This window comes from Syngnathus typhle, linkage group LG19 (genome assembly GCF_033458585.1).
Source record: "Syngnathus typhle isolate RoL2023-S1 ecotype Sweden linkage group LG19, RoL_Styp_1.0, whole genome shotgun sequence".
NCBI lineage: Eukaryota > Metazoa > Chordata > Actinopteri > Syngnathiformes > Syngnathidae > Syngnathus > Syngnathus typhle.
Genome location: NC_083756.1, coordinates 1,296,392 through 1,440,570, shown reverse-complemented (window position 1 = coordinate 1,440,570; position 144,179 = coordinate 1,296,392). Strand labels below are relative to the sequence as shown.

The window sequence follows — 144,179 nt, the reverse complement described above, 5'->3', positions numbered from 1 at the left end:
CAGATACCCCTCACCGTGTTGCTGTTTTGATTACTTTATTTGGATGTATGCTTTCACCGATTCTCCAAGATGATATATTTGGTCAGAATGTTTGCCGTTTGATGTGATCTCATAAGATAAACATGTTTCATTAATCTGACCTGCAGGCACTGAAGTGATGGAGATTGTTATTCATAATAACAGTGTCGTATTTTACGAGAATCACTGATAGCAGTTTTTTAGTGAATTATTATTTTTTTAATGCTGTTAATAAATGCATTTGTTTTCAAAAAACTTGTTTGGAATATCCATGCTTTACTACCTACTAAAGGCCAAGATCTTTTATGCAATGACCTTTACAGGTCGCTTATATGACTTCACACAACGCCTACGTCCATCTGCTCCTGGTCCGGCCCTCCGGTCCAAATTTAGAACCCAGTTCGGCCCGCGAGTCAAAAAGTTTGCCCACCCCTGTCCTAGAGTAACTGCCTGCCTCCTGGAATCTCCTACATGCTCTGGAGATTGTACTGGGAGACACATCAAATCTTCTTGCAACAGCACGCATGGATGTGCCATCCTGGAGGAGTTGGACAATCTGCTCAACTTCAGGAGGGTTAAGAAATCGCCTCATGCTCCTAGTCGTGATAATGACTCTAGCTAAAGCCAACACTTGTGGAAAACCAGTTAAAAAAGATCAAGAGGGAAGAACTTGAAATGGCCTCCACCTGCAAAACCTCTCCTGTTTTGGGGACCATCTCGTTGTTGCCCCTCTAGTGCACCTGTCGTTAATCCCATCAACACCAATGCATCTGAAATTGATTAACAACCCCCTCTGCCGCGTACCTGACCAAAACCTTATCAGAAAAGTGTAATTGAATTCATGCCATACCCTGATAAAAAAATGTTCCTTTAATTTTTCTGAGCAGTGTACAAATAAACTTGACTAGCCTGAAATATGCTAACATGCAGCAATGTTAGCAGATGTGCTCGTAATGCTTCTCCAGCAAAAAGTGTCCAGGACTCATTTCCAGAATGTCCTTAGGGATCAATAAAGTACAAACCTTGCTAACGTGACGCGTGGCATTACTGAAGGACTAGAAATTCTATAGAATTAAAAAAATAAATCTTTTGTGAATGAGTGGTTAGCTATGTTTCGCTACAAAACGCTATCGCCAACTACTGGCCTGGCCTGCACATTACAGCCTGTTTTTTTTTTTTGCCCTCTTAGGTCACTCAAATTTTTTTTAATTTGGTTGAGGTCTGGGGACTGAGATGGCCAATGGAAGATCTTGATTCAGTATCTAGTCAACCAGTTCTACAATTTTTAGTCAAAGTCAAAGTCTGCTTTATTGTCAATTTCTTCACATGCCAAGACACACAAAGAGATTGAAATTACGTTCCCACCATCCCACGGTGACAAGACAATATACGTACATACAAGTAAGCAACACAAAAAATAAATATTCCACGTTAAATGATGAATGTGAAGTGATGTGCTCGTGTCTGAGCGTCCAGATAGACTCCGCCCATGCAGTTTCCCCGACCGACTCACCATCCACTCCCAAAGACACAACAATGAGCCACGCATGAAAACTTGTAGTCATCCCTTGAAAATATTAACAATTAGCTCTCTGTCTCACAGAGCATCCAGACATTGGGATTATCGCTTCCGCTTTCAAGGCTAATTATAGCAACACATGTGCAGCAATGTTGTTTGGCTACACGCATCCCCTGCTGTGAGTTCTCCACATTGGTTTGTTTATTGAGGTGTCTTTGGCCAAGCCCTCCTCAGATAAATACGGAAAACAGAATTTGAGTCCCGTCTCATGTTGGCCTCTGAGGTTGCCTGTCGTGGCTGTCAGCGCCTCCTTTTTTTTTTCTCTTTCTTTATGATTAACAAGGAAGACGTTCCAGGGAACACAATGACTGAACCTTCCTTATAGCATTTCTGAGAAAAGAAACTGTGCGTCAGCTGGCTGGATGTTGACAGGGGAGGGGGATGGGCTGCAACCGAGACAAACTCGCATATGTTAAGAGCCCCTTCTCTTTTAAAAAGTGTACCAAAGAGTTCACGGTGGAGGACGACCTCCAGCCCCCTCCGAGGAACACAATAATGGTCTTCAATGCTTTCCATCTGCAGCTATTGAATGCACGCGTCACGCCGCGGTCGTGTTATCATTTTACGGCCTCGTAAAACTCTTCCTAATGTGAGTGCTGGTGCGCTCAAGTAGAAGAAAACGGGTGAAATTTGACAATTTCTCCAGTTTCACACCAGCAAGGGCATTTTCCAAAAGCCTTTGTTACTATCCTGGTAGTAGAAAGTCATAATTACACAAAACAATTGTGTGAAAAGTCTTCTGCATGAGCTTTGTTTTTCAGTTTTTTCTTTGCCTTGTTCAGAGGTTTCCAACATCATGTAGCCCCCTCATTAAAGCTTAAAATTCATGACATCTGTGTCGGTAGGTAGAAGTCGAGAACAGCCCCCCCCCCCCCCCCCCCCCCCCCCACTGCCTGGAGGAGTGACGTGGGACCAGATGAGGCAGCCTGATTTTGTTGCGGTCAGAGCGGCCAGACGGACACGACTCGTTTCAAGGATAGTGGAATGGAGGAGGAGGGAGGGCGTGATTGATGGCTGCAGCTGTCCCGGAGGAAAGTGCAACACAGGCGGACAGCTGGTCACCTGTAGCTCCAGACGTGACTGTGATGGAGGGAGGGCCATGGCATTGTGTTTCAATGCGGACTTCATCCTGCTTGACTTTGGGAGTCGAGCGCTCAGACAGAAGAAATACGATTCGCCATGGGTATCAAAACATGAAGATGGACAGCAAAAGTGGAGATGAAAATATCTATGCTAGCCCAAACAGCAACTCCGCCTGTAGTTCCGCAGCGGCCAAGTCCAGATATCATGGCTGGCCTCGGCGTCAGGTGCGACTCATAAATCGTCCGACTTGCCGTTGTCGCCATTCCTTGGAGAGCAGAAATGCACAAAGCTCCCATTCATGGGCTAACAAACAAGCACTATGTCCGAGTCGCCCTCTCTGCTCGCCGCAAACTCTACGTGTGTTTTCTCCACTTTGTGCTTTTGGCTTTAAGGCCCCGACACGCTGCCAGTGTATTTTTTTTTCGGGGTTGTTTTTTTGGACTGGGATGTCTGCGCTAATGCATGCTGGATTGTCTCTCCCAAGACATTTGCTGGATGTTTTATTCATAGGACGTGATGCGCTATAGACTTCCCTCTGACACAATATTATTGATTGCTTAATTGACCATCAAAAAGAACGACCGCACTCAGGGCATCAAGAGCTAAAGGCACCTTTATGCTTACAAATGAAATGACTGCAAAATGGCGCCGTGGCTAATTACCATCACATTTTGGGGGAATATGTTTTCATGTCGCTCACATAACAACCGAAACATCTTTTTTTTTTTTTTTTTTTACAACTAGTGCATTGACTTCCTGCCCGCGTGCGATTGATTAATCGATTGACTAGATGCAAAATTGATTTAGCCGTAGCAGGCACAAAGCATGTAAACATTATTCCTATAGAGAGAAAATATATACATGTCTATTATGAATATTGATGGGAACATACTTCCGGGAGATGCTGAAGAAGAAGCAGCGTATTAACGGACCTCAAAGCCAATCCAGAATAAAGAGAAATCAACATTTGATTATATTCGCATGTTCCATTTATTGTTTTTAGTGTTTTCTTTGACCCGCCATAAAATTGTAGGAATTCTATTGTCAGCTCTCCGGCGTCTCTCTCGTAATATTTATAGCTCTTGATGGTTTCTTGCTATGTTCGGAAATCAATACAACAGCAAGGACGTCCTTTATGGCGACATTGGGCTCCGTAGCGGATAGCAACGAGCACCCCGCCGAGTGTCAGACAACCAAAGTTATTTTTTTTTTCGACCTCCCCTTCCTTGTACTTCCTGCTTGAGATGTTTACATGCCCCACACGTGCTTTCAAAGAAATACGAGAGGCCAGTGAAACACGGGAAGTGCTTGGCTGTGGGTGACTGCTGCGCCCAGTACTGATAACGAAAGTTTTATTTACTCTCAGCAAAAACTGTCGCAAAACTACTACCAGTAGTATAAATTATTCATTTATTAATAAGAATAGAATCATCTGTATTTATTTTATATAATTTGTATTTATTTGTACAGAAGCAAATTATTCTAATAAACTAGCCAGGTGAATGTGTACCTAATGTTGTCGTGACAACGCAGCGGGCTTGTTGGAAGTCCCACTCCGCGTCACAGGAGGAAACCAACCAGTCGCGATATTTCCGTGAACTTCCTCTTTTTTTTCTCATCAAAGCATCAGTGTTGAAACAGAAACTGCCGGGAACGAAACGAGTTTACGAGGAAACACAGCGTCCAGTCAGAGGACGAATATTGATACGAAATGATATCTTTCCAGGAACTCTACGAGGGTCACATGGGGGTCTTGAGATGAACTTTACTGGATGTGTGAGACGCCGAGTGTGTCGGCGGTGACGGCAAATCATCCCTCAACTGCTTCCACACACCAGTGTGTCTGACTTGATTTATGTAATCTGATTATTTGTGCTCACCAACAAGACAGTTTAAAAATCAACATATGTTGAATGTGATTTAAATAACTTGGCGGCTGTGTTTCTGCAATAATATATTATTTTGCCTCAGTAATATATTCCCATTACAGAGACTCTTGTTTTCGGGCTGGCCGGCAAAAAAAAAAAATGGCCTGAGAATATGAGAAAGGAGACGAGTCGGAGTGTTTTCCGAGCACCAGTGTCCACACATCCGTTCCCACAATGGCCCCTTTGGGCGAACCCCAGGTTAAGGCCCATTTAAAAAGACTTGTTTAACATAGAGGTGAAAAGAGGGGCATACCCAAAGCGCAGGGAGGTGGAGCGGCTGATTTACGGCTGGCATCCGCAACCTGCCTACCCCCCCCCCCCCCCACTGCCTTCTTCTACACTTGCTGCTGACTAGTGTTTTTGCGTCGTCACCCCCCCCCTCCAGTTAAACGTGTCTGCAAAAGTGAGAGTGGGCGGGGATACGGGTTGGCTGAGCACAGGGGGGCCAACGGAAACGAGATGGATGGGCAGAAGGAAAGGCCCCTCCATCCCCGCCCATCCAAGCCCACCCCCATCACTTGCCTTTTCTCCTTCTCCTCATGTGAAGGACAAGCCCGGCGGAGCTGCGTTCCGGCCCTGGCTGTTAGGGTTCCCTAACACTGGCCGATTGCGTACGCCGCCTCACACAAGAAGCACCCCCCCATTAATCACCCATACAGGTCTCCCTCTCCCTGCCTGGTGAACATAAAGACCCCACACGCTGATTTCCACTCGCACAACACAACCAACAGCGGCGCAACGGGTGAGGAAATTCCTATGCACACTCTCCCAAATCCACATGATTTTTTGTTTGGCCTTTGAGGAAAGAATGTTGAGTTGGAGTCGGTCCATGCGAGCAACCTCCAGTTCCTCTTGGCGCCCACCAAGTTAATTTGTTGCTTCAATGCGGAGATTCAAACATGGAGAACTGGTGTAAAGACAGATTTTGATATTATTGACATTGTAGGATAGCAGAAGATAAAAACAAAACAAAATAGTCATCTGATATTTTCTGCAAACACTGTTTTTATCATTTTGTTTCCCTGGTCTCATAAACACGATATTCCTCACACAAGTCAAGCAGCTGATGTTTTCCAGGTCATTTGGTGGAGGAATCCCTGCAGCAATTCTATTTCTATCGGCTGCTTCCGGCGCACCGAGTCCATGTGTGCACAGTGCGTTTTTAGTCGGAGCCTGGAAAGGACACGACTGAGGTCATCCCCTATTTTCAAACTGACGGAACCCACCACAACCACCACCACTACGCTTTCTGTGGAACATGACGAATAATATTAAGGTGTTTTTACATGAAGGAAAAGATAAAACATAAATAAAAAAGAAAGGGTACATAAGGTACATCCTTGGGGTACTTTCACAAGTCCGACAAGTTATTAAGATGCCTTAAATCTGTGAAAAATATGCACATTAGACCATCTGCTTTAAGAGAACAAATGAAAAGAACTGAGCTAAGTTGTTGTTGACCGTCATGAAGACTTTTTTGTTTTTCAAAAGTAGCGCTTGTTTTTCTAGCCAGTGATCAGCGCTGCCAGATGCACCGCTGTTTTATCTTTCACACCATAACAGACGAGTCGCGCCATCCCAAACACCCTCGACACAGATGCACCAGCTCATGCCTCATCTGTGGAATGGGACCCCGACAAAGAACCCCCCTCCCCTAATTGATGGGGCTTCAGGAATGCGGCGACAGCGCAACCTGTTTCCTGATGATTAAGGGTGGCGTGACGAGCGCCATCGATGACCTGTCCGCTCACCATTCTCGGTGGCGTTAATCATCTTAACAATACGCCGAGACTCGCCACTAACCCTGTGGCAATGCACAAAGTTTGCAACAAATACTTCAAGATGGCGGCCCGTGCACACACAGCGACCTCTCTCTGTCCCGCCCGAACGGTGTTTTGTCCGTTTAATGAGTGTTTGTCTGACATTTTTATGTGTTCGTCTCGTCGTACTACGTCGTGCTACAAGTACAGCAGGCAGGTTCTGCTCGACATCGGCGAAAGCGGGTTTTGCGGCGTTCTGAACTTTGAAGCGGAGACATTAAAGGAGGTCGGACTGCTCCGTCCTGAAACAACGTCGGACTCGCCTGCTACTCCTCCCCCGGATAGAAAGCGTCGGAAGCGGTGTGCGAGGAGGCAGAAGAGGGGCAAGCGCGGAGGCGTCCGGGCCAGGCTGGCGGCAAACCCAGCTCGCCCGGCCGTGCCTTGGACTTTCTGACCATATCACTGTTGTGCTTTTGCCCGCATACAGACAAATGGTGAAAGCATCCAGGCCGGTTCGCAAGCGGGTAAGAGTGTGGCCTGAGGGTGCCTCTGATGCGCTTCGAGACTGCTTTGGCACTACTGACTCAGAAATGTTTAAGCAGGCGGCCACTTGCAACAATCGGACGGACATACGTAGAGGAGTATACTGACTCTGTTTCCTCTTACATCACAAAAGGCATTGATGATGTGACACACAAAATTCATCGTCACTCGGGCTAACTGGAAGCCATGGCTGACAGGGGCTGTCCTCAGGCTGCTGAGGGCCAGGGACAAAGCCTTCAGAGCGGGGGATGAGGCTGGCTTGAGAACAGCGAGGGCCGACCTGTCCCGGGGCATCAAGGAAGTGAAAAGGGCATTCTCTTGCAAGATTACCGCCCACTTCAAGGATAGCAAGGACGCACGGGGCAGGGCATTCAGACCATCACGGACTACAAGCCCGCGCCGCAGAGCTGTGATCCGTCTGCTCAACGATCTGAACCGCTTCTTTGCTCGATTTGACGCTCAGAACAGCACTTGCCCGCTGAAGACCCCTCCCCCTCGACACGAGCAGCCCCTGTGCCTCTCTGCCGATAGCGTGAGGAGGGCGCTTGCCGCTATCAACACCCGTAAGGCGGCGGGCCCTGACAACATCCCAGGTCGAGCGCTGAAGGACTGCGCTGGGGAGCTGATGGGTGTCTTCACGGATATCTTTAACATTTCCCTGCAGCAGGCCATCGTCCCTTCCTGTTTCCAGACTGCCACCATCGTACCTGTGCCGAAGAAACCTGCTCCGTCCTGCTTCAATGACTACCGCCCCGTGGCACTGACGCACATCATCATGAAGTGCTTTGAGCGGCTTGTCATGGAGCACATCAGATCCATTCTCCCTCCCACCACAGACCCCTTCCAGTTTGCGTACCGAGCCAAACGGTCCTCTGAGGATGCCATCTTCTCTGCCCTCCACTCAGCCCTCACCCACCTGGAGAGGAGGGACTCGTATGTGAGATTGCTCTTTGTGGACTTCAGTTCTGCATTCAACACCATTGTGCCACAACGATTCATCTGCAAACTCGACAAGCTGGGCCTCAGTACTACCTACCTCCGCAACTGGCTACTAGACTTCCTCTGTCAGAGGCCTCAGGTGGTACGTGTTGGCGACAAAGTCTCCGCCAGCATCACGCTGAGCACGGGGGCCCCTAAAGCTGCGTGCTCAGTCCGCTGCTCTTCTGATGCATGACTGCACTGCAACTTCCAGTAGGAACCGCGTGCTGAAATATGCCAACGACATGACTCTTGTGGGTCTCATCTCCGGGGTCGACGAGACTCAGTACAGGTCGGAGGTCGACCTGGCCACATCGTGTAGGGACAACAACCTCCAGCTGAACGTCAACAAGACCAAGGAGATTGTTGTTGACTTCCGGAAGGGTCACACCCAACACCTGCCACTGACCATAGACGGTGCTGTAGTGGAGAGAGTGAACAGCACCAGATTCCTGGGGGTGCACATCAGTGAGGACCTCTCATGGTCCACCAACACCGCATTACTGGTGAAGAAAGCTCAGCGCCGCCTGTACTTCCTGCGGAAACTCAGGCAAGCAAGTGCTCCTCCGGCCGTCATGACTTCATTCTACCGTGGCACTATTGAGAGCGTCCTCTCCAGTTGTATCGCTGTTTGGGGTGGTAGCTGCACTGAATACAACATGAAGGCCCTGCAGCGCATAGTGAACACGGCTGGTAAGATTATTGGTGCTTCACTCCCCTCCCTGAAGGACATTTACACCTCCCATCTCACCCGCAAGCCGACCACGATTGTGAGTGATGTGTGTCACCCCGCTCACTCTTTGTTTGCTCTTCTGCCCTCTGGGAAGAGGTACAGGAGCCTGCGCTCCTGCACCACCAGACTCACCAACAGCTTCATACTCCAGGCTGTTAGGATCCTGAACTTTCTCCCCCCTTCTGCGTAGCGTCCTATACTTCTGCGCTATATTCTGACTGTCTGCTGTATGCACACTTGCTCCATTTTTGCTCCTCTTATTTATTATGTTATTTGTTTATTCATTATTTATTCATCACTCTTAGGATAGTGGGAACTAGGGGTGTAAATCGCGGGTTTTGTCACGATACGATATAATATCGATGCAAAGAACTACGATACGATATTTGCCGATATCTTAAAGCCTGCTGCGATTCATTCACGATATATCGCGATATAGTGCTCTACGATCGATTTTTTTTTTAAATAAAAAATATAGAAGAATATCCTGATTTATAACAATTCATACGCAAAATCAACAAGGTACTGCAAACTCTTTATTTAGGAAATTACAAGAGTATTGCAGTATACAAAGTGCTTATTTTAACACTGAACTTTGATGTCGTGTTCTTTCTTTAAATGTGCGGCGAGATTTGTGCTCCCTGAATATTTGATCACCGCATGGCAGGATTTACAAACTGCACGTGTCTTGTCCGTTGAGCCATCTTTTCTTTGGAATCCAAAGTGCTTCCAAACGAATGACTTGAAGCCTAAAGGGGAGCAAATTTCCTCGTCTTTTTAGACACTAGCCATAGCACCAGCCCAGGAGCCGCGTACTAGTTGTTGACTCCACTTTCACGTGCCTGCTCTGCTCACAACACAACAACGCCGGGCGCACTGCTCCCGGAAAGAGGAAGCAAGCAACAATGAACTGGATTTCAAAATAAAGTCGCGTCTAATGTCCGAGGTCAAACACGGCGATATAAATCGATGTTTACGTTTAGCATCGATGCCAATAAATCGTAGAGCATTATATCGATTAATCGATGTGTATCGATGTATCGTTACACCCCTAGTGGGAACGTAATTTCGATCTCTTTGTGTGTCTTGGCATGTGAAGAAATTGACAATAAAGCAGACTTTGACTGACTTTTTGCAATTCTTAATGATGTCATTATGTTTTACGTGTGATACCAACCATCTTAAAATTGTGTTTACATACCTCGGGTCAAAAGTTTCCAACGTGTCTAATTGTTGGGGGATTAAATTCTGAGCAATCGTGGAATGAGCATTTGGAAAAGTGATTACCGTAAATTTTGGACTATAAGCCGCTACTGTTTTCTCAAATTTTGGACCCTGCAGCTTATAGTCCGGTGCGTCTTATATAGTTTTTTTTCTGTGATTTTTCTCATGACTAATACACTTATACACTCATAAAAAGACTGGACAGCTGTTGTGCTGTTATGTTAATAAAAGTTATGCGTCCCTAAATAATCATCTCTTTCCTGACAATCATCTTTGTGTATATTCTCTTACAAATGGTAATTAATAGGGGTGTAACGATTCATCGATACACATCGATTAATCGATATAATGCTCTACGATTTATTGGCATCGATGCTAAACGTAAACATCGATTTATATCGCCGTGTTTGACCTCGGACATTAGATGCGACTTTATTTTGAAATCCAGTTCATTGTTGCTTGCTTCCTCTTTCCGGGAGCAGTGAGCGGCGTGTTGTGTTGTGAGCAGAGCAGGCACGTGAAAGGGGAGTCGACAACTAGTACGTGGCTCCTGGGCTGGTGCTATGGCTAGTGTCCAAAAAGACGAGGAAATTTGCTCCCCTTTAGGATTCAAGTCATTCGTTTGGAAGCACTTTGGATTCCAAAGAAAAGATGGCTCAACGGGCAAGACACGTGCAGTTTGTAAATCCTGCCATGCGGTGATCAAATATTCAGGGACCACAAATCTCTATATTTATATTTAAAAAAAAAACACAACATCAAAGTTCAGTGTTAAAATAAGCACTTTGTATACTACAATACTCTTGTAATTCCCTAAATAAAGAGTTTGCAGTACCTTGTTGATCTTGCGTATGAATTGTTATAAATTAGGATATTGTTCTATATTTTTTATTTAAAAAAAAAAAATCGATCGTAGAGCACTATATCGCGATGTATCGTGAATGAATCACAGCAGGCTTTAAGATATCGGCAAATATCGTATCGTGGTTCTTTGTATCGATATGATATTGTATTGTGACAAAACCCGCGATTTACACCCCTAGTAATTAAACATTAAAAACCTTACGCGATCATGCGGCGACTTTACATGCATTTTTTTCTAACGGCCATCAGGGGGGGGCTCAAGCAGAGAAGGTAAGAGTGAGAGAGGTGGGATATATGCGTCGAGGAAGACAGTAGTGGCACGTTGTGCACGAGGAAAGTTAGCGTAAACAGAGCCCAATGATGGAAGACACTGGAAGGCGTGCATATGACGCAGCTTTCAAGTTAACCCCCATTGAGCTGGCTGATAAAGAAGGGAACAGAGTGGTTGCACATAAACTCGGAATAAATGAATTGATTCAAAGTGGCCCTCCAACTTGAATGGGAGGCTTGGATGACTAGCAGCGAGAAATAGTTTACAAAAACTGGACGCATGCGAAGAGCAACTTTCGCACAAGTCTGCCAGTGGATCCTGACAACGTGGAGCAGTGTGAAAAAATCCACCATCGCTAACGGGTCACGAAAAGCCGGTCTGCTGCGTGACGGAGAGAGCACTAGCTCAGGAATGAATTTGCCTCAGGACGAGAGTGATGATGAAAGCGACAACGAAAGAGAGAATGAGAAAGAGTGTTGCGATGTACATCTGGCGCTATTCCAATCGGACACTGAGGAGGAAGATTTTGCTGGTTTCAGTGGACAGGAGGAAGACAAAAGGCTCTCAGTGACTTTGTTGACTGGTATGTTTTTTTTTTTACCCGCCTAGATAGTGCTGTTACTTCCGTGTTTACAACAAAATGTTAATGTTATTAAAACATTAGCCCGGCTAGTGCTGTTACTTCCGTCTTTACACTGAAATGTTAATGCTATTAAAACTTTAGCCCAGCTAGTGCTGTTACTTCTGTGTTTACAATGAAATATTAATTCGATTAAAACTTTAAAAAGGCTTACTGTGTATTGTCTTTCTTTGTAAATAACTCGTGCACACGTGCGGCTTATAGTCCTGTGCGGCTTATATAAGTATAAAACTAAAAAAATCACAAATTTTAGTTGGTGCGGTTTACAGTCCGGTGCGGTTTATAGCCCGAAATTTACGGTAAATAAAGAGGCCAAATCTCCAAGTTGGCAATACTGACTCTCTTGGTAAACTAGGTCCTCCTCCTTCAAATAAGCCGTGATGGACAAAATGGACGCCGAGTCACGTATCACTAAGTCTTTGTTTGGCAACGATTTGGGCAATGATCCGGAAACGCACATGTATGCTAATAATGCGGTCTCATTCATCAAAATAAAAAATGCCGCTTATGGATTCAGGAGGTGTGCTTGATGGAGATATGATCAGGCGACGAGATATCACGTCAAAGTGTCCTTGAGCAGGAAACTGAACTTAATTTTGCTCCCACTAGGGTAGGGGTGGGCAATACCAGTCCTCGAGGGCCGGTGTCCTGTATGTTTTCTATGTCACCCTGTTGCAACACACCTGATTCAAATGGTCAGATAATTAGCAAGGTCTGCAGAAGCTGGATAACAATCCTGATCATTTGAATCAGGTGTGTTGCAGCACGGAGACCTATAAACATGCAGGACACCGGCCCTCGAGGACCGGAATTGCCCACCCCTGCAGTAGGGCCTGGTTCATGCGTTTATCAAATTAGGAGCGGGAAACCCTTTACAAAGCCATTTTAAATCCAGATTTATCATTATTAGGAGCAATTCAAGTACAGTACATTTCCTACGCTGTTGATTTTTGCCAGCAGTAATCATGGTTTGGTTCAAACAGAACAAAAACAAAACAACAAACATTGTGTTTTGAGAAAAAAAAGGGACACTAAATTCATCAACAGCTTTGATTCAGGTGTGTGTGTTTGGTATTAGAGAAATAACATGTTTCCTTTCTGTCTGATTAATGCACGGGTGGCAGATGCTGAGGGGATTAGGTGTAGATTAGTATCCTTTCTACTGACTGTTTTTCTGTCGCCACGCTGCCTTTGCAGTGGTCCCCTTTGAAGAAACAAACAAGATCAGCTTCCCCTGCGTTGTTTTTGTCTTGGACTCAATCGTACAACTTGTTTTCAACTAGCGATTGTCTGCGTTACGTCGCGAGACAACGCTAAAGCGGGATTTATGTTTTGTTTGCTCTCCGAATGACAGATGCGTCACGATGGCATAATTCCAAACACACAGTTAGTAACTAAAATTGAAAAGAATTATTAGAGGACATTTTCTGGTCACTGAAAATTGAGTGGCAAACGCCTTGTTCTCACTTTGGAACATGACTCAGCCTTTTTCTCCGCCATTAAACTGTCATATTTGCCGCCCGAATGGCAGCAGCACAGGAAGTTGTATTATTATTTTTGTTCCCGAGCGTGGCTTCTCGGGCACAATTAGGCGCCTACTAAGCCGCCGCCGAGATAAAGCTATCAGTGACTGAGCGGCTGTTGTCGAAGAACACCGAAGTCTGAGAAGGAGTGTCCCTGACCCTCTTAACCCAAAGAGGCCTTGTTTTCCTCCCCCTGAGAGCGCAGCCGGCAGCAGATGTGCGCTGGCTGCGACTGTCAGATAATGACAAAGGATTATGTTGCCTGATTCCCACACCGGCAGCCCACTGTGTTTGCTTCTCCTCTTTAGCCACAATTTATGGGCTCTGCAGAGCCGAGATAGATCCACTATGAGCATAAACCCTCAGAGGAATAAAGAGCAGCTTTTATCCAAGTGGGGTGTGGGAGGGGAGGGGGGACAGGGGGGATTAATCCCAATTCATGGCGCTGATTTGGGATTAATACAAATGAAAAAAATTGAGATGTGATGGAATTATTTATTCTAACTTTAGGAGTTTGTGCTAATCATTTCAGATGAAAACGCTCCATTTTCATTTCCAGTTGCTGTTCTGTCTATCTCATTGCTAGATGCAACAAGAATGGACAAAACTCCAGGTGAGTTTCAGGAAGTCAAATGTTTCCATACAGTCTGGGCCTGAGTTGAAGAGGATTTGCCATCCAGATAGGATTAGGCGGCGTCTCTTTACACAACAATGATGTGGATAAGGACTTGGGCGGGGCTTCTCGGCTGAAGAGACCTTGCAGATGAGTACCTGAGACAACTCAGCTTACTGGACCAAGTGATTACCACCCCATCAACAGACACGATATAAAAAGTCTTCTATGACTCAACGACCGGACTAGATTTCTTTGAACGACAGTGAATCTGCAAGCTCAACGTGGTGGCGGCAGCCATCTTGGGACAGGCTGCATCAGTGAAGTTTTCCCAGTGCCCCTGCGAGGGTTCAAGGAGCCCTAATCACATTAAGGCAAACCACTTGCCGCTGAGTCCAATCTAACCGCAAAAGCTCCCTGAGCTCAGATCAGGCTGCTCCGACCATTTAGACAAGACGACATGGGCTGTTTGCTTTGGTGTTGCCCTGATCAACATTTCCTTCATTTGCACCCCCCTGTGGAGAGGATTGAGCTCAATCGGGCCATCACAACGCAAACTGATGGATGAGGAAACTGGCAGACTAAAACAAAGGTAGGAACTTTGGTATGAGAAGACAACTGGCAACAGAAATGAACCAAGTCAGCAAAAACAACACAAAACTAAATATGACAGAAGTCATAAAAGAGGCGAATGAGCCAAGTCGTCGAACACGGATGTCATTCCGTGCGGACTCCAGCCCGGATTGAAAATAACCATTTGATTACATTCCTTTTGCGTGAATACTTTAAATAGTGTGTAATTATTGCAAGCCGCTTCCCCGGCTGCCCGGAATCCGATCAATAAGGTTCAATTTCCACGCCGTTTAATTCCGATATTTCACGCGGCCAAATTACTAGCCGGTCGCGGGGGTTGCTGATGCGTGGCATTTGCTTTCAATCCGCTCGAGTGGAGGATTGACATGCCGTTAGCTGGTCGGATCCCACTCGCCTCAGTCAAGTCAAGTCAAGTCAAGTCAAGTCAAGTCAAGTTTATTTGTATAGCCCTAAATCACAAGCAGTCTCAAAGGGCTTCACATAGACAGAAATTGACAATCATTCTCAAAGCATCCCCTGATCTTAAGCTCCCAAAAGGGCAAGGAAAAACTTAAAAACCCCTACTGGGGGAAAATAAGAAACCTTGAGAAGGGACCAGAGATGGAAGGATCCCCCTTTCAGGATCACTAGGTTGGAATGGATGCAGAGAGGGCACAAATGATACAACATGAACATCAATGAAATAAAAAGTGGATGTCCATGTCAGAGCAGAGGGCTGCCGAAGGAGCCCTCAATTGTCCTGACAGTGGTTACGAGGAGGTTGAGCTGCAGTTCCCCCATCCTGAATTGACCCACGAGAATCCAGATAGCCGCTGTCAGCATGGGTGCCACTCAGATGACCTCTCCTAAATCTTTCCCTGGTCTTTAAGATTAGGGGTAAATAGTCCGGCACCACTAGGAGGATGTTCTTTTGAGCACCGTTTGCAGCAAGAGGATTCTCCAAAAAGTCTGTCAAGATATTGCTTGATGAGCCAAAACATTTCAGTGGGATAAATAATCAGGAAGGGGAACTATTGGAAGTATTCACAGTGCTGGTATCCTCTAAGAGCTTTAATTGTTTTTATTGGCTGATTCAAGGCCAGAAAAAGCACGGCGACCACACACGGAATTGACCCTGAAATGGAATCCATTTCTAGGTGATGTCCGCTCTTGAAGACAATGTCGCTCGGTCGGCGCAAACAATCGTCGCTCGGTCCTTGCGTAAGGTCCCCGTTGTGCGATGATTTACGCATAAACTGTGAGGTGCAATTGTTGGAGGGGAAGCAGATTTTTCTCTGACTAGCTGCCAGAATTGCAGGCAGGAAATTAAGAGCAGAGTTTGTGCCAGAGGGTGTGTACGCGCTTGGTGGTGTTTTGTGTGAAGACAGCAAGTTGTATTGCGGAACCCATCCCCCGCTCGGCGCCATGAAGCTCACGCACGCATGCACAGGAAGTTTTCCTGCTAAATACAAGCCACCCCCTCCTCCACTCACTCCCCTGTTCGTCTCTAGGTCGGCGAACTGAACAGAAAGTGAAGTTAGCGTCCTGTTAACGAAGAAAAAACAACAGAACCACTCCCACTCAGCTGCCGCCCATCTTGTCATTTTATGTTGATCTGTAAATCCGCGTGACCGCAGCGTTACCTGAACTTCTCACCAGAGACCAAGCTGACCCGACACTGTAACACACGACACATTGTCTCTGCGCTCGGGAAAAGACAATCTTTACGACCTTCTTTCATGTCTCACAAAGGCGCTGAAACAAGACAAAATGGCTCCCGGGTGTCTTTCATAACATGCCCGTGACACACTTTGGACAAAATACTCCAAAGGCCAAGACACTTTTACATATGCTATTTTAGATCAAGAGTGTTGTTTCGCTGCCTCAAAAATATTTCTATTAACGAAAAACGTTGACCATTGCACCACTCTAACCTGAAAACCAAATAAACATAGCCTTAGCTAACACGCTGTTAGCATGCTGTAGAATAAGCAGGGTGCTTTTTTTTCGTACTCCGGTACCAAGTCGCCTCCTAACTCACAATCCTAGATCCCGAGGATGCTCAAAATTACAGACGGCATGAATCGCATCCCACGAGGACACCGGATCATCAGGCCGGAGCCGACGTTATTGTTGTCGCCAAGGCTGGCGAGACCAGCGCAGGGAGGAAGTCCTAAATCAATCTCGCTCGGGACCAGGCTGCCGACGACGTGTCGCAATCTATTACAAAAACCGCGGGGGAAATTGGACCTAATGGAAATTTGATGACTGGCTTTGTCTGCTTTTGTTGTCATCATTTAACGCGCTGAGAAACACTTCCTGAAAGGAGTTAGCGCCAGTCTATTTTAAAAAGCAAGCTCAAATGACAACAAAATCATCCCGATACAATCGATTTGAAAGGGACATTTTGGCTACTGTGTTTTTCCATGCATAATGTGCCCCCGTGCATAATACGCACCCTAAAAATGGCATGTCGATGCTGGAAAAAAGCCTGTACCCATGTATAATACGCACCCAAATTTTGACTTTTACTTAAGTCCGTAAACGTAAAATTATTTCAGAAAAAATATCATCTTTGGGAACAACCGCTTATTCTGCCGGTCAGTATCACTGCGCATGCGGTAGCAAACTCGATAGCGAAGAAATGTTTCGGATTTGTGTAGGGTACATTGTGACAGCAAACGAGCAGGTGATCGAGCAAGCGTCTGATACGAGAGCATTGTGTTCGTATGGAGCGTGTTTGAAGTGAACAGCAGAGAAGAAAGGAACAAGGCAAAGTGTTGTGAAATAAAATATTACCTGTAATACGCATTTAGGTAGAGAACTGAACTCTCACTCTTTATATAGCTGACATGTCTTGCGCATCCGTTCTGCGCATCTGTAATGGGGGCCTCCGTATGATATCCGGTTTGCGATGGAGATTAAAAAACAAACAATATTTGACAATAACACACCATCAAGGATTGCACCATCGCATCAAACAATGTGTCGTCAATTATGAATTTTACTGACTAAGTGTGTTGGGCAGGATGGCTGATTGCGCGATTGACAACAAACAAGAAGAAAGGTGTGATTTCAAGTTTTATTTCGAGGGAGATTTTCTTCAAAAATTGTTGTACCCATGCATGATGAGCACCCCAGATTTTAGGACAATAAATTAGTCAAATTTTGCGCATTATGCATGGTAACACGGTAGTTTTAACACACGCATTTATGGTGTTAATGCGCAGATGAATCAAAATAAGTCTTATGAAAACATATTTTGGGGCAGCTTTACATTAAGCAGCTCTCATTAGGGGAAAAAGCCCAACATTTTTCATTAGCGCCCTGTTGCTAGCTATTGCCACTATCTGCCGGTGTGTTAGATATGATCTCAGATGTAATCAATTGCAAGCTGTCAGCCCGAGTCCACGTGCAAATGCCTCAGGGAGGACAAAAAAAAGCCAGCGAGACCAACAGTGATCAAAATGAAACAAATAAGTCAAAAGCAATCAAGCATATCATGGTTTTTCCAATTGCGATGATGATGGCGGTGGATTCTGAATTGGCTCATTTAGGAGAACCGGTGTCATCAAACTTGGGGCTGATTTGTTGCCACTTAATTGAATCACAACACCCCAATTTGCAATTGAACCTTTGCACTTGTACTTGTCAAAATGGTAATTAGCATTCTCCCCCACCCCCTGTTTGCGTATTTAATTACAAATATTTACTTAATGGTGCTTAATTGAAGGACGACGGAGTAGGGACGTCGAAAGCCTGCAGAGGAATCGAGTAGGTTTGATCAAGGCCAAGTGCAAGAACGTTACACACTGCGTATCGATCGGCGTGCAAAAGCTCCAATGCTCTCTGCAAATGTGGGTCAATGAGGCGGCGCTCTCGCTCAAGTGCAGCTTGCTGTCAGATATTTAGGTCACATCCCAATTACGGCGAGGCACAGACAAGCTCTGCAGGGGCAAACAAATATATTTGGAAGAAATTTATTTCAATGGGGCATTGTTGTTTCATCAAGCTCAATTATAATATTTAATTGGTCGTTAAATCGGTGGTCATCTGATGAGTTTGAATGGGATTGATTCAATCTGAATAGAGCCGCATCCTTAGTTGTCAGTGGGTGTGCACGCTTTTGCAACCACATGAAAAAAACTTAATTGAATTAAAAAAACAACAAGCACTTTTGGATTTGCAATTTCAAAATTGAATGGATGTCGGTCGTACGTGCTGGAAGCGACAAGAAAGATGACAGCTCGGGTGATTGGGTTTGAAAGCGGACCTGTCTGGCCTCTATGCTAATGCTCAGCCTGCGAGACGGTCCTCCTTTATGGTTCTCACTCCACTCAGCCTTTTTCTTCTTTTTTCTATGTGCACATGACATCACCGCCATGCCATCAACGGGTCAGGAAAAGCTGTCAATAGAAAAGGAAGGAAGGCTGCTTTTTCTTTCTAGACGCAGATCTGGCTCGTCATGCCAAAACTCACTGTGAGCTTGGTGCGACAAAGCGCCGCCATCTTTATTTTATCTCTCCTGCGAGACTGAATGCAAAAGTCAATAACGTCACGCACAAGCATGGCATGCGGTCCGCATCAGATCGAGGCCCCGCAAGCGACGCTCAGCGAGGGGGGGGGCAATACGCTCAAAAAGGTCTTTGAACGATTAACACGCTACTGTAAAGCAGACTTGCTTTCTTCGCATGCATCTGTGTGTGTGTGTGTGTGTGTGTGTGTGTGTGTGTGTGTGCGTGTGTGTGTGTGAAAAGTAGAAATGTTGCAAGGAGGCAGTATTGTTCCTTATTCACGCGACTTTTGAGTGACAGATTTGGTGCACGGTGGAAAAAAAAAATGTCTATGCCTGCTGAACTAGCATTTTAAATGAGCTAAAGCTAAATTCTCGTCTTCACCTGGCCATGCTATCATGTCAAAGCTAAAAGGTAAGAAGAGCTGCATTGAGTTTTGCACCGCATGTGTGAAAATTACAACTATTTTTTCTGTTCTTGCTAATCCTTTAGCTCCGCCTCCTTTTGACATGGTAACAAAATTTGAGTTTGAACTCATTTGCATGAAAGAGAGAGGGTTTCTAAAACAGGCAAGAGAAGAAGACTTCCATCTCCTTTCAAAAGAGCTGAATGCAATTCGGTCATCATTGCTTTTATTACTTTTCCTACTGTGACATATCAAAATGTCACCCATGAAGAATCGTCCTCAAGAAATTGATTTCCTACGGAAGGGTGTTACGGAGGAGAGAATGAAACCATTATATCTGAAATGTTTGCTGATTAAAGAAAGTTTTAAAAATAAGTCAACTTTCTATCCATCGTCATGAGGCATAGTTGCTTCCCCCCTCTCATCTCCAAAATTCGACGAGAACCATTCCAACAGCTAGCTTGTTGCGTCTTTCCTCGGATGGCGTTCCCGGTTGTTATCCTCTCAATCTTCTGCAAGTTATTGCTGGCATCCGTTGGGCTGTTACAGCTTGCAGTATCAAAGCAACGTGGCGGACAAGCGGGAACGCAATGTTCCAGGAAGAAATATAAAAATCATGAAAGAAAAAAGAGAATCGAGAAAAGAAAATAGCAGAATACATCATCGGATTCCATTGGCAGCTGCGGGTCAAATGTGGAAATCTGGGATGAATCATGTGATGACGTCCGACTCGCTGCCTGCATGGCAGATGAAACGACGTTGCATTACATCATGCGCATGCCACGGCGTCTGCTGCAGGAGGTGATTTTTGCAAACGGAATGCATGATGTCATCACCCCCTGAAAAACAAGCTATTATAGAGTGAGACGGGGAATGATAAGGAAAGATTTCTACTGATGGCGGGGAGAGTTCAAAGGAAAGCAAAGCAAGCGACGTCTCGTGTTTCCCGACGATTGCTACTTAGCTAGCGCCACGGTTTATAAACATGGGAAATTCAAGATCCTGACAACAATTTCTACTTTCCTAATATCCAGGCGTTTGCTGGCTTCTTGTAATATCTTAGGTTGTTACAAAAAGAGCTGGAAAACGCCACTGGAAATAATCGTCACTGGTATTTTTTAATCAAAGTCACATGTAAGATAATTAGTCAAAGATTACTTTCCATAAAAAGTTATTTTCCTTTCATCTGGCTCCAACTAAGAATCAAAAATATTGCATTATATTTAATATATTTTTATTTAATTTTATTTTCTATTCATATAGTTTGGTTAAGCTTGTAGTTTTTTCCTAGTTCAAACGTCATGAAATTATAATTGCCGTATTTTTCGGACTAAAAGTCGCCCAGGAATATAGGTCGCATTAGCCATAAAATGCACAATAACGTGAAAAAAACATATATAAGTCGCTCCGGAGTATAAGTCGCATTTTGGGGGAAATTTATTTGACAAAATCCAACACCAAGAACAGACATGAACAACAGGCTAAACGATAGGTATGCTAACGTGACATAAACACAAACAAAGAGCTGAGAACGGGCTTGACGTAACATTCAGAGTTATTTAAATAACTGTAAAATAAATAACACGTTTATAAAACCATCTGTGTCACTCCAATTCATTAAATCCATCGATCGTCCTTTATGTCAACAATGGGTGCGTGCCGCTGACGGCGCTTGCACTTCAAAATATTCCACAGGCCCATATAACAATATATAAATTATTAGGGGTGTAAATCGCGGGTTTTGTCACGATACGATATAATATCGATATAAAGAACTACGATACGATATTTGCCGATATCTTAAAGCCTGCTGCGATTCATTCACGATATATCGCGATATAGTGCTCTACGATCGATATATATATTTTTTAATAAAAAATATAGAACAATATCCTGATTTATAACAATTCATACGCAAAATCAACAAGGTACTGCAAACTCTTTATTTAGGAAATTACAAGAGTATTGTAGTATACAAATTGCTTACTTTAACACTGAACTTTGATGTCGTGTTTTTTTCTTTAAATGTGCGGCGAGATTTGTGCTCCCTGAATATTTGATCACCGCATGGTAGGATTTACAAACTGCACGTGTCTTGTCCGTTGAGCCATCTTTTCTTTGGAATCCAAGGTGCTTCCAAACGAATGACTTGAAGCCTAAAGGGGAGCCAATTTTCTCGTCTTTTTGGACACTAGCCATAGCACCAGCCCAGGAGCCGCGTACTAGTTGTCGACTCCCCTTTCACGTGCAGCAACGCCGCGCACTGCTCCCTGCTCCCTGCTCCCAGAAAGAGGAAGCAAGCAACAATGAACTGGATTTCAAAATAAAGTCGCGTCTAATGTCCGAGGTCAAACACGGCGATATAAATCGATGTTTACCTTTAGCATCGATGCCAATAAATCGTAGAGCATTATATCGATTAATCGATGTGTATCGATGTATCGTTACACCCCTATAAATTATATATCAAATAACTATTACATAAGCAATGATATTATCAAACCATCTGTGTCACTCCATATCATTAAATCCATCGATCAAATTCCTCGTCCTCCGTGTCACTTAGAAACAAAGCCGCTAATGATGTCGGTAGTACGTGGGGCCCTTCGTCATCTTCGTCATCCCGTGATCGAATCTTTGTCCTTTATGTAAACAACTGTCCGGCCGCGCCGCGCTGCTGACGTCACTTGAAATTCAAATTACAGTAATCCCTTGCTACATCGCGGTTTCCCTTTTTTTTTAAATTTTGAAAATTTGTGAAAAAATTTACATATAAGTCGCTCCTCTGTATAAGTCGCCCCCGCACCCAAACTATGAAGAAAAACGCGATTTATAGTCCGAAAATTACGGTACAGTAAGTAAATGAAGCATGCCGAAGATTTGTAGGCCGTAATTATGAAGGTAAATGAAAAAACACGGTGTGCTGTCGGCCTGCAGCTGTCAACATTTCTTCTTTCAACATTTCTTGCAATGACTTTTGGTCGTCACACGTGCTGTCATTGCAACAAATCGGCTAATTCCCTCTCTAATGAAACGCCGGCTTGCTTTTTATTTTCCAGAGTTAACGTTTTACCTGGAGGGTAAAAATGAGGGTTACATGCTGCACTTCAAGCTGTACAGGATGCCTCGCTGAGTCACCAAAGTTTATTAAAGTGCACGTTGCCTCGGAGGCTACCGTGGCGCTACCGATTCTGGCAGCCAGATGTTTTTTTACCTCAAACGAAGCACGTCGGTGTTACGCCCTTTTACCGTTTTTTTCCGTGTATAGTGCGCCCCCATGTATAATACGCACCCTAAAAATGGCATGCTGATGCTGGAAAAAAGCCTGTACCCATGTATAATACGCACCCAATTTTTATGAATTCTTTTTTTTTTTTTTTTTTTTTTTTTTTTTTTTTTTAAGTCCCAATGATCGTCACACACGCAGGGAGGCAATGGGTCCCATTTTTATAGTCTTTGGTATGGTCTTAACTAGGCTGGATGTAATTTTTTTTGTTGGCGTTGATTTCTCCAACTGCCCGTAAACGCACCACCGCGCTCCGTGCGCGCACGGGAAAGAGGCGGCTCTGTATGGGAGAGACGTTGAAGAGGAATAAAAACACCCTTGGAAACCAAAACATGCCCCTCCTCGTGACTCGGAGCCGCAACAAATGTTTCGGATTTGTGTAGGGTACATTGTGACAGACAGCAAACGAGCAGGTGATCGAGCAAGCGTCTGATACGAGAGCATTGCGGTCGCATGGAGCGTGTTTGAAGTGAACAGCAGAGAAGAAAGGAACAAGGCAAAGTGTTGTGAAATTAAATGCACAGAACGGATGCGCAAGACACGTCAGCTATATAAAGAGCGAGAGTTGTTTTCTTCCTATTAGTTTCAATTCTCAGTTTAATTAGCAGTTTCAATCAGCAAATAACAAAATGCGTATTACAGGTAATATTTTATTTCACAACACTTTGCCTTGTTCCTTTGGTCTCTGCTGTTCATCCTAAAACACAAAGGTGCTCTTTAAGCAATGCGACAGTGAGCGCCCGGCGCGCTGCGGTTGAGCGACCGCACCAAATTAAGCTCCTTGCGCAGTGCGCACTGAGGTCCACTTAAATTTTAGAAAGTACATCAGGACTTTAAAAATATCTTCTAAATTTCAGCGACGGCTCTGTCACAATAATGCGACCAGCGTGGTGCAGTTGGGCGGTCGGCGGCGCGCTATGGTTGAGCGTTCTCTCTCGCACTCTCTCTCTCTCGCGCTCTCTCGCTCTCGCACACACGCGCACACACGTAAACCGGATATCATACGGAGGCCGCCATTACAGATGCGCAGAACGGATGCGCAAGACACGTCAGCTATATAAAGAGCGAGAGTTCAGTTCTCTACCTAAATCCGTATTACAGGTAATATTTTATTTCACAACACTTTGCCTTGTTCCTTTCGTCTCTGCTGTTCACTTCAAACACGCTCCATACGAGCGCAATGCTCTCGTATCAGACAAGGCTTGCTCCATCACCTGCTCGTTTGCTGTCTGTCACAATGTACCCTACACAAATCCGAAACATTTGTTGCGGCTCCGAGTCACGACGAGGGGCAAGTTTTGGTTTCCAAGGGTGTTTTTAATTCCTCTTCAACGTCTCGGTGGTGCGTTTACGGGCAGAAATCAACGCCAAAAAAAAAAATTACATCCAGCCTAGTTAAGACCATACCAAAGACTATAAAAATGGGACCCATTGCCTCCCTGCGTGTGTGACGATCATTGGGACTTAAAAAAAAAAAAAAAAAAAAATTTTGTCCCAGATTTTAGGACAATAAATTAGTTAAATTTTGCGCACTATACACGGAAAAAAACGGTATTTGCTTTCTGTCATCTGTCATTATACTTGGGGCCCGTTTCAAAACGAGGCTATGGACCAAATTTGACCTTCCAGGAAAATCACGCCAAGAGCCTACCGTGACACAGCCGAGTTTTTACTGATATTCATCGAGCGCTCCCGTACGTCTTATTTTACCCCCTCTATAATTTAAAACAGACCCCATTGTGTGTTGGTACCATGTGACACGTGTTTGTCAAAATGCCTCAAGGGTGGAGAATTACAGAACTTTACACAGGCCATTTCTCGGCAATTGGACAGATTTCTATAGGTTAGCTTGGTTTCATTCCAATGAGCATATGTATGACTCATCCAATATATCACTGGGCCAATGGGGACTATAGATTCCGTTACCATGACAACCAGGGCAAATAGGGGGGAAAAAACATCTATAAAGTCAATAAAACCTTTTTTTCCCTCTGTGGCGGCAGCTCTGCTTACCTTGTGGCGGGATTGTGACATCACAGTTGTGAAGAGCTCGCCCACGAACACATTTCAAAAATGGATTCATTTCCAAAAACATTCATTTGTGGGGACTATTTTTAGATAAGACATTAAAAATCAGATTTCCATGCTATGCCCCAACTATCCTTTGAAGTGGACAGGCTGGAGCAATGGCTCCGCAGTGATTCTTTCCCTTCTTTGAGCTATCTATATGCCGCTCAGACGAGACAACTGTTGAACAGTAAAAGAGCACAAGGAGAACGAAAGAAAGCCAGCCTTGAATAACTTGGAGATGGCCAAAGGTCGATAGACTGCGTGGCTACGCCTCCCCTGCCATTATGAAAAGGGGAAAAACAAATTCAATTGTTTTTATTGTAAAGTAATTTTCCTTCTACCGTTTTTTCCATGTATAATGCACCCCCATGTATAATACGCACCCTAAAAATGGCACGTTGATGCTGGAAAAAAGCCTGTACCCATGTATAATACGCACCCAAATTTTGACTCCTACTTAAGTCCGTAAACGTAAAATTATTTCAGAAAAAATATCATCTTTGGGAACAACCGGATGTTATTCTGCCGGTCAGTATCACTGCGCATGCGCGAGCATACTCGATAGCAAAGAAATGTTTCGGATTTGTGTAGGGTACATTGTGACAGCAAACGAGCAGGTGATCGAGCAAGCGTCTGATACGAGAGCATTGTATTCGTATGGAGCGTGTTTGAAGTGAACAGCAGAGAAGAAAGCGCATCTGTAATGGCGGCCTTCGTATCATATCCGGAATAAAAAAAAATGTTTTTTTTTGTACCCATTTATAATGCGCACCCCAGATGTCAGGGCTGTGGACTCGGTTCGGACTCGGGGACTCGGACTCGGTCGGACTCGGTGCTGATTTTGACCGAGTCCACCGAGTCCGACAATAAAAAAAAAAGAGGCAAGACGCAGCCAGAGAGTGTCAGGTTACAGTCAGCGCGGTAGGAGTTGGAAGAAGCAGTAAAAACTCCACCAAACTCCTCGTGATATATGTTATATCCTTACTATTTTCCAGGTTCTTAGATAGCAAGAATAGGTCGGACAACAACGTGAATGATAACTGCTTTATTCCTTACTCACAGTGCGTTCACAGGGCGTACCACAACAACACAGAATGCGCCCATCCCACTTCCGGCGTTTTTCTACTACGGAATTTGAGTTACCGTTTTTTTCCGTGTATAATGCGCGAAATTTAGCTAATTTATTGTCCTAAAATCTGGGGTGCGCATTATACATGGGTACAATTTTTCTAAAAAAAATTTTTTAAAGTTTTTTTTTTTTTTTTAAGAAAATCATGGTACAACAAAACCAACAACAGGACTGACTGACAAAGACGTGGAACAAAAAGATGCTCTCGTATCAGACGCTTGCTCGATCACCTGCTCGTTTGCTGTCACAATGTACCCTACACAAATCCGAAACATTTGTTGCGGCTCCGAGTCACGACGAGGGGCAAGTTTTGGTTTCCAAGGGTGTTTTTATTCCTCTTCAACGTCTCTCCCATACAGAGCCGCCTTTTTCACGTCCGCACTGATCGCGGTGGTGCCTTTACGGGCAGTCGGAGAAATCCTCGCCAACAAAAAAAATTACATCCAGCCTAGTTAAGACCATACCAAAGACTATAAAAATGGGACCCATTGCCTCCCTGCGTGTGTGACGATCATTGGGACTTAAAAAAGAAAGAAAAAAAAAAAGAAAATTGGGTGCGTATTATACATGGGTACAGGCTTTTTTCCAGCATCAACATGCCATTTGTAGGGTGCGTATTATACATGGGGGCGCATTATACACGGAAAAAAACGGTAGCCCAAAATACACAACATCTCTTCCCCTTTTACAATGAATGTGCTATATGCACCTATAACTTGACATTTTCAAGATCTATCAATAACTACTAGGGGTGTAAATCGCGGGTTTTGTCACGATACGATATAATATCGATATAAAGAACTACGATACGATATTTGCCGATATCTTAAAGCCTGCTGCGATTCATTCACGATATATCGCGATATAGTGCTCTACGATCGATTTTTTTTTTTTTTAATAAAAAATATAGAACAATATCCTGATTTACAACAATTCATACGCAAAATCAACAAGGTACTGCAAACTCTTTATTTAGGAAATTACAAGAGTATTGTAGTATACAAATTGCTTACTTTAACACTGAACTTTGATGTCGTGTTTTTTCTTTAAATGTGCGGCGAGATTTGTGCTCCCTGAATATTTGATCACCGCATGGCAGGATTTACAAACTGCACGTGTCTTGTCCGTTGAGCCATCTTTTCTTTGGAATCCAAAGTGCTTCCAAACGAATGACTTGAAGCCTAAAGGGGAGCAAATTTCCTCGTCTTTTTGGACACTAGCCATAGCACCAGCCCAGGAGCCGCGTACTAGTTGTCGACTCCCCTTTCACGTGCAGCAATGCCGCGCACTGCTCCCTGCTCCCGGAAAGAGGAAGCAAGCAACAATGAACTGGATTTCAAAATAAAGTCGCGTCCAATGTCCGAGGTCAAACACGGCGATATAAATCGATGTTTACCTTTAGCATCGATGCCAATAAATCGTAGAGCATTATATCGATTAATCGATGTGTATCGATGTATCGTTACACCCCTAATAACTACCATTAAACAATTATCATATATGGTCATTTTACCGCGGCACCATTGAGAGCGTCCTCTCCAGCTGTATTGCTGTTTGGGGTGGCGGCTCCACTGACTACAACTTGAAGGCCCTGCAGCGCATAGTGAACACGGCTGGTAAGATTATTGGTGCTTCGCTCCCCTCCTTGAAGGACATTTACACCTCCCATCTCACCCGCAAGGCGACCACGATTGTGAGTGATGTGAGTCACCCCGCTCACTCTTTGTTCGAGCTTCTGCCCTCTGGGAAGAGGTACAGAAGCCTGCGCTCCCGCACCACCAGACTCTCAAACAGCTTCATACTCCAGGCTGTCAGGATCCTGAACTCGCTTCCCCGTTCTGCGTAGCGTCCTGTACTTTTACTGTCTGTATGCACACTGGCTCTCATTTGTTGTGTTATCTGTTTATTTATTATTTATTATTACTCTTATTATTTATTGTTTGTGCCTTCTTGTTTTTTATATTGCGTCGTTTACTTGTATGTCTATTGTGTAATATGTCTTGTCACCGTGGGATAGGGAAAACGTAATTTCGATCTCTTTGTGTGTCTCGGCATGTGAAGACGTTGACAATAAAGCAGACTTTGACTTTTTTGACAATTATGACAATAATATTCCCATGAAACCTTAACTTTGGGTGAGCGTGGACTACGTCGAATTATACCGAATTATAGCGAAAAACCGATGTCGTACGGCATCGTACGGCGTCAGCACTATGTTGTTTTGCGCATTATACATGGAAAAAAACGGTAATTTCGATTATTTTGTATCATTTTGAACAAAAATCGCAGAATTTTTATTTATATTTTTAAAACTGAAGACGATTCGCTTGGAGGAGCCAACGTCCTGTCTAGCCTCCTCTGAGGATTGCGTAATCACACGGCTGCCTATGTTGACAGGCTATGCAGTTAGACTGAACTCCTCTCTGTCTTTATGTCGCTGTTTAAGTGTTCAAACACTGTGGCTATATTAATTAATTCCCGTAGTTAAGATGGTGTATATAATATCTTGTGTTTTTTGTCATCTGTCTGTAACGTCGTGTTTCTTTAGATCAGGGGTGTCAAACTCACTTTTTTCACGGGCCGCATTGTAGTCATAGCTTTTTTGGGGGACGTCATGCCTCCCCAGTCATGAACCTCACCGCACGTCACTGCTCAGGGGGCATTTGGGGATTTTTTTTTGCTGGTATTTTCTATTGCGTGCATAATCAGTGCTTTTATCTGACTGTTCACGGAAAGATGTGTGTGGGTAGCATTTAAAAAGAAAAACAAGTGGAAAAATGTTTACGTCATTTTGTTACAAGCAAATATGACATCAGAGTGGTGCTCAGGTCACAACCAATCACAACTCAACTGTTTTCACCGTTTGGTCATGTGACCTTCGCAAGCCATGGCAACTTTTGACTATGATTTCACGAGAATCCAAATCCAGACAGGAGAAACATGGGACATCACGGATTTGATTAGGGAAGCAAATATTTGGCATTTTGGACAGAGTTTCTACATTTAAAGTTTCTCCGATTTGATGTCTGCCATGTCAGATTGTCTTTGGCTTTGTGGTCACAAGTGGTCCTCAAAACAAAACAGAATGGTGGAGAACTTCGTCCCTTGTCATATCTTCTTTGGCATTTCCTTCACCACAAGTGACATTTTTACTCCCTCCTGTTTTGGGAGGACCGACTACCTGACACCCCTGCGACATTCCACTCGGAGGTTAGCGCAGGGTCTGTTCTTTCCTATTGATGTTTGGGAGATTCAAAGAAATTTTATTGTGCTTTGTTGCTCTTCCTGTCCTCGGGAAGTCATGGAAGACAATGTTAAAAGCCACCAAAAGGGTCACTCCTTCCAAATTCAGACCATCTTTGTGTCGCGAACAAAAGTTAGTTGCAGACTGTCAAAATTGCATCTATATTTTACTCCGAGATGTGTTATTTCCCTCAAACGATTGACGGCGTCCTCCCTTTGTTTTGCGGCACGAGGGCAGGAGGAGCCCCTCTCGGCACCGGGGAAGGATGATTTTCCAAGCAGCCTGTCGACTTTGCTCCTTAATGCGCTCTTTGCCTGCCCCACTGACTGAAATTTTAATAAGTGATGACATGCGCTATGAATAAACCACAAGGCAGCACAAGTGCCAAAAGGGAGAGAGAGCTCGCCAACGCCAGATCGCGCAAGGTAACACAAAAGTGATGAATAAGTCAACAAAGACTCATTTGCAGTGCTTTGCCTCTCATCGCTATCAGCCCGGTGAGCGCTACGCTAAAGGGGATTTGAACTCAACAAAGCAGGCATCTGCAAACGCGTCGCCTACGTTTTGCAAGCAGATTGCGCTACGTGGCTAAATATCCATTGCAAATTATTCATGTTAGACCCAAATTATTAACTTCTTTTGTAACGCGAACCCGCAAAATCCAATGAGACGCTAATATCCTTGGGAAGACTTCACTGATAGTTCTGAGATTCAAAATAAATATTTAATATAGAAATTAATCATACTCAAATAAAAACATCTTGGGCTGTTTTGCTAATAAGCTAACGATTTTGGGGGGGTAAATTCCGAGATAACAAATATGAACGTGTTGACACAAACACAAAAAGTCCATCTTCCAGTTATTCATATGAACATCAACAAGTCTTTGAAAAATAAATTTCCTCGGAACGCTCGTTCTCGTCGATTTGGGGCGAGGACCTGCGACACAGACGCTCCAATCGTGTACTAAATGACTAGACGCATCAAGACCCGGAATTAGTACCCCATGGGGATGGAAGCAAGACTGATTAAAGGGGGGTGAAAAGCTGTTTCAAATGTCCTCTATTTCAGACTGCAGTCGGTGGGAGGCCTTGAATAAAAAGGTTCTTCTGGCGCTTATATTGGCTCTTAAAAACCCAACACAAGACAGACTAGGGGGAGGCGAGGGGAGGGGAAGGGAGGGGGGGAAGTGCGCTCATTAAAACGGGAAAATACAATAATTTAATCGTATTTTGCTTTAATGGCTCGCCGCGTTTACGCCGTCTTTAAAATTCAAAAGATTCTTTTTGTCATTATTCTGAATAAATGGCGAGGGCAAAGAACGGCGCTGCATTGGCTCATCTGGTTAAATTTTGGTGGTCAGGTTGAGTTCGTCCGTGGTCTAATTCCAAACGCCAGCCCGCCATTCTCACAACAATCAGCTTGTTAGTGGCTTGATGTTGGTGTCGCTCTTTGCCATGTGCGTGTCTGCCTCATCTGCTAGTGACAGATTCACATCGCTAATCCCGCTAACACTGCCACGTCCTTTTTTTTCTAAAGTCTGTTCATACAACAGAGGGTTGCCGGCGAGCAAACAGGTCGCTCGCTCGTTCGTTGTCTTGACGTTCCCCGGAAGGGAGGGGGGTGGGGAGTTGCACCTGCCCTACGCCTTATCAGAGAATTGAGATTAACAAAACAAATACCGTAATTTTCGGACTATAAATCGCGTTTTTTTTTCATAGTTTGGGCGATTTACATATGTTTTTTTTTTTCAAAAACTTTCAAAAAAAAAAAAGGTGAAACCGCCATAAACGAACCACAATGTAGCAAGGGATTACTGTAATTTGAATTTCAAGTGACGACAGCAGCGCAACGTCACGTCAGCAGCAGCTCGTCGAGTCAATCTTTGTCCTTTATGTAAACAACCGCCGCGCTGCTGACGCAGCGTCGCAACAACACGTGAGCAACAACAGGCTAAACGATAGGTATGCTAACGTGACATAAACACAAACTAAGAGCTGAGAACGGCCCTGACGTAAAATTCAGAGTTATTAAAAAAACTATTACATAAATAACACGTTAATAAAACCATCTGCGTCACTCCAATTCATTAAATCCATCAATCGTCCTTTGTCAACAATGCGTGCGCGCCGCTGACGGCTCTTGCACTTCAAAATATTCCACAGGCCCATATAACGATATATAATTTATATATCAAATAACTATTATACAAGCAATAATGTTATCAAACCATCTGTGCACTCTAAATCATTAAATTCATCGATCAAATTCCTCGTCCTTTGTCAACATCGCCGCACGTGCGCCCTGATGTCAGCCTCGTTGTTATTCCACAGATCTACTATATAACTATATTGTAGCGTTAACAAAGTTCAAGGAAAGACGGGGGTTTGGTAAACGGCTCTTTATTTAACAAAACAAACTTACAGGCGTGTGGTGAAAGACAGCTCGGTAGAGTAGGACCGGGCGTGCGTAAAAGCATTGTCCGAGCCTCATCCACCGCCCCTGGACGAGTCGATCTTTGTCCTTTATGTAAACAACCGCCGAGCTGCTGACGCAACGTTGCGCTGCTGACGCGCGACCGCGACGTCGCGTCGCGCTGCTGACGGCAGCATGCCCATTTCCCGTGACTCACTCAAGATGGTGGACAGGTCTGCACGTCGTCAACCAGCTAAAGCGATCATCTAGTGTTTCTATGTATCTCTATGAAGCCAAATCCCAAAGCAGTAGTAGAAGAAGAAGGCGAGGCTGACGTCAGGGCGCACGCGCGGCGATGTTGACAAAGGATGAGGAATTTGATCGATGGATTTAATGATTTAGAGTGCACAGATGGTTTTATAACATTATTGCTTATATAATAGTTATTTGATATATAATTTATATATCGTTATATGGGCCTGTGGAATATTTTGAAGTGCAAGAGCCGTCAGCGGCGCGCACGCATTGTTGACAAAGGACGATTGATGGATTTAATGAATTGGAGTGACGCAGATGGTTTTATTAACGTGTTATTTATGTAATAGTTTTTAGAATAACTTTGAATTTTACGTCAGGGCCGTTCTCAGCTCTTAGTTTGTGTTTATGTCCCGTTAGCATAGCTATCATTTAGCCTGTTGTTGCTCGTTCATGACTGTTCTTGGTGTTGGATTTTGTCGAATAAATTGCCCCCCAAAATGCGACTTATACTCCGGAGCGACTTATTGATTGATTGATTGAATATTTATTGATCCCCAAGGGTGGGGAAATTCAGGCCCCAGCATTATCCATACCACAGCGTGGGTATACAAAAGACACACAGATGGCATGAGCGCAACTCAATAGGCTCTCATAAGGCTGCCACACAACGGCGCCACAAAGAAAGTCAGAAAGTGCTCAAGATAAAAGCCATCAAAGCAAATCAAAGCTAAAAGACAAAGGGAAAAAGTAACAGCGGCCAATCAGCACCCCCAATACAAGAGAACACCCCAAAACACACAAAATAGCCTCCACGGGGTCCATCGACAGGTGTAAGGGAAGTCCAGTTCAACGGCGTCCAATGCACCGTGGTCGTGAATCGGTGAAAACATCACAAAGCAGGCAAACGTGTGAGCAGCGTCCCGGGCACCCAGTCGGGGCACGAGCAGATGGTCACCACGGGGCTAGCATGGCGAAAGTCGTTGGTTCCGACGAGCACGAGGGAGCGGACTCCCCAAAGGGGTTGCGGCTGCAAGGCCAAGGCGAGGGACCCGGTCATCACTGGCCGGATAAGCAGGAAGCCGACGTAGAGTTATGCCGGTCTCGACCGATGATCCGGGTCCCAGGAAGAAAAATAAATAAATAAAATAAAATATCCGATCGGAAGAGATACCGAGGTGCGGTAGAAGGCACCAGCATCGCCGAATGGACAAAAAGACAGAAAGAAAAAGGAGAAAAGAAGGAAATAAAGCGGAAAAGAGAGAACACTGCTGGGAAGCAGCCACTCACGGCGCCATACCAAGAAAAAAAAAATATATATATATATATATATATATATATATATATATATATATATATATATATATATATGGTTTTTTTTTCGCTTTTTTGGGCATTTTATGGCTGGTGCGATTTATACTCCGGTGCGACTTTTAGTCCGAAAATTACGGTACAACAAATGCGTTGTGTGGCATTGTTGGATCTCTGGGGTGGATCGATACAGTATCAACAAAATGGTCCATTCTGCATCGGTGTGATTCATCCACTGGAACACAGATTTCTTAAACTCGGCGAAAAAGTGCTGTTAGAGGATTAGAACAACCTCTAAATGCAAATGAAATGTAGCAGGCTGCCTTCCAAAGATTGACAGAACGTTTTTTCTCTGCTGGAAAGGGATTACAGAGATGGTTGATAAAGACATTTTCTGATGATGTAAAAAAAAATGAGAGAAAAAAGGAAGGACTGAAATGATTACCGTAATCTTCGGACTATAAATCGCGGGTTTTTTCATAGTTTGGGTGGGAGAGCGACTTATAATGAGGAGAAAATAAAAAAAATAAAAAAAGTGAAACCGCGATAAATGAACCGCGATGTAGCAAGGGATTACTGTAATTTGAATTTCAAGTGACGTCAGCAGCGCAGCGCGGCGGTTGTTTACAAAAAGGACAAAGATTGATCACGGGATGACGAAGATGACGACCGTGATCATTAGCGGCTTTTTTCTAAGTGACACGGAGGATGAAGAGTTTGAAGGATTTAGGATTGATTTGGAGTGACACAGAAGTTTTGAAAAACTATTATGGCTTTTACGCACGCCCGGTCCTACTCTACGGAGCTCTCTTTCACCTCCGTGGTTAGAAGTCGGAGGCCGGCGCTCGGTCGGGTGGATGTCTGGGGACGGTGGATGGGGCTCGGTCATGGCTTTTACGCACGCCCGGTCGTATTCTATGGATCTCTCTCCCACCTCCGTGGCTGGAAGTCCACGCCGCCACACGCCTGGAAATTTGTTTTGTTAAATAAAGAGCCGTTTACTAAACCCACGTCTTTCCTTGTACTTTGTTAATGCAACAATATAGTTATATACTAGGGGTGTAAATCGCGGGTTTTGCCACGATACGATATAATATCGATATAAAGAACGACGATACGATATTTGCCGATATCTTAAAGCCTGCTGCGATTCATTCACGATATATCGCGATATAGTGCTCTACGATCGATCTTTTTTTTTTTTAATAAAAAATAGAGAACAATATCCTGATTTATAACAATTCATACGCAAAATCAACAAGGTACTGCAAACTCTTTATTTAGGAAATTACAAGAGTATTGTAGTATACAAATTGCTTACTTTAACACTGAACTTTGATGTCGTGTTTTTTCTTTAAATGTGCGGCGAGATTTGTGGTCCCTGAATATTTGATCACCGCATGGCAGGATTTACAAACTGCACGTGTCTTGTCGGTTGAGCCATCTTTTCTTTGGAATCCAAAGTGCTTCCAAACGAATGACTTGAAGCCTAGAGGGGAGCAAATTTCCTCGTCTTTTTGGACACTAGCCATAGCACCAGTCCAGGAGCCGCGTACTAGTTGTCGCCTCTCCTTTCACGTGCGTGCTCTGCTCACAACACAACGCCGCGCACTGCTCCATGCTTCCGGAAAGAGGAAGCAAGCAACAATGAACTGGATTTCAAAATAAAGTCGCGTCTAATGTCCGAGTTCAAACACGGCGATATAAATCGATGTTTACCTTTAGCATCGATGCCAATAAATCGTAGAGCATTATATCGATTAATCGATGTGTATCGATGTATCGTTACACCCCTACTATATACTAGATCTGTGGAATAACGACGAGGCTGACGTCAGGGCGCACACGCGGCGTTGTTGACAAAGGACGAGGAATTTGATCGATGGATTTAATGATTTAGAGTGCACAGATGGTTTGATAATATTATTGCTTGTATAATACTTATTTGATATCTAATTTATATATCGTTATATGGGCCTGTGGAATATTTTGAAGTGCAAGCGCCGTTAGCGGCGCGCACCCATTGTTGACAAAGGACGATCGATGGATTTAATGAATTGGAGTGACACAGATGGTTTTATAAACGTGTTATTTATGTACCGTATTTTCCGCCCTAAAAGGCGCACCTAAAAACCTAAATTTTTATCAAAAGTCAACAGTGCGCCTTATAGCCCGGTGCGCCTTATATATGGATCAAGTGATGAATTTGTTGATCCATACTGGTTGTACACAGTGCTCTGCCAAAATGTTTTAGTACGTTTTAGTACGACTAGTAAATTACAAGGTCGCATCGCTTCCCAGCATTACGGTAGCTGTAGTCAGGGGGCGTCACCGAATAGCTGTTGTACCCGCGAGGCTATTTCATTTCGAAATAGGCTGCTCCGTTAATGTTTCGAGTAAATCTACGGATCGATATGGAAGGGAAACATAGGTAAGTAGTACCAATGCGTTAGATCGAACTTTAGTCAGTTCTGATCATTTTATAGGAGCTCGTTTGAGAGACGCGATTGTTTGTTTACACTTTGCTGAGGCTCATGGGAGATTGCGAGCTGAGGGTCATGGGTTTTTGCGGATGGCTAATGCTATAACGATAGCTGCTATACGCGCGAGGCTATTTCATGTCAAAATAGGCTGCTCTGTTAATGTTTCGAGTAAATCTACGGATCGATATGGAAGGGAAACATAGGTAAGTAGTACTAATGCGTTAGATCGAACTTTAGTCAGTTTTGATCATTTTATAGGAGCTTGTTTGAGAGACGCGATTGTTTGTTTACACCTTGCTGAGGCTCATGGGAGATTGCGAGCTGAGGGTCATGGGTTTTTGCGGATGGCTAATGCTATAACGATAGCTGCTATACACGCGAGGCTATTTCATGTCAAAATAGGCTGCTCTGTTAATGTTTCGAGCAATTCTACGGATCGATATGGAAGGGAAACATAGGTAAGTAGTACCAATGCGTTAGATCGAACTTTGGTCAGTTCTGATCATTTTATAGGAGCTCGTTTGAGAGACGTGATTATTTGTTTACACTTTGCTGAGGCTCATGGGAGATTGCGAGCTGAGGGTCATGGGTTTTTGCGGATGGCTAATGCTATAACGATAGCTGCTATACGCGCGAGGGTATTTCATGTCGAAATAGGCTGCTCTGTTAATGTTTTGAGTAAATCTACGGATCGATATGGAAGGGAAACATAATTAAGTACCGTTTCTTTCCGTGTATAGTGCGCAAAATTTAACAAATTTATTGTCCTAAAATCTGGGGTGCGCATTATACATGGGTACAGAAAAAATTAAAAAAAAAAAAAAAAAAATTATTTTTTTTTTTTTTAGAAAACAAAACCAACAACAGGACTGACCGACAAAGTCGTGGAACAAAAAGACAGGGTGACATTACCAAAGACAGGAACAGAAAGCAAACCATGACAGTAACACATGCAATGATCCGACGGTGAGCGAGGGGCAGACAGGACTTAAATACAAAACACGTTACATCGATTGAGGTGACACAGGAAGAGAGGGGCGACGCAAACAGAAACTATGGCAACCTAGACAAATAGCAAAACTGGGCACGAGACATGACAAATCTCCCCCGAAATAAAACTTGTAATCACCTTTCTTCTTGTTTGTTGTCAATCGCACATCGCATTCAGCCATCCTGTCCCAACACAGTCAAAAAAATCCATAATTGACGACACATCGTTTGATGCGATGGTGCAATCCTTGATGGTGTGTTATTGTCAAATATTGTTTGTTTTTTAATCTCCATCGCGGACCGGACGTCATACGGAGGCCGCCATTACAGATGCGCAGAACGGATGCGCAAGACACGTCAGCTATATAAAGAGCGAGAGTTCAGTTCTCCTGTGGTGTGCAAAGACTAGAGTTGGAGGCGGAGTGACAAATGACGGTGCCAACGGCAGTTGTTTTAATGACATTTATAATTATCTTCATTCAACCACGGGCCGACTCTTTTCCCCTCGAGATCCTAACACCAACTAAACCAAACAGGAAACTCCCACACCTCTAAACCATCCCACCGGAACTCGGCAACGTGAACTTAGGTTCCGGGTGAATTATGCCAACCAACTACACTCCACCTATTAATTTCAATTCACAGTTTAATTTGCAGTTTCAATCAGCAAATAACAAAATGCGTATTACAGGTCGGTCATATTTTATTTCACAACACTTTGCCTTGTTCCTTTCGTCTCTGCTGTTCACTTCAAACACGCTCTATACGAGCGAAATGCTCTCGTATTAGACAAGGCTTGCTCGATCACCTGCTCGTTTGCTGTCTGTCACAATGTACCCTACACAAATCCGAAACATTTGTTGCAGCTCCGAGTCACGACGAGGGGCAAGTTTTGGTTTCCAAGGGTGTTTTTATTCCTCTTCAACGTCTCTCCCATACAGAGCCGCCTTTTTCACGTCCGCACGCCTCTTTCCTGTGCGCGCACGGAGCGCGGTGGTGCGTTTACGGGCAGTCGGAGAAATCAACGCCAACAAAAAAAATTACATCCAGCCTAGTTAAGACATTACCAAAGACTATAAAAATGGGACCCATTGCCTCCCTGCGTGTGTGACGATCATTGGGACTTAAAAAAAAAAAAGAAAAAGAAAAAATATTTCATAAAACAAAATTCATAAAAATTGGGTGCATGGTACAGGCTTTTTTCCAGCATCAGCATGCCATTTAGGGTGCGTATTATACATGGGGGCGCACTATACACGGAAAAAAACGGTAGTACTAATGCGTTAGATCGAACTTTAGTCAGTTCTGATCATTTTATAGGAGCTCGTTTGAGAGACGCGATTGTTTGTTTACACTTTGCTTAGGCTCATGGGAGATTGCGAGCTGAGGGTCATGGGTTTTTGCGGATGGCTAATGCTATAACAATAGCTGCTATACGCGCGAGGCTATTTCATTTCAAAATAGGCTGCTCTGTTAATGTTTCGAGTAATTCTACGGATCGATATGGAAGGGAAACATAGGTAAGTAGTACCAATGCGTTAGATCGAACTTTGGTCAGTTGTGATCATTTTATAGGAGCTCGTTTGAGAGACGCGATTGTTTGTTTACACTTTGCTGAGGCTCATGGGAGATTGCAAGCTGAGGGTCATGGGTTTTTGCGGATGGCTAATGCTATAACGATAGCTGCTATACGCGCGAGGCTATTTCATGTCAAAATAGGCTGCTCTGTTAATGTTTCGAGTAAATCAACGGATCGATATGGAAGGGAAACATAGGTAAGTAGTACCAATGCGTTAGATCGAACATTAGTCAGTTCTGATCATTTTATAGGAGCTCGTTTGAGAGACGCGATTGTTTGTTTACACTTTGCTAAGGCTCATGGGAGATTGCGAGCTGAGGGTCATGGGTTTTTGCGGATGGCTAATGCTATAACGATAGCTGCTATACGCGCGAAGCTATTTCATGTCAAAATAGGCTGCTCTGTTCATGTTTCGAGTAAATCTACGGATTGATATGGAAGGGAAACATAGGTAAGTAGTACCAATGCGTTAGATTGAACTTTAGTCAGTTCCAATCATTTTATAGGAGATCGTTTGAGAAACGCGATTGTTTACAGAGGGCTCGTTGGTTATTGGCTAGTGGGTGCATACCGCAACCCTAGTCAACCTCAGTTTGTTGCAGTAAAGCTTCTATTTTATGCGCCTTATAGGCCGGTGCGCCTTATATATGGACAACGTTTTAAAATGGGCCGTTCATTGAAGGTGCGCCTTATACCCCGGTGCACCTAATAGGGCGGAAAATACGGTAATAGTTTTTTTTAATAACTCTGAATGTTACATCAGGCCCGTTCTCAGCTCTTCGTTTGTGTTTATGTCACGTTAGCATACCTATCGTTTAGCCCAGGGGTGGGCAAACTACGGCCCGCGGGCCACATCCGGCTCCACGGCATGATCATGTGGCTCCACTCAGCGCCATCGCAAACGTCGGGAGGGATTCTAGTCTTTAAATCACACCCAATTAACTCATTCACTGCTGGCTCAGGGAAAATTGATTTTTGACGTCTATATCCGTCAATAGTAGTGAAAGGCAATGTCACAAATGTAAGCATAACACATGATGTCATTAGTTGAAAAATTACTAGTCCAGGATGTACCCTGCATCTCGGATCTAGCTCGGGTTATCCGTGACCCTAATGAGGACAAGCGGTTTGGAAAACAGATGGCTTTTTCCTCGCCAGCTTAAAAGTGCATTCACACCGCATCCCTCCCTCCGCAGTTCTCTCATGACTGATGATGTTGCAAACTCCTAAAGAGAAAGCGACTAAATTGCCGGGCTCAGCGCCACGTGCGGGGTCACGCTGGCTTTTTTTTCTCATTGTTGCTGTGATATATGACTTAAAGACAGGAATTAAGACTTCATATACATGCACACAATGCATAAAATGAGTTTCATTAAAAAGGGTCCGTTCTGATGAATTCTCTGTCCTCTCATTAAAAGCAGCTTATACGGGAAAAAGAAAAGAGGATGCAGCACACAAACCTGTTGCGAATATACACTTCATATTTAAAAAAAAAATCCATTAGCCATTATATTATATGGTTTTAGAATAATGAAAAAGAAGGCTCTTAATATCTCATCTCTCCTCCGTTTTCCCCGCAGAGAGCCCGGGCATTGTCTAGAGAGCGGGTTGCAGAGATCTTCTGCCGAGCTTATTAATTCGCTGCTCTCATCTCCCGAGCTGGCTATCATTATGGCCCTATATATAGCGCCACGTGGGGAATGCTGAGGGATGCGAGCACGCACACGCATACACACACATGGATTAACATCAATGACTTTAGGCTCGACTGGTGTGCGCTTTGCAATACAAAATAAACGATTCCTTTGTTTACAAACAAAATGGACGCTCTCAAAACGAGCACTCGCAAGCGAACGCTTTTACAGGAAATCCAAATGTTGGCTCTTTGGTAGACACCCCCACTGAGTGCGCTAATGAACAATCATCTGCACCTCCTCCGCTGCTTGCATTTTGTTAAAAGCGGGATTAGATTGTGTCAGGCTGTGCCGTCGCTCCATCCCAAACGTCAGCGGGAGTCTGAATAGGCCATTACATTCCCCGCGTTGTGTTAATCGGGATCTAATGTCCGACAGCATTAACGTACATGGGGGATTTGGGTGTAAAAAAAAAATCTTGTTTCGTGAGATACATTTGAGGGGGTGCACATTACGACCCGCCCCCATCTGCCCTCATCCTGGGTTACTGCGTGGTGGAAAAGCAGATGGTGCTACGGGGAAGGGAAGGTTCTTCTACCTGAGCCTTGGTGGGGGTCATCGCAGCACATCAGACCTGGTCGGCTTGCAGAATGTGACCCCGCTCTCTCTTGCAATGCCCCGCGGGGCTTGAACACGGTCAGCCACGCAGAAAGCAAAGGCAAAGCCAAGTGCGTCCGCAAACACTGGCGAGCGACGTTAAGCCGCCCGGCCCATTTTGAAGGCTTCTAGGACGCGTCGATTCCCAGCAACCCCCCCCCCCCCCCCCCACACACACACACCTCTTACAACAACGGGGATCCATTAAGTGTCCTGTGCATGCATGTTACATTAACTGACAGCGGCTTTGCTACTGTCAGAGATGGATGGCGTCAATAGGGCTTTTGTCCTTTTCTGATGAATCAGCCAATTTTCCAATTTAAACAAATCTATTCCAGACAAAGACACGGCAGAAGGAACTGGTGAGAAATTGTTGAACAGGCAAGAGACAGCCAGCACATTGCTTAAATCAGGACGGGGTTGTTGAAGACACCACCACCCAACCCCCAGGCCACCCAGTATTAAGGCCCCAAACTGGGAATAGAAAATCAAAATATATTATTATTTGCACAAACTTTTAACTGGAGAGATTCCTCAATCCATTATTTATTTACTGGAATTATAACAGCCTAGAGATATAAATAATATTGTGGGCATGGGGATAGTTAAATGACAACATGGTAAACAAATATCACTAGCTAGCACAGGGGTGGGCAAACCTTTTGACTTGCGGGCCGAACTTGGTTCTAAATTTGGACCGGAGGGCCGAACCAAGAGCAGATGGATGTAGTGTTTGTTTGAAGTAATATAAACGACCTGTAAAGGTCATTGCATAAAAGGTTTTGGCCTTTAGTAGGTAGTAAAGCATGGATATTCCAAAAAGTTTTTTGAAAACAAATGCATTTATTAACAGCATTAAAAAAAAAAAAAACACTAAAAAACTGCTATCAGTGATTCTCATAAAATACGACAGTATTATTATTATTATAACAGTCTCCATCACTTCAGTGCCTGCAGGTCAGATTAATGAAAGATGTTTATCTTATGAGATCACATCAAACGGCAAACATTCTGACCAAATATGTCATCTTGAAGAATGTCCTTGAGCATCCTACATTGTTTGAAAATGAGAATGGTCGCTAGTTTCAATAACTGCTATTTGTACAAATCATATTCAAAATGCATTTTTATACAACAAATTTGAGAGCCTGTGACGGGTTGATGTTGATGTTCATGTGGCTGAACGTCACGTCAAGCCAAATTGGTCACTCTTTTTTAAATACTCGGCACTCAGTGTCCACCTTGCTTTTCCTTGGGAGACTCATTTTAATGGAAGGATTCCAGAGTAAGGTTTGTGGGTGGCTTTAGCGTAAAACTGTATCTGAAAGTTCAGCGCGCGAATTACAAGAATGCTGTCGTCACAGCCCACGCTCTAAATTCGGCACTGCTACAAATAGAGCGCGAGTGCGCCATGTCCGTACTACTGAGTACGCACTTGTGAGTGTGCACCGAGCTTTCTGACACGGCTTCCGGTAGTAAATGCGCAGGCAAGCGGTTCCCCATCTACTGGGGAAACGCAGTCATTGCAGGAAAAATGACCAAAAGAAAATGATTAATAATACAATTTATTCAGGGTTGGCGGGCCGGATTAAACGGTCCCGTGGGCCGGATGTGGCCCGCGGGCCGTAGTTTGCCCATCCCTGAGCTAGCATGAATCTTGCTGAATATTACATACGAAAAATGTCCCCTGTTCTCAAAAGGTTTGAGAATCCCTGACTTAAACCACAACATTTCCCCGTGTTGATTAAATTAAATTAAACTATGACTCTTCAGCGGGCCTAGCGTATTAGATTAGCCACCATGCCGCTACACCGAGTGCGAAATAAGCACAATAGGCTGACTTTGTTATTTCCTGGAGCATTCATGACTGGGGAGGCAATGACGACACTACACCCCCCCCTCCCCCCCCCCCGGTAAAATTTGTTGAAAAAGCCCCGTCATCAAATAGCTCCAGAACTCCAGAGCAGAACTCGTCCAGATAAAGCTTTTCTGGTATAAAATTGCAAAAGTCCAGTCATCTGTATGGTCCAGGTAATTCCTTAAATGAACCCGAGATTAGCGAGTGCATGGTGATTAAGCTCATTTGAAGTATTGAGAATCCCTCTGGGCATTGGCAAGAGCCACACTTTAATTAATCTGGTAATGGATGAGAAAAATAAGCACTCTTCGGCTCATACCAGCATTTTCCTGAAGCGGATAGGATGGGTAGGGGGGGGGGGGGGGTCTGCACCTTTGGAATTCACAAGACGTTATATGGAGTCTTTTCTCTGTTTGGTGGTCAGGAATGTCGCCAAGGACCATCCTAGGAGTGGGTTACTTGGCCTAATTAGGCTTTAGGCTCTTAACATTTAATAACAGCCAGCTGGATCTTCATCTGAATACTTTATCCAAGTAGATATTGAAGGATTTCCGTAAAGATTAGCAGAGATTAGCAGACAAAAGACTCCCTAGCAATATTTGACAAAATATAATATTTAGTTAAAAACTGGATCATATTCACATTGGGCTCCTTGGCTATAGGCATTGTCTACTAATGAGACAGATGCAAGGAGCGGCGGGATGTGTGCCAACGGAGCTAGCGCGTACGGAATAATAAACAGTAATGGAGAGATCTTCTCCTAAAAGGCCCATACGGATATTGGGAGGTCGGCGGCGCATCTGTTGACTATCAGCTGCCTCGGAGCGCTTTGAAGGCATTCCCAGGATGAACACATGTAAAAACAGCAAGCTGGTTAGCATGAGTTAAATAATACGGACAGCTCAGATGTGGAATATTTGCTTGGTTGGCTATTAGCAAGCACGGATATGGATAAAACTAAATTTCGTAAACCTGTCTCCATTAAAAAAAAATCAATTTAACACCTCTGACATCCCCGGCGGACTTACAGCCCTTTCGTCTTTGCTCCAAAGGCACTCGCTGGCACGGGAAAACACATATAATGCCGGCGCGGCCTACTTATTTCCCCTCACGGAGTGTGTAATAAGGAGTGATGGCATGTTCTCTTGAGGGAATGCGAAGCCCCCCCCCCCCCAGAGAGGAAGGGTCATTCAGGACTCCAACGCTCACATTTCATCAAAAGGGAAGAAATGCGGTGACTAGACGCCGGGACTCGATTGTTACGATCAAAACACAAGTCTGAAAAGTTGTCTCGTTGGACGTCGCGTCTTCCAAGTATCAACGCTCATTTAAACGAAAGTATGCCAGGTCAGCACTAGCACAGAGTCTCCTCGTTGCTAAGTCAATCAAATGGCTCCGGATCACACAGCGGATTAGGTGTGCTGACCCACACTGCCTCGGCCACTTACATCTACACAACCAAAGCATGTTACAAAACCACAAAACGCCGCACGTAAGCTGAAGTACTCCTCCTTGGCATGACCCTGAATTCTAACCACAAGAGAGAGACGGATGTGGATGTCATCCAGCATCTCAATTGGCTCCGCGAGTCTAATCATCCGGCCATATGTCCTCCCGTCGCCTGGCTGATTACTCTCCTTGTCTGTGATTGCCGCACACTTTTGATATATCATATCCGCAGTGGGGGAGAAACGCAAAAAGAATGCCCGTGCACGCTCACGGCGAATCTTGACCTCTGATAGATTAAAAGGGAAAAAAAATAAACTAGCAGCCTCAGGCGGTTCCGAGAAAACCGGCAGATCTCCATTTTGCCCTCCTCCTCCCACACGGTCCATCTGTGTTGTCACAGGAAATGCATCCCTCAATCGCTTTGTAGATCACAAGCGTGCTGACATTTTTTTTTAAGCACATATCAGATAAATGGTTGTCCAGGTCAGCGGTAGCTTGGCGCTAAATCGTCCCGTTACACTTTTAGATATTCGGGTCATTGTCCAGACGCATATCGGTCATAACAGGTAAATAAATCAAATTAAAAGATAATATTTTCCTAGGTGGCAATTGGGACTTAAGAAGTGTTTGGTTGTTTTTCTCATTCGTGAGTACTTTTTTGCAACACGTGGGCGCCCATGGAGAGGCGGAGGCGGACATTCTTTATTCACACATTCCGCAAAGCATAAGGAGAGCTTTCCCCCCTCCAGACGCCGCAAGGGAGGTTGCCGACGCCGTCTGGGCTCTGTGACAAGCCGCAAAACCAGACAAGATGCTGCTATTCGTATAAAAATGTCTTCTTTGGCCCATGTCCCGACCCCTTTCCAAAGGTTTTCAAAAATGACAAAATAATTCCCCCGCCCACATGGTTTATTAAACGGATCCCGGGTGAGGTAGGTGAACTTTTGCCTCACCAGGAGCCTGATGTCTGACCTCTGACCCGGTTTTCGATATCAGCTAATTGAGAGGGCGTCATTCGGTGAGCACTCCATTGCAGGTGGCACCAACCACACCATTGGTCAATAAAACATGCAAAATAACATTCATAGAGTCGGGAATAGATTTCACCGGCAGTTATGAATAATACACATGAAGTATATTTGACAAGCCCGTCGAGGAGAGACTATAAACCTATTTTATGCAGGCAAAGAGGATGCTCTTCATAAAATAAAAAATGGCACCCTCGCTCTTCATAAGTGTATATTTCAATGGGTAAGGGCTTGCTAATATTTTAGAGTACCGTTTTTTTCCGTGTATAGTGCGCCCCCATGTATAATACGCACCCTAAAAATGGCATGCTGATGCTGGAAAAAAGCCTGTACCCATATATAATACGCACCCAATTTCTATGAATTTTTTTTTATGAATTTTTTTTTTTTTTTTTAAGTCCCAATGATCGTCACACACGCAGGGAGGCAATGGGTCCCATTTTTATAGTCTTTGGTATGGTCTTAACTAGGCTGGATGTAATTTTTTTTGTTGGCGTTGATTTCTCCGACTGCCCATAAACGCACCACCGAGGCGTGCAGACGTGAAAAAGGCGGCTCTGTATGAGAGAGACGTTGAAGAGGAATAAAAACACCCTTGGAAACTGAAACTTGGTGATTTCAAGTTTCATTTCGAGGGACATTTGTCACGTCTCGTCCCCAGTTTTGCTATGTGTCTAGGTTGCCATAGTTTCTGTTCGCGTCGCCCCTCTCTTCCTGTGTCACCTCAATCGATGTAACGTGTTTTGTATTTAAGTCCTGTCTGCCCCTCGCTCACCGTCGGATAATTGCATGTTTTACTGTCATGATGTCTGTTTGCTTTCTGTTCCTGTCTTTGGTAATGTCACCCTGTCTTTTTGTTCCACGACTTTGTCGGTCAGTCCTGTTGTTGGTTTTGTTTTCTTAAAAAAAAAAAAAAAAAAAAAAATTAAAAAAAAAAAAAAAAAAAAAAAGAAGTTAAAACATTTTTGTACCCATGTAGAATGCGCACCCCAGATTTTAGGACAATAAATTCGTTAAATTTTGCGCACTATACACGGAAAAAAACGGTAGCTGATTTGCAGCCGCGGGGAATCTTACGCAATCGAAAGTCGCAGCCTCCAGCCTCGCAGTTATAGCAACGGTGATTATGAAAACCTGGGCCACGTGCTTGTGAGTTGTTTTTAGCACAATGACACACAAATCCTGGCAACTCCGACCATGAAGACTCATTTTCGCCAGGATTTTACTCAACTCCAAGCAAGCCCAACCATCACGTCATCACGACTTTATTTTAGGAAAATCATTTATGAATCATTCACACGCCTGATAAAACAAGAGCACTCTAAGTCCCGTGAAAAGGTTACACTGTTTTAGTAGTTGCCGGGCAATCCTCATAAACGCATCAAAGTCGGTCGGAGGAACAAATGAGTCAAACGCAACAGCCAGCAGAAAAAAAAACTTTGTGTGTATTTACTTACACAGGCACCAAGATACAGAAACAAACGGACAATAATTGACTGGCCCCTGCTGCTTTTGTATGTTTGCCCATCTATACTTGTTTACTGCTTACTGTGCTTACTATCTGTCCCAAAAAAAAAAGTTGAGGAACTCAAATCAGTGGTTGACAAGTGAACAGCCAGGTATGAGAGGAATGACGTAGCAAAAAAAACGTTCCGTCATTGTTCACAATGCCTTGTTTGTACCTTATATGCACAAAAAGGTTTCATCTAACAACTCTCCCTGAAGAACAGTACGTTCGGGCACATGCAGAAGTGATGACAAAAGCACAAAACGAAGGAGGAGGAGGCATGCGCCGCACCGCGCCGCAAGGCTGACTCACCGAGTCGCCGGCCGCCAATCGGCAAGTCATGAATCGGTCCGAGTTTGGGCATTGTGGGGAGGCACATGTGAGTCATTGCTGAGAGTTCAGATGAGGATTGACGCGGTTAGCGCCAGAGACAACAACAGTACAAGTGGGCTTGGCTCAGGTCTACCTGAGTTTTGCTCTGTTTTTGAAACTCCATTTTATAATCCGGAATACTTTATAGTCTGAAGAATACTTTTATGATACCTTTCTAAAAATTATTTTAGATTGGCAGAGATGAAAGCATGCGGCTTCCATGGAAACCGAATCCATGCAGGACGCTAGGTGGTTAATTTATTTATTTTTGTCCCTAAAGTGTTTTGTCCCTAATGCGCACAGGGCTTCCCGGAGTCTCCCCTATGGTGTCATGGTAACCAGCAGGGCAGTTGGCAGAATAATAACGAGAAGGTGAGAGCGACGTGCCGCCTTCTGTTCCCGAGACATCCCACAGCGGAGCGGATCCCAAAAGAGCTATCGTGTTGCAGAGCATAAACAAGCAGGCCAAAGTGACATGTTTGCTAACGGCTATGTGGCAGAAGGTCCACTTTTACTTGTTTTGTTTAAGAATCTAAGACATTCGGGAACTATGGGTAATATTTCAATATTCTTTTGGAACTGCTTTTATTTTGACAATAGCCAGTGGCTAGTTTCAAAAATAGTTATCCCGAAAAAGTTTAAATCTATTTCATCATTAAGGGTACGCTGTTTGCGGAGGCTAAAAAGGCCACTGAGGCTGGCGCTGATATGCAAGGGCCCCTGTGCACACGCTATTAATAGACTCGCCCCGAGTCATAAGGATGACATAAGCGCTTCCATCTTCCATTGAGAGCTTCCTTTTTTAAACTTCTCACTTTGGGCATCTGTTGCTCAATACGGTCAAGCACATGATGCCACTTGCCCGTCAGGATCGGACAGATGTTCAAGCCGAAGGCTCAAAAGTGGGATACAAATTTGTTCCGTTTCTGGCAAAAGCTCTTGAGATTTGTTTTGTATGGAGAAACTTAACTGGCAGAATAGAAAATAAATAAAAACAAATATAAACTCTATGATTGAAAATTATACATAGATATTTAATTATATATATTTATTTAATTTTGGGCGGCTCGGTGGCGCACTTGGGTAGCACGTCCGCCTCACAGTTAGGAGGGTGCGGGTTCGATTCCACCTCCGGCCCTCCCTGTGTGGAGTTTGCATGTTCTCCCCGGGCCCGCGTGGGTTTTCTCCGGGCACTCCGGTTTCCTCCCACATCCCAAAGACATGCTTGGTAGGCCGATTGAACACTCCAAATTGTCCCTAGGTGTGAGTGCGAGTGCAAATGGTTGTTTGTCTCTGTGTGCCCTGCGATTGGCTGGCAACCGGTTCAGGGTGTCCCCCGCCTACTGCCCGATGACGGCTGGGATAGGCTCCAGCACGCCCGCGACCCCAGTGGGGACTAAGCGGTACAGAAAATGGATGGATGGATGGATATTTAATTTTGTATTTCTTCCCACATTTATTTTGCTAATTTAAAAAAAATAAAATGAATATCAAAAACTGAAATGAAAGTTTTGGAAATAAAGACAATAAAACATATGTACTGCAAAATAAAAGTTAAAAAGAAAGGCGACAAAATAAATTTATAGATAAACACAAAATATAGAAATAATTAAATATCAATTTATCTTTAATTTATTTTTCATTTTATTATATTTATTTTTACTTTTATTTGTTTTTTTTTGGTAGTTTAGGTCCTCCATAGTTTTGCGCTTTGTGTTATGCTCATCATAACGACTGCTATGACTAACCCTGTAATCACGTCTCCATTCATAAAATGCTCCATTTCTGACTCAAGTGCTCTCTGACAGAATCACATCAGCTGTTCATCTATTGTTAAAGCAGGGGTCTCAAACTCCAGTCCTCGGGGGCCGCATACCTAGATGTTTTCCAAGTTTCCCTCATTAAACACATCTGATTCAAATGATCAGTTCATCCTCACGTTCTGCAGGAGCCTGATAATTGAATCAGGTGTGTTTAACGAGGGAAACTTGGAAAACATGTAGGAATGCGGCCCCCGAGGACTGGAGTTTGAGACCGAGGGTCTGAGTCTGAGTCATACTTGCAACTTGATACGTCTGCACACAGGTTACATACGGAAACAGAACTGCTAAAGAAAGGCAACTCAACAATGCTCATTGAAATAACTTTATAAAATGTCCCACTGTGCTTCACAATAGGTGCACTGTTGTTTGTCTACTGAAAGTGTCAAATCTAAGTCTCGTACCATTACGCAACATGGCTCTAGTCATCCTCGACTATGTGACTATCATGGGATGCAAGGCCACGGCTCTAAGACTTGTCTGGAGTGTGTCTCTCGCTCTATCAGAAGCTTGTATTTGCATTTACGTAACAGGTTACACAATGTTCGCAATTCATTAACAGGATCAGAATAGATACATCGGCAAATGGAGCAAAACATTTTTATCTGTGGTGTAAAAGTGGAGCAGTTTGATGCAATGATCCCGAGATCATTTTATTTATCTTCACTTTATTTGAAACTGCAAAATTAATTGAGTCATTTGGTCCCCCAACTCATGAGACCTTGGTGGTCAACCCCCGTGACAGCCTCGAGTCAGAGTAGCCGAGTAAGTGTCCCCCCACCTCCCACTTTTCGCTTTTAAGAGTTTTTCATGCATCACAATGTCTGCACCAATGTCACAGTTGCTACGGCAACCGTATGACCGAGACGCCATAACTCTTCACCACTGTTAACAATCTATGAGACTTTTTCACCAGCCAGCAGCACCAGCAGCACCAACAACACATTGGGCCTTCTTTTTTTTAAAAATATTGTTCTTATCGGTAAGAAATTGAATTTGAGATAATGACGCTGTTAAGGTGTGTGTGTGTGGGGGGGGGTTAAGGCATAATGTCCCTTTTGAAAAAAAAAAGGAATAAAAAATATTGTTTTATATTGCGTTTTAAAAGAATAATTAACTTTATTCATTTTTTTATGTGCTTGTGGGTACTCACTGACAAGTGAATGAATGGGGCTTGCTTTGCCAGTAGATTTTTAAATGATCTCTCCTTTATTTTCTAGGGTGATCTGTGTTCCTTCTTTACAACTGCACCATGTTTTTAGTGCAATCAAAATATACAATTTAATAATTCACACCTCAGAAAGTGGTTCGTTTACCGCTCTCAACACCAGGGTTTTTCAGTTGCGAACAGAAGTGTCGCGGGGAGACGCCGACTGTAATTGCTTTACGATTTTTCAGTCGCGGTGCTCGGTGCGCTGCCGCCCTTCAAGACACGGTGACTTTACGTTTGTGACTTTCCAGTGTACTTAAAATTCCACAAGGAGAACGTGGGACAAGATTTACAGCAACATTATTTCTCTCTCCACTTTGTGTCAACGCCTGGCCCATTACCGACTTTATGTCTCATACGTTGCACTTCTCACTTTATTACGCGGTCAAAAGCTTGTTTCCATCCAAGACAGTGACTTTCTCATTTTCTACCCTCCGTGTTGCCTTGCACTTCCTTTGAAATGGGGCAACCTCCAAAAACGACTGTACCGCACTCACAGCTGCCATTAAACAGCTTTACGACAACTCGATTCACATTCCGAAGCAAAAGCTGCTCGTGATGCACTGAATTTTGTTTGAAAGGAGAAATCTGACCTCTTGACTTAAGGTGCTGAGGTAGCGACAGCTTTCTTATGAACTGCAAATACTCGCTTATAATGGCTGCTACAATCCAAGTGTGTTTTCCCAGGCCAATGGTGGTAAATGAAGGCAGGAGGGGGGTGCGGTGAGAAAAAAAATGCTGACAATGTTCTCGAGCCACTATGAACTGTTGAGATAGAAAGAAAAGGCTGGCCATGCTTAAGCTGCTTTAATTCCCATATTCTCATCAAATATTCATAGTCACGTTCCGGCAATTTACGTCAGACAATCAGAAATTAGATTATCAGTCCGATTGCATCGGATGGCTGTCATTTTTTCCCCCAGTGACATCTCCTTTTCGGAGAGCATCCTCGCTGCTGTATTCCACTGCTAATCATCCACACAAATCAAGAGACTGTTGTAAGGTTCCCTGGAGGGAGTCAGAATGCTGATGGTGGGAACGCTTATGTGATAATCTGTCTCGATCTCTTCCCTCGACAAAGATAATCCGTCTAGTTTGCCGTATTTGCCCGGGCGGGAGTGCCTCGCTGGGCTAGTGGCAAAGCCCGCTGGAGCGTGGCTAGCGGGGTTAGCGGGGAGCGGCCGTTGGGAAGGAGCGCTCCCGAATGCGCATCTGTGCCAAGGGCGTCCTGCCGACTGGGAAGCACGCCCAGAATGTGTGTACAGACCCAAAACAATCCCGGGGATCTTTCTCTCGCAGGCAGAATAGCTGACTGTCCGTCTGAATAGGTAATGGGAAGCGGCGCAGCAGTTTCTTTTTTTCACCCCTCTTGGAAGAACAGTGGATTAATTCACTCTTGATGTCAATTAGACCTACTTATGGAGAAAGAACAGTGAAGTGTTGGCTCATGCTACTGGCTAGCTGCCAAAGTCCCTACAGAAGTATAACATGACGAGCCCAAAGACGGCCAGCAACTAGTGAGCCAACAGAAATGTGTCTTACAGCCGCATTCACACTTGCAGGTCTCGTTAGCACTAGGGCTGTGGACTCGGTTCGGACTCGGGGACTCGGGGACTCGGTTGGACTCGGTCGTTTTTGCCGGACTCAGACTCTGTGCTGATTTTGACCGAGTCCACCGAGTCCGACAATAAAAAAAAGAGGCAAGACGCAGCCAGAGAGTGTCAGGTTTCAGTCAGCGCGGTAGGAGTTGGAAGAAGCAGTAAAAACTCCACCAAACTCGCCGTAATGACCCGCGATATATGTTATATCCTTACTATTTTCCAGGTTCTTAGATAGCAAGAATAGGTCGGACAACGACGAATGATAACTGCTTTATTCCTTACTCACAGTGCGTTCACAGAGCGTACACAGAATGCCCATCCCACTTCCGGGGTTTTTCTACTACGGAATTTGAGTTAGTCCAAAATACACATCTCTTCCCCTCTTACAATGAACGTGCTATATGCATGAACAACATAGTCTTATGCACCTATAACTTGACATCTTCAAGATCTATCAATAACTACTAGGGGTGTAAATCGCGGGTTTTGTCACGATACGATATCATATCGATACAAAGAACTACGATACGATATTTGCCGATATCTTAAAGCCTGCTGCGATTCATTCACGATATATCACGATATAGTGCTCTACGATCGATATATTTTTTTTTAAAATAAAAAATATAGAACAATATCCTGATTTATAACAATTCATACGCAAAATCAACAAGGTACTGCAAACTCTTTATTTAGGAAATTACAAGAGTATTGTAGTATACAAAGTGCTTATTTTAACACTGAACTTTGATGTCGTGTTTTTTCTTTAAATGTGCGGCGAGATTTGTGCTCCCTGAATATTTGATCACCGCATGGCAGGATTTACAAACTGCACGTGTCTTGTCCGTTGAGCCATCTTTTCTTTGGAATCCAGAGTGCTTCCAAACGAATGACTTGAAGCCTAAAGGGGAGCAAATTTCCTCGTCTTTTTGGACACTAGCCATAGCACCAGCCCAGGCGCCGCGTACTACTAGTTGTCGACTCCCCTTTCACGTGCCTGCTCTGCTCACAACACAACAACGCCGTGCGCACTGCTCCCGGAAAGAGGAAGCAAGCAACAATTAACTGGATTTCAAAATAAAGTCGCGTCTAATGTCCGAGGTCAAACACGGCGATATAAATCGATGTTTACGTTTAGCATCGATGCCAATAAATCGTAGAGCATTATATCGACTAATCGATGTGTATCGATGAATCGTTACACCCCTAATAACTACTATTAAACAATTATCATATATGGTCCAGACAATTATGACAATAATATTCCCATGAAACCTTAATTTTGGGTGAGGGTGGACTACCTCGAATTATACCGAATTATAGCGAAAATCCGATGTCGTACGCCGTCGTACGGCGTCAGCACTATGTTGTTTTCAATAAAAACATGAAGAACTCCCGTTTGCGTCAGTCAATTTTAATTTTTATAAAGGATTATTCTCATTTGATGTCTTTAAATTCATCCGCGTTCTGCCATTGAAGCGGGGTGCATTCAAAGACCAGTCGTACAGACGGAAACATTTTGTGATCAAATCTTTCATAACTAGAATGATTTGAGTGAATTGATTTGAATGAATAATTGAGAAGAAATTTCAGTTGTGAAGGCTCCTTTTGTCCCAAGCAAAGTGACAGATGGTGGGGAGGGGGGGATACAAATTGTAAAATCAATTCACTCAAATCATTCTCGTTATGAAATATTTGATCACAAAACGTGTGGCTTTTTCTTAGATGAACACGTTTGACATTGCTATCGTGTCAGCTTTTAATTATATTGCGCTGTCATGTTAAAGCAAATTAATAAATGCAACAATATTAATTTGCTTTGAAAATACCTGAGTAATAAAATAAAATGGATGGATGGATGAATGATGATCACAATTAAGTATAAAGTCTCCTTTGTAATATATACTCCTTGTAGCCTGTACCCAAAAAGAGGAGTTTTTTTGCATCGAGGTTTATGCAAAGAGCTCACGTAATTATATTGTTGCGTTTTGGTGAAGCCAAATCCGACCGAGTCCACAGCCCTGGTTAGCACTGTGTGTTAGCCATTAAGCTAGCTAGTAAACACACAACGTGGCATTCCCTGTCCCTTTGTTTTGCAGTCAACTTTAACCAGGAGAGAAAACAAGTGTCTTTAAGCAAGAATTGGCCTATCTTTTGGAGAAGTGTTCACTATCTAATCACGAGTGTTGCCGACAAGTGTTTTTCACACAACTATTTACAACTGGCATTACAGGTTATGACCGGCATGCGTGACCATGTTTGCTCATTTCACGCACAGTTCGTAACCTTGAAATACCTTGCGTCAGGACTGTTGGTAAACCAAGGACTAACCAAATCTTATCGACTCAACAATGGCTTGTAAAAGCTGCATATCCCTAACCAACTTTTACATTCTTGACATACTACATTCTTTGCTTGCTTGTGCTCATGTTCCAAGCAGAGTGGTTTTCCCTGCAGGCGGGAGAGGGGAACGTCCTAGAGGAAACACTGGAGTCTGGCACGGACACAATGCCGTGAGCGTGCCGTCACGTGGGTGGCCCTTTTCCTGTGCAGTCAGCACTTTCTGAACTCCCTGACCCTCCCTATCCTGGTGTCGCCCTCGCAGCTGAACATCACGATGACCTCCAGCCATCCCAACACAGGTCAGGGGAGAGAGAGCAAGTAATAAGGGCGACTTAATGGGAAGGGCAAGCGGCTGTGTTTCGGAGGACACGCTGGCCGGCCGGCCGGCCGGAATGTTTGTGTGGCTGTCTGGCACAGTGCGAGACAAAGCAGTGGGAAGGAGAGTCACAGTGTCGCTCACATGCTCCCCCATGTGAGAGTGTGGCGAGAGCTGTTTTATGTAAGAGTATCTCCACCGGGGGGATGCCTCGCTCGTGCTTTTTGCGCATGTGGTCATCCCATACAGTAAAACGGTTGCTACCACGCTGTATCAATCTGATCTCCTTTGTTTGAGTCTCTGTTAGCTAAAAAAACCCTCCCTTCCTCTTCCATCCCACTTTGCATTCCTGCTGCCGCCGCTTCGGCCAAGGCTGTCGGCGGCTCGGAGCTGTGATGGGGGAGGAATACAGCCAGGCAAATAAAAGGCTGAGAAAAAGCACCACCCAAACTATTACCGTTTTTTTCCGTGTATAGTGCGCCCCCATGTATAGTACGCACCCTAAGAATGGCATGCTGATGCTGGAAAAAAGCTTGTACCCATGTATAATACGCACCCAATTTTTATGAAATTATTATTATATATATATTTTTTTTTTAAGTCCCAATGATCGTCACACACGCAGGGAGGCAATGGGTCCCATTTTTATAGTCTTTGGTATGGTCTTAACTAGGCTGGATGTAATTTTTTTTGTTGCCGTTGATTTCTCCGACTGCCCGTAAACGCACCACCGTGCTCCGTGCGCGCACGGGAAAGAGGCGGCTCTGTATGGGAGAGACGTTGAAGAGGAATAAAAACACCCTTGGAAACCAAAACTTGCCCCTCGTCGTGACTCGGAGCCGCAACAAATGTTTCGGATTTGTGTAGGGTACATTGTGACAGACAGCAAACTAGCAGGTGATCGAGCGAGCGTCTGATACAAGAGCATTGCGGTCGTATGGAGCGTGTTTGAAATGAACAGCAGAGACGAAAGGAACAAGGCAAAGTGTTGTGAAATAAAATATTACCTGTAATACGCATTTTGTTATTTGCTGATTGAAACTGCTAATTAAACTGTGAATTGAAACTAATAGGAAGAAAACATATCTCGCTCTTAATATAGCTGACGTGTCTTGCGCATACGTTCTGCGCATCTGTAATGGCGGCCTCCGTATGACGTCCGGTCCGCGATGGAGATTAAAAACAAACAATATTTGACAATAACACACCATCAAGGATTGCACCATCGCATCAAACGATGTGTCGTCAATTATGGATTTTTTTGACTAAGTGTGTTGGGCACGATGGCTGAATGCGATGCGCGATTGACAACAAACAAGAAGAAAGGTGAGTTTTATTTCGGGGGAGATTTGTCATGTCTCGTCCCCAGTTTTGCTATGTGTCTAGGTTGCCATAGTTTCTGTTCGCGTCGCCCCTCTCTTCCTGTGTCACCTCAATCGATGTAACGTGTTTTGTATTTAAGTCCTGTCTGCCCCTCGCTCACCGTTGGATCATTGCATGTGTTACTGTCATTCTGTTCCTGTCTTTGGTCACCCTGTCTTTTTGTTCCACGACTTTGTCGGTCAGTCCTGTTGTTGGTTTTGTTGTACCATGACTTTCTTTAAAAAAAAAATAAAAAATAAATAAAAAAATTAATTTTTTTTTTTTTTTTGTACCCATGTATAATACGCACCCCAGATTTTAGGACAATAAATTAGTTAAATTTTGCGCACTATACATGGAAAAAAACGGTAAGTGGACATCCGGGTCAAGGTTTTTGAAACAACTGAAAAAAACCTCGATTTTAGCAGTCCCTGGGGGACCTGCACTGTCTGAGGCATTGTCATGCAAAACAAGTGACAGCACCCATGGGTACCACACCCCCAGTTTATCATGTCAAAACCAAAAGGTAAGCAGAGCTGCAATGAGATGCATGGATTAGCATTAGATTACAATGTTAGTGGATCATTAGCAGCACAGGAATCTTTTGGGTACTTTTTTTTCTTTTTGTGTTAATTTGTAAAAAAAAAATTATGTTTGACTTTTTTGCATATTTGTATTTTTAACTGTTGGCAATATTTTGTTGCACCTGTGCATAATATTTAAATAAGTTTATATACTTTTGTGCTTGGGATTTTTTGACATTTTCTTCTGTTTTTGTAAACACGTGTATAATTACAATATTTGCTCTCATATTTTCATTACACATTTGTCATTACAAATCTTGCCTTTTTAATATACACCTAAGGGAAAGATATAATCTGATCAAATGTTAATGGATTATAAATTAAGGAGTCCAATGTTTAGGGGCTCTCATGGGACATCAGCTGTGCTTTAAAACAACAAATATATTGGGATAGCCTTAACATCATTTACTACATGCCATTAACCTCATACACTGCACATACACACAGCACACAAGAGTCACATTCAACTCTCCGCACCGCCTCCTCCTTCTCGGAGGGCAGCTGGCAAAACACAAAGGAGAGAAGTGTGCAACTGGTGCGATAAAGCCTGGAACATCTTCAGCGTCAGCATAAAAAAAAAAAATGCAAGCATAATTAAAGGCTGGGTGGGGGGAAGAAAACCAACAACCCTATGAACAAGTGTGCAGCAGTGCTGACCGTTTATATCAGGGCTGTGGACTCTGTTCAGACTCGGGGACTCGGTCGGACTCGGTCATTTTTGCCGGACTCGGACTCGGTGCTGATTTTGACCGAGTCCACCGAGTCCGACAATAAAAAAAGAGGCAAGACGCAGCCAGAGAGTGTCAGGTCACAGTCAGCGCGGTAGGAGTTGGAAGAAGCAGTAAAAACTCCACCAAACTCGTCGTAATGACCCGTGATATATGTTATATCCTTACTATTTTCCAGATTCTTAGATAGCAAGAATAGGTCGGACAACGACGTGAATGATAACTGCTTTATTCCTTACTCAACCAAACTCGTCGTAATGACCCGTGATATATGTTATATCCTTACTATTTTCCAGATTCTTAGATAGCAAGAATAGGTCGGACAACGACGTGAATGATAACTGCTTTATTCCTTACTCACAGTGCGTTCACAGGGCGTACCACAACAACACAGAATGCCCATCCCACTTCCGGGGGTTTTCTACTACGGAATTTGAGTTAGCCCAAAATACACAACATCTCTTCCCCTCTTACAATGAACGTGCTATATGCATGAACAACATAGTCTTATGCACCTATAACTTGACATCTTCAAGATCTATCAATAACTACCATTAAACAATTATCATATATGGTCCAGACAATTATGACAATAATATTCCCATGAAACCTTAACTTTGGGTGAGGGTGGACTACCTCGAATTATACCGAATTATAGCGAAAACCCGATGTCGTACGGCGTCGTACGGCGTCAGCACTATGTTGTTTTCAATAAAAACATGAAGAACTCACGTTTACGTCAGTCAATTTTAATTTTTATAAAGAATTATTCTCATTTGATGTCTTTAAATTCATCCGCGTTCTGCCATTGAAGCGGGGTGCATTCAAAGACCAGTCGTACAGACGGAAACATTTTGTGATCAAATCTTTCATAACTAGAATGATTTGAGTGAATTGATTTGAATGAATAATTGAGAAGAGATTTCAGTTGTGAAGGCTCCTTTTGTCCCAAGCAAAGCGACAGATGGGAGGGGGGATAAAAATCGTAAAATCAATTCACTCAAATCATTCTCGTTATGAAATATTTGATCACAAAACGTGTGTGGCTTTTTCTTAAATGAACACGTTTGACATTGCTATCGTGTCAGCTTTTAATTATATTGCGCTGTCATGTTAAAGCAAATTAATAAATGCAACAATATTAATTTGCTTTGAAAATACCTGAGTAATAAAATAAAATGGATGGATGGATGAATGATGATCACAATTAAGTATAAAGTCTCCTTTGTAATATATACTCCTTGTAGCCTGTACCCAAAAAGAGGAGTTTCTTTGCATCGAGGTTTATGCAAAGAGCTCACGTAATTATATTGTTGCGTTTTGGTGAAGTGAATGAGTGTTCCGTCTGTACGACTGGTCTTTGAATGCACCCCGCTTCAATGGCAGAACGCGGATGAATTTCATTGATGTATTTCGCTAGTTGTGGGGTCGTCACTAATTATTTGTGTTTAGATAAATGTCTGAGCTATAATGGTGTAATTAATGATTAAAACTTGAAAGTATCTGTTTATTGTATTCGTTTATATGTTTAATAAAGACAAAGCCATCACAAAACTGTTGTAATTATTTAAATTTTGATCTAAATTAGCCTTGAATAAAGACTAAGCAGTCACATGAATTAACAGAAAAAATGGACAGCCGGACTCGGACTCATGGTCAAGAGGCCGGACGCGGACTCGGTGCAAAAATCCGACCAAGTCCACAGCCCTGGTTTATATATTATTATATAAAAAAAAAAAAGGCCAGTTGTGGGTTTCTGTCAGGACACGGCGGTGCAGGAAAAATATTGTGTTTGCTCCTTTTCTTTACAGGGTGCAAATGATGAGACAGCGACAGCACTTAGAGACAACAAAGCATTTGTTTATTCCATTACTGCGAGGTCTCCATTATGTGCTAACATTAGCACCTTTGTCCTTATCTACTCAAAGACAACATTCCTCAAAACAGTCTTGTGATGCGCATTTCGGCAAAAACTGCTAGTGGACCAAATTGTTATGTCCGGCCCTCAAATCAAAATAAAGGGCCCGCATTGAACTCACGAGTGCAAGAATTGGACTTTGGAAAATATCTGACTGAGCTGTTCTGCACTTCCACCTCAGTGTGACATAACAGAGAGGAGCATGTTTCGATAGCATGTCATGTCACACCTGGAAGCTGTGAAATAACGGAGATGTCTCTTTCAATAGCAGTCAAAAGACACACAGTCACAGATTTACCAGCTTTAAAATGCACAAGCAAAGCAAATTTCCACCGCTCGCCGCCTCCACTCTACTGCAAACTCCCAGAGTGATTCCTCGACCTTATACCTCCTCTGTGTTGTCACAATCCCCCCGGGGGTAGCGGGGGGGGAGGCGGGTGCAAAGTCTGCCGCTGTCTGGCTGTTCCCATGGCAACCACCAGGTGAGCAGACAGGCATGACGCAAACACGTGACTCGCTCTACATGCTCGGGCCTGCAAGTACACGGCGTCGTCACCACAAAAGGAAGATGTGCCGTCTGACAGTCCGTCTGCTCGCCGCTGTGTGTGTGTCACAAAGTAGATTGTGTGTGTATTTAAAAAAAGAGAGGAGCAGAGGGAGGAGAAGGGTGGACTACAAGGGGGCAACAGTTGCGCTACAACAGCAAAAAATAGGACACGGCGCCAGGGAAAACAGATCTACGTGGGGACATACGGTACAAAAGTACAAGGGGCCGTGAACTTCATTTAGACAAAAGTAGTCCTTTGGCATTATAGCCTATTGTCTACCTGTCGCGACTGCTTCCCCAAATTTTTACTCAAGTTTCTCTGTGATCGAAAAACATAATAGACACATTAAGATACACAGGAATTGATTTAATTTGTGTAAAAAAGAAAAAAAAAGCATAATATATCTCCTTTACCACTCGGCATTAAAAGCCTGACAGTTTGACAAAAGTTCTGCTGAGTATTCCCAGGGGTGCCACATTGACAGGAAACATCTTTGGCGGCGGCAGGGTTATCCGTACATACCATTTACCGAATGGATAACCCTATTGAGAGAGGTCTCCCAAGCAATATAATAATCAATACGGAGCAGGGTTAGCCCCTTAGATGCCTATTAATCTTAATTCTTTATTTTAGCAAGACATCTGGGACCACAGGGGAAGACCTTTGTCTGTTTAAATGTTTTCGGAGCAAATCGGGGAGGAAAATTGTCAACACACCAAATCCAGAAAACTGATTTTTTTATTTTTTTTTTATTGGCAATTTAAATGGGCTACGTTTTTGGTGGCACATAGCGAGCTGACCTGCATGTGACACGACATTCTTGGCCTGAGGCAGCTGCCATGCAATTTAAACACGGGCCTGCTGAGAAGCATGAGCTCATAACAACACATGCATTCCTTCAGGATGTCATCACGGGACCATCGTGGGGCAGGCGGCGCTGAGTGACACATACGCACACACCTACGCTCACGTTGTGTCACGTTCCACTTGAACATGTGTCTTTCATACCAGTGATATGAAAGAAGGTGTGAAAATATTCTTGATGGGTCGCCGAGCCCCAAGCAGGTGCTTCCGCTTTGCGCGCTTTCCCCTTCATGGCGAAAAGCTCCGCCGTTGACCCGCGCCGCTTTCCCGCCGAGGCCTATTCTTGTGGAACACGACTCCAGAAAAGGCTGGATGGCGTTGCCGTGGATTCTTACTCGTCTGCCTGCAGGCTCTATAAATAGCCCGTGTCAGATATTTTCACTCCAGTGCTGAGCACACTTGCTGGGCGACGCAGCGTATTAATAACCAATGTGACCGAAGTGCTGCCTCAGGAGGGAGCTGACGGTGGTGCAGAGATTGAGAGAAAAAAAGCCAGCCAGCGGGGATGTCAGGCCAGAGCATCTTAAAAGTAGTCAATCTTCCAAGAACTGGTTGGAGTGAGAATCAAATCATGACCCTTCTGTTCCTTATGGATGAGCGCCTTCATGCCCAAAAGATAAGAAGCAGCGCTGATTAATGATTGTTAGCTGACTGGAAATTTGGGGGCAGGGGCGGCCATTGGGAATTTCGGGAGAGTCTCGAACGGCCAGCAAAGGTTGGACTGTTCAAATTGCGTCGGTTTTGTTTTAAACACACAAAAAAAGGTGTAAAAATTAAAAATCGGTTAAGATGTTAAAAATCGCTGTGTGTGCAGCGTTTTTGTAAAATATGACTGTTGTGACTTCTTCAATGTATGCTTATGTAAGACATGAGCAGAAATGCTCTCCGCCTGACTGATAACCGATAAGAGCCTGTCTCAGTCTAACGTGACATTCCAGAAGCTGTGTGCAGTGACGTCTCAAAAGCCCGGCTCAAATTTCAAAAAGGAAGGGAGGGAGGAAAGGAAAAAAAATTGCCGGGATTGACCCACAGTGCAACAGCAAACTTGTTTTCTGGCGCAGCAGATTGCATTGGCAGCCTTCATCTCCGGAGCTCACTTATTCGATAAAGAGCCGAGCTGCGGGAGCAATTCATTCCAAACTAAACCAGATCCACCCTCTCATTGTTTCATGCTTGTCCTTCCTATCTTCGACTTCATAAATTCTCGCCTTTATCGTCATCCTCCACCCTCCTCTTCCTTGCTTGCAGTGCCAGCAGGCCTCAGCTGGCGCCATGACAGGGGTCAGGCACAGGGAAGAATATGAAACATGAATGAAACATACGAACACGAACACGCACACACACAAAAATGGATTCATGGTGTATTGTCCTAATACAACTCCTGCGGTGGTTAATATGACCTCCTAGCAACCTGCAAAACAGCGTCAGTGGGTAATATCATCAGAGACCGAGCGCCTTGATGCGGCGCCGCCGCTGTGTGCCGACAGAGAGGGAACAGAAAGGTGAGGCTTGAGAGTACAAAGTGTGCAAAACAAAGCAGAAAACCTGATATTCCGGCTCGGGACGTGCACTGGATCGGGGTAGAGAGGAACATCCAATTCCCGCACGCTGGGGGTTGGGGTTGTGCTTGTGTGCATTGAAGAAAACTTGCAAGCTTGCACTTTTTCTGATCAATTCTTTTGCATGCACATCATCACAATTGGATTATTTTTTTTAGACTCCTGCCTAAGCAAAATAATGAATGGTCATAACTTGAGGGGCCTCCTAAAGCGGCCAAAGCAGCTTAGAGCTCCTCGGCTACGGCGGCCACACGTGTGAAACGTGTACTCGCGCTGACATACAAACACATGCGAGGGGAGCCCTCGCCACGGTCTGTGCAAGCCTAATGAGGTGGGCGGCGTTTGCGCCGGCAAGGGAGAGGAAGGCTTAGGGCCAGGTCACTCCTACTCAGCTGTACTGAGGCACGTTGCTGGTCGGGCACCGCACAGGCAAAGGCACGCGCGCGCACCTGCGGAGGGACTGAGCCAACACACAACTCATGGCGTGCGCATGTGGAAAAAGGAGAGGGTGTTCCGACAAATGGCTGGCATGTGTTGCGGGAAGCCCGGCATGTTACATTGATTTCCTTTACCAAGTGAACACACACACACATGCACACGCACACACAAAAGCCTTCTTATACAGTAAAGTCTACTTACAGTGAAAAGCAGAAAATAAACAATTTAAGTGCAAGTCAAGGAATTCATCTTGAAACATTTACCCAACGTACATTATTTATATTTTCTTTTTTCACCACTTACCTTACGTTTCCAAGATTTGAGTTGCTTTGGGGTAGTTTAAAACTTTTGATAAGTAGTTGAAAAAAAAAAAAAGATTTACAACGAGAAATGAGATAATAGTGGAAGAAAATATCAGCGATAACATCTTAAGGCTGTATGTTCCAGCCCTTACTCAGAAGCCTTAAAATAGCTTTTATTTCCATCAAGGCAACTGCCTTGGAAACACTGTACCTTCTTTTCCTGTTCAAAACATTTAGTCATGTCACTAGTACAAGTATGAATCATACACACACGTACACACACACGCCTCTGATGTCACGATGCATGTTATTATTATAATCCATCGTGACTAGCCATTTGAGGTAGCAGGTGTGTGTGCATGCGCGTGTGTCGGCATAACTGTTGCATTCTTTGGAGGGAAGTAACAATCGCAACCACACTTGGGTCAAATAAGGAGAAGCAAGATGAGGTTCTGCACACCAATTTCACACTCACTCCACACAATGCGCTGTGTCGTCTAGTCAGAGCTGAAGTGAACTGAACTGAACCCAGTTTCTCACTGCTGGCCACAATTTGGCCTGGACTAACCTCACCGGAGAATGTTGGGCGGGAGCCTGCAGTGAGTCGTTGTGTGGGCTTTTGCACCATCTGCTGGTTGGTGAACACACTGGGGAAAGAAGACAAAAATCGGCATGAGCAGCATGTTTTGCTACAATTGAAAATTGATGCCAATCATTAGAAAAAAAACAGCATACTTTGCATATCCTAATGCCTAACGGCATCCATAAAGACATCATTTTCATTCTTCGAAGCAGCACTTCACACAGCCCAATGTGCAATTGAGGCATACAGACACCTCACCAAACAAGGCCGATGTCAGCCGGCATTTTAAAATCGTAGACAAGAGCCCTGGCAAACTGGCCCATAATAATAACACTGCAGGGTTCACAGTCCAAAAGGCAGCACATCCCGTATTCCCTTTCATCTGTGCAGCGCCTCTGAGGCCCAGGGAGGATTCCAGTCTTTTTTTTTTTTTGCCGCCTCAGGGGTGACTGCTTCTTTCTTTGTCTGAGGACTTATTAGCAGCAAGGCAAGGCAAGACAAGACGAGGGAGGGGGAGAGGGAGAGAGACAGAGAAAGAGAAGGAATTGTGTGTGCTGACAATAGCTAGCATTGTCTCCCATGCACAGCGGCACTGCATTTCACATGGATGTGTGAAGCGGTGGGAAGAAGCGTACAAAGACCAACAGAACCAAAATGGTTACATAATCAAGTTAATGTGTGATCCTGAACCTTTGTGGCGAAAAAGTAAACATGCAAATATGAGCGGCGTAATATCAAGGTATAATTTGTTTCAGCCCACTTTTAGGTTCCAGGCACACTGTGTGTTGTAAATTAGTCAATGTATAACCAAGTGAGCATGAAACATTCAAGTACAAATGTGCCCTTGGTGTTGGTCAGATAGGTCAAGCCAAAGCTTCCAGGAAGCTTCAGATTTTATAACCGGGGAAGAAGCTCAAAATTGTTCTCGTGTGAGTTCTGAATGACCTCACACAGCTTGCGAGGACTTTGGTCTTGCTTCTAAAGTCTTGCTGCGGAAGTGCTTCGGATCGATTCGGGGAGCGGAGTGACATTAGCAAAAGGTAAAGATGATTTATTAACTGACAAGTTTGCTTCGTGTATTCTGCAAATTAGAAAGCATTGATTGTGTTTTTAAAAGGTCGAGTGGAAAAATATGCTGACACGGAGCCGCTCCCTACATAGCGTCCACTCGTCGTACGACAAGCCGGTCAGGAGGGATGCTGAGACTCTTAGTAGGACGGTGTCCGTGTCCGAGTTGGTCGAAAGGTACGAGAATCCCTGTCCTGATCGGTTCATATAAATGGTTAATATAAACATAATTATGACGTCTACAGATATCAAGCTTCAACTGAAGATGATTCAAAAGCTGACACAAATGCAAAGGCATCAGCAGCAGTTCAAAAGGTAACTTTTGCATTTTCGCTTTGAAACAGGTACTTCTGCATGAAATAAATGCAGGTTTTTCCTGATTTAAGAAAACAGCAGCCACTCCACCCAAGAATGGCCCACAGCAAAGGAAAACACCTCAGCAGGACCATCGGAAGAGCAGAGAAGACAAACGGGGATGCTCTTTGCCCGAGACTAATTTGAGCCGCAGCAAGTCGACAGGGAGTTTTCAAAAAGACGCCAAGGTTTCCATCGAGGCCTTGAAGGCACAATTTGAGATGAGAAATAAGCCAGCAGATGAGACTTCCAAAAATGTCAAGGCGGTGAGCAACAGAGAGATCAGTAAGTCTGCGAAGGAGCAGAAGGCTCACCCTGCTCCGCTGCGTCCCGGCAAGAGTGACGCAAAGGAAAGAATTGCGACACGTAAGGTAAAGAAACAAAAATTGGAATGGGGACATTTCAACAAACTACTTACGCACTGTGTCCATTCAAGGTAGCAACCCAAACTCTTACAAAGAAAGACAAAAACAACATTGAGAAGACTGCCGTCTTCAAAACCAGTGAGTACAAGACTAAATTCTCTTTTCCCATAGACGAAAGCAAACGGAACTTGAATGAGCATATTTCTTTTACAGAACTATAGAACCATAAACAACACAAACATCTCCACCCAGACTTTGCCCTCAGTTAACCTTTGCACTGATAAAGCTTGATTAAAAAAGCACTAAATTAATTGCACACCCTTTTGAATTGCTGCCTGGTCATATTAGGCACTGTAGTAGGTTAACACTGACAAGCCAGCATAATATCTGGTTTGGTCTGATTTTTATGGAGAAGTAGCCTGGTGCGCATTTCCTCGAAAGCTGACACTGTAGTGCAGGGGTCCCCAAACTTTTTCCTGTGAGGGCCACATAACCTTTCCCTTCTCTGATGGCGGGCCGGTGGCAGTTTGTAACAGAAAAAGTGTGACGATCGTAGGGGAGCTTAAAAAAATTTTTTTTTTTTTATTTTCCAGAAAGCCACACATAACCAAATAACGGTTATTTAATAACCCTTTCCAGGTTCTTTACAGAAAAAAAAGTCAGGAAACAAATAATAACACTATTAATGAAATAAATAATAACTAAACCCTCTCTGAGTTCTTCACAGAAAAAACAGGAAATAAATAATAACTAAATAACTCTCTCTGGGTTCTTCATAGAAAAAAAACCATGGAACATTAACTTTCTGTTGTGCCATGCACAATCTTAACAGATAAAAGTTCAGCTCAGTTGTCAGAGCAGAACCTCTCTGACACATATGAGCAGTCTCTTAAAGTTCTTGTGTTCCTTCCTTATAATCCTTTTGTAGGTTCCAGTAGGCTTGTAGACACCGCTGTCTTTTTTGTTAAAGTTTGATAGTGCGTCATAGTCTGGAGTAAAATTTGTTGTGGCAATTCTTAGGCGAGATCCGAGGTGTTGGTCCGTTTACCTCGATCTGTGACGGGTAGATGTTGACGTTCATGTGGCTGAACGTCACGTCGCGTACGTCGACCCAAATTGGCAACTCTTTTAAACGCTCGGCACTGTGTTCACCCTGCTTTACTTGGGCGACATTTTAACGGAAGGATTCCAGGGGAAGGTTTGTGGGTGGCTTTAGCGCAAAACTGCATCTGAAAGCTCAGCGCGCAAATTACAAGAATGCTGTCGTCACAGCCCACGCTCTAAATTCGGGACTGATACAAATAGAGCGCGAGTGCGCCATGTCCGTACACGCACTTGTGAGTGTGCACCGAGCTTTCTGACACGGCTTCCGGTAGTAAATGCGCAGGCGAGCGCTTCCCCATCTACTGGGGAAACGCAGTCATTGCAGGCAAAATGAGCACAAAAAAAAAAAAAGTTTAATAATACAATTTATTCAGGGTTGGCGGGCCGGATTAAACGGTCCCGCGGGCCGTATCCGGCCCGCGGGCCGTAGTTTGGTGACCCCTGCTGTAGTGGGTGGTATGAATGAAAATAAGAGAGAGCAGTGATCAGACCATGGCAGAGCCCTCCAACACGGAACAGAAATAGTTGGCCTCTGAGCCGCTGAATAAGTGCGAGGGGGCGTATGCGACGGTCAGCTGTCTCTAGGGCAAGCGAGAGCGCCAGATAGCTTGTGACCACAGCACGGACACTAAGAGAAAATTACTTGAGGAAAGGCTGGCTGATTTTTAAGGAGCACCTGGTGAGTAGCGTGATTAGTTTCTCTTGTGACCAGAATCATCGACTAGATCTTGCTAGCATGTGACTGTAATTATGAATGATGATGTAATAATATTTGCATAAATACTAAAAGTTATAGATAAATGTCAATTGTATAATTCCATATGTTCCGTTATGGATATCGAAAAAAAACAAATATTTTCTCGCTTGTCTGTGCTTAGTCAACAGTGACAGTTCTTGGTCAGTATGTGTGTCAGTGGAGTCAGGTATCCCCTCACAAGTAGGATATTTTTAACTCCGACGCACAGCAGTTGCTACGAAAAAGCATGAGGTAGCCAATAAAAAAAAAAAAATGACAGGACTGAAATCCGGACATCTTACGTCTGTCCGCAGATGTTAAAAGGAAGTCAGTCGCGGACTTCAAAGAAAACTCCTCGGCTCAAGAGAAGGAGAAACTGTACGTCTCCGTCAAAGCTTTGTCTGCACTCTTTGACTCTCAGTCAAAGGTGGCAACTCAGGAAGCAATTCAAGAAGTAAAACAGAAACCAGTAAAACAAGTGAAGGTAAGTTGGCGTTGCGCTTGAGTTTGAAACAGACTGCATGTTGTTTGTTGACTAAACACTTCAGCAATTTGGAGTGGCGGACGAGAGTTTTTGGAAGCTTTGAGGTTCACCGAACTAACAGATGATCGAGTGGAATTTGGAAGCATCTCATGAACTGAAGCATGTTGGCCCACGTTGAAGCATGCCACCCTAAAAAACAACTATGTCCCAAAAGTTGACACCATCGCTTTGTCCTTATAAGATGGCGGAAGACACCCAGGTGAAGAGAGAAGACCACCTTCAGCCAGGACTAGAGACACTGTCACAACAATTCTTCCCCTCCCAAATGTCCAAACAAAACCTTCACCAACAGCGTCAGAAATGTGAGCTGAGAAGACTCTTGAAGCACACGCATCCCAAGCTGAAGATGCTGGATGAGCTCGTAGACGAGGAGCTCGCTGAGGTGTTGAGTTCCGAGACTGAGGTGACGGTCGATAAAACCGTGTACGAGGGAGAGGTCCATTCCATACGCCTGATATTTGAGAATTATTCCCAGAGTGGCCAAGTGTCACCTTCCGCCCCAAAGATGTACACAACTGAAGAATTAGTCAAACAAGGCAATGTCGGTGAAATATTAAAGCTTGACCAAACAATGGCTTCTAATTCTAATCCCAGCGGGGGGGGAAATGTTAAGACTATAGATGTCCAGGGAACCAGAAGGATATTTGAAAGTCCATATAGGGATACTTCCCAGTCTTGCCCAGAGAAGGTTCAGCAGGATATAGTTTCTTCTGCTGTTTCGACTGACTTCGTCCAAGAACGAGGAAGGGAGACATGTGACCAGCAGAATATTCAGTACCAGGATAGACCCAGTCCTATGAATTGGACAGAACAACCCAAAGGGTCATGTGATCCTGGTCATAGCACATGGAAGGACGATGATGACTTTTCCAGTCTCGAACACAAGGATAATATCAAAACGAGGGAATCTCTGATGCAAAACAACCCATTCCTAGCTAAAAACATTCGACATTCCTATGCTCATATGGCAAAACACAAACTAATAACAGAAGAAGACAATGTGGCCAAGGTTAAGAATAGAACCCATTTGTTTGAATCAATGCCATTTGACAAAATCAGACACCAGAACAAGGATGAAGTGGAGACAATGGTGGAGACACTCAAGGACACCCTAAGCTCTCTTCATCGCTTGGATGTCATTTATGCTGATGGCTTGATCATCGAGGTGAATGAAACCATGCGAGCCAAAAAGGCCAAATACACAAAATCAGCCAGCGGAGTCCAGATCGATTACAACGAGGTGTCTGAGGGTAATTTCCAAAACTTCATACTTCGTGTGCTACCGCGAGCAAACCTTAAACCTCAGATCACTTACCTCACGGAGGATTGCAATGGAGGCATTAGGAGCACATTGGTTAAGGTACCCGTCCACCCGAATCAGTTCACGGCCACCCAGGACACAGAATGTAACACAGCTAATGTGGTTCAAGTTTTGGAAGACATTTTGAATCAAGACAACTCCCTGAGGAGAGGAGTAATCATCCAGGAGATCGCTGGAAAATCTGCAGATATTGTCGTGTACTCCCTCCACAAATATTCAGATGACAAAAACGTCCGACGATATTGTCCTCAAGAGCTTCCCGTAGAAAGAAAATCACCTTTAAATTCTCCAGACAGCTTCTGTCAAGGATCTGACAACCCGGAAGTGAGAATAAAGGGGAATGTGAAACTATTTATGAGTTGTATTGAAAAGGACGAACTGGAATATTTGAAAACTCTTCAAGAGAAGTCGACAGTTGAAGACCAGAAGTCGGACATTGTTCCTGAAGAGAAGCTTTATCATGGAGAGGAGTGGGTACCAGTGGATGTAAAGAGATTGAGAACCATTTTCTCTGAGGATCAAACGCAAAACCAATCCAATCCGATTGTCAATAAAGATCATCCCCGTTCAAACATGTCAGAGTCTTGCGCAAGACAAAATGTGACCCAGAAGAATGACATTCAAACTGAAAGACATGACGAAAGCCAAGTTCAAGAAGAATCATTGGATCAATTGCAGAAACAGTGCGGTGACCAAGTCGTCCAATCTGATAACGAAGAAACAGGTTTGAGGATCCAGTCAGTACCAGGTACGAAACAAGAAACAAAGTGCTCCAACCAAATTGTTTCCAAGGAAACCCACACAGCTGTAGGCAGTAAAAACAAAAATATGACAGAGGAGCTCCCGGTGCAACACTTCCAAGCCGCTGTGGATTCTCCAGCTAGCGCACAAACACAGCATGAAGAAGAGGAAATTGTTTTTCACGGTAAACTCAAAGCAGCATTGGAGTCCTTAGAGCGCTCTAACATTAATGTCAGCAAAGGAGATTTCAAAGCAGCCATGATCTACCGTAACTCCTCCAAACCTCCCAAAGAAAGGGTGAAAAATACAGCTCAAGTTTTCCATGGCGAGGCCATCAACCAAGATCTTTGTGTAACGGCATCCCAGACTCAAGTGAGTCCAAATACGGTCATAGAAGCGCAAACAAGTACTGCGAATAAAACGTCAGCCCCACAAAAAAATCCAAGGCCTGTTGGACCAAAACCAGCCATCCCTCCAAAACCACAACATTTGAAACAGCAAAATAAACAATCAGCAAACATTGAAAACTCCTCAACAGAAATTGACAGATTGAAAATAAATCCCTCTACAGAGTCAGGACATGATGTAGGAACACAAAAGCCTCAGGAAATCCTCGAAAATCACCAAATCCATGAATCACATAGCGCAGTGGAAAAATGTGACAAAAACTACCAAGGAGGAGAGAAAAATGAAATAGAGGAAGCCCATATCAATTTCAAAGAGGCGTGCAAAAAATTCGGTGATCCGAACGATCATCCCAAAAAGCGAACGCCCGTGAAACCAAAACGAGTAAAAATAGCTCAACCTGACAACAAAATTTCAGCACATGTTGAGTTGAGAGCAAAGAAGGGAAGGCCGGAGACAGACCACGAACGGCGTCAGCGTCTGTCCGTCCACATGGAAAAGATCATGCGAGGCAACATGGGGACCGCGATGGAGATTTTCGACAATTTGCGAAAGGAGGAGGAGCTGCGGGGCATCCTCAGTCGAGTGGAAAAGATCCAAGAGGACACCAACGAGGTTGACGTGAGGTCCCTCAGGAAAGTATTTGAGAATGTCCCCAGCAGGGTTGTCCCCACAAACAAAAACAAACGGAAGCAAGAGAAACCAGAACGCAAAGAGGAGACCAGAACATTAGCAACCGAGACGAAGTCCTCATTGGCAAACGTTTTTGGAGATCTTGAAAGAGCCAGTGAGGACATCGTGACTCTCAAGGAACAAACACTAGCACGGCTTGTTGACATTGAGGAAGCCATCAAGAAGTCCCTTTATTCTGTCTCGACTTTAAGATCAGACTCGGATATCGCCGGTCTATCGTGCCTGTTCAAGGAGTCGTTGGGAAGTGTGCAAGGATCTCCGGCGTCTGGGAACAAAATAAGCAAAACAGAATCCGTGCAGGAGAAATAAGACCCCACAGCTTCACCAGGTGGCCAAGATGCTGCAATAACTCCAAAGCACAGAGAAGGTCCTGCTTTTATCTCCATCCAGTCAGCTGCTAGAAAATCAGATCAAGCAGAAGCTATAAGCTGTCCAACTTGTCAGCACAGCCCGGAGAAATTCTGCTCAACCAAAGTGCTTCAATGCAACAGTCCTCAGAGACAGATTAGCGTACTCCAGGTGCAAACAAGGACCTGGAGTGGAGCAGAGTCTTAGGAACCAAGACAGAAAACTACAAGATGCGATTTTAGTTGCTGATTTTTATTTGGATTCGTTTTTTTGTTTTGGAAAAAATACACGTGCTTGGTTTTCAACTGCCTGTCTCACTTGTCTCATCAGTTCCATCTGAGTCACCGAGAGACATGCTCGGCCTGTTTGAAGCCAGTTTATCCCATGGAAAAAATGAGCGCGGACAAATATGTTTTTCACAAACATTGCTTCTGCTGTAAAAAGTGCAAGAAAACACTGAGGTGAGACATCCAGACATACAAATTGATGATTGCAAAAATCAATTTATAGCAAAAAAAGATTATGCAAGATCTTTATAATGATTATTAAAATGATTTTACAATGAGGGATGGATGTTGATTTAATTATCTTAAATTACTATGGGATGAATGTTTTCTTTTAATGATCAGAACTTCTTCAAAACTAAAATCAGTTGATTATTGTACACATGCAATCAGCTCAAGGTTTTGCCATTCAATGGCCTAACATGGCAATGCAACAACTACACACACAAAAAAGTAAAACCTCTTCAGCAGTACCACACAAAAACTGACAGAATTATATTGTGTTATATTATAACACAACTCAACGAAACTTTATTGATAGAGCGCTTTTAAACAGCCATTGCAGCAATGACAGTTACAACTAAATTATTAACCTATAAAAGAAAAATAAATGAAATTCTACTCGATGTTTGCTAGTCGTACAGCAGTTGTAATTTTACCTCACAAATATCAACCATTATGTTTATGTTCTGTGTGTAACAATCGCTCCATTATATTCCATAATTACCTTTTGCAATGGTCTTGATTTGACGAAATCATCTCTATGGTCAGCCGTGTTAATTTCGTCTCATAACCGGCCACGTGCGCTCAATTCCCAGCATGATCAATTACGCTCCTTTACACGGAGAATTCTACTGCGTGTTCCATTACCGACAACTGTTCCAAAAGAAAGGGAATTACGACGAGGGCTTTGGATACACTCAGCACAAGGACCGATGGCTGCTCAAGACCTCACGTGACGAATCAGAGTCTTAGATGATCATCCATGTGTGAGTAAACATGCGCAATGATCCTTAATGGTTAATCATCATTAATGAATTTCTTCTTCGTGTTCTTCTCAGTGAATGGCGACTATGACCACCCAGTAAATCCTGAAGCTGTGCTGGAGTTGCCATAAAATCATATCGTTTACTTTTATTATATCATATAAGTGGGTATCATAGAGCGGTTTTCGTTTTTTCAGTTACTGAACAAATTAACTTGATTTAAAGACCTAACGTCTGTTTTTTCCGTTTTGAATAATAAAAAATATTAGTCTGGCTGTTTTTTTCCTCTCCAACTATTCCGATGAGGTTGATAAATGTATGTTATTTTAGCACCAATCTCCGTGCCATTTTTTGGTTTTATTCCAAACTAGTTCAAGGCATAAATACAACTAACAGTAGAGCGACACTGCCCTCTGGCAGACGATCTCTATAAATACGATAGTAACTTAGGTATTTCCATTAAATACTGGATAACAAAAGTTTTAGATATTATCCCTCATTCTACACGTCTGTTTCAAATCACAAAGGTTATCAGGCGTTTACAAAGCTTGCTGATCAACTGCAAAACCAGTTAGCGAGCATGAGGGCTTCAACAACTTAACGTTGTGGCAGTTCAGTTACCCAAATACTACTTATAAAGTAGTCAAAACAAATAAATGACACATACAGTAATATCAACAAGTTTAATGCACAAGTTGACCCCCCACACACACACACAAAAAGTGGTGAAAAGAAATAAGAACCAACTCTCAAAAAATCCCAACCTGGTGAGTAATTTGAACTGAGATGTCTTCCAAATAAGCAAGAAGGTAAACTGGATGAAGAGACATTAGATCACCGACGCTTGGATATAGATTCAGACATCATGCGTCTGCATTCTAAGCTACATTTTTGCACATTGCCTCCCTTTACATTTTAAAAAGACCACAATTGATTTGTCACCACAATACTAACTGATGACAATTTCACCACCGTCAAATACATTTAAACTGAAAATGTGTATAAAAAATAAGAGGCAAAACTTCAAGCAAAGTTTACTTTGAAATGCAGTGAAACTAAATCCAAATCTTATGGTAATGATAACAGAAATTGATCTGACCAACCTGTGGTAGATTCATGTACGTTATAAAAAGATGCTAAACTATTTTTGGTACGTTATCATTTTGCAGTATTTCGGGAAAAACTAAAAAGTAGAAGCCCTTAACCACTCACACTTAAACCTCATCAAGATATCTGAGTGGGTCCGCAAAACATTTTTTTAAACAAACCAAATAATTCTTCAGAAACCATTGATTAGGATTCCTAATATGTTCCTTTCGGGGAATGGGTGGCAATACCCAGAAAATACCCAAAAGTCTGGCCTGGTACCTTGGGGGGGAGGGTCCAAGCATACTTCAGGGGAGCCCAATGCCACCCGCAGTCCTCTCTCTAGCTCCAGCAGTGGGGCAAAGGTTTATCTGGAGGAAAAGGCAAACTGGTATTCAATTAGACAGGCATGTTCTCAGAATGCGCCTCTGTGCAGCTAACAAGGCCTTCTTGTGGACGGGGCTGGGGAGACTGCGAATAAGGGGGCGGGGCCTCGCTGGAGCAACGGGAGTCGCCTCCTTCGGAGATGAGAGGCGTGCAATTGGAGGGTTGAGGCGCATCAGTTTCGACGGCGTGAGCACACTCGCTGTAGGGAGGCGGTTTCAGATCGTCCTCTGAAAAAGGAAAGCAGGGGAGCAATTGAGATGAAAAGCCAGGTACATGTTGTGTCATCAGTTGAGCGCGTGTAACCCAGGTTAACATAGCCTTGTAAAATAAGAGCCCATTAATAAAAAAGTCATAAAGAAAGTACATTGTAAATATCTTTTAACAGACCAACACAGATTAAAAGCATGTAAATTATTAAAACAATACAAATTTACTATTTTATTAATGTTTTGTATTTGTTAAAATGATAAAAGTGTGAACATTCACTTTTATTTTGAAGGAGACATGATGACGTAATGAAAAGACCCATGTGACCAAAAATGCGAACTCTACCGTAATTTTCGGACTATAAATCACGTTTTTTTTCATAGTTTGGGTGGGGGGGCGACTTATACCCAGGAGCGACTTATATGGGTTTTTTTTCAAAAATTTTCAAAAAAAGTGAAACCGCGATGAACGAACCGCAATGTAGCAAGGGATTACTGTAATTTGAATTTCAAGTGACGACAGCAGCGCAACGTCGCGTCAGCAGCAGCTTGTCGAGTCAATCTTTGTCCTTTATGTAAACAACCGCCGCGCTGCTGTCGCAGCGTCGCAACAACACGTGAGCAACAACAGGCTAAACCAAGGATGGGCAAATTTTTTGACTCGCGGGCTGAACTGGGTTCTAAATTTGGACCGGCGGGCCGAACCAGGAGCAGATGGACGTAGTGTTTGTCTGAAGTAATATAAGCGGCCTGTAAAGGTCATTGCATAAAAGATTTTGGCCTTTAGTAGGTAGTAAAGCATGGATATTCCAAACAAGTATTTTGAAAACAAATGCATTTATTAACAGCATTAAAAAAATAATAATAATTCACTAAAAAACTGCTACCAGTGATTCTCACAAAATAAGACACTGTTATTATGAATAACAGTCTCCATCACTTCAGTGCCTGCAGGTCAGATTAATGAAAGATGTTTATCTTATGAGATCACATCAAACGGCAAACATTCTGACCAAATATATCATCTTGAAGAATCGGTGAAAGCATATATCCAAATAAAGTACCGTATTTTGCACCCTATTAGGCGCACCGGGGTATAAGGCGCACCTTCAATGAACGGCCCATTTTAAAACTTTGTCCATATATAAGGCGCACCGGACTATAAGGCGCATAAAATAGAAGCTTTACTGCAACAAACTGAGGTTGACTAGGGTTGCGGTATGCACACACTAGCCAATAACCAACGAGCCCTCTGTAAACAATCGCGTTTCTCAAACGATCTCCTATAAAATGATCAGAACTGACTAAAGTTCGATCTAACGCATTGGTACTACTTACCGATGTTTCCCTTCCATATCGATCCGTAGATTTACTCGAAACATGAACAGAGCAGCCTATTTTGACATGAAATAGCCTCGCGCGTATAGCAGCTATCGTTATAGCATTAGCCATCCGCAATTTCCTATGAGCCTCAGCTCGCAATCTCCCATGAGCCTCAGCAAAGTGTAAACAATCGCGTTGCTCAAACGATCTCCTATAAAATGATCAGAACTGACTAAAGTTCGATCTAACGCATTGGTACTACTTACCGATGTTTCCCTTCCATATCGATCCGTAGATTTACTCGAAACATGAACAGAGCAGCCTATTTTGACATGAAATAGCCTCGCGCGTATAGCAGCTATCGTTATAGCATTAGCCATCCGCAATTTCCTATGAGCCTCAGCTCGCAATCTCCCATGAGCCTCAGCAAAGTGTAAACAATCGCGTTTCTCAAACGATCTCCTATAAAACTGTGAACTATATATGTGATGATGCTGTAATGGTGTTATTGAAATATTGATTGGTTTGAACAAAATCAGTGAAATGGTGGGAATTTAAAAGTGGCTTTAACTGAACTCAAATTAGATTTACTATTACTTTCGAATTACTTACCTGTACTGAATGTTATTCAAATAACACAAAGTGAGGTAACTAAACAGATTGAACCTTAGAATTAATAAAACAACCCGGGTTGAAACTGAAATTCCTTAAACTGAAAAGTTTAACTGAAAGGGAAATTATTTTCTTCAACTAACGTTGAGTTTAAATGTAAATTGTATGTCTATTGTTTGTAAATTGTATGTCAACTATTTTCTCGACTAAAATAAGCCGGCAGTTCGATTCAAACCTTGGTCTGTGGTCATTTATTTTGCTTATTCTATCATCACTACAAATATAGCCGAATTTAGAACTGGTCCATTGTCTAAATTACTGTAAGCACTGTCAAAAACAAAAAGGTGTTACACGCGCTACCTTCGGACACGGCGGCATCATATGGCGGTGGCATGTCCAGATGGGAGAAGGATGCAGCAGGTGGCAGCGCCAAGGAGGGCTCTTCTTGTGACAGGTCATCAGGTACGCCGTACCAACTTGGCCAGAGTGAGGTTTGCTACGGAGGGAGAGAAGACAACTAAAAAGTCAATGACATCCCTTTTACTATTCATAAGTTCAACACCACCAAACGCATGCATATACAATGAGAATACTAATAGGGGATGTGCTGGTTTTACAGCAAACACTGTGTTCTTTTTTTTGCTTTGCTTCAGGCTACACGTTAGCAAACTTGACATGTTGGCATTACATTTTTGCTGTGATGGTTATGAAGGAAAGAAAAGTAACAAATATCAGCATTTCGTCGAGAACCTATTTGATTGACAAAGATTTGCATTTGTAAAATACAGCAAAAATAAATGCTGAAAATATCACTGACCGGGATCTTTAGTCATAACAAATGCAATGTGGGCGAAACGTTAAGACCAACAGGTTGCTATTTGCCTGTGTTCCTCAGACACAGTGATTGTGCAGAGAAACACATCCACAAACCACTGTTCATAAACTTTAGGCCAAAAAAATGATACAAAATATAGCCCAGAGGTACAAAAGTTGGGACTTACACTCTGTCGCTCGCACATTTGATGGAGGTACGCCCTCCCTCCAACGATGACTATCTGGGCATTGCGGGGGTTGCTCAAGTATGCAGCCAGCTGCCTCTGTCTCGAGCGGTACCAGCACACATAGAAGAAGATCTTGATGATGATGAACACTATAACCACTCTGGAATGATAAGTAGGGTCACAAAAACTCAAAATTGTTCATACTTATTTATGTTGATATTAATAATTAGACGCACATATACCAGTACAGCTCCATTTTGGCGGGACTTCAATCACTGGGTGCTGGCTTTCATCGCTGATTTTGTTGTAAATAGAAACCCAAGTTAGGACAAATAAAACATCAAAGATATTCTGATTTGTCAGTCTTACAAAATCAAAAACAACAAAAAGTCATGTAATAAAATAAAATGGTGATTGCATATGAAAAAAAGGAAACAGAAATGTTAGTTTAGAGACGTGTTATTGGAAATTATTCTTCGGGACGTAGGACGGATTAGGACCGCAGTTTGGACACCACAGATTCACCAACGAACAAAAAAACGGAATCACAGCCAATTGCTCTCGAACACACCACGCGCTCTATAGTCATTTAAATTCATCACACGCATTACTTTTCAATAAAAATAATAAAGAAACGATATTAAGCGTTGACACGAATCACTAAACACAGCTGTTGGAAACGACAAGATAGCAGCCCAAGCTATCTGACATCAAACTTTTCCCCAAACCAGCAAATATGAAGGACTTACTTTAATGCAGCGCCATGAACGTACACTACTTGGTTAGTTAGCCGCCGAGGTCGATCATTGCCTGGTTCTTATGCGCTGATGAGATGCCAGGGAAGCTCCAGAGCCGAAGCTCAGAAAGCAGGCCACAAACACTGAAAACCGCTTCCGTTTACCAAACCATTCCACAGAAAAAAACACCTGGAAACTATCTAATATGCAAGCGTTTCCAATGTGATTCGGCGAAAGCACTTGGTACTTACTCGGTAAAATATGTATGACTTAGAATAACAGGAAAAATGTAACACATCTCGTAGTTTGGTTTAGCATTGTGTTAACCCAGCACATCCCAGTGACGACTTTCGACATCTCCCACTCCAGTGGGCGGGGTTTCATTTGTTGCCTTCAGAGATAATTAGAAATTGCTGGATTCAACCACCGTCATACATGTGAATAATTAGGTCTTAAGATGAAAACAAACTCGCCCTTTTCTTCTATATTTACAAATAACTTGTGTTTTGTCAGTAATAATTGCTCAAACTCACGCCGTGGCGATAGAATCACGGGAGGCGGAAAGACTTTCTCAAGCATGATCTCAAGAGTAGTTCTAACATTCACGAGGGTCTCAGAATGCCACGTATGATCGACGGATAAACAAATAATGTACAGATGCCAATAATAAATGGCATAAAACGTCAATTAAATTACAACAATGATTTGGACGGAATTGCACTAGAGTAATCGATTAAGAACACCGATTTAAGCCTTTACAATTATAGCAGACGATCAAGTTTTTAGTCGACGCTTTGTCGCTGTTCTGTGGCCATTATTGCGAAAAAAAACAATCTAAGGCTTTGTTGACGTCGAAAAAGTGTACCCCCAAAAGAAAGATATTGCTTTTCCCTAAGTTGAAATCATGTAATTGTTGATGTTTGATGCAAACACTTTTAATCAGTAAAGCAATATCAGCTCTGTATCCTCAGCTGTTTTCACATTTTTATCACATACAAAATACACAAAGACACGATCAATTGTAAGCCAGTCAAATAGCTTCACTAAATCGTGCAGTCATTTTGTTGTTTGATTTTGTTTTTATCTGTTATCTTCTACAATGATGGTCCGCCTTGGGTATGTGTCTACATCCACAAATATGTAGCGAAACTCATATTTTCCAGTTTCAGGATTCTGCAAAAGAAGATTTTTTTATGACACAATTGATTTCAAAATTCAAATGTCGCCTTACAAATACTATAGCAGTATTTATAATTTAGCCTGCTGATATAATGGATTCATGCATGACATTGAAATGTATCACTTATAATCTTGTTGACCAAATGAGTAATACAAACCTCTTTTGACTCAGAGTGCACTGTGCCTTTAAGCCCCGGTTCGGATCCCTCAATGTAAAACTTGAGTCTCATGTGCTTGAGTCCATCCTTCAGATACTCCATATGACTACAGCAGAAAAACATAAACTGGCTTGAGTCATTCACATGTTTTGTCTGGCACATGGTTCTGCTTTCATATCCCCAACCTGATCTGTTGCCTTCTTCTCCGACGAGTTGTCTCACCATAACACTTGATTGGTTCTCCGAATGCACCAATGACCTGTATTTCAAAACAGCAACAATAAAGCAACGCCGCATGATCCACGAAGCATACCTTTACGTGTAAAGAACCACAAATGTGCCGTCTTTATGAATCAAAGTGTTCCCTACCTCTGGGTCTAATCTGACTTTGTTGAATGCTTTTCCATAGACTTTATTTGGACTGGAGGAAGAAAATAGTTCTTGGAAGACCACGTACAGAAGACCACCTGTACCACCCGCAATAATGGCCTCATTAAATGTGTCCGAGTAGCAAAATGAGTTTGTGACAGATTCTCAAGAATGTTTGTTCTACCTGTCACCCCAAGCCCGATGAGAACAACAATCAAATAGGTGAAATCTCGGCCAGCCTTTTTCACTGTAAAACATTTTAAAACAAATACTTTATTAAAAATGCTATTTAAAGTTGCAACAACCTTCGCTTCTCAGTTTCTAGAGAATGTGTCAAAAATGCACTGTTTACCTTTGCGTGTAGCTGATAGCTTTGAGCTGCCACTCTGGTATTTGTAGAGCGACTTGTGTCCATCGTCTCGGTCCTCGTTTTTATTTCTCGCTCTGAAGCCAAGAGTAATACCTCTGCGCGATTGCAGAATACAGCACAGAGCGTGACAGCTACACGCAAAAGGTTCGAGCCTCCCGTGGAAGGTCACACTCGAATAGGCTGATTCTGCTCTGTGCGTATGTGGGAACAAATTGCCCGATGTCAATCTGCACGTCTGCGTCGCGGTTGGCTTTAAATTTCGATGCAGGATTTTTAATATCTGCATGTACGCCATTACTATTCGGTTTCTTAACATAAACGATGTCCATAAAACGCTCGTATTGAACGTATTAAAATACAGGAGTGCGCCGGGAACTATTGGCGAACTAATCCCGGCTCATACATTATACGTCACACGCTAAGAATCATGTGAAGTTGAGTCCTAATGGACAAATACGCTGGTCTTTTCTTCTCCGTAAAACAATTTTGGGGGGAAATATATCTATTGCGTATTGACTAAATTGACGACTCATCACAATTAACCAGTAAACATTTGTTTATTGAAATATTCTTTCCAGCATTTTCTTTATATTATGAAATCAGTATGGAAAAGCCTCTCTTAAATAAATGCACCATGTAATGACAAAGAGTGACAAACTAATGAATTATAATGCCCGGACGTATGCCAAGTAAATAAAGGGTTATTAGTGAATAAATTTCATTTCGACACATGTACTGTTAAGACATGACAGCACTCGCCCTTCCAATAAATATGAAAGGTTTAACTGAAGCATGAAATGATGAACGACTTTACATTAAAGGTATTCTCTGGTTTCAGTCTTTTATCAATGTTCCATGGCTAGTTCTTCCTTGCCAGATGTGGTCCACAGATACGGCAACCTGCGCGGTCTGAAGCAAAGAAAACATTCGTATACCGCAGAACCAAATCACATCACTCAGGCATATTAGTTCACTGAAGCGTCACAGGGGAGAGTGACCTCCAAATGCAGTCAATCTTGGCAAGATGCAGAAAAAGGATGCATGATGTATCTGTAGAGAAATAAAAACACCATTACTCCGACTCCCTTGTTTCCTGGGCCTTGCAAGCTTTTGCCTTTTTTTTCTTATAAATTTGCCGGCTGGCCTGCTACTGATAAATAGGTCCAGACTTACTTATTTGAACCGAGATATCTGTTTCCATCTATTTACTTGCAGACCAGTGTTTGACTTTGTGTGAAGACAGACCAGTGTTTGACTTTGTGTGAAGACAGAGGAAAAGTTGAGCAAAAAAGAAGAGAGTGTAAGTGTGTGCATACAATTTCAAAAGACTGTTACAAAGAATTGTTAAAACCGGCCCTGAAGGATTGTTAGAATAACTTTAAAAAACATTCGTATTTTGCTCAAGTAAAAAAGTCTGGTTTGATACAAAGCCATACAGCTTCCTATGGCAATCATTAGGGGACAAGCAAACTTAGAAAATACGAGAGAGAGAGAGTCAAAGAAAACCAAAAAAACCCAAATTGAATTAGGTTTGGGTTTGCATTCAATTATTTTCAATTATTAGCATGCAATGCAATTTTTCATTTTTGGACTGTCTGTCTCATGTATTGGCATGGGAGGGCGAGGAGGAGGTTGGTCTCTGATAGTCTATCAGATAGACTCTATCTGGTGTATTTCAATGGCTATTAAAAAGCATGCAAAGGAGCAGCCTTGCAAATTTTTATTAAGAAAACTATAAATCTACTCATTTGGATAACGTGCTGTCACGTCTCGTCCCCAGCCGTTCCACTATGTGTCTGTTGTCATGGTTTCTGTCTGTGTGCTTGCCCCTCCCCTCCTGTGTGCCCATGATTAGTTTGATTATTCTCACCTGCCTCTTGTTACCTGTCGTGTATATACCGTATTTTCCGCCCTATTAGGCGCACCGGGGTATAAGGCGCACCTTCAATGAACGGCCCATTTTATAACTTTGTCCATATATAAGGCGCACCGGCCTACAAGGCGCATAAAATAGAAGCTTTAGTGCAACAAACTGAGGTTAACTAGGGTTGTGGTATGCACCCACTAGCCAATAACCAACGAGCCCTCTGTAAACAATCGCGTTTCTCAAACGATCTCCTATAAAATGATTGGAACTGACTAAAGTTCAATCTAACGCATTGGTACTACTTACCTATGTTTCCCTTCCATATCGATCCGTAGATTTACTCGAAACATGAACAGAGCAGCCTATTTTGACATGAAATAGCCTCGCGCGTATAGCAGCTATCGTTATAGCATTAGCCATCCGCAAAAACCCATGACCCTCAGCTCGCAATCTCCCATGAGCCTCAGCAAAGTGTAAACAATCGCGTCTCTCAAACGAGCTCCTATAAAATGATCAGAACTGACTAAAGTTTGATCTAATGCATTGGTACTACTTACCTATGTTTCCCTTCCATATCGATCCGTAGATTTACTCGAAACATTAACAGAGCAGCCTATTTTGACATGAAATAGCCTCGCGCGTATAGCAGCTATCGATATAGCATTAGCCATCCGCAATTTCCTATGAGCCTCAGCTCGCAATCTCCCATGAGCCTCAGCAAAGTGTAAACAATCGCGTCTCTCAAACGAGCTCCTATAAAATGATCAGAACTGACCAAAGTTCGATCTAACGCATTGGTACTACTTACCTATGTTTCCCTTCCATATCGATCCGTAGATTTACTCGAAACACGAACAGAGCAGCCTATTTTGACATGAAATAGCCTCGCGCGTATAGCAGCTATCGTTATAGCATTAGCCATCCGCAAAAACCCATGACCCTCAGCTCGTAATCTCCCATGAGCCTCAGCAAAGTGTAAACAATCGCGTCTCTCAAACGAGCTCCTATAAAATGATCAGAACTGACTAAAGTTTGATCTAATGCATTGGTACTACTTACCTATGTTTCCCTTCCATATCGATCCGTAGATTTACTCGAAACATTAACAGAGCAGCCTATTTTGACATGAAATAGCCTCGCGCGTATAGCAGCTATCGATATAGCATTAGCCATCCGCAATTTCCTATGAGCCTCAGCTCGCAATCTCCCATGAGCCTCAGCAAAGTGTAAACAATCGCGTCTCTCAAACGAGCTCCTATAAAATGATCAGAACTGACCAACGTTCGATCTAACGCATTGGTACTACTTACCTATGTTTCCCTTCCATATCAATCCGTAGAATTACTCGAAACATTAAGAGAGCAGCCTATTTTGACATGAAATAGCCTCGCGCGTATAGCAGCTATCGTTATAGCATTAGCCATCCGCAAAAACCAATGACCCTCAGCTCGCAATCTCCCATGAGCCTCAGCAAAGTGTAAACAAACAATCGCGTCTCTCAAACGAGCTCCTATAAAATGATCAGAACTGACTAAAGTTCGATCTAACGCATTGGTACTACTTACCTTTGTTTCCCTTCCATATCGATCCGTAGAATTACTCGAAACATTAACAGAGCAGCCTATTTTGACATGAAATAGCCTCGCGCGTATAGCAGCTATCGTTATAGCATTAGCCATCCGCAATTTCCTATGAGCCTCAGCTCGCAATCTCCCATGAGCCTCAGCAAAGTGTAAACAATCGCGTCTCTCAAACGAGCTCCTATAAAATGATCAGAACTGACTAAAGTTCGATATAACGCATTGGTACTACTTACCTATGTTTCCCTTCCATATCGATCCGTAGATTTACTCGAAACATGAACAAAGCGGCCTATTTTGACATGAAATAGCCTCGCGCGTATAGCAGCTATCGTTATAGCATTAGCCATCCGCAATTTCCTATGCGCCTCAGCTCGCAATCTCCCATGAGCGTCAGCAAAGTGTAAACAATCGCGTCTCTCAAACGAGCTCCTATAAAATGATCAGAACTGACTAAAGATCGATCTAACGCATTGGTACTACTTACCTATGTTTCCCTTCCATATCGATCCGTAGATTTACTCGAAACATTAACAGAGCAGCCTATTTTGACATGAAATAGCCTCGCGCGTATAGCAGCTATCGTTATAGCATTAGCCATCCGCAAAAAAACATGACCCTCAGCTAGCAATCTCCCATGGGCCTCAGCAAAGTGTAAACAATCACGTCTCTCAAACGAGCTCCTATATAATGATCAGAACTGACTAAAGTTCGATCTAACGCATTGGTACTACTTACCTATGTTTCCCTTCCATATCGATCCGTAGATTTACTCGAAACATTAACGGAGCAGCCTATTTTGAAATGAAATAGCCTCGCGGGTACAACAGCTATTCGGTGACGCCCCCTGACTACAGTTACCGTAATGCTGGGAAGCGATGCGACCTTGTAATTTACTAGTCGTACTAAAACGTACTAAAACATTTTGGCAGAGGACTGTGTACAACCAGTATGGATCAACAAATTCATCACTTGAGCCATATATAAGGCGCACCGGGCTATAAGGCGCACTGTTGACTTTTGATAAAAATTTTGGTTTTTAGGTGCGCCTTATAGGGCGGAAATTACGGTAAGTCCTGTCTGCCACTCACTGCCCGTTGGATCATTGTTGTCTTGATGTCTCTTTGGTTCCTGTTTTTGTAATGTCTTCACGTCTTTTGTTTCACATCCCTGTCGGTCAGTCCTCTTGTTGTGTTGTTGCGTTATGTCAGTTTGCCGAGTCTGTTGTTTTCTACAATAAACCCTGGTCTAAGCTGCACTTGGTCACCCTGCTCCATCCGCTCCATGACACATGCTATACCTTTGGATCATAAATAGTTTGTCCTCAGTGACAGTTGAAGAAATATCACCCGAATTTTAGCCAGAAGCTATATAAGATGGATTGTTGTTTTCTATGGAGACAAGAACCAAAATGGGATGAACATCAAACGTCATTCAAAGAATGACGTCATGAACTATGTTCATCTAGTTCTTTGTGCTCATCTTTGCACATGATCACATCCTTTGGATATCATTGCGTCAAAGCGTCCATTCGAGCCTCAGCATCGCATCACATCGCGCAGGGTCCGCTTTGTCACCCGTCAGTTCATGCCTGCTCGGGCTCATCCCGGATTGCACTACTCTCAAGATGTCTACATGATGGAGACAATGCCACACAATGTAGAACATGAGTGCGCACATACATAAACAGACACGTGTATTTTAAACAGAACATAGATTTTTATGCTAAAAATTTATTTAAGTGTCCAGTGACTATAAAATCCACTGGGATCAACCTCAGTAAATCTTAGACATGTAAAATATGACATAACCGAGCACAAGTTAAAAACTGAGAATTAGCGCAGCGTGATGATCCTTATTGTTGTGCATTGGCTTCCTCTAGCGGTATCCGAGGGAACCGCGCCACAACGTTTCAATGGCTTTAACTATCAATTGTAAATCATTTATTTATGTACAAAATGGACAGTGGACTTAAACTATATGGTCACTGACAAGGATGTATTACTTTAACTGTAACATGGTTTAGTATCAAATCCCACATCAGATAATTTTTTTTACTAATCGCTGCTCATTTGTGCTGTGGGCAAAAGGATTAACACATTAAGACCGGTAACAAATACAAATCGAGCAAGTCCATGCAGATCAAACATCCAATGCATCTACAGTTTGTCTACCAGGAAATAAACAACAACCATGCAGTAAAATTTAGCATTCTATGTTCAAACAAACACACAAATTCCAAGATGGCTGCAAGCAAGAAAATCATTTTAGTAGAAAAAAATTGTAAAAAAAACACACACACACAAAGAAGGAAAACATTCATCAAAGCAAAAGGCGACAACACAAGATACATCATCAAAAGTGTTGGACGAAGCAAAGGGGGCTTACCTTGAGATTGTCTCTTAGACCCTAGTTGTGTTGTACTCTGATTCGTGTTTGCTCAAAGAGCCAATGAGGCAGAACCTGAAATGTCACGCCTCTGTATTTTAATGTTACTTTGCGTCGGCAGGCTCACACGCCGCATGCAACCTTGACTAGTAATAATAGCGAGTGTCAGGAGCAGTGCATGCAAGAATAAATCACATATTTGCTTTAACATAAATATATTATTCTATGCTAAATGCCAAACAACGTCTGAGTTTCTATTGCTAGAAGAATAACTGGATTGCGATTGGATTTTGGAGGCACTGAATTTTAAACTAATCATTGAATTAAAAAATGATTTGTTTCCAAATCCGGTACTTGAGGGCCACCATTTTTGCGTGTTTCCCCTGCTGCTGCTCAGAAGAAGCCTGATAATAATCCAGATGGTTTGAATGTGTCGGAGGAGGCAAAAATCTAGAACAGAGCAGCCCTCGAGAACCAGAAAACAAAATATATTCAACTAAGCAGGATAATCCAAACTGAAAGGGGAATATTCCAGAGTCTCCCCTCATCAAAAATCAATGGATACTGACCGCTGTACTGCCTTTTCGTGGCGTGAAAGTCGGTGGCTGGTGGTTGGAACTTCATCCAGGTCGTCGTCTAGGTCACAACCGTTGTCAGCTCCCTCTTGCGAGTAGCTGTGCTTCATGACCAAGATGCTCCGACGGTTGGCCGAGCTGGGCAGCAGGGGCCGCACGGACATGGGGGCCTGCGGGAGGTCTGCCAGAAGGCCGGCCGCCGCGTCCCGCGCGCTCAGGTTGCCGCGGCTCCCTCGCCCGCTGAGGGACAGCTTGGATATGTGGGCCGAGCCCGGGTTGGAGGAGGAGCCACAGTGGTGGTCGTGGATGCAGCGTGAGGAGGCACGGCGGAGGGCGTGGTAGTTCTCAAAGTCCTCCGCTACGTCCACCAAGTCTGCTGAGGTGGCGGCGGTGGCGCTGCGCAAAGTGCACAGCTCGTAGTGAGGCGGCTCGAAGACCTCTTGAAACATGGTGGGGTCAAAGTCCTCACGCCGGAGGATGTACTTTTTGCGAGGCTGCTTGATTTGAACGATAACGGAGATGATGAGGAGGAGAAGGACGATACAGCATGTTACACCGATGATGGTCCCGTTTGTGTTGTTCAGATTGTCCAGGATGTTGGCTTTCGTCATCTCTGTGCAGCAAGAGATCGTGTGAGATGGCTGAAAGTTTTACTCTCCGCAGAATAAATCATTCACTACTAGGGGTGTAAATCGTGGGTTTTGTCACGATACAATATCATATAGATACAAAGAACTACGATACGATATTTGCCGATATATTAAAGCCTGCTGCGATTCATTCACGATATATCGCGATATAGTGCTCTACGATCGATATATATTTTTTTTTAATAAAAAATATAGAACAATATCCTGATTTATAACAATTCATACGTAAAATCCACAAGGTACTGCAAACTCTTTATTTAGGAAATTACAAGAGTATTGTAGTATACAAAGTGCTTATTTTAACACTGAACTTTGATGTTGTGTTTTTTCTTTAAATGTGCGGCGAGATTCGTGGTCCCTGAATATTTGATCACCGCATGGCAGGATTTACAAACTGCACGTGTCTTGTCCGTTGAGCCATCTTTTCTTTGGAATCCAAAGTGCTTCCAAACGAATGACTTGAAGCCTAAAGGGGAGCAAATGTCCTCGTCTTTTTGGACACTAGCCATAGCACCAGCCCAGGAGCCGCGTACTAGTTGTCGACTCCCCTTTCACGTGCCTGCTCTGCTCACAACACAACAACGCCGCGCGCACTGCTCCCGGAAAAAGGAAGCGAGCAACAATGAACTGGATTTCAAAATAAAGTCGCGTCTAATGTCCGAGGTCAAACACGGCGATATAAATCGATGTTTACGTTTAGCATCGATGCCAATAAATCGTAGAGCATTATATCGATTAATCGATGTGTATCGATGAATGGTTACACCCCTATTCACTACCATTGACGTCTATAGATGTCAAAGATACATTTGAACTGGTCAAACTTCATTCAACTTCATCTCGACAAGATTTTGGACAGAATAAAGGATATTAAGTGTGCCTGAAAAGAATTATCATTTATTCCTGATGTAAATTAACACATCTCACCTTTACATTGATTCTCATCCCAGGGGTACACACAGTTCTGCTGGCCATTGCATACCAGTGTGTTGTTTATGCACATGTTACTGTGACAGAAGAAGGCATCTGGGTCACACGGAGCTGGAACAGAGAAATGGATGGAACTCATTCGGAACACTTTTTGTGGTCAAAGTGAAGAGATTAGAAAGCTCAAATAAAACAATTTCACTCATGCTATCGGAAAATATTAACACCCCCCCCCACACACACACACATGTCCCACTTGAATCCCATCATTATTAACCACCAAATCTGTAAGCTGCTTAAAAATGTGCAAATCAGTTCAAGGGAAGTCATTTAGATTTCTTTTTCGGACTGTTACCCCAAAACCCATCTGTTGTTTGTATTTCCCCTTCACATCTTCAAAATCACTTTTACTTGATCTGTGTGGAATGAGATCTTTGGTCGTCAACAAAATTGCCATTTGGTGCTCCTATCTATCTCATCACCACCCATCCTATTCTCCGAAAATGAACCAGCCTGGCCTCCTCCTTTGTCATGGCCTTGCTCCTAAAACGGCCATCTCGCCTCTCTGCCTGTGGATGATGTCAGCGCAAGGGCGGCGCAACCCATCACATCGACGTGGTCATAAAATTAGTGCGCTAATGTTTCAGGCGACATCATCATGAAGTCATAGAAAGCCAAGGTGACCTTTTTCCTTTTAAACAACCAAAACATTTAATCAATTTCTATTGTGTGTTTTTCTAATTCGGATTTGAACCCTGTGTCTCTAGCAAAAATACAGCTAGCTTGCTGCTAACAACCAGCAAGACGCGGCCCAATTTCTTTGATTTTCGCCAATGAAGGCACTGTCGCGGCCGCCAACGGGCTCCACCCCGGACCCGCGGCATTGCTGGGCCTCGTGCCAACAATGCCAGACCTGCGATCATCACAGACCCTGCTCCCACTGCTGAAGCACTGACTCCTGCAACTGCATGCAGCTCTGGCTTCCTGCATGCCGCCGCGTGTGTGGCTGTGACTGTTGCCGCTAATTGCGGTCCGGACTTTCAAATGCCGCTGATTGCGGCAATGACTTTTAGTAGCCGCCTGAGTGCGGTTCCGGTCCCCCAAGTCGCCGCCCGAGTGCGGTTCCGGTCCCCCAAGTCGCCGCTCGAGTGCGGTTCATGTCCCCCAAGTCGCCGCCCGAGTGCGGTTCATGTCCCCCAAGTCGCCGCCCGAGTGCGGTTCATGTCCCCCAAGTCGCCGCCCGAGTGCGGTTCATGTCCCCCAAAGTTGCTGCCGATTGCGGTTCATGTCCCCCAAAGTTGCTGCCGATTGCGGTTCAGGTCCCCAGTGTGTGCCGCGAGAGTGGCCCTGGGCCCCTGAACACTGCTGAGTGCAGTTCTGTCCCCCAAGTCGCCTCCGAGTGCCGTTGTTTCCCCAGTCGCCGCCGAGCGCGGTTCAGGCTATTTCACAAACCAGTAGGGTCGTCTGGACTGGTGTGCTTCTTCCCCGCCCCCCCGCGTGCCGCTGTGGGGGTTGGGTTTTTGGGACGTCGGGAGCCGTCCCTTGTGGGGGGGGGGTTCTGTCACGGCTCATCCCCGATCATGTCTGTGTGCTCGCCCCTCCCCTCCTGTGTGATCATGTCCATAGTTTGTCAGTGTGTCTCTGTCACGATTCGTCCCCGGTCTCGTCCATGTTGTCATTGTTTTGTCCGTCTGACTGTGTGCTCGCCCCGCCCCTCCTGTGTGCCCATGATCAGTGCGTTCATTCTCACCTGCCTCTTGTTACCTGTCTTGTATATTAAGTCCTGTTTGTGTGTCACTCCCTGTCGGATCATTGTTGTCGTCAGGTCCTGTTGTTTTCTTGTCTCACGTCCTAGTCAGTCAGTCTAGTTATAGTTATGTTAACGTCATGATGTCTTTTTGTTCCACGTATTTTTTGGTCAGTCTTGTTGTTAGGTTTTGTTAGTGAGTTATGTTAGTTCACCAAGTCTGTATTTTGAGTTCCTCCAATAAACCCTGGTCCAAGTTGCACTTGGTCGCCCTGCTCCATTTCCAATTCCCTCCGAAGCCTGACAGGCTCCTCTCATAAACCGTTGAGTGATCCTCAAAGATCTTCTACAAAATTAATACCAACATGTACGGTAATAAAAGTGCCCTTTTGTCCACACGTAGTGTCCCAGTCGATACCAGAGGCGCAAATTAATCTGCCGAATTAGTCGCTGGTGAAAATAATTAGTGTGTCTGCAGAAAGCGCTTGCGGGAACAAAAACAAGGTTTATGCAGCAAAGTCCAGTGTGACGCTAAATCCCATTTTGCTTCATTTTGATCAACTTGTCAAAATATGTCCAATTATTATTCATGAGTTTTGATCCTATCTGTATGAACATATTCACGCCTACATCATATACCATGATGACAAGTCACTGAATAAATGGGAGAACTTCTACATACAAAAATTACATATATTAAGGGTGGGGGGATGGAAGGGCACTGCCCCCGCAGCAATTCCTCTAGCCCCGCCAATGTTGGTGATGCTTGTGGCCTTCAGGCAGAGGCGTTGCCGTGACAACAGCGCATCCTGGTAAAAAGGTCTCCTAAAATGGTGACACTGACTTAACAAAACCTCAGAGATGATATCAGAGAGTCTATTTCTGCCTTAACTGAATGACACACACATTGTCCAAATTCTGAAACTTTTTTTAGAGACTTTAAGAATGAACGAATGAACAAATAGAAGGTGGCTTATGTCATGTTATAAAAAACGTACGTTCTTGGAAGGTGGTGAAAAGGATGCGGAAGCGGCTTTTTCGACTAGCTTCATCTGCCCACATCCGGATGACGCCGAGAGTCGACACCAACATGAGATCATTGGCCACCGTGGAACAGAACTTGCTTTTCAGGTCCTCCACCGAACTTGGGTGAGATAAAAAAAAAAGAAAAAATACATACATACTGTATGTAATAAATGTTCAGCCCAATGACCATTTAAGGCAGGTTGGAAAGTGTTATGAAGGACTTTGAGCAATCAAAGTTTTATAAGTGGTGCGGGAAAAAGATAAGAGCTACTTATCTTATCTTGACATCAAATAATATCACATCTCAATAGGCAGCACTTACAAAAACATATTTAAAAAATAATCCTACCTGCCGCCGTCGTACACTGCCACAAAGTTGCGCTTGCACTCGTTGGAGTTAGCCATCTCATAGTCGAGGAAACGTAGGTAGATCTACATTGACAACGGGGGGCAAACATGATACAGAATGTAAACCCACCGTCGACAACACCTTCTTCCATCAGCCAGTGTGACTCGTTCATCAAGACGCGATGGCTTGCTCACATCTGCCGTTCCGCTCGGCAGCGCGCCGAACTGGCCATCATTACGGTTAATGAGGAGGGCCGCTCACTGAGTGTGACAGGAAAACGTGACACTTTAAATGCCCAAAGATGAAAGCCTGCAATTCAGCAAGGCTTTGCTAACGTGATGAGACAAACTCATAAAAAAAAAAAAAAATAAAAAAAAGCCATTAAGACATCACAGTGCTAGTCTTAATAAAAATAATAAAACATCAAAACTGTTATTTTTTAAGATGGCGGACGCCAGTGGACAGAAAGAACCATAGATGAGGAAAAATTAGGTTCAGATTGCATCACAAACCCAAATGACGGCAATGGATCAAATAGATACAATCACCAATTTGTAAGGCGAGAGATTGGTTCGGGCAGGAAAAAAGGCTGCCTGCTTGTTGATTCTGCTGCAGCCAGTAATGAAGCAGAATCCATCACTGACTGCTGAAGGAATACATTCATACTTTTTTGCTAGAAGGTCCCAGTAATGCTGAGTTCAGTTACAACCGACAACTAGATTTCAGATGAATGACATGCATGTCGAGAGGACCAAAGTAAATTGCTAGCTAAAACCATCTGGAGAAAAAGTCGCTAACCTTTTCTGTCTTGCTTGTCCACAGTTTTGCAGGTGAGCTGGAACCCATTACGGCTGCTAAAAAATCTACTCTTACATTCAGTTGGTTCTAAGGGAAAAATGTATTTCCTTTTTAATCAATGAGCAAGAATTTATTAGTAGCCAACTTTATCTGATGACTGCACAGTGCATGTGTTTAGAGAAAGACTACAATAAATCCCTTTGCCTCACCCTTTGTGTATCCTCGAAAAATATAAAGAAATAGTGTCATTAAATCGTATACATTTTGTTCATCCCTTCTATTCCCATGTTGACTCTGGGGGTCCCTTGCTCTTTCTGGAGCGCTTCAATGCAGTTAATTAGAGCCTCTGGTATAGGACGTCATTATCTACCCGAGCTGTTTTTTCCTGGCACACTACGCTAGTATATCAGTGTAGTATTAGCAACCCCAGAGGAGAAATTATAAACAACTCTCAGTGTGATACTGTATAGGTCTACACCACTAAAAACGACACTGTTTTTGTTTCTAATACATGGGAGAGTCAGCCTGGTTACAAATTGTTAATGACATCCTACAGGCTAGTGAAACTGGAGACTATGGATGTCTGGTTGGATTGAACTGCAGCCTTTGATACGGTGGACCACAGTATTCTGTGGGCATTAGTGGCAGCACCCTATTTGGCTGACAAAACTTTCTGTGCTAGCCTTGGTTTCTCTGAGTCCCGCACTGTCCTGTGGTGTTCCACAGGGTTCAATACTGGGGCCTCTGCTGTTTTCATTGCATGTTTTTTTCTTGGGTTCCATCTTAAGAAAACATAGTATTTCCATGATGTTATTCAACAGGTATATTTTGGAACCCTTGTTTGACAAAGGAATTAATTGTATATTGTTTTGTACAAAAATGCACTACTTTACGCTGATGTTCCATAGACTTTGTGAAATTGTATAGAAGAGAGTCAAAAAGCACATGCATGCGAGGAAACAAGGGCATTGGGCAGATATGTGACCCAGAGATAGTCATAAGAGCAAAGTAGCCTACTAGTGTATAGCCATGCATTTTTTAATTTATTTTATGTATTTATTTGAACCCATCCTGTTGAGCCATGAACCGTAAATCTGCGAGTGATAGATATTTAGATAGGGCAAGCCTGAGGGAAGCAGGGAGGCAAATGCCCTCGTGTCCTCTTAGGAGAATAGCTATTTAATAGGGGTGTAACGATTCATCGATACACATCGATTAATCGATATAATGCTCTACGATTTATTGGCATCGATGCTAAACGTAAACATCGATTTATATCGCCGTGTTTGACCTCGGACATTAGACGCGACTTTATTTTGAAATCCAGTTCATTGTTGCTTGCTTCCTCTTTCCGGGAGCAGTGAGCGGCGTGTTGTGAGCAGAGCAGAGCAGGCAGGTGAAAGGGGAGTCGAGAACTAGTACGCGGCTCCTGGGCTGGTGCTATGGCTAGTGTCCAAAAAGATGAGGAAATTTGCTCCCCTTTATGCTTCAAGTCATTCGTTTGGAAGCACTTTGGTTTCCAAAGAAAAGATGGCTCAACGGGCAAGACACGTGCAGTTTGTAAATCCTGCCATGCGGTGATCAAATATTCAGGGACCACAAATCTCTATATTTAAAGAAAAAACACGACATCAAAATTCAGTGTTAAAATAAGCACTTTGTATACTACAATACTCTTGTAATTTCCTAAATAAAGAGTTTGCAGTACCTTGTTGATTTTGCGTATGAATTGTTATAAATCAGGATATTGTTCTATATTTTTTTATTTAAAAAAAAAAAAAATCGATCGTAGAGCACTATATCGCGATGTATCGTGAATGAATCACAGCAGGCTTTAAGATATTGGCAAATATCGTATTGTGGTTCTTTGTATCGATATATCGTATCGTGATAAAACCCGCGATTTACAACCCTACTATTTAATAAGCCTAAACGCTTCATACTTTTACCATCTGTTTTTCCTGGAAACTAAAAAAAAAGTAGTGACCTTACATGACGAAGTGTCTGACCCTCAACGAGGCAGCCGCCCTCCCCCGCCCTGCAGCCATGAATACCCACTTTGGGAAAGCTGCAGACAGCTCTCATGTAATATCAAGGTTTGCTGATGGAACCCTCTGACCCTCTTCTTAGTTGATGCGCTGGGAGGCTAAATGAAATGAATAAGACGGAAAAAAAACCCACAGAATCCGACAATAACCCTTTCCTGATGAATAAATGAGCGAAAATTTCACTTCAAGACTTACAAATGGACAGATGGAATGATTGCTCAACCCTGTAGACCACAAGCGTTTTTGTCGATACGACTCCTGCCGACTCACCTTGGAGTGCGGTGGCGCCTGGATGTACCATTTGCAGTCGACGGCCTCGTTGGCGCCAGCCTTCCCGTCTCTGGTGATCTGATGAGACTCCACGATACCTTCCGGACCGACCATGTTGTACTGACATGCTGAAACACACACACCGACGACACGCAAACAAACACGGCAGCGTTGTCAGGGCAACTCAATCAAATACTTGTTTTTATAATTGAAAATAAGAGAGGGGGGTACCTACAGGGCAGAGGTGGCGGTATTCCCAAATCTGCAAAGTCTGGATCTGAGGAGAAAGCAGGGGATTGAGTCAACTGGAACGCAATATCCCCAAAGTCTAATTTCAGCAGGAAGTGGACCACTGTGATGCTGCTCGTATGTAAAAGGTGTAAATAGGTTTTAACGACTATATTGCAAAGGTGCTCTTTTCCAAGTCCATTAGCCTCCTCCAAGATATGTGGGTGTATGCGGCAGGGAGGAAGACGAAAATCAAAGAGGAAGAAGACTTAATGAATCAGCGACCTTCAGGTCTTGCGTGCTGCCCGCGCCGGAGATTTATGATTGGTTCCCGGTACCACTTAACCCGCCGCTGTCACAAGGCCGAGCCACCACGCAACGTGAAGTGGTGCGCTGCTATACCGACATGGCAACACAGCTGTCCCGAATGAGGCTGCTGCGTTTATAAATGTCTCGCGTGACCGTTGACCTCTTAAAAAGAGGACTGCTGAATTTCAATCAGGAGGCCTCCATTTCATCTATCGGTACTTTGTTGAACTCATTCGCTGCCCGACCAATACAAAGTGATATTTGACGTCTGTTCTCGTCAACGGTACTGAACGAGTTAACCCTCATTTTGCGTCGCCGCGGGATACGTCGCTACACCATCTTCGCAGCAGTAAAACAGCAGTGTAAGCAAGATGTTTCTCTTTCACTCGACTGCATTCACTGACATCTGGCCTGTGTGTGTGGAGGTGTGTGTACTATACAATTCTATTCATGCTCCCTTGCATGCAACTCCTTCCCTCGTCTTGCGTGGCATGGCATTCAAAGCACATCCACGCATCGCCACACCCTCTGCTCTCTTCATAAAGCTCAGCTAAGAGTGTAATCTTCTGTAGCTTACTGTATTTACCCTTTTGCAACAGTGGAAAATGCTCTCTTTAGAGCCGGGGACACAGATTTCCATGTTGCTATACAAATTCAAACATGTAAGCAGAGGCTAACGCAGGGAAATACGACAAGTGAGGAAATATTTAAAGGCTGAACGATGAAAACAAATCGCCCGTCGCTTAACATCATGTTTACAACGCTCACAGCATTGCGGAGTTGATTCACGTCAGCAGCCAGACGTTCAAATGATTATTAGGCGCTGATTAACTAGCTTTGCGACGTGTTCTTATTTTTAAGTAAGCAGCCAACAATGTAAATTCCTAATAAGCACGACTTCCTGGTGGTGCTGCGCTATCAAAGGCAAAACACAACGTTTTATTAATGAGCCACTCTAACTGGGAATTGAAAAGTAAGTGCCAATGCTCTCTCTACATGTGAATGAATGAAAGCCAAAAATAAAAAATGTGAATGAGTCTCGGGGTTGGCAGCATGTTGCAATATCCTGGCAATCTCTCTCATACAAACACACGCACACACACACACACACGCACACACGCAGACACACACACACACACACACACACACGCACACACGCACACACACACGCACACAGACACACACACGCACACACGCACACTCACACACACTCACACACAAGTCAAATTCCCAGTGGGCCACATTTCCTCTCAGTGACTCCGCTGTGACATTTGAATAAGCATCTAATTAATAATGTCCGCTTAAGTGGTTGATCAAACTAATGAAGTGATGTCATTCATCACGGCAGGTAGAACCGCGAGTCAACAGGCACCGAGAAAATTTGAGAGAATAAGGAGGAAAAGGGGGGCGGGGCTAAGAGAGACTACAGTCCGGCCCGCGGGCCAAATCCGGCCCCCGATCAGATTTCATATGGCCCGCAGCTTCGGTCTTATAATGTATTATTTATGGACCGTCGCTTTCAAGAGAAATGGGAATTACAATACTTTCTCGCTGAAAATCAAGGCAATTGTGTTTGTCTAATTTCTAAAGAGCCTTGTTTAAGGATTTCAACCTAAAGAGACAATAGGAGTATGCTGACACATACGACAAGCTAACAGGGAGTAACCGCGCTGATAAAGTCAAGCAGCTCCAAGCAGAAATAGCATCACAACAGCGATTCTTCACGCGGGGCTGTGAGTCAAAATTAAATAAAAATTAAATATTACTTAATATTAAATATTACGAAGTGGCCATGTTAATACTGTTGATGTTATAAACCTGTAGACATGACACAAACTATTACTTCCTGAACGATATTGTAAATGACAAGAGCAAAACTCACTTGTTTTAAGTTTTAATAATAACAGACAAATTTGCATTACTTATAACTCCTGTTTAAAATGTTCATGAGGCAAAAATAATTTTAAACTCATGTAAATGTAAGGTATTTCAAACAGTTTGTTCAATGTTATCTGACTCTTCAGATATGAATGAAAGGCAGAATTTGTGTTTTTAGAGTTGTTCACATCTGCCTGAATGGCTTATATTTGGTTATTTTGTCATTTGAAAAATAAAGACAATTGTGACGATGAAATTTGTTTTATAACAGTGTGTATTTGCATGAGATTTTTGTAGTTAAAAAATGTCTGAAAAAACTATTGGCCCCCAGGCCCCTTCACTTTATTAAATCTGGCCCTCCTTGCAAAAAATTTGGACACCCCTGGACTACAGAGACCTTGGATTAGGAACATCTGCACAATGCCAGCTTTTTAAAATGATTTATTGATTATTATTATTATTATTATTATTATATTTCCGTTATATAACTATTATTCTTTCTTGAGTTATTTCTTTTTATTTTATTTCATTTATTTAATTGTTTGACATGATCTATTCTCACCATGGGGAGTTGGAGCCATTGTTCTTCACACTTGCGTGGACACAAAGCTTGACCTTGGCTTGCTTTGAAAGGATCATAACACAAACACGCCCTTGAGCCCCAAATGCACCACTGGGGGAGTTCTGAGTCGTCAGAATTATCAGCTTGGAGGGCACGGAACTTGATCGTCGCCCTTGCGAGTGAACTCGTTCTTGGGGTGATGCATTATTGATCCTGATTTGAAGACTGCCTTAGGTGTGTGTGTGTGAGCGCTAGCACGCGTGTGGAAGCAGAGAACCAATGTAAGCACTAAGCACGGTTACACACGTTTTTCAGTGGAGAAGACAAAACGGGTCCTGGGGAGCAACCTTCTGGAGGAGCACTTAGCATCACAGTTGCTTCTGTCTAAGTGAGACACATTCAATCCAACGTCCATTAGGATTGAATGTGTCGTGCGATAAATCAACACATCACTTATTACGCCGCATAACAGAGGGAGACAAAGCGACATAAAGGGACATTTGCGCAAATGAGTCTGAGACTCTCGATTGCTTCCTCAAGATTGCGTTTCATCTGACTGTCAGCAAAAGAAGACGGGGCAACAGACTCAGCATTGCATATTTTCCACGACCCGGAGGGCGCAGAACGGAGGCTCATACATGTCAACAATCTGGTTCCATTTGACCAGCTGGAGTGATCAACTGCAGCCCAAGACACTTTCGTCAGCAGCCAATACAATCAGGCGCCGAAGCCAAATATGGCGCTTAATGACACTTAAGGCTGCGTTGATTTCAAGATGCAACTTAATTGTTGATTGCCAACATAAACAATTAACACGATATGTGGCAATCAATACTAGAAAAAGCGGGGACAGGAAATTTGGTCATTTAAAATAAAGGTTGGCCACCTACATTTTTTTTCCCCAAAGGATTTTTCAAACATTGCTGTTTCCAGGTACAAATGTTTTACTTAGCCTAATTGTCACGATTGGCAGATTGAGGAATCGCGCGCGCCAGTCACCAAATTACCGTAATTTTCCATGTATAATCAGCAACCATGTATAATACGCACCCTAAAAATGGCATGTCGATGCTGGAAAAAACCCTGTACCCATGTATAATACGCACCCAAATTTTGACTCCTACTTAAGTCCGCAAACGTAAAATTATTTCAGAAAAAAGATCATCTTTGGGAAACAACCGGATGTTATTCTGCCTGTCAGTATCACTGCGCATGCGAAGAGCAAACTCGATAGCAAAGAAATATGTGAGTCTCTCAACGGGATCACCAATATTTGAGTGATGTTCCAGTTATTTATTATCTTTCTGTGTGTTCACAATTGTCACGGTGATCTTTCTGGTGATTTCTTAACTAGGCTGGATGTATTTCTTTTGTTGGCGTTGATTTCTCCGACTGCCCAGAAAGGCACCACCGCGATCAGTTAGGTTAAAATGAAAAGAGAGGAAAGTGACGTGCGGACACGTGAAAAAGGCGGCTCTGTATGGGAGAGAAGTTGAAGAGGAACACAAACACCCTTGGAAACCAAAACTTGCCCCTCGTCGTGACTCGGAGCAGCAACAAATGTTTCGGATTTGTGTAGGGTACATTGTGACAGCAAACGAGCAGGTGATCGAGCAAGCGTCTGATACGAGAGCATTGTGTTCGTATGGAGGGTGTTTGGAACAAGGCAAAGTGTTGTGAAATAAAATATTACCTGTAATACGCATTTTGTTATTTGCTGATTGAAACTGCTAATTAAACTGTGAATTGAAACTACCGTTTTTTTCCGTGTATAATGCGCAAAATTTAACTAATTTATTGTCCTAAAATCTGGGGTGCGCATTATACATGGGTACAATTTTTTTTAAATTTAATTTTTTTTTTTTTTTAATTTCTTTTTTTTTTTTTTTTTTTTTTAAGAAAATCATGGTACAACAAAACCAACAACAGGACTGACCGACAAAGTCGTGGAACAAAAAGACATTACCAAAGACAGGAACAGAAACCAAACAGACATCATGACAGTAACACATGCAATGATCCGACGGTGAGCGAGGGGCAGACAGGACTTAAATACAAAACACGTTACATTGATTGAGGTGACACAGGAAGGGAGGGGCGACAATTTAATTTAAAAAAAAAAAATTGGGTGCGTATTATACATGGGTACAGGCTTTTTTCCAGCATCAACATGCCATTTTTAGGGTGCGTATTATACATGGGGGCGCATTATACACGGAAAAAAACGGTAATAGGAAGAAAACTGAACTCTCGCTTTTCCGTTCTGCGCATACTGTCATGGCGGCCTCCGTATGATATCCGGTCTGCGATGGAGATTAAAAAACAAACAATATTTGACAATAACACACCATCAAGGATTGCACCATCGCATAAACGATGTGTCGTCAATTATGAATTTTACTGACTAAGTGTGTTGGGCAGGATGGCTAAATGCGATGCGCGATTGACAACAAACAAGAAGAAAGGTGATTTCAAGTTTTATTTCGAGGGAGATTTTCTTCAAAAATTGTTGTACCCATGTATAATGCGCACCCCAGATTTTAGGACAATAAATTAGTTAAATTTTGCGCATTATACATGGGAAAAGATGGTATTTGTGATTGTGAATGCAGTGCCAAGACAAGCAACATAAACAATAAACAAAACATTTTTTCCCTATGAAAATCTATATGAAAAATTCGGAATATGTTGATTCCAACTGTTCTGTAATCTTTTGCTATTTGAGCTACCATCACTCTGCTTCCATCTACTTGATTTGACGTCTCACTTGACTGCAGCAGGCAAAAATCAATAGCACGCTATTGTCATGCCTCGTCCCCAGTTTGGGTTGATGTGTCATCGTTTCTGTGTCTGTGTGCTCGCCCCTCCCTTCCTGTGTGCCCTTGTTTAGTGTAATCACACGCACCTGCCTCTCGTTACCTGTGTTGTATTTAAGTTCTGTTTGAGTGTCACTCGCCGTCGGAGCATTGTGCGTAAGATGTGGACAATGAATGGCTCACGGTCACGGGCACGGGTTGTTTGGGTCCTGTCTTTTGTTTCACGCTTTGGTCTGTTAGTCTTGTTAGTTTGTTGTTCAGTCACGTCAGTTTGCCGAGTCTTTTTGAGTTTGTTGCAATAAACCCTGGTCCAAGCTGCACTTGGTCGCCCTGCTCCATTTCCCCACTCCGCACCGTGACAGCTATATCAAGACATCAATGTGCAACCAGTGTGAAAGATTTCCAGATGTTGCATTTTGGCATGCCTTCATCTAGACTGTTCCTATAAATGCACAAATAAAGCATCTTTGTCACCCCTCCCCCCTCTTTTTTCTGGTACCCTGAGTTGAAGTCGAAGCAGCCCACTAAACTGAATCCATAATCAATCTCAAGCAATGGTCTTACTGTGCAAGAGCCCTTGAGGGCTAATCTATGTGTGTACCTTGTGCTTAGGATGGTCATTAAATATAGCAAAGCCAAGTCTGGATTCTTGGAGGTGACAGGGAAAATTCATTTGGAACTCATTCATATCCAGATTTTTTTTTTTTTTTGCCTAACTTGTGTGATACCAACTGGATTTAATCTTTATTGTAAAACTGCAAAACTATAATCTAACTAGCCCTTGTATGCTGCTGATTTTTTTTTTAAATAAAATGGATTATAAGCATTGTGGAAAGGCAATATTTGTTCCAACGTGATAAAGTTGAAGACCCAATGATCGTCACACACACAACTGGGTGTGGTGAAATTTGTCCTCTGCATTTAACCCATCACCATGTGATTTTAATCCATCCCCTGGGGGAGAGGGGAGCAGTAAGCAGCAGCGGTGCCGCGCTCGGGAACCATTTGGTGATCTAACCCCCCAATTCCAACCCTTAATGCTGAGTGCCAAGCAGGGAGGCAATGGGTCCCATTTTTATAGTCTTTGGTATGACCCGGTCGGGGTTTGAACCCTCAACCTTCCAGGCTCAGGGCGGACACTCTACCACTAGGCCACTGAGCTGGATAAGCAATGACTGCCGAGGGAAAACAAACCTCCGCGACTGCTTAAACATTTGTCACCTGGAGCAGAACGGCTAACCACCACTATCTCTGTTTTTTTGTTTGTTTTGCTCAAATCAGGATTTCCTCCCTCCGTTCATTTTCCAGCAGAATGCAAAAATGTGTCAACTTGTGTTCCTAAACACGGCACAACAACACAAAACTGATTTGTCTTTATAATCCGGATGATTACAGTAAAAGATTTGGTTGCTTCAATCCCCTCTCAAAAAAAAAAAAAAAAAAAATCCAAACCTATCCGCCAAGTCTACAGTATGAAGTCATTTGGTTTTTGATGTTGTATTATTTAATTAAAATCCGAATTCATTTGAGGGACATGCAGCCAAACTTTATCAAGAGTTGATATGGTGACCTCTTTTTTTTTTTAATCAAATAATAACAAAAAGCTTATATGTATTCTACTTTATCATAGTTTTTCAATCTCTTCACTTCCTAGCCGAAATAAAAAAGAGCAAAGGGAGGACTGCAGAGCAAAAGCGTTAACGTGTCCTCATTTATCTCAAACCAATCGGAAGCCTTTTTTGCCTTTGCAGTTTTAAGCGCGGCTCAGACCTACTTGGCAGGAGGACGCTCGCCTGCCACAAACACCAAACAAATGCTGGCCAAATGCGAGCCCTTGGCATTTCGCCGCAAGGGCACTGCGACATACAAGTCCGTAACATTCGAGCACCGCCATATAAAAACAGAAAAAAGAGACATCAAATTTCCCCCCAAAGGACGCTAACACATTTTCCCCACTACGCTCAGTCTTTATCGTTTACATTATTTCACAGTTTAAATATAGCGCTTCCGTGGAAGTAAGTGAAATAAGTACAATTTACGCTTGACACGGCACGCCGAGGAGCCAAATGACGAGATTAATGGCGGCTAAGATCTCACGCGGCTAGCGCGTTACGCAACAGGTCGCACCACTCGCTAGAAAACAAGAAAACGTTGAAATTATATCATAAACTACTTTTTGTCAGAAGACTTTTATGTCTTTTGTGTGTCACCTTTAATTAAATTGTATTTATTTATCTCATGGTAAGTCCTTATTCTCTGACTAGCCTCCATTTTAGTTGTAAAAAAATCCAGTAACTTATTTATAGCTGTGTTTATGACTCATTTACAATTTTAACTAATTATAGACTACTGACTTGTTACATTGTGTCAAGTAATAACAGTTCTAATGATAAGAATGCTACGATGCCAGCGTGAGTAGGTTGTCGGCGTACGTTTACTAGATAAGCTGCTCTTCATATTTTTATAACGCCGTAAACTGTGTGTATTAAACTGTCAGCTGCAACAAAAATAAAATCAGCACAAATTGTAGTCAGGGATGCATGGCATAACACAATGAGGTATTACATTTGTTTTGGCAAAGAGAGATGACAAGAAGTGGGAGCTCGAGGGAATGCTTCAGCCCGCTCCTTCACGTGACATGACACAAAATACATCACAAGTAGCTAATGCAGTGAGATGATCAAATTCGAGACAGTGAGTAGCTACAAACAACTCAGCTGATGGAAATTAATGGGCACTCCATATCTGACATTAATGACTCAAAGTTTTATAAGTACATAAAATGAATTATGTTGTGAGACATCAATGTCATAGAATGTTTCTTTCAAGCCTCCGATTTGAATCCAAGCTTATATGATGCTTATTATGCACGGCTAATGCAATGCTAACACACTAAAATGATGGGCTACACAAGTATAGTTGCCATGGCAATGAGACATATGCCATTCTCCATATTAGAAGACACTACATCAATATTATTACAATTTTCGAGGGTAAAAGAACATCATGCCAGACAATACGATTGATATGTGTCCGAAAAGTGGAATAGGAATCTTTCAATCCACAAAATGGTGGCATATTTTTGGGTATAGATGAGAGGAGAGTGGCGGCATAATTACAAGGTTGCTTAACACTGCCTAAGGTAAACAAGCAAATGAGAGGGTGGAGAAGATAACAAAACATTTTGGATTTACAAACATTCCGATTTTAGACACCATTAGATAGAGTGATGCGTATCTTAGCATAACCGGAAGCAGGTGACTCTTTGCAATGTGCAGTCAAAGCTGCAGCGAGTCCTAAATGAACAAGATGTCGTTCCTCCGACACAAGTTCAGCAATCGCTAGTATCTAAATTGAAAAGCTTATTTATACCAACCTAGGGATCGCCCCTTCGTTGAAGCAGTCATGCGTCACTTGGCTTACATAAAGATATTGGCCGGAAAGGAGATAAGCACGTCTTTTAAAGGGATTTTTAATTTTCTCAAATTGGCTTGGTGTGAATGTGACTCGACTACATTGCTGTGAGAGTTTTAATTAGATATCAGAAGGGGGGAAAAAAGAGGTCGATTCACTTTGAGGGAATGAAACCCTGCACTTTGGTTCGTGCTGGGTAATAAAAGAAAACTAAAAAAAAAAAAGTCAATACTTTAACTGTGATCGTGAGTAGGTTTCCTTTTTCAAAGCACTTTCCAAGAATGTGTCTTTGATGCAAGGTTGTTTTGAATACAACACTCTGTGGTCAGGGAAGGAGACGCTCGATGAATATTCAAATAAAAGACTAGAGGAGCAGCCACATCTTTTTGTCGGCAATCAACACAGCAATCCTGCCATTTGTATTACAGTCAAACCTCGGTTTTCGAACGTCTTGGTTCTCGAACAAAACGGAATTCGAACAAAAAATTCGAGATTTTTTTGCTTCGGTTGTCGAACAAAATTCGGAGGTTGAACCTCGCGAGATGAGCCGGGTGGACCCGAGAAAACCCGAGTAAAACCATCCTAAAACACAAAGACACTCTTAAAGCAATGCGACAGTGAGCGCCCGGACCAAATTAACCTCCCTGCGCACTGAGGTCCACTTAAATTTTGGAAAGTACATTAAGACTTTAAAAATATTTTCTAAGTTTCAGCGACGGCTCTGTCACAATAATGCGACTAGCGCGGTGCAGTTGCGCGGTCGGCGACGTGCTACGGTTGCGCGTTCGGCGGTGCGCTGCAGTTGCGCGATCGGACAAAAATGCGCAAATGAATGCGTAAAAAAGGCGGGGTTTTTTTTGTCTTGGAACGGATTAACAATGTTTCCATTATTGGTACTGGGGAAAAATAGATTCGGAATTCGACCGATTCGCTTCTCGAACCGCCTTCTGGAACGGATCGTGGTCGAAAACCGAGGTTTGACTATTTGTTTTCCCATTTTGATCTCTTATGCCTGCGGCCCGTATGGACACATTGCGGTACTGTGGCATGTTTTATTTTTCGGTTCCTTCAGCGATGCTCCTCGATGTACATTTTCCAGCACGAGGGAATAATAAGAGGCAGCGGCAGTGACTGTGTGACCACGTGCATTGTATGGTGGCGCTGTGATTAATCGTGCTTGCCAAATGGAAAATGAAAAAGCCGGCGAGGCTGCGCCGGCGAGTGGCGGTTGGCCAAAGAAAAACAACTTGACTTTGCTACTTTTTTTTAAACAGGGGAGACATTCTTAATTGACTATGTACACTCATTGGTTGGAAAATAAATTCGCTTTGGGCTTCAAGATTCAAAAGGATGTGCGGACTGTTTAGTCTTGACAGCTGACAACAAACATGTTTACTTGTTTTCCTACCAGCTCTTTCATCAGTTACCAAGCGAGATAATACTACATGGACCTCCATCCATTTTCAGGTCAGGGGTGAGCTATAAACAATCCAAGCTAGTCAGTTGAGAGGCGGACTGGAGCTTGGACTCGGAAAGCCAAATCCATCAACGAGCTTCCGCTTCCTGCTGAAATGTGGTCAATGACTTGCATTTAATAATCAGAATCCCATCACAGTGTGACCACAAATACTGGCATCGTTCTTCCTGCCGAGAGACAAAAAACTGGCCGTTACTGGCCATTGGATTAGCCGGATGCCAAATGTGATTAAGGTCCCCAAAGAATCGGACATTTGCTCTTAGATGATAAGTTGGCAGAGCCAAGTTTGCGTCGCTGCCAAAACTGTGATGGAAGAAAATCGAGGAGCAAAGTGTGGATAATGAAAAGGAAACATTCGTCAACTCTGCTACTTTTCCTGGAAGTTATTTATCTTGGAAGGCAATCAAAAAGTTAGTCGAATGTTTGAGAAGTTACATACACACAAACACACACGTCTCACTGCTGACTTAATAAGGCACAATGTAGCAAGAGAGGCTTCACAGCGTGAGAGTGCAACGATCCACCATGCTGATAGGTTCGTGAAAACACACAGTTTGCTCAGAGTGGCTGCTCCCATGGGAAAAAAAAAAGCTAAACACATCAGCGAGCTAATTTCCAATGCGGTTGCGAGAGCAAAGAACCAACGCGTGTTCTGTGTTGTAAACGCTGCGTGAATACATAGTAGGTAGCGCCATTGTGGCCATCTGGGTTAGCAAAGGATGGATGGCAGCCAAAATCTGTGACATTTTTTTTTTTTTTTACCCAAACAAACAACAAATAAACCACATTGCTTTACATTAAATGAAGCTACATCAGCAACGTCCGGCCAACACTGAAAAAAAAAAAAAAAAACGCAACATCTGTGGCTGAACAGCAGGCCTGGCTAACAAATCAACCACAGAGGAAGATGGCAGGCTCAGCCTCCGATTGATCTGCGAGGTAATTGGCGGCGAGCGACCCAAAGGGCCAAAGGAGATAAATATTAGGCCTCTCATGCTGAACGGCGAGTAGATTCCACCAGGGTGATAAACTCTGACTGGTTGTCCTCGGGTTGAAGGCTCGTCATCTGATAAAGCGGCCAACGTTCCGGGCTGCGTTTTAACTGCCGAGAGCAAACCAATCAAATGTGACACGGGAGTGTGATGGCTAAGGAGTCACATGAAGTAAAAGCGGGGATTAGTAAAAAAAAAAAAAAAAAAGATTGCTGATGTTGAGGGGATTCTTTAGGGCTGAAACTTACGATTATTTCTCAATTATTTTGTCGATGCATCAATAATTACTTGTGTGAGTACTAGGGGTGTAAATCGCGGGTTTTGTCACGATACGATATAATATCGATACAAAGAACTACGATACGATATTTGCCAATATCTTAAAGCCTGCTGCGATTCATTCACGATACACCGCGATATAGTGCTCTACGATCGATTTTTTTTTTTTTTTTTAATAAAAAATATAGAACAATATCCTGATTTAGAACAATTCATACGCAAAATCAGCAAGGTACTGCAAACTCTTTATTTAGGAAATTACAAGAGTATTGCAGTATACAAAGTGCTTATTTTAACACTGAACTTTGATGTCGTGTTTTTTCTTTAAATGTGCGGCGAGATTTGTGCTCCCTGAATATTTGATCACCGCATGGCAGGATTTACAAACTGCACGTGTCTTGTCCGTTGAGCCATATTTTCTTTGGAATCCAAAGTGCTTCCAAACGAATGACTTGAAGCCTAAAGGGGAGCAAATTTCTTCGTCTTTTTGGACACTAGCCATAGCACCAGCCCAGGAGCCGCGTACTAGTTGTCTACTCTCCTTTCACGTGCCTGCTCTGCTCACAACACAACATGCCGCTCACTGCTCCCGGAAAGAGGAAGCAAGCAACAATGAACTGGATTTCAAAATAAAGTCGCGTCTAATGTCCGAGGTCAAACACGGCGATATAAATCGATGTTTACGTTTAGCATCGATGCCAATAAATCGTAGAGCATTATATCGATTAATCGATGTGTATCGATGTATCGTTACACCCCTAGTGAGTACTATAGAAATCTGATTAATATTAACTGCCGAAAAGCTCAGATTTTGAGGATTTTGACAACTGAAAATGAAAAGATGTATCTAAACGATTATTCGATGATCAAAAATGATTATCGATTAATTTGATCACTCATTAGATGTGGATTAATTGATTCATTTGACCATCGATTAGATGCCGATTAATCGAGACGCTTCTAGATATGACGATAAACAGCCAAATAATTCGATGCAAGTCTCGTGGATGTGACCTGCAGTCCACCGAGTTGCAGGAACCAGCGGAGAAGAAAAGAGCTAGTGTAACTGGTTTGGCTGGGGTGACTGGAGCCCTCTTGCACAGCTGCAGGTGGCTTCTATCTTCATTTCCTCTCATTAATTTAATCCGAGTCTTTTGTACGAAGTGTACTCGGAACAGCCTTGGGGCACGGTAAATGGAATTGTGCTCCTTTCACACATGCCACATCAATGTAGGACAATGTTTGCTAAGAAAGATCCCTTTCATTTATACTGTAACTTAAAGGACAGTGCATATGGACTCCATTTTGATCACCATTCCAAAAATGAGCCCAAACTTGGCTTTGCCGAGGTCAGCACCGCCACACCACAGAGTGAAGAGTCAATTTCTTCGATTCACTATTTCAATTTTCCGGCTTGAGCCTATCAAGGTCCAATCTTACGGTCCTAGCCTCTTTATGATAGTCTCATCCATCTGTAATCCTAAACGAAATTCCATTCATTGGATGCCGTAACGACCCCCAGTCCAGACGAAGCTCGCTTTGACACCAATAAAGCCAACAGCATGACGAGAAAAGTAGAACCCAAGAAAAAACTATGGAAATGTTCTCCATCTCTGATTTTGAAGACAATGTGTCAGGATGCAGAGCAGTGAAAAACAGCAAAACTAGCAAATGACAATTAAGTCTCTTAAAGGCTTCGGACACAAGTCATTATCAAACCAACATTTATGAAAACAGACTTTGAGGTGTTGAGTAAGAGCAACAAACTAATTGACGCTACCTGCAGTGAAGTTGTAATTGGCTGAAAATCCCACCGCCTCCAATTCGCCGTCCGTCACAAATTTTAACCACAGGTAGCGGCCGCTACTCCTGATATCTGGCGGGCTGTGCTGACCACAATAGCGTCCGAGCATGGGAGAGAAGCCGAAAGGTCCATCGCGAACCTCGATGTTGTCAAATTTACATTCCCAAGAGGACTCGATGGAATAGTGATCTTCAAAGTGCAGCTCGATGCACTGCCTCGGCGGGGCTGAAATGACCAGAAACTTCTTTTAGCTTTTTTGGGCACTTAGTCATCTCGATAAGAGCGGAGAGGAGCTTTACCTTCAAGGATGTACACGCACTCTGTATCTGCTGGGTATTTGCTGGGGTAATTGGGAGAAGTGAAGAGACCTCCTTGTGGTTCTTTCACCCACGTTCCGCATTCACCAGCTGGCTTCACGCCAGAATTGTTTTTCACTGAAACACGAATTGGAAGTCTCACTAATTATTTTGGTCATTTGTTGCTGCAAATAAAACGTTTATGGTGGTTACCTGATGTTTGTCTTTTTGTTGCACCAGACAAGCCAAGGAGGAGAAGACTTGCAACAACTGGAAGGAGAAATAATAGCTTGCATTTTTTTAAATAATCATTTTACCCAAATTTAAACTATTAAAAGGCCAAAAAGTCACCCATCTTTTTTTTTTTTTAAATGTTGCAATTTTGCTATATGAACAGCGTAAATTGTTGCCAAACATTTTTTTAGAAAAGAGGTTGGCTTACCGTGATGGAAGCTATGCCCATGTACCATGTCTGTTCCTTTCACAAATGGCTGCGGACTCAACTAATTCCATTTAGATGTGCGAGTACTTTAGGAGAGAAAACAAGACGTGAGTTTTAGGGAAACATGCTCATCCCTAACCCCCCCCCAAAAAAAACTCCTCAATGCAGTCATCAGGGAAGTAATCACCGGTTTCATACAAGACCAAAAACAGTTCTAGTAGCAGACACTCGTCCAAATTCCATCCAAACGTTTCCAAACCTCTTTGGTGCACTGAAAGGATTAATAGTTCCGTCATGAGCCCAGCTCTAATCGCTCCACCTTTGCGAGCTTTTGGGGGGGGGGGGGGGGCAAGAACACGAGTCAGCCTTGTTTTCGTCCTCTTTGCTCCCCTCATCAGGAGGAAGAGAGATGCTTCAGCAGCACGGAGAACCGCGCGAGGCTCATCTTCGCATCCTCAGCATGTCGCCACCGCTGTGCGTAAAGATCCTGCAAGGGAGGGGGGAGAGGACAAGTTGGTTTTCCTTGGTGGATTTGGTGCCGCTGCAGAAAAATCCGACGATGTGGAGTGTGTGCGTCTGTCCGCTGCCGTGCACTGTGGCAAGTGAGTCTCCGCAGCCGAGTGGAGTTCTCGTAGACCCCGCACCACCCCGCCCCCTCCGTTTCCTATGTTGTAATTCCTCCTCCTCCGCCTCCTCCGCCTCCTCCAGCGCGCACGTTCATTCACATTGGACCAATGCGCCACAATCCTCACGCGCGCACTACCAACTCACAAATCGCAAATCAAATACACGATTGAAGAAGCTGAGGTTGGGGGAGTCGCGCGTGCGTGTGCGCGCATCCGCATAAACTGCAGAAGTCATCTCGAGCTGAAGCAGAATTACGAGGTTAGGAAAAAAACAAGGGAGCCCAAACGATGGAAGAAAGTGTACAATAAAAGATGACAAGCTTATCAGATGGCCCTCAAAGAAAAAAAATATATGAATCTTTGCATAAACCCATTTACCGCTTTCTTAGAGTAACTTTGTATTTGATTTTGTATTTATTGTGTTACTTTTGGAACGCCGCCCTGAGTGCAGCGGCTCTCCCACCAAAGCTGATCAGAAATAGTCTTGGCATCCAGCAGACAATATCCATCTTCAGAAATATTCACGGGGACTGCAGACTCTGGCTTTCTACGTCTCACTTCATGTTACTGGTTAGCATTCACAGCACACTTTGGATCGACTTAAAAATAACACAATTAAATGAACTGGCCTCCAGCTACGACCACGTGGATGATCCCCCCCACACCCCCCCCCCTCCTTTTGACGATAAAAAAGAAGAAGAAGCAACTAAAAAGCATGTTAAAGATAATTTGGGCAAAATTTTGATTTTATAGACCATCAGAAAAAAATAACGTCCAGGAAAGGCAAAATAACAACAATGCTGCCAATTACCACCTCCTATTATTTTCTCACTTCATGGTCATAATTAAATGCCGTCCCTGAGGTGGCCCTCTTAACACTCCCTCAATTGTTTGGCTTGAGGGAACCAGCACAGGTGCAGCGGTCACTTTGTGAACACGTGAGGGAGTCGGAAATCTCACAACTATTTGCCACTAATATAGCTCTGGCTAATCTCCTGCAAAGAGTGATTTAATGGATTTGGGATTTGGTCCAACTTCATCTTTGCAATTAACTACCATGATGCATATTCACTTTGCTTCCACTGTAATGTCACAAAGGTTTTGGATTTGAAAGGCAAAGTCAATAATAAAAATTTGGCAAGCTTTGTGACTGCAAAACAAACACCTTACAATACAAAACTTTATGATGAGCTGCTCACAGTATCTTGTCGTTCACTATTGTCGCATTTGCGGTCAATGTGACCACCGGCTCGGTTGGAATATGAGCTTTTTGACGTGCTACAATAGCTGGCTGAGTATTTTGGCAGCAGGGCAGCTTTTATTCTGGGTCTGCACCTGGATCCAGTGGACTATAAGCAATTTAACTTTGGTACTCAGGTGTCCTTGTTAACAACTGAGTGTGATTTTGAAAGCACTGTGGTGCCCCATCTGAGCCCAGCAGAAGTGGCTAAAGCTACATTTCTGCTGGTCTCTCCAAGCTAAGCCCTAATGGACAGAAGAAGTGATATGTCACTTCATGGGTGTCCTGGATTTGGAATGGCGTGCCCTCTTGTGATCTGATCCATGTCCTACACTCTTGGGCTAAACTGACTGTGTAATTGGTGATTTGACCTCATTAGCGACTTGGCAGTGGGTGGAGAAGCCACTGTGGGATGACAACACTACTGATGGGGGGCGGCGACCGCTGAAACCCAGTTTTGTTCAGATATGAGTGAAGCCAGAATACTAAATGATTCGCCTCTGGCGTGATGCGTGAAAATGTAGCGGCGGACATTTTTGATACATGAATGGAATTTTTTTTTATTGTCATATGTTTAAGCATGCCAGGGGGGGAAGTAAGTGGCAGTCAGATGCATTGGAGTCAAATAACAGGTTGACCTTTTATACTATAAGACGGGGAATTCTTTTAAACTTAACAATTGCAATTTGACAGCACTCAAGGATGTCACTTTAGAAAATGTCACAGGTAAATAATGCTTCATCCAGAGGAGAATATGAGCAAGTGCACACGGTGCTGAAGCGGTGGGAAAAAAAAAAAAAAGCTAAAACGTGTCAAGAAAGTGACAAGACTCAAGTTGCAATGTAACTTTTTGAAATAAAATAACACGGAGTGACATATAGATTCCTAGCAGAAATATAGGCCTGCATATGGTACGTAATTCAATAATTCATTCAACAGATGGCCCCTGACATATTGCTTTTCCCTTATACCAGTGCTTCTCAATTATTTTCTGTTACGCCCCCCCTAGCAAGAAAAATATTATATATATATATATATATAATATATTCGCGCCCCCCCTCCCCACCGTGACTATCCTAACTTGTCTTGTAAGTCGTAAAATGTTGCACTGTCGCAAACGTCACAGAAGTAACAATGAGAGCACCACTGCCCCCTGCTGGGGAAATGCGCAATTACACTTTATTCTAGTACTGCCAAAAAAAAAGCCTGTTCCCCAGGGTCACACGCGCCCCCCCAGGTATAGCACCGCGCCCCCCAAGGGGGGCGCGCCCCACTATTTGAGAAGCACTGCCTTATACCATAAACACGCTATACATGTACAGTAAAAAAAATGTATCCACTATCTGAATGAATAACATTTCTTTCCCACGGTCATTGTATATTCAGTGCAAATTGAGGATGTTGTGCTTCAAAGGTGAGGCCATTAAGAAAACAATCTGCTTAATAATTTTCATGGTGTGTGTACGCTTGGTAGTGAATTTGTAGCTGACACTGTGAACAGGAATATAGTCACTGACGTTTTTCTATTTAATTCTTCCGCGGTGGCTTCTTTGTCAACTTTATGGCCATCAGGCATGTCGCTGTTATCTGCTCATTGCAGGATCTGCCAGGAATGGCGGAGCAGCGTGGCTGCAGAGGAGAGCAAATGTACTGACGAGGAAGAAAATGAAGGAGAGGACAAGGTGTGTGTGTGTGTGTGTGTGTGTGTGTGTGTGTGTGTGAGGAGGGGGGGGGGGGGCGGAGGAGTGCGGAGAGATGATTAATGATGACTGGAGAAAAAGATGGCCAAGGTGGTTAGTGGAATTAACAGAGGCTTAGCCAGCAGTGGGAGTAAAAGGCTTTTCACCGCCCCGTACTAACTCAAATTTAATGTGTGCGCGTGCAGACAAGTATCCATACTCATGCAAACGTTGCTACTTTGGGAAAAATAAATAAATAAATAAATAAATAAATAAATAAATAAATAAATAAATAAATAAATAAATAAATAAATAAATAAATAAATAAATAAATAAATAAATAAATAAATAAATAAATAAATAAATAAATAAATAAATACAGTCAAACCTCGGTTTTCGACCACAATCCGTTCCAGAAGGTGGTTCGAGAAGTGAATCGTTCAAATTCCGAATCGATTTGCTGCGGGCCAATAAAAACTGGACCGCGGGCCGTAGTTTGGACACCCCTGTACAAGATGTACTTCTGCTAATCGAATCAATCTCCTCAGCACTCAAGCGGGAGTAATTTTAATAACGGGTATATATATATATATATATATATATATATATATATATATATATATATATATATATATATATATATATATATTTGACGTCACATTAGCATCCTTATAGCATGCCTCCCTCTAAAATACACTGGCAATTATTTTGACATCCCTATTGTACTTAGCAAGACGTCTTCATCCACAGTAAAGAACACTATGACAAAGAGCAGATTTCCGCATTGTGGATTTGTGGATGTTTTCTGAAGCCGCATCTCGGCCATGCTCTGCGGGTGCCTTTTACAGCAAAAGAATGGATCAATTATCACACTGGTCCACACCACTTACAGACTGCTAACTCAGTGGGACACATGGCGAACGCATTGGACCGTTGGGGATGTATTACCTCAGTCTGAAAATTGATCAAACCGCAACGCTCTCCCAAGTTTCTTTTTCACCGCTTTATTGTTTTCAATGGCTGGCCTTAACTCATAGACGCACTGTTTGCATTTAATTTGGCGCAATAAAGCTCCAACATTCAGGCAAAGTTGCCTTCTTCCTTCAGGAGAGAATGCGATTAGAAACGCGGGATCGTGACGCGAACGCGTTACCTCGGCAACCACCCGGCTTGAACATCCACCAGCCATTAACTAGTATAGACGTCAATACAGCACAGGAGGGGAGAACGTGGTGTGACTTCCCAGCATTCATCGTATACAATAAGCAGTGATGTAACGCGGGCCTTCCGCAGGCCTTGACAAGATTTACCTCAATATTGTCACATATGGAAACAAACTGTTGGAAAAGCTCAGAAGAGCGCCATCACATTTTACGTAAAAGCGACTTGTGCAAAAATCAGTCTTAAATGGCTCATGGAGGTGATCTGATTAGACTCCGAGGGAGAATCATATCCCTTTACTGAGAGCAATAACAAAACCGCCGTGGCTCCCATTCGGTACAATCCCCGGATTTCATAAATGGCACCGTCGCAATTATTTTGCGGCAAACTTTTTTTTTTCGAGAGACTCGCAAGGCCATTCTCATATGCTGGCCCAGACATTTTATTGCCTCACTGGATGTGGCCCAGCAGATGTTTCAGTGGCCATCATAAAAGAGATTTATGCAAGCTGATTACAGGCCAAAAACTTGGGAGAATGTAATACGCCCAAAATGTACCTTGGATCCTTCTGGAGCCAAAAGACATTTCTGCGGCCTTTCGGTCAATAGTTTAGCACAGGGGTGTCCAAACTACGGCCCGCCACTCAAATGAAATCAAGCCAGTCCCCAGAAATGGCTGCAACCCCCCCCCCCCCGGAAGAGAAGCATACACGCAGCGTTTGACGTCCCATTAGCCCCCCCCCCCCGAAGAGAAGCGAACACGCAGCGTTTGACGTCACATTAGCCCCCCCCCCCCCCCCCCCCGGAAGAGAAGCGAGCACGCAGCGTTTGACGTCCCAATTTGCATGAAATCTTTGTAGTTAAAAAAAGTCTGAAAAAGCTATTGGCACCCGGGCCCCCTTCACGTTACTAAATCTGGCCCTCCTTGCAAAATGTTTGGACACCCCTGCTCTAGTTTGACACCAGTGTCCTAAAGAGACAATAGGTAAGCTTGACAGCAGGCCATAAACGTGCAAGGCTGCTTCACTTCCTGTTTTCAAGTACTTTTAACTCACATAAATCAAATTGGATTTATTTTTGGCTCAGCACCAGATCCTACACCTTCATCGCCTTTTCACATTTTGCATGGCTAAATTCTAATTAGCGAACATTTGAAGCGTGTTCCTGTCAGTGCATTTCACAGTCACAATTCTGCCTCCAACACAAAGCTTCTACCTCACTTATATTTTCACCGACCGGCGCCCACCAAGGGTTTGATGGATTTCAGGCAGGGGTGACACATTTGCACCGCCAACCCACACGCCACCGTCTCCAATTTCCGCTAACATGCTGTTTTTTTCTCGCAGCTCCTAAGATTCATTCACACTGGCCCAGTCCTAGTTGGGAGTGTTTGAGTCAAAAATGTTTTGTTATGATTCAACCGCAGTTCTGAAAAATGGACCGTATTTAACACACGACCTTATCGTGAACCCAGGCTGCTATTTTAGGTTTGGGCAATTTTCATAGGTCCAATTGCTTTCTCATCTTTCTCACTATTTGGAGATGAAAAATGTTTGGGAAAGTATTAATGTTGCGCCAGCAAGCTCATTTTATCTTGCAAATGGTAGAAGATGGAAAGGCGAGATGAAAAGTTACTTTTTTTGTGAATGGGAGGGGGGGGGTTAATAGCTCATCGTTAAGAAATCTATGTTTGCTCGCAGAGGGTGCAGAAAAATGCTAACTGCTGCCATTTGCTTTAATGTTGTTACACCGCAATCAACAATCGCTTTAATAAAATACACAACACTCACAATGGACTAAAATACACACATTTTATATTCAAATAGTGATTTTCTTTGCCCTAAAAAGTGTTAGGCTACGGATCTGTTATTATATACTATATTTTAGTTATTGATCTGACTCCAAATTACGATCAACACTTAACACAAGAGTTGTTATGTCCAAATCCACACACTGTCGCACCTAACAAATTTGCGAGTTCGTTCTGTCAAAGAGAAGACCAGTAGATCAATTAGGCCGAATTTACCAATTGTTTGATCCTGACAAAGCAAGCTAGTACAGGCGCCTGGGTCCCCCGGATCCCTCACCCACTAAAGCTCGTGTTTTCTTGTGACCATCAAGAGACAACACATTCTTCCGGGTTGCCCAGTTTTAAAGAAACACAATATGAATATTCAAGCATGCAAAATATTGTGTGGTGATTGGTCGATGGTCATCTCCTCCTCGTTTGGGTTTTTCCGCTGCTCAGCGCATGTGTCTGGTATCAGTTGTGGGGGGTTGGGTCTAGACCACAATGACGAGTTGTTATTCGCGTCCCTCACCGGCCTTGAGATGTCCTCCCTGTCTGGACATCATGTTCCACAATACTTTGTAGAAAACAAATTCATGTAGCCTGCACATTCCTTTCCACTTAATATGCGACCACACTACTACTAGAAATTATATTAATATGATGATATATGTTTAACGCAGCCTTAATCAAATATTTCCCTTTATTCCCTCTCATGACCTAATTTATGAGGTCATCACCCGTTACTCTAGCAAGCAGCGACCAGCACACTGTCGGTCCTTTCTCCCCCCCGCGGCTCATGTTGAGTCACCAAGGTATATTGGCCATTCGGTGACAACGGGCCAACGCTTTTCTCGATCAACCGGACAGTGAGTGATCTAATACATGAAATACAGCAACAACCGCATAAAATCATTATTGTAGAAAAAATAGCCACAGCAACGAGCACAGACATGATGAGGCCTTTCCAGCTTCCTAACATTTTCATCCAATCAGACCAAATATCGGTGCGTACACCTGAATGATCTTTCATCTTTTTATTCAGTGTCCTTAGTCCATCCAACGCCCGGGTCTGTCGGCCCCCTGGTGCCGTGTTGTTGGGGATGAAAGTACAACATGCATCACCAAACATTCCACACACACCATGTTCCTTAGGCTAGTGTTTCCCAACCGCCGTGCCGCGGCACACAAGTGTGGCGTGACGAATCATCAGGTGTGCCGCCCAGTTTCGTCTAATTGGTCAAAGTGAGAAGCATGTAGTGATAGACAGGGCAATTAAATGCTCTTCCAATAGAGGGCAGTGTATCAGCGCGATATGTCTACTCTAGGAGTAGGAAGTTCATAGTTATCCTCGAGTGAGACAGTGCAGGTAATAGCAATGGATAAATACTTGAAAAGAAAAAGTACTCAATGTGACCTGGGTCCTGAAGAAAATTCTGACCCAGATGAAGGCCCTAGCATGAGCACTGGTCAGAAGAAAGCAAAAAAGGTGAGCTTAAGACAATACAATGAAGGCTATCTTGCTTTTGGATTTACTTTTACCGGAGAAAAAAGTGCGGCAACTCCGCTATGCCTGGTGTGCGGGGAAAAGTTGTCCAACAGTGCCATGGTTCCCAGTAAACTCAAACGCCATTTAGAGACAAAACACCCGTCACTACAAAACAAGAGTATGGACTATTTTGTTCAACTGCGTGAACGGACTGGGAAACAGGCAGAGCTACTGAGGAAAACCACCAAGACGGGTGAGAAAGCTCTTAGAGCTAGTTACTAAGTTGCTGAACTCATCGCCAAATCAAAACAGGCACACACCGTAGGAGAGACGTTAATAATGCCCGCCTGCAAAATTATCTTGAAAGAGATGCTCGGCCCTGGCGCTGTTAAAGAAATAGCCCTAGTCCCTCTATCAAATAATACAATTTCCAGACGTATTCAAGACATGTCTGCAGACATTGAGAAGACAGTTTTGGAAAAGTTGCACATTAGTGGGAAATTCGCTTTGCAAATTGATGAATCTACGGATATCAGTGGACACGCGCAGCTTCTGGCAAATGTGCGCTTTGTAGACGGAGACACCATCAGAGAAAACTCTCTGTTTTGCAAGGAATTGCCAGGAAGAACAACAGGAGAAGAAATGTTTCAAGTTGTATCAGAGTACATTGAACAAGGAGGACTAAAGTGGCAAGACTGCGTAAGTGTTTGCACCGATGAAGCAGCTGCCATGCTCGGGCGCACCAAAGGATTTGTAAACAGAGTGAAAGAGCAAAATCCAAAAGTCATCGCGACGCATTGTTTTCTGCACCGGGAAGCACTTGTTGCCAAAACATTACCAGCAGACCTAGCTCCTGTAATGGAAGATGTTGTGCGCATGAGAAACTTTGTGAAGACGAGACCAGTAAAAAGCCGCATGTTTACATCATTGTGTGAGGAAATGGGGCAGGAGCATAAAGTGTTATTGCTCCACACGGAGGTCCGGTGGCTTTCCCGTGGCAAAGTTTTAAGTCGTGTTTATGAGCTGAGGGAGGAACTCAGTGTTTTTGACAAATGAGAAGCATGATGACGCTAACTTGCTCTCAAATGATGAGTGGTGTGCAAGACTGGCATATTTGGCAGATACATTTAAACATCTGAATGACTTGAACACGCGAATGCAAGGTCGAAACGAAAACCTGCTCACAAGTACAGATAAAATACAGGGGTTTCGTTCAAAGGTGCTGCTCTGGGAACAACACGTGGAAAGTGCCAACCTAGAAATGTTCCCAAACACCCAGAAATGGCAGAGTGTCAACAGAGCTGCACTGTGTGAGACAATAGGCAAACATCTGCAAAGTTTGGAGCAGAAGTTGTCATGTTATTTCCCTTCACTTTCCACTGATTGCCTTGACTGGGTGAGGAACCCATATAGCTCAACTGCAGTTGGAAGGGACATAACTTTGCAGGTGCAGGAAGAAATAACTGAACTGAGACAAGATCGTGGTCTTAAGCTGCGCTTTTCGGATGTACCTTTGGACAGTTTTTGGCTGACTGCTGCCAAGGAGTTCCCTATTCTGGGAAACAAAGCAATTTCAGCTCTTCTCCCTTTCTCCACAACCTATCTATGTGAGCTGGGCTTTTCAAGCATGACTACTTTAAAGACTAAGAAAAGAGCGAGACTCAGAGCTGTTGAGGAAGATCTTCGTGTTTGTCTTTCTTCAATTCCTGCAAGAATATCAGCGTTGTGTTCAACCAAACAGGGCCAAATTTCACACTGAGTAAGTGAATTGACAATAAATGTTCATTATATTTCATTATATATACGTTTTGTGACATTTTTGTTTGGTGGTGTGCCGTGTGATTTTTGTAACATAAAATATGTGCCATTGCTCAAAAAAGGTTGGGAAACACTGCCTTAGGCAATAGCATGTCCAACGCAATTTATTTTGGAACGACATCAATGACGTCACAGCCAATTGTTCATGGGCCGCTGCAAATGATTTAGGTGTATAATTACCCAGTCGTTGGACATTGTAATGAACGTAATTAATAGGGGTGTAAATCGCGGGTTTTGTCACGATACGATATCCTATCGATACAAAGAACCACGATACGATATTTGGCGATCTCTTAAAGCCTGCTGTGATTCATTCACGATACATCACGATATAGTGCTCTACGATCGATATGGAACAATATCCTGATTTATAACAATTCATACGCAAAATCAACAAGGTACTGCAAACTCTTTATTTAGGAAATTACAAAGTGCTTCCAAACGAATGACTTGAAGCCCAAAGGGGAGCGAATTTCCTCGTCTTCTTGGACACGGGCGATATAGATCAATGTTTACATTTAGCATCGATGCCAACAAATGGTAGAGCATTTTATCGATTAATCGATGTGTATCAATAAATCGTTACACCCCTAGTAAATAGTAATTAATACGGTCAATATTTTTATTGGGGGTGATCCATAGGAAAATGCTTTCGAATCCCGAGGACACTTGATTAACGAGTTTATACTTATCTGGCACACCCCGGGGCACTCCTATGGCGTCAATATATGTTGGATCGTTGTCGCTCAACCATGGGGGCAAAACGTCTCTTTTGGCTCGCTTCAGGAGCCCCGCCAGTGGGGACCCCATGTTTTGAGATTCTGTATTTCAATGGGGACAACCACCACAGGCATTATCAAAGACACGAGGGCACAGATACCTGATGCATCCTTCGGCAAGCGATCATATAATTTGTTGTCACCACACCACAACCAGATGTAACTGGTCTTCCTCTGCTCCTTCCATCACTGCTAGTTGAATTCTGGCATGTCCTGTTAAAACTTAAAAACAAGTGAATTTGAAAAAAAAACTTTGTATATCACAATTACAAATTGAAACCTACTCACCCATTTCTATTTTACAACCTACTCACCCATTTCTATTTTACCACTCCCCTTTTTGACACATTCACCCAATGTGTCATTACGTATCAAAAGGAACCTGCAAAGCGTCCCCTCTCATCACCACACTCATTGTAGTCAGGCCTGCGGAACCTCTAGCTCCCATCTGGGCCCCGAGACCGTCACTCCAAGTCCTTAAAACTTGACTGTCCACCACACACTCGGCAACACAAACAAAAATCATCGCACTCCTGTCAGTGAGCTTATAGCCCTGCTGGCAGCGGACATTTGTACACACAAAAACAGATATCAAGTAACAAAATAAAAAGAGTCATAAAATGAATCCTGGCGCCCGCGGATCATGTCCTGAAAACCATGTCATCAACAAGTTCATCATAAAAACCAAAAGGGCAAGGGTTAACATATTCTTGTAAATTCAATACAAACTTCCCACGAACGCAATCGACAACCTGCAAGAACGAAAACAAGTTACGCAAGCAGCGCGCAATCCGCTCCTTGGCTGGTGGCTGTTGCTGCAAAAAAATAAATAAAAATCAAGTCACACAGAAAAACAAATCAGAGCGTGCTCTTGTCGCAAGCAAGCTCAAGCGTCAAACATTTGGTCACTGTCCACCTAGTCCGTCACCCCGTCGGGTGAGCTCAAAGTCGCCACACGTCAAATCGTCCAGAGTCTTGATGTTCGATACTAGTTCTGTCTTGTCTGACCATATTACTGAAATGGGCCTTCTCCATCGCACTATTTTGTTGTCGATGCTGCCCCTGAGTAATCCTAAAACCATATTTAGTCTAAAATTAGTCCTGATCAATCGTGTTTTTTCAAATCTGTAGTATCTTTATATTTTTCAGGTGAGAGGAATGTTATCCTCTGCTGTGATCACATCACCCCAACTTTGAATCATGTCAACCATTCACAATACACAAATACCACACCACAAGCACAGACTTGACATTCATACACCATTACAGACAAACTGTCATCCCACAACACACACATAAAACCCCATACAATATTAAATTGTAAAAGGATCTACAAAATTTTCTCCTCAATTAAAATTTCTGTTTTTTATTTTAAATCCAAAATTAATATCTGATTGTCTGGTCTCCTGTCCAGTACAACATGCATCACCAAACATTCCACACACACCATGTTCCTTAGGCTAGTGTTTCCCCATGATTTAACTCCCCATTTAGTTTGCTCACATCTCACACTTAGACTATTTGACACTTTGTGTTGAGCTGTAACTTCAATATTTTCACCTTCCCATACTTCTTCCACTAAACAGTTCCATTTTGCTTTCAGTTTAAATTCATCCCTCCAAATAACTACCTCTGGCAAAGAACTAACAATTTATAGAGAACTCCCTTTTAGTATTACCTTGTTCCTTCATTCATCTCCTCACAAGCATAACTGACCCTCCTAAAAAATAATGATACCAAAAATAATGTTTAAAAACAATATACACAACTTCCTCCTGCCACTCACGCTATCACCTTGAAGATTATCGTTCTCATTTTTGTTGATGCCAGTTGTTAGAATTAAAAAGAAATGCTTACTCTTGATAATGGAGTCACGCTATATCACAAATTTTGAAAACCTTCTTCCACGTTCCCCCTTTGTACCTCACACTTATTGTTGCTGTACTTTAAATTGTCAATTTTTGTACATTTGAAGCCCTTTGAGACTTGCTTGTGGGCTATATAAATAAACTTGACTTGCCTTGACTTTATTATTATTCATCTTCTTCTGCATTCTTCTGCCTCTTTTTTTATTTATTTATTCATTTTTTTTAACTTAACTACTTTTACGAATTCATCTGATTCACTTCATTCCACTTTTAACACATTCCAAATATTGATGCAAAATATTCTAAATATTTACGGTTTTCGAGAAATTTACAAATTTTAAGCCAATATTTCACCATTCATTCTTCATGGCACATTCAATACTTCTCATTTTCTTCCACATAATTCCTCCAATTCACCTTCTTTCACTTTCCAATTTACCTTCTTTCACTTTCTAGATTAAAATTTCACATTCTCACTTTCAACATTGCGGTAAAATTTTGCCGAATTTCCTTTTTTCCTTCTAATTTCTAATAAAAAAATTTTCACTGACTCAACCCATTTCAATTTTTTATCTGTTCATTTTATGCCTACCTATTCCAACACTTCCCACTTGTGAAAAACTTCAAATTTTCAACTTTAAAATTCATGCACAATTTTACAAAATTCTTTCTATATTTTCATCCATTTTCTGACCAATTCAGCACGTTCCAAATTTAAACACAATATTGTAGCATTCCCCAAATTTTTATTCAGCCTCTTTGCCTTCACACACAATGTTAGAAAAATGTATATATATGTTATCATGCGTTCTCTAATCAATGCCTTACCGCAATATTACTGCAATATATGCTTGCAGTTTGGCCTTGCTGTTTTTATGATGTACCACAGAAGGACAGTTCCTTTCTAACAAAGACCACTTTGTTAGACAACATGCCTCATTGCTGTCCTGCACCCCAGATGAACCTCCAAGTGACCATTAAAGTCAGGGTTTCCCACCTACCTTGATCGTAGGATTAGGTTGGAATGTATATAACCAGTAATAAATAACTTAGCTTGTTGCATCCTACACAATGTCGTAAAACTTCCCTTGCTATGTTTTAACTAGAGGTCAAAGGTTTTTTCTCCTGTATCCAGTCCACTCAAACTCCTCTTCCCAGATGTTCTTATCAGTATGTAAACACCTAGTGATTTTTTGCTTACGAGACAAAGCCCACATGCTTTCCTCTTCCCCTTTAGTGTCTTATGTCTCACACTGTGGGTAGGGCAAATCCAAATAAAAAGAGCGGGAGTGCCTACAGATATTCAGTGTGTGTAGAGATTGTATTATCTGTACTGCACTCCTCGCAAGAAAATACTTAATATTCTGTCTCACTTGTGGTTTGTTTGCTGTTGCTCTTCTTAATAGTTCTTCAGTCAGCGAAATAAACCTGACACACAATTTCTCCAGAGATTACAAATTCTAGTTATTAATTATTGTTAATCCTCCGCGACCCTCGTAAAGACAAGCCGCACCAGTAATGGATGGATGGATGGATGGATGGATTGTTAATCCTAACCCCAAGTGCCTATCATAAAGTGTCGTTTAAATCAATTGTCGCAAGGGTCATGTCACTGTATTTGTTATTTAAAGCCCTACTGTATCCTTTTTTAATTAAGTAGTGCCCTGTATTACTATTTTGCAGACTATCCAAAATTCCAACTTTCTTATGGCCCCTCACCCCTTCAAGCTCAAATATGCATCCTATAAATCAGTCACAGTTGATGTGTAATTAAATTCTGTCATTTCGATAAAGGTCAATTAAGTTTAGCAATTCAGCCTTCTGTTGCCTGAATCCAAATTTTCACCGGTCCAATTAGAAAATTTCATTATTTCAATTAGATTCATCATGTCTTCGAAATGATATATATAAAAATTTATGATCCAAATGATTTAATTTCTATCGATCAATATCCACTTTGCAAAGTTTCTGATCAGGCTGTCTGTCAGGGTTTTCCAAACTATCTTGATCTATGATTATGGTGGAATGTATATAACCGGTAATAAATAACTTAGGTAGATTAGTTTTATGCTTACGTTGGTATGTAACCGGTAATAAACCACTTAAGTCTGTCCCATCCTAAACAATGTCGTAAAACATCCCCTGCTCTGTTTTCCTAGATGTCAAGAGCTTTAACTTGTTTATTCAGTCTACTGTCACCCCCACCCTTTTTCTCTTAATAAAGATGGTCTTGTGGGAAGCGAGAGTTAGACTTCATTCGACTATCGCTGTGACAACAGCGACGAGTGAACTCTCCGCCTGCAGGTGCCCAAAACGACTAACTTGTCTCCGAGTGGTTCTTGCAAAATAAGTTAGAGTGAGCACCACCCTAACATTTTGGTGCCGAAACCCGGGATCCCTCATACCCGCCATCCGGCTGACGGAGGACGACACGCTGCACACCGTCGACGGGCCAGCGTCCATTTAGCCGGACCTGGTACAGAAAGACCTAGGAAGGAAATTCTTCGCTGGGCCAGCATCTTAAGTCTGCCTTCGTCTGACAGATGTGGATTGACGGGATCCGGCTGAACAGCGAACCAAGGAGACAAGTAAGTTAAAGCCCTAAAGTTGTGGGATTGTGTTGTTGTGAAACGCGTAAAAGTGCACAGGAATAAAAATAGGCAAGACAGAAGATAAGAAGTCTTGTGGAAGGAGGGGGTGTTGTAGAGTCCCCCTCTGGATGAAGTGGCTCTTCTGGAGCAGTGGTTTTCAAAATATTTTTGTCAAATCTCACGTACCTCCGTGTACCCTGATTTGACAACCGCTGTTCTAAGGGGACAACTTCGCGTTGGCAGGGCTGGGTAACTGGACGGTTGTCTTTAGTTCCCAGGGAAGGAAGGGGTGTTGTAGAGTCCCCTATCCGGATGAAGCAGCTCTTTTATTTTTAAAAGAGGACTTCGCGTTGGCAGGGATAAGAAATTTGTGTGGTTGAGAAAGTGTGACTGGTAGGATAAATTGACTAAATAGCAGTTCTAGCATTGATCCACGAAAATAATACAGGCTAGTAATTGTTCAAAGGTCAATTTAAACTTGCATTGAGGATCCTCAAAGAAAAAGAATAAATTTTTAAGAAAAAATTGTATAAACCTAAAATACCAAATTAAGATGGGAAATAAAAACTGTAAATCCCTAGCTCTTGACGGAGATGAGAAGTACATGGCGAGTAAATTTGTTAATTGTATGCAATACATGCCGAAGTGGAAGAAAAAGTATGGAGTAGAAGGGAAGTTGAAAGTTGAAGTGTGGAAGATAGTGGTGGATGTTCTGGAGGAGAGTGTGAATAGAAAGTCAGAGGGATTGAAAAAGAAAAGAAAAGAGAAAGAATTGATTTGTGCTAAAATATGGTTGAATGCTTCACAAGAGAGAAGAGAACAACTCCAAAAGACAAAAGATAGAAAGATGAAAAGTGATGAGGCTGCGACCATGTTTGTCAGGCCGGAAGACAATGAGGCCACAGTGCGCAGGCGCACTGTCCCGGATACAGCGCAAGCAGAGGAGCAAGAGGGGTTGTCCGCTTGTGCGCAAAACTTGTATCCAAGCTTAACAGACCTGCGCCCTCCCCCATATAACAGCAAAAAAGGTCAGGGTCAAATGATTAGAAGCCCTGTACAAACAAGAAGTTTGACCACTGCTGCTAGATTTTCCCAAAATTTAGACAATGTTGATGTGTGCCCAATGATCCAAGTGCCAAACCCTATTGTAGGGGAAGGCCAACCTCCACATACATATGTTTTTCGGCCATGGACTTTGGAAGAGGCAAGGAAAGCAGTTGAAGGGGTTACCCCTGTTGCTGAAGACCCAGAAAAATGGGCAGAAGACATGGCTGGCATCATACATTCCTATAGACTGAATGGACATGAGGCAGGAGAAGCTGCAATGTCTTCCTTGGGAAAAGACTGGGCAAAGGTTAGAGGAAATTACACAGGTAGAAATAATCAAGGGCCTTTTCCCTATCCCGTTGAGGGAAATCAATTGGGAGGGGAGTATGCAGCACAATGGAATGATCTTGTGCAAAGAGTGCGAACAATATTTCAAAGACGAGCGAATTATGGTCATTTGGCAGGAATAAAACAGAAGCCTGGGGAAGATACTGATGATTTTCGCTTGAGATTTGAAAAAGAATTCAGGGTGCATAGTGGCATCCCATTCAATGATGCAGCTGAGAGTGCTTATCAGCAACAGCTTAAAAATGCGCTCCTTACTAATTTCCGCCCTGAAATAGGCAACTGGGTGAGGAAACATTTGGTGGAAGTAGATATTGCAAGTGTGACAACAACTATGCAATGGGCCAGACATGCTGAAAAAGTGATAAAAAGAGGCAAAAGTTCTGATGTATTTCATCTAGACGTTAATGACCTAGATGAAGATACAACAGTCTTCTTCCAAGGGTCCCAGAGGGGCAGAGGAGGTAGAGGCCAACAAGGTCGAAGGCCACCATACAATTCAAAACTCCTACAAGATTCTGACAACTGTTGGAACTGTGGGAAACGTGGACACTGGTCAAAAGAGTGTTTTAGAAAAAAACAAAACCAATCAAGGGGTGGAGGAAGGGGCAGAGGGAAAGCCAAATTCTCAGCATGACTAGATTGCCCCCCTATGACCTCTTGTGCTCCTACAGAGGAAGAAATAGTAGATGTCCATACAGCATGGGACATTCTGAGTGCATTAAAAGAAAAACCATATGTTACCTTAAACATTGGAGGAAGTGAAGTTGAGTTTTTGTGTGATACCGGAGCTTGTAAAACCGTAATAAAAACTAAAGTCCCTAATCTGAAGGCCTCCCAAAATACAATTTGGGTGAAATCTGCTGATGGGCAGGTACACAAGGAGAGTATCTCCAATCCAGTTGTAGTGAGAGATGATGAAACAGGAGTCATAGCTTCAGTCTCGATTGTTCTATCCCCAAAATGTCCCATAAACCTGCTGGGACGAGATCTGATGACTCGGTTGGGAATTGCAATAATTCCAGTAAAGGATGGCATGCGAGCATGTAGAGTGAGAGATGTAGACTCATATGCTGCACAAGCAGGTGAACAGATTTCCTGCTCCTATGACATCACTCCCGAACGGAATCCCAAGCTACCAAGCAGATTGCTGAGTGAAGCTCGAAAACAATTGTCCCGACCTGAATCAGAAATGACTTGTAATCAATTACATGTCACCATGAATATCCTCACTGATCCACATGATGAGTATATTGAAAGTTTTCTCAGTGACACAGAAGTAACTTTAACAATCACTGCTCTGTACACAGATCGCGGGTCATTTGCAGCTGCTGCTGTGCTCCTACCCGCTCCTCAGAAAGACAAATACAAGTTGTCAGCTGTACCCCACATTTCATTGTTCAAACCTCACAGTATAACATGGGCAGATGTGGGTTGCCGAATTAAACTTGCTAGATCTGTCACTGATTATGAGGACAAAGGTGATGGGTGGAGCTACAGTACCAGTTGTGACATGTGGAAGCAAACAGTGTGTGAAGTAGCTGTTGGTAGGGCATGCGCTTGTGCGCTAACCTGACTAGTTGACATTTGTTTGAATGAGAAGGAGGAGGGGGAATTGGCTGGGCTTCCTGAAAAACTGTGGACAAAGGGGCCATCTGATGTAGGACTTTTAACATCCATTCCACCGGTACAGATCAAACCAAGATCAGATTGGCGCCCAAGAGTTAAGCAATATCCTTTAAAACAGGAGGCAATAAACGGGATTGCCCCTGTTATAAATGATCTTTTGACAGGAGGAATCATTAGGAAGTGCTCGGATTCTCCTTGCAACACTCCTATTTTTCCAGTCCAAAAGGCCAATAAAATTGATTGGCGAATGATACAAGATTTACGAGCAGTGAATGATGCAGTGCAGACAAGAGCGCCTAATGTGCCTGACCCACACACACTTCTGAACACTTTGAAACCTAACCAGAAGTTTTTCACAGTAATTGATCTTAGCAATGCATTTTTCTCAGTGCCAATTCACCCAGACTCACAGTTTTGGTTTGCGTTTACCTTTAAAGGACAAAGCTATACGTACACCAGATTGCCACAGGGATTTGCTGATAGTCCAACTATTTTCATTCAAGCTATCATGGCCTGTCTGGCTGATTTTCAGATTTCAAACAAAAGCCAACTTCTAGTTTATGTAGATGATCTCCTGATAGCCTCTGAAACTGAAGCTGCTTGCAAGGAAGACTCCTTAGCGTTGTTACACTTTCTCTGCAAAACAGGGAATAAAGTGAGCAAGAACAAGCTACAATGGGTCAGACAGGAGGTGAACTATTTAGGTCACACTTTGTCAGCTTCTGGAAGACAGATACAGAGAACCAGAAAGCAGATCATTGCAGATGCACCGAAACCTGAAACAAAAAAACAAATGATGTCATTTTTGGGACTCTGCAATTACTGTAGAGCATGGATCCCACATTATGCGGAAAAGACACAACCGCTGCTGAACATTGTGCATGGAGTCCCCATGGCAATGACAGAAAAAATTATGTGGACACCAGTGGCAGATGATGCTTTTGTGGTGCTGAAACAGGCTCTGATAGAAACTACAACTCTTATCTTGCCAGACTACAATAAAACCTTTGTGCAAACAGCAGACTGCAGGAATGGTTTTATGACCTCAGTGTTGCTGCAGAGTCATGGCAGCAAACTAAGACCAATTGCATTTTATTCAAAAAAATTGGATCCGGTGGCTCTATCTTTGCCAGACTGTGTCCAAGCAGTGTGCGCGGCAGCGCTTGCAGTGAGACAGGCTGCAGATGTGGTGCTTTTTCACAAAATGGAGCTGCTAGTTCCACATGCTGTAGACGTGTTGCTACTGCAAAGTAAAATGAGCTTTTTGTCACCAGCCAGACACCTATCTTACACTGCTACACTTCTGTCACAACCACACATTGTGATAAAGAGGTGCACAGTCCTTAACCCAGCAACGTTGATTCCGTTGCCGGGGGATGGTACACCACATAACTGTTTGGATGCCACAGAACATCTACAGCTGCCCAGAGAAGATTTAAGTGACACGCCACTTGACAAAGGAGAAAAGTGGTTTGTGGATGGATCATGTTCAAAGGATCCTAGAGGGAACAATCAAAGTGGCTATGCAATTGTGGGATTGCCAAACCAGATTGTTGAAGCAGAGAAGCTTCCATACAACAGGTCAGCGCAGGCTGCTGAGCTAATTGCGCTAACAAGAGCTTGTCAATTAGCAGAAGATAAGGAAGTCACTGTATACACAGACAGTCAGTATGCGTTTTCTACTCTGTTCTATTTTGCGAAACAATGGGAGCGCAGAGGGATGACAACATCGACCGGTAAGCCGGTTACCCATGCCTCCTTGTTAAAAGACTTGTTGCAGGCTATTCATTTACCTGCTAAACTAGCTGTGTGTAAATGTGCTGCTCACACCACTGGCACAGATGAAGTCTCAAATGGAAACAGATTAGCAGACAAAATTGCTAAAGAAGCAGCAGCAGGGAAACATGGCCATGAATTCTTTTTAATAGATTCAGAGGACACACAACTCATAGATAAAACTATACTGACAGATATGCAGGGCAATGCTCCAATGGTGGAAAAACGAATGTGGACGACGAAAGGTGCAATGATGGATACAGATAATATCCACCGCATCGATGACAAACCTGTTTTACCAAAATCACTTTTTAAGGCAGCAGCAATTGCGACCCATGGGCCTTGCCATGTGTCGACAGGAGGGATGAAGTCTATCATACATCAACAATTCACTACCTTTGGTTTAGATGCTTACTTAAAAAATTTTTGTAAAGCATGTCCTGTTTGTGTGAAACATAATCCACAAGGAAATATGAGACCTAAGAGAGGCTCATTTCCAAAACCGTCTTACCCATTTCAAATCATGCACATGGATTTTATTGAGCTCACACAAAGTGGACCTCACAAATACTGCTTAGTGATGATTGATGCATTTTCCAAATGGGTGGAAATAGTTCCATCTAAACGAGCAGATGCCTTAACAGTGGCAAAAGCCATCTGCAAAGCCATCATACCGACTCATGGCATCCCCCAAACCATTTACAGTGACAATGGTCCACACTTTGTGAACCAAGTTGTACAGAACATGGCTGTACACCTTGGGATGACATTAAAAAACCACTGCGCTTGGCATCCTGCGAGCGCTGGTCTGGTTGAACGAGCAAACTCCACTATCAAAAGCAGGTTGAAAAAATGCATGGAAACAACAGGCAGATCTTGGCCAGAGTGCCTAGACTTAGTGAAGCTCTATATGAGAATTACTCCCACTTCAGAAGGGCTAACACCTTTTGAAATCATCCATGGGAGACCATATAGACTACCTGTGTTCCCTGCAGATTTGCAAAAAGCAGATGAAGAGCAGTCCTTGGCAGACTATATGATAAGGACGCTCAAACTGAAAGATGTGTCAAATGCAAATTTACTGCCGCCTGATCTTTCCTCCTCACAGGTCGACAAACCCATCGATCCAGGAGACTGGGTCTACATCAAGGTCGTAAAAAGAAAGAACTGGCTCAGCCCACGGTGGGAGGGACCATTCCAAGTCTTGCTGACTACCCCCACCGCAGTGAAGATTGCTGAACGGCCCAGCTGGATTCACCTCAGCCACTGCAAGTTGCAGAGAGTGCTGGACCCCTAATTCGGAGTGGTGGGGAAGACTAACTTCAAAGGAGTCCTATCGTTTAGGGTGGGACGTCTCAATGTTGGTGAAGAAAACAACGATCCCCACTCCGCTAGGCGAGGGGATGTCCCGGTGTCTCTGCCATCCTAGTAGCAACGGGGCTCCATATGCCAGATGGATCCTCTGCTGCGTTGTGGTTGGAGCGTGCTATGGTCTATGGACTCATTTGAACAGACCAAGTGACAATGTTGACCGTGGAAAACGATGGTCACACGATGAGAACTTTGAGGACTGGTCATGGGACCCCAAAAACCCATACGAAACCAACACGTGGTACCGGTACGTTAAGTTCACTGTGAGAGCCCACACACAGGAGGGATGTTATGTGTGTTCAAAACTCCCCCCTTCCTCCACGCAAGTTCACTTGGAGGCCAGAGCAATGAATGTCACTGAAGCAAAATGCATGGCATCCATGGGAGGAGTTGGATATCAACACCCTGCCGTCAAAGTGAGTGATGACGATCCTTTCCGCCCTGGACTTGTGGAAGGCACCTGTGATAAGCTTTTCTGGACAAATCTCAATGTGACTGTTAAAGGACGAACATTACCGCAGGTGGCCTACACAGAGCGGCGGCCTGGAGTGAACTATACGTGTTACATCCAAGGAAGTGAGACCCACAAATGCATTGACAGTGACTGCTCTCCAGGAGGAAACTGGATGGGAGCTTTGGACATCGTCACTGAGTGTCAAGATAGGAGAGCCATTTCAGTTGGGGAGGGCTCTCCGACTAACATGTCTGCACCATCGAACGGAACATACTTCATACAGAATGGCTGGTGGCTGTGCGGTCACAAGGTTTATCCAATGCTGCCCGCCAACTGGACAGGAGTGTGTGCACCAGTGTGGGTGACAGACCACACCTACAGGATACGACATCGACAGCTGACGACAGCACGCAACTCTTCTGGACGTCAACGCAGAGCGGTTGCAACCTTTGACCCTCATGACCCTATCTGGGGTGCGAATGTTCCAGGCGACCATAAAGTATGGTCCGTTGGAGACAAAGTTGTTCATGCGCTTTTTCCCTGGGTCGGAATTGGAAAACAATCACTCTTCATCGAGACACTGAACTATCGTTTTCAATCCTTTGCGAATCTCTCACTACAAGTCAACGATGGACAAAATAGAGAGATTCAGGCTATTAGGCTGATGGTCTTGCAAAACAGGATGGTTCTGGACTTGTTGACAGCAGCACAAGGTGGTGTGTGCCACATCATTGGGACTTCCTGTTGCACATACATTCCTGGAGAAAATGATACACACATCTATGACGCCATGGCTTCGCTGAAGAACTTACAGCAGGCCATGTCAAATGACAAAGTTCCACAACAGTGGGGTTTCTTTTCATGGCTATTCTCTGGCAACTGGTGGCAACTGCTTTTGAAACTAGTGTCTCCTGTGCTTGTTGTGCTGGTGTTGTTGTGCTTGTTTACAACCTGTGTTATCCCATGTTTGAAGTCTGCTGTGACGAGGGTCGTCTCTTCTACCGTAGCACACGTAAATATACAACTTCTTAGTCGTGACGGATGTGATGACCATGATGAAACGCGGATTGCGTAGGTGCTATTATACTGGACGTGTTTTACAGAAACTTGATGATTTGACCATCGAAAATGCTTCGCAGGTGATGGATACAATGATGTACTGTTTCTGTGTTTTTCTTTTTATTTTTTTGTTGATAGCATTCTGGTCGCCTAAGGCAGAGGGACCGTGTGTGACTTTTCCTGCATATTAACATCGGCCAGCAGGTTTTTAGACCACACAATAAGTTTAATCTGGAGTATTGAGGAATGTCCTCATCTTCTCTGGAAGTTGTTGCTATCGGTGTTTGTTGTTTTTGTCGTGTTTCACCCTACACGCTCCCCAACCCGTCCGCTGTGATCTCAGTTTTTATTGATCTTTTTTATTATTGTTTTTTTATTTTTGCTATTCTTCTTTATATTTACTTACTTACTTATGTTTGATTGATCGGGTTCACATAATCATATGATAAAACAGGAGGGAGATGTCAGGGTTTTCCAAACTATCTTGATCTATGATTATGGTGGAATGTATATAACCGGTAATAAATAACTTAGGTAGATTAGTTTTATGCTTACGTTGGTATGTAACCGGTAATAAACCACTTAAGTCTGTCCCATCCTAAACAATGTCGTAAAACATCCCCTGCTCTGTTTTCCTAGATGTCAAGAGCTTTAACTTGTTTATTCAGTCTACTGTCACCCCCACCCTTTTTCTCTTAATAAAGATGGTCTTGTGGGAAGCGAGAGTTAGACTTCATTCGACTATCGCTGTGACAACAGCGACGAGTGAACTCTCCGCCTGCAGGTGCCCAAAACGACTAACTTGTCTCCGAGTGGTTCTTGCAAAATAAGTTAGAGTGAGCACCACCCTAACACTGTCGTATGATTTGTTATTATTAGTGCATCTTCACTGTCCATAACTATGTACTGTAATTTTCGGACTATAAATCGCACCGGAGTATAAGTCACACCAGCCATAAAATGCCCAAAAAAGTGAAAAAAAAACATATATATTAGGGGTGTAACGATTCATCGATACACATCGATTAATCGATATAATGCTCTACGATTTATTGGCATCGATGCTAAACGTAAACATCGATTTATATCACCGTGTTTGACCTCGGACATTAGACGCAACTTTATTTTGAAATCCAGTTCATTGTTGCTTGCTTCCTCTTTCCGGGAGCAGTGAGCGCGTGTTGTGTTGTGAGCAGAGCAGGCACATGAAAGGGGAGTCGACAACTAGTACGCGGCTCCTGGGCTGGTGCTATGGCTAGTGTCCAAAAAGACGAGGAAATTTGCTCCCCTTTAGGCTTCAAGTCATTCGTTTGGAAGCACTTTGGATTCCAAAGAAAAGATAACTCAACGGGCAAGACACGTGCAGTTTGTAAATCCTGCCATGCGGTGATCAAATATTCAGGGACCACAAATCTCTATATTTAAAGAAAAAACACGACATCAAAGTTCAGTGTTAAAATAAGCACTTTGTATACTACAATACTCTTGTAATTTCCTAAATAAAGAGTTTGCGTATGAATTGTTCTAAATCAGGATATTGTTTTATATTTTTTATTTTAAAAAAAAGTCGATCGTAGAGCACTATATCGCGATGTATCGTGAATGAATCATAGCAGGCTTTAAGATATCGGCAAATATCGTATCGCGGTCCTTTGTATCGATATGATATCGTATCGTGACAAAACCCGCGATTTACACCCCTAATATATATGTATAGAAGTCGCTCCTGAGTATAAGTCGCCCCCCCCACCCAAACTATGAAAAAAACCGTGACTTATAGTCCGAAAATTACGGTACGTATTTAGTTTTTTGTTCTTTCAGTCCATTTTCTTTTTGATCTGCAACTGTGTGTATTCCACCAACTGTATGGTTCCTGTCCTGTGAAGAGCTGTGCCTGCCCCCTTCAAGCATGATAATAGTTCCTGTTGTTCTCCCAAAGGTCAAAGGTATCTCATGACCAGGGACAGTCCTCTGTTGATTCTGAGGGAGCCAGTCGAGTACAAGGACTTAGTTCAGGATTTGTGCCACGCGCTAGGGCAGAACACACTGGGACACAAATTTCACAAAACTATCTTCGTGTTATCAGTCTTCCTGTGTAGTATTTGTTCCTTACACCCCAAATCTTCCTATTAACATTTTGTATCCTATCAGTTGCGCACACTCATCATCTTACTATCAAGCCGCCCTTATCAAATGCTTTTTTTTTTTTTCCTTCTGAGTAATCCATCCACCCTACCCATTAACACGGCTAAAATCCTCGTTCCAGTGTTTATCATCAAATAAAGTTCCGAAATCCTTTGTAATAAACTGTAATGTAATTTAACAATCTACCAACATGGTTGTATATGCGGTGAATGTTATTGTTCAATCTATAGGTCATACAGCGCCTGTGTTCCAACTATGACACTCCTCCTTGATTCACCATCTCATAAGTTATTGTTGTCAGCAGCGCTAAATGATAGTGCTTGAAAGTGAATGTCGTATCGCCCAATTTAAAACACATGCCACATTTGAGGTAGTATTTATTTATTTATTTATTCGCCATCCTCATGTCAGCTGGCATATGTCAGAATTGGAATGTAATTTTGCTTTTAATTTTGCAGCGTATCAATGCTGACGTCATAATCTGGCCAGGCCGGCGCGTCCCGCTGGCCCCCACCCTCGCCGGTATAGCGCCATTCCACGCCTTGGAGCCCACCGGGTCCCCTCTTTTCTTGAACATTCTCTGATCCATGTCGTCTTCCTCCTCACACGCCCGCACCCACACAGGGTGTGCACATAAACGCACACACACCGAGCGCGCACACGACCGCACGTACACACGCACGCATCCGCACGCACGCACGTCAATACACAAAGTGCGCACACAGAGCTCAGACGAACGACGACAGACTGACACAAATTTTACAGAGATTACGCACTAACACAGAACACACAGACAAAGGGATTTGAATCCATCTCTCATGTAGCTCACGATTTGCTTGTAGCCTGCACATTCCTTTCCACTTAATATGCGACCACACTACTACTAGAAATTATATTGATATGATGATATATGTTTAACGCAGCCTTAATCAAATATGTTTGCCAACTGCAGAAACTACATTTCCTTTTAAAAGAAAAAGTCCCCCCCCCCCCCCCCCTTGCGGAGTAGCTAAAGCTGCTCCAAATGAAAGAATCTTCTCATGGTAGCGGGCAGTGCGCCAAGCACAATGTCTGTTGGCATGTCTTGCATTAAGGATTCTGCCTGTTCTTTTTCTTCCTTCTTGTCATGTTTGACACGTTAAAAAACAAAGAGCAGCTTCCATCAAGGATGGCTAAAGAGCTCTTCCAATGTAGCAGTTAACCTTATCAAGACAATAGAACACTAGCAAAGAAAGCAAAAAATACACTGAGGTGAAAAGTGAAAAGCAAATACTAACATAACAATACAAAGACTTGCTGAGTCATCAAGTCGTGCTACAGATGTTTTCATAGCTGTACATCCATTTGCTGCTGGGCTCGACTCCAGCACGGACGGACATCAATTTTCTATTTGTCCTTATTATGCTCATTGGTGAACAGAAGCGAACCTTGCTAACGTCGGACACAGAGAACCTTCCGCGCTAGCATTTGTGCCTACAGACAGGTTCCTCTTACGATAGACGTCGTTGTTGCTGTTTGCTATTGCACAATCCCGTCATTAACCTTCAATCACAGCTATCTGATGGCCAAAGCTACAGAGCGGCAACTCATTTGCTTAATAGCAGACACTATCTCTGCGGGGAGTGAGCGTGCGTATCCGTCGCTTATTAAGCCAAGCAATGGGGTGAGGAGAAAGATGGCAGGTCGCTGGCAAAAGCAGCACCTCGTAGGAATACGCTCAAATAAAAACATCAAACTTTTTATGTCCCCCTTTGCCTCAAAGCCTGTAGACAGATTGAAGCGTTGGTTGAGTGACAGTCGGCCGGCTAATAAGTCGTATGCTATCTGAAGGCAGCAGATGGCAAGAACGAGTCTTGGGGAGGGGTTATTTGTCAGCGGCGGGATTAGACATGAGTCATTGGTTCGATCTGCCTGTGGTATCTGATGAATTGATGTGTCGCGGTGAAGGTAGCAGCAATTAACAATCACGCACGCACGCGGTTGGACCGCTCTCATCTTCCGTGCCGCCGTCGTAAAATGCGCGTCTACTGATTGGCTTATTCACAAACGCGAGGTTGGTGTCTCTGCTTTGAATACACCATTTTGTTTTTGGCATGGATTACTGCTCTCTCCGTGACCCGAGTTTTTGTTTACGTCCCACTTTCTTGCAGGGTAGCTGAGTCAGTCATTGAGTGAAATCAACGATATCACATCACCGATCAGTGTGTAAGCAGATTTAGCAACCATTTTTTCCCCCTTTGCTTTCAGTTCATTTACAAGGCCAGATGTGAAAATATTATTTTATTAAATATTAGTTTTTAGTCTGTAACTATATTTAAAAAAAAAAACTATAGTTCAATTTTGATTTGTAAATTACATTATGGGATGTACATTTCGAGGTTCTACATAGAAAGGAGTATCTTAGACAATAATGTAACAAAATATTCAAAACATGACACCTGAAATGCATTTTCAATACCGTTTTATTCCGTGTATAATGTAATACGCACCCTAAAAATGGCATGTTGATGCTGGAAAAAAGCCTGTACCCATGTATAATACGCACCCAATTTTTAAAATTATTATTATATATATATTTTTTTTCAAGTCCCAATGATCGTCACACACGCAGGGAGGCAATGGGTCCCATTTTTATAGTCTTTGTTATGGTCTTAACTAGGCTGGATGTAATTTCTTTTGTTGGCGTTGATTTCTCCGACTGCTCGTAAAGGCACCACCGCGATCAGTGCGGACGTGAAAAAGGCGGCTCTGTATGGGAGAGACGTTGAAGAGGAATAAAAACACCCCAACAAATGTTTCGGATTTGTGTAGGGTACATTGTGACAGCAAACAAGCAGGTGATAGAGCAAGCGTCTGATACGAGAGCATTGCGGTCGTATGGAGCGTGTTTGAAGTGAACAGCAGAGACGAAAGGAACAAGGCAAAGTGTTGTGAAATAAAATATTACCTGTAATACGCATTTTGTTATTTGCTGATTGAAACTGCTAATTAAACTGTGAATTGAAACTAATAGGAAGAAAACAACTCTCGCTCTTTATATAGCTGACGTGTCTTGCGCATCCGTTCTGCGCATCTGTAATGGCGGCCTCCGTATGATATCCGGTTTGCGATGGAGATTAAAAACCAAACAGTATTTGACAATAACACACCATCAAGGATTGCACCATCGCATCAAACGATGTGTCGTCAATTATGAATTTTACTGACTAAGTGTATTGGGCAGGGTGGCTGAATGCGATGCGCGATTGACAACAAACAAAAAGAAAGGTGATTTCAAGTTTTATTTCGAGGGAGATTTGTCATGTCTCGTCCCCAGTTTTGCTATGTTGCCATAGTTTCTGTTCGCGTCGCCCCTCCCTTCCTGTGTCACCTCAATCAATGTAACGTGTTTTGTATTTAAGTCCTGTCTGCCCCTCGCTCACCGTCGGATCATTGCATGTGTTACTGTCATGATGTCTGTTTGGTTTCTGTTCCTGTCTTTGGTAATGTCACCCTGTCTTTTTGTTCCACGTCTTTGTCAGTCAGTCCTGTAGTTGGTTTTGTTGTACCATGATTTTCTTAAAAAATAAAAATTAAAAAATTAAAAAAATTAAAATTAAAAAGAAATTGTACCCATGTATAATGCGCACCCCAGATTTTAGGACAATAAATTAGCAAAATTTCGTGCATTATACACGGAAAAAAACGGTACTTCACGAAGATGTTTCCATGCTTGGTGTGTTGCACTTGAACAGCACCACACTCGCTTTCACATTAGCGGGGGAAAGGAAATCATCTATATAATTACAATTGACATGATTGGAAACGATTGCAATAATGTCCTTCCAAGCAGGCATAAAAGCCGAGTGGAGACAAAATGAGTGGAAGTGGGTGAGGCTGTGGTGTGGGGGAGTTTTTTTTCTTTCACTTGGGCCAGCCAAGCAGCAATTGCTCGGCGCAGTTGAGCAGTGGAGATAAGCCACAAAGCAGACGCCTGCATATCAAGTGCTTCAAGCGCCATCCTTGCCTTATTTCCAATAGCTGACTCGGTCCTGATTTGCCCAAAGGCGCTTTGTGTTGCGTTTTGTCGGTGGACAGTCGGTGTCTAAATGCTGCCAGGATTAGGCCGTGTTTGAAAACACTAAAAAAAAGGAAGAGTTTCGGAAAGGGGTCACGCTGGTTATTACATCGGAGCGGCGCTTGTGATGGGAGACGTGCAGCAGGCATTGATCATGTGTGGCCTTGGCAACCGGCACAGCTATTGGAGATGCTTTGAAAATACTCGCCGGTGCTTTGACTGATAACGCGAAAAGTGCTGATGGAAAACTAAAATGCAGCAGAATCCCTCTCGATAACTTCTGATCGGACCGCACTATAACAAACGATGGCAATGACGATGCGAGCACTACTGATATCGGGCCTGCCGAGTCAGCACATGCTAATGCCAGATAAATGGCACGTCGTTATTGATTTGAAGAGACACCCGTCTAATTCTTGCCCTCGCTGCAAGAATTAATAAATGCGGCAATCTACAGTATTCCCACAGATACCTGCATCGAGGATTCTTGTCGTTGTGATCAGATCCAGTCATCTAGAATGTGTCAAGAAAATACTGTAGCATGCTAGCTAATGCTGTCCATTTGTTATTTGAACCTGTTCCAGATTTGAAAGTAAAACAACCTTGGAGGTTGCTTTTTCTGTCGATGTGCCCAAACTCTAAGTTCTTTAGATTCCGCCTCATTTTTAAGCTACATCTCATTTTCTCACTCATTAGCTTGAAAATCGGTTAAGAATATTTTGGTACAAATGTAGCCGAAATGTTTCATTGTGCGTCGTGGCTTAGGTCGCTACCTGTCATTTCAACCACGTGAGATGCCGTTGCTCACCCTCGAAAGCTTTCAGACTTTATTGCTCTTCTGGGAATTTAAAATGACGCGCCTGTGACAGAATGCAGTTTTCCCTTTGCGGTTTTGCAATCAAGTCATCCTTTTCCCGGACGACCCGACCCATGTGCTGTCGCAGCTTCTCAATCTCATGCAGGAAGTACGCGGACATTTCCATATTGTGCCACTGCATGCTCTCCAGCTCGGTTTTGAATTGGGTCGCCATGTCATCCATGTGCCAGCGCATGTTCTCCCACTGGGTCTGGAATCGGTCGGCGGTCTTCTGCTCTCGGTAGGCTCACCACTTCTGCCACTCGGCATTTATGGCCGCCGCTATGTTGTTGGAGTCGTCCTCAAAAGTCAGGATGAGCTGCTCGTACGCGTCCACGACTTGCTGACGAACACGGCGTGAAGAAGCGAGTTCACCTCTTCTTCTTTTTCCTTGAGTTTTTGTTCCAGGATATTCTCGTGTACATGGCGCTCCGACGGTGCGGCGCCTCCGTCTGCTTGAGCAGTGCCGCCACAGCAGCCATTTTGTTGCTCTACAGGTTGTTGGGCCTGAAAGACACAACAACTTTCAACTAAATAGGACAAACATTCCTCAACAATAATAGATACCGTTTTTTTCCATATATAGTGCGCCCCCATGTATAATACGCACCCTAAAAATGGCATGCTGATGCTGGAAAAAAGCCTGTACCCATGTATAATACGCACCCAATTTTTATGAATTTTCTTTTATGAATTTTTTTTTTTTTTTTTTTTAATTCCCAATGATCCTCACACACGCAGGGAGGCAATGGGTCCCATTTTTATTGTCTTTGGTATGGTCTTAACTAGGCTGGATGTAATTTTTTTTGTTGGCGTTGATTTCTCCGACTGCCCATAAACGCACCACCGCGCTCCGTGCGCGCACGGGAAAGAGGCGTGCGGACGTGAAAAAGGCGGCTTTGTATGGGAGAGACGTCGAAGAGGAATAAAAACACCCTTGGAAACCAAAACTTGGTGATTTCAAGTTTCATTTCGAGGGACATTTGTCACGTCTCGGTTGTGTCTAGGTTGCCATAGTTTCTGTTCGCGTCGCCCCTCTCTTCCTGTGTCACCTCAATCGATGTAACGTGCTTTGTATTTAAGTCCTGTCTGCCCCTCGCTCACCGTCGGATCATTGCATGTGTTACTGTCATGATGTCTTTGGTAATGTCACCCTGTCTTTTTGTTCCACGACTTTGTCGGTCAGTCCTGTTGTTGGTTTTGTTTTCTAAAAAAAAAGAAAAAAAAAAAATTACTTTTTTTTTGTACCCATGTATAATGCGCACCCCAGATTTTAGGACAATAAATTCGTTAAATTTTGCGCACTATACACGGAAAAAAACGGTATGTTACGTTCTCAGTGAGTCATACATCTAACTTAACAAAATTCAGCCATGAAGACATTAGCCATGTACTTTATAAAGGGATAAAGGTATTAACTATCTAATAATTTCAGCTGCTTCGTTAGCGTAGAAAATATTTCAGCTGTACAATAATGCAATGCGACCACAAATATTATCTTCCTGATATTCACTTCAATTTGTTTATTAGTGTCTTTATAATTAATAAATTTAAAAAATACAAATACAATACAAATAAAAATAACTCACCCTGAGTCAATAATGCAATGCAACCACAAATATTACCATCCTGATATTCACTTCAATATGTCTTTATAATTGATAAATTACAAAAATACAAATAAAAAACTCACCCTGAGTGGATCTGATTTCAAGATGGCGGCGCGTACACACGCAGCGACCTCTCTCTGTCCCGCTCGTGAGGTGTTTTGTTTGTTTAATGAGTGTTTGTCTGAAAGTTTTGTGTTAGAAAAATGTATATATATATATATATATATGTTATCATGCGTTCTCTGATCAATGCTTTACCGCAATATTACTGCAATATATGCTTGCGGTTTGGCCTTGCTGTTTTTATGATGTACCACAGAAGAGAGGTTACAGCTGGGTCAGACAGGACGCAGCTGGCAACTCAGCAAAAAGGAGACATCTACCGAGACAGTTCCTTTCTAACAAAGACTGTTAGACAACATGCCTCATTGCTGTCTTGCACCCCAGAACCTCCAAGTGACCATTAAAGTCAGGGTTTTCCAAACTATCTTGATCGTGAGATTATGTTGGTGCGTATCCAGTAATAAATAACCTAGCTTGTCTCATCCTACACAAGGGCGTAATACATCCCTTGCTATGTTTTGACTAGAGATCAAGGGCTTTCTCTTCTCAACTCAAACTCATTTTCTAACATGTTCTTATCAGTATGTAACACCTGGTAATTTTTGCTTACGAGGCAAAGCCCACATGCTTTTTCCTTTAGGGGCTTGTCTCACGATTGTGGGTAGGGCAAATCCAAATAAAAAGAGCGGGAGTGTATACAGATATTTAGTGTAGTGAGATTGTTGTAAGCTATCTGTACTGCACTCCTCGCGAGAAAAGACTTAATATTCTGTCTCACTTGTGGTTTGTTTGCTGTTGCTCTTCTTTTAACAGTTATTCAGTCAGCGAATTAAACCTGACATTTTGTGTGTTCGTCTCGTCGTACTGAGTCGTGCTACAAGTACAGCAGGCAGGTTCTGCTCGACATCGGCGAAAGCGAGTTTTGTGGCGTTCTGGACTTTGAAGCGGGGACGTTAAAGGAGCTCGGACTGCTCCGTCCTGAAACGTCGCTGGACTCGCCTGCTATTCCTCCCCCGGTTAGGGAGCGTCGGAAGCGTTGTGCGAGGAGGCTGAAGAGGGGCAAGCGCGGAGGCGTCCGGGCCAGGCTGGCGGCCAACCCAGCTTGCCCGGCCGTGCCTTCCATTCTTCTGGCGAATGTTCGATCGCTAGACAACAAAATGGATTACGTTCGCCTGCTGAGATCTACGAACCGAACAGTGCGTAACTGCTGTGTGCTCGTGTTCACTGAGACTTGGTTGACTGTCAACATTCCGGACTCTGCTGTACATCTGGAGCGGCTAGCGTGCTATCGGGCGGACCGGGCCATTGTACAAGGGGGGAAATCTCGTGGAGGTGGAATATGCGTCTACATCCGTGACGAATGGTCCCGGGACTCTGTAGTGGTATGCAAGCACTGCTCGCCACTGGCGGTGTTTGTGATCTTCCATCTTGGACTTTCTGACCATATCACTGTTATGCTTTTGCCCGCATACAGACAAATGGTGAGAGCATCCAGGCTGGTTCGGGTACGGGTGTGGCCTGAGGGTGCCTCTGATGCGCTTCGTGCTTTGGCACTACTGACTGGGACATGTTTAGGTGGGCTGCCACTTGCGACGATCGGACAGACATTGAGGAGTATACTGTCTCTGTTTCCTCTTACATCACGAAGTGCATTGATGATGTGACTCACTCGAAATCCATCGTCACTCGGGTTAACCGGAAGCCATGGCTGACAGGGGCTGTCCTCGGGCTGCTGAGGGCCAGGGACAAAGCCTTCAGAGCGGGGGATGAGGCTGGCTTGAGGGCAGCGAGGGCCGACCTGTCCCGGGGCATCAAGGAGGCGAAAAGGGCGTTCTCTTGCAGGATTACTGCCCACTTCAAGGACAGCAAGGACGTACGGAGCCTTTGGCAGGGCATTCAGATCATCACGGACTACAAGCCCGCGCCGCAGAGCTGTGAGGGCGACATCCGTCTGCTCAACGATCTCAATCGCTTCTTTGCTCGCTTCGACGCTCAGAACAGCACTTGCCCGCTGAAGGCCCCTTCTCCTCCACAAGAGCAGCCCCTGTGCCTCTCTGCTGATAGCGTGAGGAGGGCGCTTGCCGCTATCAACACTCGTAAGGCGGCGGGCCCTGACAACATCCCGGGTCGAGCGCTGAAGGACTGCGCTGGGGAGCTGACGGGTGTCTTCATGGACATCTTCAACATTTCCCTGCAGCAAGCCGTCGTTTCATCGTGTTTCAAGGCTGCCACCATCGTACCTGTGTCAAAGAAACCTGCCCCGTCCTGCTTCAATGACTACCGCCCTCTGGGAAGAGGTACAGGAGCCTGCGCTCCCGCACCACCAGACTCACCAACAGCTTCATACTCCATGCTGTTAGGATCCTGAACTCTCTCCCCCCTTCTGCGTAGCGTCCTGTACTTACCTGCGCTATATTCTGACTGTCTGCTGAATGCACATTTGCTCCGTTTTGCTCCTCTTATTTATTGTGTTATTTGTTTATTTATTATTTATTCATCACTCTTATTATTCATTGGTTGTGCCTTCTTGTTTTTATTTTGTGTTGTTTGCTTGTATGTATGTCGTGTACTATGTCTTGTCACCGTGGGATGGTGGAAACGTAATCTCGATTTCTTTGTGTGTCTTGGCATGTGAAGAGATTGACAATAAACCAGACTTTGACTTTGACTTTGGTCCTCTTCCTCTTTTATAAAATTCCCTTTCTCGAGGCTCACTTTTTCCACCTCATCCATTTTGTGGTTCACAAAAGCAAATAAACATTTGATGTTGAAGAAAGTCTAGCGAGAGTTTAGCAGATGTGCCAGCCGGAGTTTCCTGCCTCACTCTGATGACTCATTTCAATGAAATCAAATGAACCGAAAACAATTGACACGACTGATGTTATAAGAGATCAAAGTCATAGTCGCAAAGGAAGAAAGACATAATAGAGGAAAGGCTCTACATCCCATAATAAACATGGCCACTGCTCAAAATATGAAGGCATATCTTTTTTTTTGATAACACTTCTTGTATAGGACGACTTGCCATGTCACTTTTTTCTCTCAGCTTGGGGAAAATGTATTATTTGTTACCGTGGCAACCGACTTGACACGCTGGTTCTAAACCTTGCATCAGGCTTTTTGATGGCTGTCAGATGGTTATTTATTTAATGTGATATGTTAACCCACACTGCTATTAAGATCCCAAGTACGGCGCTTAATTTTGGTATTCAACTTTCATCAAGGAGTTTTTCCCTCATCATCTCGTTTATCATATCTTCACGTGATGCTTCATTGGTGTGGAGCCGTGTCTGGCATTTCACTGCCGTGCCTCTTATCAGCCAGCGTGAGTGACAGCGGAATCGGAGAGGATTAAACTCTTTCCTCACCCTGCGTCATCTTAGATAGTTTTGCAATCCGGGTGAGATGCGCTGTGATGTCACATGCTCTCAAATATCACCGTATGTTGCCATACCATTATCTCCAGCCTCTGCCTCTAATTGGTTTCCATGGTAACATTGTTTGACTCCTTATCCACATCCAAATTTTATTTAAGGATTCACTAGACAGAATTTCAAAGATGCATTATGAAAAAAAAAATATTATTCAATTTTATTATTATATATTTTTTTATTATATAGTATATAAAAATGTATTATGTTAGGATACGGATTTTTTCTATTGATCTGACTCCAAACTATGATCAACACTTAACACAAGAATTGCTATGTTCTAATCCACACACTGGTACACCTAACAATTTTGCGAGTTCGTTCTGTCAAAGAGAAGACCAGTAGTTCAATCAGACCGAATTTACAAATTGTTAAATCCTGACAAAGCAAGCTAATACAGGCGCCTGGGCCTTGGGTCCTTAACACAAAAACTCGTGTGCCTTCGTGACCAGAAAGACAAGACAATCTTCCGGGTTGCCCAGTTTTAAAGAAACACAATATGAATATTCAAGCATGTAAATTATTGTGTGGTGATTGGTCGATGGTCATCTCCTCCTCGTTTGGGTTTTCCCCTGCTCAGCACAGGTGTCTGGACCACAAAGACGAGTTGTTTTTTGCGTTCCCCATCGGCCTTGAGATATCCTCCCTTTCTGGACATCCTGTTCCACAATACTTTGAAGAAAACAAATTCATGTAGTCTGCACATTCCTTTCCACTTATTAAGCGACCACACTACTACTAAAAATTATATTGATATGATTATATGTGTCTAACGCAGCCTTAATCAAATGTGTTTGCAAACTGCCAAAAGTACATTTCCCTTTAATTATTATTATTCATTTTATTATTATTATTATTTGGCAGCAATCAATATCAGTGACAGGAGAAGAGAAATTTTACAGCCTCAGGTGTTGAAGGTTATCGCAGGGTCCGTCTGGCAACATTTTCCACCGCCAGATACGTCTAAATGTTTGTGTTCAGAACCGTGCTGCATTCAACATCTGTCAAATCTCCTCCCGAGATAGTTTTGCACATCTGCACGTTGCAACACCTCAGGGATTTCCTGACAGTCATTTGCAAGGTGCCTTTTAATACACAAACCTACAAATACTTGGTACCGAAATATAATAGCGGACTAGAATTGACGAGCCTATCATTGATTCCTGGATGAATGGCTTCAAATTCTTCAAACACACCAAATACGCTTGAGCACAAAAGGGACACCCGGAGCTTATCGGTTAAAAAAAAAGACACCTAAGTCCTTCTGACTTGATTAATAAAAAAATGTCAAGTCTTTAAATCAATAGCAAAGACAAGTACACTGTGAGAACCTGAAGGTTAACGAAATGAGCTTGTAGTGTTACTTCAAGTGCTTCAAGCAAATAACTCTCCCGTCATTGAAAATACATTTATTTACCCACGTAGGACTTTTCTCGCTCTCTCCCATTTTACTTCCTGGGGGGATTAACTAAAGGTTCAGCTGTAGGACGCTCACTAAAGCTGAA

The 144,179-nt window shown here is 43.3% G+C and overlaps 3 protein-coding genes across 11 annotated transcripts; 1 reads left to right on the top strand and 2 right to left on the bottom strand.

The window, feature by feature from the left end:
* Positions 1–63,280: 63,280 nt before the first annotated feature.
* Positions 63,281–72,811, top strand: LOC133143542 (xin actin-binding repeat-containing protein 1). Of its 4 annotated transcripts, XM_061265516.1 has the most exons (9): positions 63,281–63,733; positions 63,811–63,938; positions 64,007–64,076; positions 64,148–64,486; positions 64,552–64,618; positions 66,635–66,804; positions 70,703–70,833; positions 71,475–71,645; positions 71,718–72,811. In XM_061265516.1, the coding sequence occupies exons 2-8, from the start codon at positions 63,826–63,828 to the stop codon at positions 71,629–71,631; spliced, it is 1,047 nt and encodes a 348-aa protein (XP_061121500.1). In that variant the 5' UTR covers positions 63,281–63,733; positions 63,811–63,825; the 3' UTR covers positions 71,632–71,645; positions 71,718–72,811. The 4 variants fall into 4 exon arrangements, with proteins under 4 accessions (XP_061121500.1, XP_061121499.1, XP_061121497.1 ...); XM_061265515.1 differs by having other exon boundaries at positions 71,475–72,811; XM_061265513.1 differs by lacking the exons at positions 71,475–71,645; positions 71,718–72,811 and having other exon boundaries at positions 63,497–63,733; positions 67,046–70,937.
* timm21 (translocase of inner mitochondrial membrane 21) lies at positions 72,312–79,493 on the bottom strand. Of its 2 annotated transcripts, XM_061265520.1 has the most exons (11): positions 79,053–79,493; positions 78,885–78,947; positions 78,701–78,798; positions 78,517–78,590; positions 78,332–78,437; positions 77,246–78,167; positions 77,007–77,137; positions 76,494–76,552; positions 76,258–76,417; positions 75,617–75,752; positions 72,312–73,342 (listed from the first exon to the last, which is right to left on the bottom strand). In XM_061265520.1, exons 1-6 carry the CDS (start codon positions 79,384–79,386, stop codon positions 78,075–78,077), a joined length of 768 nt encoding a protein of 255 aa, XP_061121504.1. In that variant the 5' UTR covers positions 79,387–79,493; the 3' UTR covers positions 72,312–73,342; positions 75,617–75,752; positions 76,258–76,417; positions 76,494–76,552; positions 77,007–77,137; positions 77,246–78,074. The 2 variants fall into 2 exon arrangements, with proteins under 2 accessions (XP_061121504.1, XP_061121503.1); XM_061265519.1 differs by having other exon boundaries at positions 77,007–78,167.
* A 115-nt stretch (positions 79,494–79,608) lies between these two features.
* neto1l (neuropilin (NRP) and tolloid (TLL)-like 1, like) lies at positions 79,609–108,412 on the bottom strand. 5 transcript variants are annotated; one of them, XR_009710442.1, is made up of 13 exons: positions 107,793–108,412; positions 107,564–107,620; positions 107,354–107,488; positions 107,031–107,279; positions 93,531–93,572; positions 93,296–93,423; positions 90,180–90,262; positions 89,803–89,948; positions 87,058–87,171; positions 85,475–86,093; positions 83,256–84,980; positions 80,069–80,120; positions 79,609–79,979 (listed from the first exon to the last, which is right to left on the bottom strand). XR_009710442.1 is itself a non-coding variant. In XM_061265517.1 (12 exons), exons 1-11 carry the CDS (start codon positions 107,818–107,820, stop codon positions 84,920–84,922), a joined length of 1,662 nt encoding a protein of 553 aa, XP_061121501.1. In that variant the 5' UTR covers positions 107,821–108,412; the 3' UTR covers positions 79,609–80,120; positions 84,906–84,919. The 5 variants fall into 5 exon arrangements, 2 of the variants coding, with proteins under 2 accessions (XP_061121501.1, XP_061121502.1); XR_009710441.1 differs by having other exon boundaries at positions 84,906–84,980; XR_009710440.1 differs by having other exon boundaries at positions 79,609–80,120.
* Between the last annotated feature and the right edge of the window lie 35,767 nt (positions 108,413–144,179).

Coding starts and splice junctions, on each gene's coding strand:
- LOC133143542 (XM_061265513.1), top strand. CDS start 63,826: ATGCTGACACGGAGCCGCTCCCTACATAGCGTCCACTCGTCGTACGAC. Junction 63,939..64,006: donor GTGTCCGAGTTGGTCGAAAG/GTACGAGAATCC, acceptor TGACGTCTACAG/ATATCAAGCTTCAACTGAAG. Junction 64,077..64,147: donor CATCAGCAGCAGTTCAAAAG/GTAACTTTTGCA, acceptor TCCTGATTTAAG/AAAACAGCAGCCACTCCACC.
- timm21 (XM_061265519.1), bottom strand. CDS start 79,386: ATGTTAAGAAACCGAATAGTAATGGCGTACATGCAGATATTAAAAATC. Junction 78,948..79,052: donor GCTATCAGCTACACGCAAAG/GTAAACAGTGCA, acceptor AATGTTTTACAG/TGAAAAAGGCTGGCCGAGAT. Junction 78,438..78,516: donor AGAAGAAGGCAACAGATCAG/GTTGGGGATATG, acceptor TTTCTGCTGTAG/TCATATGGAGTATCTGAAGG.
- neto1l (XM_061265517.1), bottom strand. CDS start 107,820: ATGGTACATGGGCATAGCTTCCATCACG. Junction 107,489..107,563: donor AACAAAAAGACAAACATCAG/GTAACCACCATA, acceptor TTCGTGTTTCAG/TGAAAAACAATTCTGGCGTG. Junction 93,573..107,030: donor CAATTACAACTTCACTGCAG/GTAGCGTCAATT, acceptor CTTTCTCCTCAG/ATCCAGACTTTGCAGATTTG.